General features: G+C 40.2%; 3 protein-coding genes and 1 long non-coding RNA gene across 6 annotated transcripts; 1 reads left to right on the plus strand and 3 right to left on the minus strand.

Moving 5' to 3' along the window:
* Positions 1-12,015: 12,015 nt before the first annotated feature.
* LOC112924745 (myosin-4) lies at positions 12,016-38,638 on the minus strand. Its single transcript, XM_026005195.2, has 40 exons — positions 38,616-38,638; positions 38,348-38,393; positions 35,637-35,878; positions 35,408-35,551; positions 34,871-35,027; positions 33,870-33,897; positions 33,663-33,777; positions 32,812-32,904; positions 32,593-32,656; positions 32,189-32,287; positions 31,956-32,059; positions 30,213-30,351; positions 29,527-29,645; positions 29,277-29,426; positions 28,581-28,751; positions 26,636-26,945; positions 25,686-25,756; positions 25,200-25,287; positions 24,987-25,104; positions 24,571-24,694; positions 24,340-24,476; positions 23,957-24,212; positions 22,620-22,862; positions 22,350-22,526; positions 22,007-22,152; positions 21,680-21,770; positions 21,208-21,597; positions 20,113-20,239; positions 19,328-19,446; positions 19,006-19,202; positions 17,559-17,742; positions 17,313-17,478; positions 17,095-17,219; positions 16,113-16,421; positions 15,369-15,572; positions 13,691-13,816; positions 13,430-13,600; positions 13,239-13,343; positions 13,041-13,136; positions 12,016-12,287 (listed from the first exon to the last, which is right to left on the minus strand). Exons 3-40 carry the CDS (start codon positions 35,838-35,840, stop codon positions 12,135-12,137), a joined length of 5,820 nt encoding a protein of 1,939 aa, XP_025860980.2. The 5' UTR covers positions 35,841-35,878; positions 38,348-38,393; positions 38,616-38,638; the 3' UTR covers positions 12,016-12,134.
* Positions 38,639-50,227: 11,589 nt separating this feature from the next.
* LOC112924897 (myosin-1) lies at positions 50,228-77,353 on the minus strand. Of its 2 annotated transcripts, XM_072730361.1 has the most exons (41): positions 76,832-77,353; positions 76,548-76,578; positions 75,236-75,281; positions 74,456-74,679; positions 74,221-74,364; positions 73,951-74,107; positions 72,825-72,852; positions 71,931-72,045; positions 71,751-71,843; positions 71,558-71,621; positions 70,811-70,909; positions 70,616-70,719; positions 70,334-70,472; positions 70,035-70,153; positions 69,798-69,947; positions 67,720-67,890; positions 66,825-67,134; positions 66,658-66,728; positions 65,142-65,229; positions 64,942-65,059; positions 64,525-64,648; positions 64,306-64,442; positions 63,951-64,206; positions 61,395-61,637; positions 61,125-61,301; positions 60,157-60,302; positions 59,987-60,077; positions 59,515-59,904; positions 58,747-58,873; positions 57,436-57,554; positions 57,103-57,299; positions 55,415-55,598; positions 54,971-55,136; positions 54,758-54,882; positions 54,041-54,349; positions 53,750-53,953; positions 53,192-53,317; positions 52,931-53,101; positions 52,570-52,674; positions 52,360-52,455; positions 50,228-50,486 (listed from the first exon to the last, which is right to left on the minus strand). In XM_072730361.1, the coding sequence occupies exons 4-41, from the start codon at positions 74,657-74,659 to the stop codon at positions 50,334-50,336; spliced, it is 5,820 nt and encodes a 1,939-aa protein (XP_072586462.1). In that variant the 5' UTR covers positions 74,660-74,679; positions 75,236-75,281; positions 76,548-76,578; positions 76,832-77,353; the 3' UTR covers positions 50,228-50,333. The 2 variants fall into 2 exon arrangements, with proteins under 2 accessions (XP_072586462.1, XP_025861298.1); XM_026005513.2 differs by lacking the exons at positions 76,548-76,578; positions 76,832-77,353 and adding an exon at positions 75,422-75,477.
* Positions 77,354-77,946: 593 nt separating this feature from the next.
* LOC140594726 (uncharacterized) lies at positions 77,947-80,768 on the plus strand. Its single transcript, XR_011995937.1, has 2 exons — positions 77,947-78,162; positions 79,545-80,768. It is a non-coding gene; the product is annotated as an uncharacterized lncRNA (long non-coding RNA).
* Positions 79,426-105,964, minus strand: LOC112924899 (myosin-2). 2 transcript variants are annotated; one of them, XM_026005514.2, is made up of 40 exons: positions 105,644-105,964; positions 105,385-105,430; positions 103,575-103,798; positions 103,340-103,483; positions 101,534-101,690; positions 100,199-100,226; positions 100,000-100,114; positions 99,824-99,916; positions 99,366-99,429; positions 99,147-99,245; positions 98,409-98,512; positions 97,743-97,881; positions 97,058-97,176; positions 96,820-96,969; positions 95,554-95,724; positions 95,151-95,460; positions 94,625-94,698; positions 93,740-93,827; positions 93,535-93,652; positions 92,305-92,428; positions 92,080-92,216; positions 90,266-90,521; positions 88,503-88,745; positions 88,213-88,389; positions 87,985-88,130; positions 87,810-87,900; positions 87,329-87,718; positions 86,579-86,705; positions 85,786-85,904; positions 85,451-85,647; positions 84,566-84,749; positions 84,323-84,488; positions 84,098-84,222; positions 83,619-83,927; positions 83,328-83,531; positions 82,667-82,792; positions 82,406-82,576; positions 82,218-82,322; positions 82,004-82,099; positions 79,426-79,710 (listed from the first exon to the last, which is right to left on the minus strand). In XM_026005514.2, the coding sequence occupies exons 3-40, from the start codon at positions 103,776-103,778 to the stop codon at positions 79,558-79,560; spliced, it is 5,823 nt and encodes a 1,940-aa protein (XP_025861299.2). In that variant the 5' UTR covers positions 103,779-103,798; positions 105,385-105,430; positions 105,644-105,964; the 3' UTR covers positions 79,426-79,557. The 2 variants fall into 2 exon arrangements, with proteins under 2 accessions (XP_025861299.2, XP_072586461.1); XM_072730360.1 differs by having other exon boundaries at positions 105,566-105,666.
* Between the last annotated feature and the right edge of the window lie 19,911 nt (positions 105,965-125,875).

Genomic DNA, 125,875 nt, shown 5'->3' on the forward strand with positions numbered 1-125,875 from the left:
AGCTGAGATCAAGACTTGGACACCTAATCCACTGGGCCACTTAAGCATCCCAAGAATGTTTTAGATCAGTGTTTTTAGTCTGTTTTTTTCATTACTTCCTCCTGAAGATAAAAATTAATTAATTAATTAAGTTTAATTCTTGCCAAGAAATGAAACACTAAGGAATAATATTTTAATTGAATAAGTATAAATTCAATTAATTTCTCCCTAACAAGAGAAAGTAAGCAGTTAAATTTTTTCAGGTAAGGTTGTGCTTGGCAGGGGTAGGAAGAGGCACAAACTATTATGATACCTAAAATTTGTTTTGCTCTTCTAAGAACTAATTTTCATTTCTTAAAGAGTGATAGAATTTCTGTTGAAAGTGCATATATTAGGATAGCTGGCTGGCTCAGTCAGTGAAGCATGATCTTGGGGTTGTGATTTTGAGCCTCATGTTGGGTATAGAGATTACTTAAAAATAAAATCTTCAAAAAAATGAATGCATATTTTAGATGCTTAAAAAGCACAGTTTCTCATTATTGGCTACAAAATTTAATATTTGTTCAAAATGGTGTTTGGTAAAGAAAAGTTCCACAATTAGGGCTTGAGGGGACTGGGGCTGCCACCATTGCAAACTCTAGATTTTTTTTTTTTTCAATTGAAATATACAAAATTAATATTTATTTTTACAATTGAGCTTGTTATTTGTGTTATTTAGCCATCTATATTTTTAGTTTTGTTTACTTAGTCTGTAGTTTCTCTAGTAGACCCAAATTAAACTCCACTACAGTTGTTCTCAGATCTTCCAGATTTTGTTTGTATAATTTGAAGATAGCTGCTAATAACTCCATAGAAATTTGTGGTCATTTCATCTTTCTGGTGAATTGTGTCTTTTAAAAATAAAATACAAACTATCCCTGCTGTATTTAGTGTTATTTTACCTTGAATTCTATTGAATTCTATTTTTTGCTTATATTTTGCTATATTTGCTTTTGTTTTTTGGTAGCATATAGATGGCTGATCTTTTCCTATACCTTTATTTTTTATTTTTCTGAGTTATTTTATTTACATCTAACTTTAAAAATTACTAGTAGCTACTTTAAAAATCTAATATGAAAGCTTTTTTTAATAGGTAAGTTTTAAAGTCAGCAAACTGGCTAGCATGCTTTTTATAATGTGAACAATGTTTTATTTTAAAATTTTTATTTAAATTCAGTTAATTAACATAAAATGTATTACTGATTTCAGAGGTAGAGCTCAGTGATTCATCAGTCTTATATAATACCCAGTGCTCTTCACATCACATGCCCTCCTTAATGTCCATCACCCAGTTACCCTGTCCCCCCACTTCCCTCCCCTCTGGCAACCCTCAGTTTGTTTCCAATGATTAAGAGTCTCTTACGGTTTGTCTCCCTCTCTGATTTCATCTTATTTTATATTTTCCCTCTCTTTCCCTATAATCCTCTGTTTTGTTTCTTAAATTCTACTCTAGTGAGATCATATAATTGTCTTTCTCGGGCAGCCCGGGTGGCTCAGCGGATTAGCACCCCCTTCAGCCCAGGGTGTGATCCTGGAGACCTGGGATTGAGTCCCACATCTGGCTCCCTGCATGGAGCCTGCTTCTCCCTCCGCCTGTGTCTTTGCCTCTCTCTTTCCCTGTGTCTTTCATGAATAAATAAATAAAATCTTAAAAAAAAAAATTGTCTTTCTCTGATTGACTTATTTCGCTTATCATAATATCCTCTAGTTTCATCCACATCATTGCAAATGGCAAGATTTCATTTTTTGATGGCTGAGAGTATTCCATTGTTTGTGTGTGTGTGTGTGTGTGTGTGTACACACCATGTCATCTTTATCCATTCGTCAATGGACATCTGTGTATGTGTGTGTGTGTGTGTGTGTGTGTGTACACACCACATCATATTTATCCATTCGTCAGTGCACATCTGAGCTCCTTCCATCGTAGTTTGGCTATTGTGGATGTTGCTGTTCTAACCATTGGAGTCCAGGTACCCCTTTGGATCATCACTACATTTGCATCTTTCGTGTAAATAGCTGGTAGTGCAATTGCTCATGTATGTTGGCCATTTTGTATGTCTTCTGTGGAGAAATGTCTGTTCATGTCCTCTGCCTGTTTCTTGACTGGATTATTTTTTCTTTGGGTGTTGAGTTTGATAAGTTCTTTACAGATTTTGGATACTAGCCCTTTATCTGATATGTCATTTGCAAATATCTTCTCCCATCCTGTAGGTTCTTTTGGTTTTGTCAGCTGTTTTCTTTGCTGTAGGAAAGCTTTTTATCTTCATGAAGTCCTCATAGTTCCATTTTTGCCTTTGTTTTCCTTGCCTTTGGAGGCGTGTCTTAGCTAGAAGTTGCAAAGGCTGAGGTCAAAGAGGTTGCTTCCTATGTTTTTATCTAGGATATTGATGGATTCCTAGCTCACATTTAGGTCTTTCATCCATTTTGAGGCCATTTTTTTGTATATGGTATGAGGAAATGATCCAGTTTCATTTTTCTGCATGTGGCTGTCCAGTTGTTTCCCAATACCATTTATTGAAGAGACTGTCTTTTTTCCATTGGATACTCTTTATTCCTTTTCAAAGATTAGTTGACCATAGAGTTTAGCGTCCATTTTTGGGTTCCCTATTCTGTCCCATTGATCTATGTGTCTGTTTTTGTGACAGTACCATACTATCTTGATGACTACAGCTTGAAGTCAGGCATTATGATGCCTCCAGCTTTGGTTTTCTTTTTCAACGTTCCTTTGGCTCTTTGGAGTCTTATCTGGTTCCATACAAATTTTAGGGTTGTTTGTTTCAGCTCTGTGAAAAATCCTGATGGTATTTTGGTAGGGATTGCATTGAATGTGTAGATTGTTCTAGGTAGCACAGAATTTTTACAATATTAGTTCTTCCATTTCATGAGGATGGAATGTTTTTCCATTTATCATGTTATCATGCACAGTGTTTTATTTATTTTTATTTCTTATTTTTTTTGTGCACAGTGTTTTAAATATCAATTTAATCAGATGTTATTTCTATGATTTTAGTCCAGTCACCTAATCCCTGTAAGAGCCTCAGTTTATTCATCTGTCAAAGGAAAATAATAATAATTTTCTACCATCTCATGGAATTAATGTGAGTATTCAGTGAAAAATATATGTAGAGCATCTGGCAACATAGAAAGCATTTAAAAAATACTGGCTACTATCACTGTGTCTAAAATAGGTTAAAAAAAATATATATATATAGGGCTTTGTCTCTGTGAGTCGTAGAATATCACTGGAGTCTTAACCAAGGAACTGACATTGTAAGATTTGTGTTTTAAGCACAGTTATGGTAGCAGCATGGGAGGTGGATTGCAGGCGTGAAGCAGAGATAAAGAACCCACTTAAACAGTTGTACTATTTTAGGAGAGCTGAGAACCTGCTCTAAGCAGCTCTTGGAACAGAAAAGAGAAGATGTAAGCAAGAAGTACTTGAGTTGTAGACCGACTGCTTATTGCTGGTGAAATAGAAAAAAATTTTAGATGTTCAGGAATTACTTAAATTTATTTTACCTCCAGACAACTAAAATTAAACTAAATTTCCTGAAATTGGGAGTTAATGTTTCTCATGGAAAGGGAACAGGTTTGGAAGTACTAGACAAAAGATAGAAATAGAACTCTGTGGTGCATCACAATTTCAGAGTTTGTAGTAAAAGAACACAGATATCTGGGAATGATGATTGACCTTTTACCATACAATGAAGTAATAAGCCACCATACAGTGAAGTAATAAGCCACCCTGACATCAAACGTATTTTAGGAATATGGTGATTAAAATGATGTAACATTAGTGTAGGTGAAGACAAATAGATCAGTAGAACATAATATAGTCCAAAAATGGGTTCTTGCATGTATGGCAATTTAAAATATGAGGGATCCCTGGGTGGCGCAGCGGTTTGGCGCCTGCCTTTGGCCCAGGGCGCGATCCTGGAGACCCGGGATCGAATCCCACATCAGGCTCCCGGTGCATGGAGCCTGCTTCTCCCTCTGCCTGTGTCTCTGCCTCTCTCTCTCTCTCTCTCTCTGTGACTATCATAAATAAATAAAAATTTTTAAAAAATTTAAATTTAAAATATGATAAAGGTGGCATTTTATTTATTTATTCATTTGAGAGAGAGTGTGAGTGAGAGAGCACAAGCAGAGGGAGAGAGACAGAGGGAGAAGCAGGCTCCCCGCTGAGCAGGGAGCCCGATAAGGGACTCAATCCCAGAATCCTGAAATCGTGACCTGAACTAAAGGCAGATGCTTAACCAATTGAGCCACCCAGGCACCCCAAAGGTGGCATTTTAAATCATGGAAGGAAAAGAAGGACTAACATATTAGGTCCTTGCCTGATACCATTTATAAAAAATTCTAGTCTTAAGCATTAAAACAAAGCACAATCATAAATGTAGTAGAAGTTGTATACATATCCTTCAAATCAAGAAGAAAAGGAGATACAAGCAAATAGAAAAAATAGCCAAAGGATATAAATGGGCAGTTCATGGAAGAGGCAATAGAAATGGCCAATAAACTTGATAACACACTCAGCCTCAGGAAGTGCAAGATAAAATAACAGCTGGAATATCTCACCCATTAGTTAGACAAATAATTTTGTGGTAGCAAATGATGATGTTGGAAAGTGGATGCCCTCATATGATTTTGGTAACAGTGTAAAATTCCAGAGCAATTTGTTGCTTCTTTTGAAAAATAAAATTGCAGTAATTTCTCCTCCTAGTCCTTTTTTTCTTCAGAAGCACAGGGAATTAGGAAGTTATATCAAGGTTGTATATTTAGCATTTCTTTTAATAGCAAAAGTTTGGAAACAACTTAAATGTCCATTTAATTACTTTGTCATTTAGTTGAGTGGCCACCTGTTAAATGGTGGTGCTCTGATTATGTGGCTGGTTGTTGATACATGACACTCACTTGAATTTGAGAAATAGGATTAGCATAATACATTTCTACTTGTTTTCTTTGAGGTGTAACCCTGAAAATGGAAAACCTTATTTAAAATAACAATGAAGAGTTTTAATGGGCAATATAAACAACAAAACTGAACTGTGAGATATATTTTTGCTAAAACCTATTTATTGGTATATTCCAGCCTTTATCTAATATGCAGCTATCTCTTACACAATTCTTGTGTGACAACTCATTTAACTTAGAGTAAAAGCCCTTCCAAGGTCTGGCTCTTATTCCTTGTCCTTTTCTTGCAAGTATCTGCTTACAGTTAAGCCCAGGGCTAGCATTAAATTACTCTATCTAATGATCCTTCTGCTCTAAGAGCCCATGTCAGAAGTTAATTTACAATTCCTAAGATTCCCTTTGCCCTAAGGATTTGTGTGTTCTCTCCCTCCAATGAAGAAAAGCAGAGGAATTACAGCCACTAAAGGCATCTCTACATTTTAAAAAATTTTTATTTATTTGAGAGAATGAGAAAGAGAGAGCAAAAGCAGGGGAGGGGCAGAGAGATAGGGAGAAGCAGGCTCCTGGCTGAGCAGGAAGCCCAATGCAGGGCTCTATTCCAGGACCCTGGGATTATGACCTGAGCCAAAGGCAGACACTTAACCGACTGAGCCACCCAGATGCCCCTCATCTGTGTTCCTGCATGTAGTTAATTTATTTTTATTGGTGAGTAGTATTTCATTGTGAGGGTATAGCATATTTTGTTCATCTGTCTTTTTGCCAATGAATGTTCTTATCTTTTTATGAATGTTCTTTCACTTCTTCTGGTTAAATTCAAAAGAGTGGAAGCGCCAGATTAAAATGTGTATAGGAGTGTGTTTAACTTATAGGAAATGGCCAAACGATTTTTCAAAAGTAGTTGAACCATTTTATATTCTCACTAGTAATATATGAGAGATGTGGCTGCCCAGCATCCTTGTCAGCATTTGTTATTGTATGTCTTTATAATTTTAGCCATTCCTATGGATGTTTAGTGGAATTTCCTCGTGGTTTTTAAATTGTATCCTTGAGACCAGTGATACGAGGCATCTTTTAATGTGGTTATTGAATCTTCACCTGCCTTTTTTGAAAGTGTCAGATTCTTTTGCCCATTTTTATTGTTTTCTTCTCTTTATTGTTTTGTATGTGTTCTTATAGATAGTTCCTTGTTGCATATATGTATTTTATATGTTTTCTCCCAGCTTGTGATTTGCCTTTTCATGTTCTCAACAGTTTGGTGAGTAGCAGTTTTAATTTTGAAGAGGACAGTTTATCATTTTTTTCTCTTTATTTAGTACTTCTTATATTCTGTTTAAGAATTTTTGCTTAAGGGGCACCTGGGTGGCTCAATCATTGAGTGTTTGCCTTTGGCTCAGGTTGTGATCCTGAGGTCCTAGGATGGAGTCCCACATCAGGCTCTCTCCGCAGGGAGCCTGCCTCTCCTCTGCCTGTGTCTCTGCCTCTCTCTTTCTTTCTCTCTCTCATGAATAAATAAATAAAATCTTAAAAAAAAAGAATTTTTGCTCAAGTCACAAAGGTATTTTATACATTTTATTTTAGAGGATATATAATTTTAGGACTTAACATGTAGGTTTGTTTTCCATATTGAGTTAATTATTACATATTGTATGAGTTACTATTTTTTCATACAGATGTCTGATTGATCCAGTATCATTTCTTGCAGATTTTCCTTAATACATTGAATTGCATTTGTATCTTAGTAAAAAGTCATTTGATGGTATATATAGTGGATTTATTTTTAAGATCTCTATTCCTCTCTATTCTATTCCAGCAATCTATATTTTTTCTATCCTTATGCTAGTACCACACTGTCTTTATACTTTTTAAAGTACCACAGTAGCTTTAAGTTTTTAAAACCACTAAGTCTTTCAACTTTGTACTTCTTTCTCAAGATTACTTTGACTATCTAGGTTCTTTATATTTTCATATGCATTTAATATCAGCTTGCTAATTTCTAAAAAAAATGCCTGATGGGATTTTGATCTGGGTTACATTAAATATTTAGGTCACTGTGGGGAGATTTGACAGATTTATGATGCTGAGTCTTCCAGTCCAAGACAGCAATGATTTATAGTTTACAATGGAGAAGTTTAAAAATTTTTTTAAGTTTAATATTTTTTATTAAACTTTTTATTAAGTTAATATTAAGAATATTTTGTGATTTCTTTGATGCTATTGTAAATGATACTAATTTTTAGAATTTCATTTTCCAATTGTTTGTTGTCAATATAAAAAGAAAACTTATTTTTATATGCTGACTTTACAATTTAACACATGCTCTACTTCTTGGATTAAGTAGCTTTTTATGGACTTATTTAAATATTCAATGCAATTTGGTCATCTGCAAATAAAGGCAGTTTTACTTTTTTTTTTTTTTTCAATGTCTGTATCTTTTACTTCCTTTTCTTGTCTTATTACATTGGTTAGGACCTCTAGTGTAGTTAGCTAGACATGATGAAAGTGGATATCCTTTCCTTAGTCCCAATCTTAGAAAGTCTTCACTCTTTAATTGTTAAGCACCATATTTTTGCTGTGCTGGTTATTTTATTTTATTTTATTTATTTGAGAGAGAGAACACATGAGTAGGGGAGAGGGGCTGAAGGAGAAGGAGAAGCAAACTCCCTGCTGAGCAGGGAGCTGGATGCTCTCAGGGTCCCAGGACCCTAAGATCATGATCTAAGCTGAAGGCACACACTTATCTGACTGAGCTGTCCAGGTGCCCTTGTGCTGTTTGTTTTTTAAATAGGTGCTCATTATGTAAATTGATAAAGTCCTCTTTTATTGCTAGTTTGCAGAGAATTTTTTAAAATTAACTTATTTTAGAGAGAGAGAGTAAGAGAGCATGAATGAGGGGGAGGAGCAGACAGAAAGGGAGAAGGAGAATCCTCAAGCACATTCTCCACTGAGCATGGAGCCAGATGTGGGGCTTAATCCCAGGACCCTGAGATCATGACCTGAGCTGAAATCAAGAGATGGCCACTCAACCAACTATACCACCCAAGTGTCCTGAGAGTTTCTCTTTTTTAAATCATGAGTGGGTACTAGATATTGTCAAATCATTTTACTGCATCTGTTGAGATGATCAGATAATGTTCACTTTTATTCTGTGAATATAATGTATTACATTGAGTTTTGAATGTTAAACCAGCTTTTCTAGGCTTCCCATTATTTTATCCTTTGGCTAGAGAGTAAGCTTTTTATGGGGATTTTTTTGTGTGCACCTGTTGATGTTTCTGTGTTGTCTTCTTCAACCCCAAGTCTGAGGCATATGATGCAAAAAGAAAACCAGGGAGCGTAGCTAGTCCTTCATCTTCTCTCTACCATTCAGAATCTTTCATGATAGTTTTATAAAAAATTTCCTCCAGGGGTTTTTTTAGTTGCACTTAGTGGGAGGGAAAAGCGGGTCAACTCCATTTTCCTGGAAATAGAAGTCTCCTTACTGACTTATTAATTGATTTTATCAATTACTGAGAAAAAGGTACTAAAATATCCTTTGCTTTAGGATTTATTTTGGGGGATGATATATGTAAAATAGATAGCCCAGTGCCTGGCACAGATTAGGTTCTTATTAAGTGATGTGTCCCACAAATATTTCCTGAGCACTTATTACATGGCAGGAAATGTTCTATTCGTTGGACACTCAGCAGTGAACAGACATCCTGCACTTGTGGAGCTTATATTTTCATAGAGTGGCAAGATACTAAACAAATAATAGTTAAATGGCAGTTCATTGTATGGATATATTTAAAGTAAATCAAGGGGATAAAAAGTATAATTGGCAGGACAGGGAAAAAGAGTTGTCTTTTGATACTCAGTAGCCAAGGACTTCTGTGTTAAGGTGTAATAGAACAAAATCCTGCAGATAGGAAGCTGTATGGATACGCGGGTGAAAAGACCCTTTCTCTCCTATAGTGAAATGATGGATTACTGACCTCCTTCCTAGGGGAAGAATATCCTCAGAATCTTTCACTAGTCAGCTCGAATGGAAGTCCAGGGCAGTACATTACGTTCACAATGAAGAGCTAGAAGATCTCAATCTGGGTCTGTCTCTATCATATATTAGTTATGCAGCTTTTGACAAGCCACAATTCTCTTTGTACCTCGATTTCCAGAAATGTCTGTTTCACATAGTTGTGAGTATCCAGTAACTGACAGATTGTATGTCGAAGCATTTTGCAAATACAAATGTCCTACAAATGTAAGATACTATAGCTATACATTATTACTGACGATGCTGTCCAACTTGGAGTCTAAGGCATTTCAATTGGATTGTAGTGATTATTTAGCTTAATTTTTCATTTTATGGATGAAGAAACTGAGATCCAGAGAGGTTTAGCTGAATTTATAGATATAAATGCAGGGCTATAGATTATCATCTGTATTTCCTTTTTTTAAAGATTTGGCGTTAATGTAGAACTGCGGTTTTCAGAGTGTTGTCCTGGACCAGCCACATTAGCATCACCTGGATACCTGTTAGAAATGCAAGTTCTTGAGGCCCAACCTAGATCTACTAAGTTAGAAGCTCAGGAGGTGGGGCCCCCTAATCTTTGTTTTAGCAAGGACTCTAGATAGTTCTGATGCATGCTAAATTTGAGAACCCCTGATGTGGAGGCTCACATAATCCCTAGACTCATGAGGAGAAGGGTTCCAGGCGTCTTGATACCCAGGGTCAGCCCTCAGTGTGGGCAAATGGCTTTTGTAGAAGCATTTTTTACATCTCCTCTTTTCCCTCCCTCAGGCACATCTCAAGAGACTCTTTCTTTAGATGCTTTTCAGTTGATTATCCAGTAATGCTAGAGCTAGAGTGTTAGTGGAAATTAGTGTATTTCCAGTATAATAGGAAGTTAGATAAAGTAAACATCTTTCAGGATGCAAAACATTTCAGTCTCATAGTGGGAGATTTATATATAAAAGAGAAGGGGAGGTAATGTTTCAGAGGAGAGGGATCTTGGGATACTTCTGTTCTTGATAACTGTTTAGTTAGGAATTGAGTAAAAAGACTCATGGTATTTTCAAGTATCAATATGTGAATGGTACTGATATTTGCTTTCAGTAACCATGGTGTTGAAGTTCTTAGAAGACGAAGAAGTAAAGAATCTAGCCTTCTTATAGATTCTTAGATTTTATTAGTGTGAGAATGCCTGGCTGGATATCAAAAATACTAGGGCATGGCCATCTCTGCTTAGTTCCTTACTTACAAATATGGAATGCTTTAGGTTTTTTATCTGTAGGTTATCTCGAGGTTGCCCTTTGTGACAGCTCATAGTCTTCTTCACAGTAAGTCTTAGTGTTACTGTCTGGGAGGTGTCAGTGTCAGATGTAAACTGCCTCTTGCTCCCAATTCAGAGTTGTTCCTTGAGACAGTCTCCTGCCACCTCCCTCCTCCCTACCTGCATCCCATTTGGGTCTTCATATTCCAGCATCAGTAGATTACGAACAGTTCCCCAAATCTTAGTGGTCCCTCATTTCAATGAAAGGAAAGACCAAGAGTATGAGAAGCATTTCTGGATTTTCATGTGTGGCTTTGTTGCGAGAGAGATTTATAAGTCTATAAATCATCTAATCTGTGAGGAAGATGAGGAAGAATATTAATCAGAGTTTCTGTAACTCTAGATCCTTTCTGCTTTTAATCAGGGGCCCCAGGATAATCGACCCATACATAATGAAATCCACTCCCAACTCTCTACATAAGCAAGTATTTAAATAGTTAGGAGACAGAATAACAAAGCAATTGCCCTGTGCTTTTGAGGTCAGTAGGTTAACTCTACAGAGTTTAATTAAAATTTGATAATAAATGCCTACCCTAGGCAGGATATTTCATTAATCTTTATCATGGCCTAGGTTAAATATTCCTTATTAATTATCTTTCATCCCTCTTAAATCCTCTTCTCATGAAGCAGGCTTCTCATTACTAATTAGGATTCCCACCCTGGGGAAGGAGATTCCTTGAAGCAGCCACCTTGTTAGGAAGGGATATACACCACTGTAAAAGAATAAATTGGGATCTATGATCTTATTTTTAAAATATCTACACAATGAAATCAAATGGTAAGCTTTAAAAAAAGTTTCAAAGAAAAGACTATTTTCGGCTACCACGGCTGTGGTGTAATCTCAGTCACATTCTTTTTGATATTAGTAAATAAATTTCCTTTCTGATTCCTCCTCCTTTAAGTAGGTATAACAGGTTCCTTGGGCTTGGTAAAGCAGACTTGTATATAGAAATTAGGAATTATCTAAGAAGTTCTGTTCCTTTCCTTGAAGGAATTCAGGGAAAGAGAATTTCCCCCAAAGGAAATAAAACATATAATTACAAGATAACTGGGAGGTTTAAAGGCCATGAAACTGGCTTACTTTTTAGTGGTCTTCCAGTCCTTTCCTTGGACCAGTATTGCAAGCCTGCTTGCAGTCTGCATTCTTGTTCATTGTCATCACTATCACCTCTAATCTGGACTATTTTCATAGCCTCAGCAGTCTCCAGGCTCTGGTCTTTCCTCTTCTGCACCATCCTCCGTGCAACTGACAGAGATGGGTCAACTCTCCTCATGAAATCTCACCAGGCCAATGCATATCCTGATTCCTCAGCACTACACAAGAGGCCCTTCTGTCTCAGGCCTCATCTGAGGACCTCCTTGCTCTTTGAGCCTGTGCTCAAACTACTCTGATACCTTATGCTTGTTTTCTGTTAGAATGACCAATTCCATTTCTCTTTTACCTGATAACTACCTACTCATCTTTTAGGAACTGTTTGAATTGCTGTCTCTCCTGCTGGCTTGAGCTCCTCAAAGGCAGAACCACTGTCATATCCCTGATGCCCACTTAGTATAGACACACACTTGGTTCTCAATAGAATTGGTTGAGTGGATTTGGGGATGCATTAACCACCTTTGTATCCTCTCAGAGAACTGAATTTCCTTTGCCTTCTTTTTCACTGTCCACACTCATTTTTGTCATCATCTGATTGCAAAGTTAGGAGGTTAACAAATGTTGAAGAAATGAGTTAAGTTACTATACCACTGCAGAACGTGTAATTAAGAGAGACATGTATTTTTAGATTGGAAAATTCTCTGCAGATTTTATTGCCTTGATGTTATAATGACATGCTTCATGACAAAGAATTTCACATTTTGCACATTTCTTTGGTCACCTTTCAGCATAATAATGAATTACTCTTCAGTTATGACTTTCGTGTGAACCTCTCGGCTCTTCACCCGCAACTTGTTGACCTGGGACTCAGCAATGTCAGCCCGCTCCTCTGCCTCCTCTAGCTCGTGCTGGATCTTGCGAAACTTGGCAAGGTTGACATTGGATTGTTCCTCCTGAGACAAGAAACGCATTTCAGAGAACATGAATATTTGACATTTTCGGATTCTCACTGCCTTTGTTATGAGAAGCAGCTACTGGATTTACTTCATAAATGAGAAAGCAAAGGTTCTTTTATTTGGTCATATACTTATTTGGGTGCGAGGCATCTCACACAGTCGCCTCTGTGAACAAGTGGGCTTACAACCCCCCACTCCCACCCCGGTTTTGTCTCTCTCACTTGATTCTCTTCTGGCAAACTTAAGATGCTGGAAGATCAAAGTAGTAGGAATCTGGATCTGTGAGACAAACTTTTAAAAGTAGGCACAGTGGTAGTACTGGGTGAAGAAACTTAAGAAAAGTTTCTGAATTAACAGGACAAGATAGATGATGAGAAAGGAGCCAAATGAAAAATGTTCTGATGGATTTGTTGTGAAGTTCATTTAACAGAGTTTAGACTTCAGAGCCCTCATGCGCAGCCCCTGTGAGTGCTAGAGATTCCTGGGAGTAGTGGAGCGTTCCAGATAAGGGAGGGAAGTAGATGGTAACCAAGAAACATTTCTAAACTAACATGGCTGGAAAATTGCTTAAGGAGGTCTCCTAAGGTTCTAGTAATTACTGGTAAACATTTTTCATTCCAAATATTTATTTTCACATCTAATTTTGTACTCTTTTGCCTTAACGAAAGGCTCTTAAATACTATAAACTAAAGACTCCACACAACCTGGGCCTGTTCCTGAACTTTTCTTCCTCATTGTGAAGCTACTCACGGCCTCTTCAGCTTGTCTCTTGTAGGCTTTAACTTTGGTTTGCAATTTGTCCACCAAGTCCTGCAGCCTAAGAACGTTCTTGCGATCTTCCTCAGTCTGAAATGAGAGAGGTAGCAAACAGTGTTGTCACTGAAAATGACTCATCATTTTTATTTTCTTGAGAGTAGTAGGCCTGAGATAGATGGAATGGTGGGTCACCTGGTAAGTGAGTTCCTTCACTCTTCTCTCATGTTTACGAAGACCCTTGACAGCCTCAACGTTGCGCTTCTGTTCATTTTCAACCTCATTTTCAAGCTCCCTCACCTGGAAGAGAACAAAAGTGTTTAGCAGTTTGGCTGTAACTAGCTGCATGAGCAGGTGGGGAATTGAATGAAGTGATGGGCACCTACCCTGGCCTCCAGTTTCTGGATCTGTTTCTTCCCGCCCTTCAGGGCCAGCTGCTCAGCCTCATCCAGACGATGCTGCAGGTCCTTCACCGTCTGCTCCAGGTTCTTCTTCATCCGTTCCAGGTGGGCGCTGGTGTCCTGCTCCTTCTTCAGCTCCTCGGCCATCATGGCCGCCTGATCAGCAGTAAAACAAAACCAGTTGAGAAAGGGAAGTGAGCACATCAAGATTCAAGTTTGACGATCACCGTGCTGCCCTCTGCTCACATCGGTGATGGCCTTCTTGGCCTTCTCCTCTGCATTGCGGGCTTCCTGGACGATGTCCTCCATCTCTCCCTGGATCTGGGAAATGTCTGTCTCCAGCTTCTTCTTGGTGTTGATCAGACTGGTGTTCTGGTTAAAATTTATTAAAAAAAGAAAGGGAAGCCCATTAAATTATATTCTGTTTACATTTTCATTTTGACTAGTGTGCTTAGGCAAAAATTCTTGATTCATAAAAATTTCGGGATAAAAACCAAATCAAAAGTGGAGTCTTAAGTTTTTTATCTGTATATCTGTTAATGAATGTTTTCTGAAATTCTTCCAGGTAGAGTTTGATCTTTGATACCAGTGGTGTTTGACTATTATCAGTGACTGCTTGTAAGCATGAAGCAGAATCCTGACTCAAGAAAAAATTGAAAGTGCTATACCATGTAGCACCGTGTAGCTCATGGAAAATGGATTACTGATTTTTAGTTGTCCATTCATGTTTGGCTGGCTTTATATTTAAAGGGCATACATAGCATCACTATTGGTACAAAAATGAACCAAACATCTGTTATGTTTTGGAAAGTTGATAGTATTTGAAATATTTAATCAATTCAAGGATACTAAGAATGAGTAAGAAAAATGTATTTTAATTTGAATTTAAAATTATTTGTAGTAGTGTGTGATTTTAACGTTTTCATGATGGCTATTTCCTTTATTGCAATTTTTAAAAAGTATATCATAATATATGTTTATTATAAAAAGTAGAATATACAAATTAGCAAAATAAGAGGTAAAGAATAAGTATTGTACTCACACTACCCAGAGATAACCATTGATAACACTTTTGTTTATCCTTCTGGATATTTCCTATATATATATATTTTTTAAAAGATTCATTTATTTATTCATTCAGAGAGAGCGAAGAGAGAGGCAGAGACACAGGCAGAGGGAGAAGCAGGCTCCATGCAGGAAGCCCGATGTGGGACTCGATCCTGGGTCTCCAGGATCACACCCCGGGCTGCAGGCGGCGCTAAACCACTGTGCCACCAGGGCTGCCCATCTATATATTTTTAATAAAAATTACCATCCTTTATATATTATTTTTAAGTTGCTCTTTTCACATTCTATTTTGTGAACTTCTTTTCATGGCAATAGAAATGCATACTATAATGGCTGCTTATTATAAACCTTCTAAGGATATACCACCATTTATTTAGCACATCCATTATAAACAACAAATGCTGAGCACCAGTAACTATGGCCTCTGTGAATTTGAATGAAAAGCTTCTTTTTATATTTCATGTAGTTAGCTTTATGTGCATACAGGATACATACAAATAACTTGGTGGTGTATTCTTTTTCGTCTCTCTTATTTGCTTATCTATTTGCAGCTTAGAGTTGCAAAAGACAAGATGGCCACTAATGTCATATATATGGTTATTATTAGATAGCCTTCTCTGCTTTTTTACAGAAGTTTCTAGAACTCTAAATTTTTTCAAATCAACATGATTATGTGAGCACATAAATATACCTGTGAACTGGGTAGGCCCCTGTATGTCTTAGTAATATACATTTTCCAGAACTTTAGGAAAGGACCCCTACCAAAGTTACTCCTTACTTTACAAGCAAGCTTATCCCCTTAAATTATCTTCAACTTTAGGAAGTACATTTGCTCAACTATTGTCCTGAACCTCACCTGGGTATGCAAGAGTTGCACACGCTCACTAGCATCCAGAAGTTCTTGCTCTGCCACCTTCCTGCTTCTCTCAGTCTGTTCCAGCAATGCCCTTAGCTCTTCAGTCTCAGCCTGCATCAGATTAGCTCTGCGCTCTACCATTGCCAGTTGTTCTTTAAGGTCATCTTGGCCTCTGATGGCATCATCCAAGTGTAGCTGAGTGTCCTACACAGAAAGAGGCAAAGACTGTTGTTACTCATGCTTCAGTTACAAATTTAGAGTCACATACACACTTTGTTCTCAATAACGTAGAGTATGATTAGAGAGGGAAAATCTGCAAGTCTCTTTAATGACAAGTCTTTGTAGCCTAGAGTAGCAGATCTCCTCAAAAGAACAGGGTTGTTCTATTTTAGATATTGAGCCATAAAAGAATAACCATGGCTAAAGCTACAAAATTTCAGATCAAGAAAGCATCCTCAGGATGAGCTACTTTAATGATGTTGTTTTATATGTTAAACAAGTATAAATATATATTTTTAAAATATATGTGTATATATTTATATACATTATACAAGTGAAGTTTATATAAATGAAGTGATTTTGAATTGTCTTCTCTTCAGTCGACAAAGTGAACTTTGTCTAAAGACTTTCCAGATTTCTTTAGGTGTGTTTGTAAATTTTCAACTGACTACCATATTATTTAGATTTATGTCACATCAATTACACCCAAACTGTATAACACCATACATGTTTATCCCGGCGTACCTTCAGTATTCCTTGCGTGTTTCTAAGATTCCTTATTGCCTCTGCAGCCTGGCGATTGGCATGGTTCAGCTGGATTTCCATTTCATTGAGATCTCCCTCCATCTTCTTCTTGATCCGCAGGGCATCATTCCTGCTCCTGATCTCAGCATCCAGGGTGCTCTGCATTGACTCCACCACTCTGAGATGGTTCCTCTTTAGCTGATCTATCTCTTCATCTTTTTCAGCAATTTTGCGGTCAATCTCAGATTTCACCTGGTTTAACTCAAGCTGGATGCGAAGGATTTTGCCTTCTTCATGCTCAAGAGATCCCTTTATGAAAAGCAAGTTTCAGGTTACTCTTGACTTGTGACCCTCTCAGGAGTAATCTGAGGTGTAATCTGAGACTGGCCCCTATACTTAGAGGGTACAGAAGGACCAAATTAAGAGGCAGGCCACTCCAGCTTGGTAGTGGCAGTTTAATCAGAGCAAAGGGAACTTACATGAGAGGCTTGTCTTGGGTGGCAGGAAGATGAATGGACCCCCTCATCCGCCCACCAAATTCTAAAAGCTTACAAAGGGACCTTAAGTAGATTTAGTCACATATACCACCATATAGGAGTTCTCAACACCACACCACTAGCTCAAGGCTCTGTCTTTAGAGCAACCTCTGGGAGCAGGAGAGGGAAGTGGAACCCACATTCCTGGGATAGTGGGACAGTCCATCGGCAGTCACATCTTTCTAATGGTGTTTTCCTGATTGTTACCTAAAGAGCTGCTTGCTGTTTGTGTTGCGCATTATGATGGTTTCTTGAAGAAGGCATTAAAAAAATGTACAAACTTTCATACATCTTAATTTACCCTGTTAGTTCTGCATTCCCAGGGAACAGTACAGTATTTTTCACTGAATGAGTTATCCCCTGCAGCTTTGCAACACGATAACCCTCAGCTGCTATTAATTTTTCAACTTATTTGTAATGCATAAGTGAGTAAATGGAACATGTACCTCTGCTTCTTCCAGGGCAGCCTGTAGTTCACTCTTCTCTTGATCTATTTGTTTCTTTACTTTCTCTAATTCGTGGATATGCTTTCCCCCCTCTGCGATCTGCTCTGTCAGGTCAGAAATCTCCTCTGTGGGTTAATAGTAAAATACCACATTCAATTGAGAGAAATGAAAACTTGTCTCCCTACCATTTTTGAAGTAGAATGGTGACAGAGACTTACGCTGCAAGTTCTTGTTCTCTCGCTTCAGGGTTTCAAGGTGATCCAGGGATTCCTCATAGGCGTTCTTGACCTTGAACAGCTCAGTGCTGAGAGCCCGGGCCTCCTTCTGAGAGGCCTCCAGTTCAGCCTGTGTTTCCTCATACTTCTGTTTCCACTCTGCCAGGACCTGGAAGTACATCAGAACTAAGCCTCTGTAATCAGGAATGAGGCCACTTCCCCCCAGGAAAGCTGGTCATTGTGGGTCACCTTGTCGAAGTTCCTCTGCTTCTTGTCCAAGGCAGCACAGGCCGCATTAGATCTCTCCATGTCAATCATGAGGTCCTCCACCTCACTCTGGAGCCGCTGCTTTGTCTTTTCTAGAGAAGAGCATTTGGAATTCACAGCCTCCACATGTTCCTCAGCTTCCTGCAGACGCTGGGCCAGCTTCTTCCTAAAATGTTGGTCAGTGCAAGTGACCAAGAGCAGGTTTAGAGCTACCACAGTGAACTTTATAAAGCTGCTGACCAGGAAAGCATATTTCCCCCAAGATTCTTTGCTTCTATGTCCATAAATTGTTAAGGTTTTCTAAAATGTCTTCTTAGTACCCATTTTGTCTCTTTAGTTTTCCCTAGTGAATTTTTATCTTCATATCAGGGGTTGTTGAACATATTCATGAGGCCTTTTTCATATGTGTAGTGGTAGTGTGTGCATGCATGTGAGAGTCAGAGAGAGACTGAATGGGCCTGATTATACAGTGGTAGAGACTGCTATCTTCTCTTTACAGACCAGTGCATGTCCACTGAAGAATGGGCCAAGACCACAGCCCTCCCCACGCATGTCAGCTGAGTGAACAATGTGAGGACGTGACAGCTGTGAACAAGAGACATATCATCAAAGAATGCTAGGACTAGATAGTGTTCTTAAGTCTTTTTTAACATATTACTGTTCATAAATGAAACTGCAGCCCAGAGTGATGCATGTGAGGTCATAGGATTAATCACTAATTTTTTGGGTCTTGTGCCCCGCCCATTAAATACTGTTCCAGAATTATATTTTCCAAAAGCCCTCCAAACTCTTACTGCTTCCCTCACTAGCTAATACTTCTGTGAAATGCTCCCTCTGCAAATGCCTGCCAGACCCCCTCATTCAGTTTAATTTTAGCAACTACTGAAGATAAATCTAATTTAGAGAAGTTTCCTTCACTGGGAACATAATGATTATTTCCCTTCCATGTGTCATTCCCATGAGTTTTATTCCATAACAAGTGTGTGTTATTAGTAAATCAGTTTATTGATACTGATTGTTAGTTAAATAATGACAGAGTATGATAGTCTTATTCTGAACTTCTAGGTAGGGAAAACTGGTTATTGTTAATTAGAACATTCATAATAATATAGCACTATTTCCATTTTTCCTTATACTGAAAGAAATTCTACTTAATTCTTAAAGGGTGTACTGATAATTTTTTTTTTCATTTCAGTGGAAAGAAATTTAAGATATTTTTGTAATAGACCAAAATGCAGGGAAAGCTGTGGTCTTGGTCCATTCTTCAGTGGACATGCATGGTCTATAAGGAGAAGATGGTGGATTCCACAACTGTATAATCAGATAAAACTTTACTTTTGTCTTCATGCTTGAAATATTCTTTCTTTTTATTATTTTTCTTTCACTAATTTTAAACTTTTCTTTCTTCCTCTATCATTAGAGCCCGTACTTAGCCTCCTCTAGCTCCTCCGTGCGCTGGATGGCATCTGTCTCGTATTTGGTCCTCCATTGGGCGACCTCACTGTTGGCCTTGGACATTGACCTCTGCAGCTCAGCCTTGGCCTCCTGCTCCTCCTCATACTGTTCCCGCAGCAGGTCACAGTCATGGCGGGCTGATTGCAGTGCATGGGCTAAGGCATTCTTGGCCTGGACCAACCAAAAAGTGTGCATTGTACATTTATGTTCTAGTCATTGATACTCTCTAAGGGAAGTTCAAAGGGTGTCATGCTGCAAAGTTAAGTGATTGAAAGTCTCGACTGGAGAATTCTCACCTTAGACTCCTCTTCCAGCTGCCTCTTTAATTCCTCAATCTGTTGTGTAAATGCTTGTTTGCCTCGTGATAGCTGAGACACTAGAGCTTCTTTCTCATCTAGCTGTCGTGAAAATTCACCTGTAAAGACAAAACATGGGGATCCCTGGGTGGCGCAGTGGTTTGGCGCCTGCCTTTGGCCCAGGGCGCGATCCTGGAGACCCGGGATCAAATCCCACATCAGGCTCCTGGTGCATGGAGCCTGCTTCTCCCTCCGCCTGTGTCTCTGCCTCTCTCTCTCTCTCTCTGTGACTATCATAAATAAATAAGAAATTAAAAAAAAAAAAGACAAAACATGAATGATTTAGTTCTGTTGGCTAGGTGAAGACTAATTTAAAGAATGCTGTAATATTAGAACTCTTACTCCAGTAATGAAAAGAATAACTTAAGAATTTTGATGGGGTTGAGATGGTTATTTCTTGCTTTTTCAAAAATGTGAGCTTTTTTGGATATTTTAGGTCCTTCCTTCCTTCCTCCCTTCTTTCCTTCTTTCCTTCCCTCCTTCCTTCCTTCCTTTAGTAATGCTGAGGCAACAAAAATCTCAGTCCAGGGAACTTAATTTTCTTCTAGTTATAGCTTATAATCATTCTTTTTACTGTCTCTCAATGAAAAGAAAAAGGAAATACAAATGAATGATAAATGGACATGTGTGGCTTAAGAAATGATGGCTGTTCAAGTGCATTCACAAATGGAGGCTCGCCTTTGGTTCTCTGGCTCTCTGTGTGCTGGCCGCATGTGCCCACTGACCTGATTCTGTGTGCAAACGAGCCTTCTGGGCTGACAGCTCATTGATAAGGCGTTGTTGTTCCTCTTCCTTTGTTTTCACTTCACTAAGCTGGTCCTCCAGGGTGCGGCATGTTTTTTCAAGGTTTCCCTGTGGTGGGAAGTGAAAAACAGAGAAAGATGATACATTTTTATTTTAAGTCTGGATTTGGGGTAACTGCTTATGAAAAGGAGCTGAGTTGTATTTACTTTTCTATCCACTCCAAAGCTCTGCATGGTACCTTGGATGTAGAGGCACATAATTTGGGCCATAGGAATAAATAAATGGTTGTGAAAAGTAGGTTATTGTCTTTGGAAAACATGAACATCATTTAAATTCTGCATCATGTGGAGTATGATTTTTAGAGAATTTTTTCCCCCCTGAAATTACATTCTTTCATGGTCATAGTGACAAAAGTTAACATGATTTCTGCAAATCAGATAGGAAGATCAAAATGATTCATTTCAATATAGTGATGCCTAATAGGCATAATAGGGATAATTTAAAAATAAAGTAACATTATAGCAACAATGTTGACAATAGCCAAACTATGGAAAGAACCCACATGTCCATTGACAGATGAACAAAGAAGATGTGTATTATATATATTATATATATAATACTCAGCCATTAAAAAAATGGAATCTTGCCATTTGCAATGACATGGTTGGAACCGGAGGGTATATGCTAAGTGAAACAGGTCAATCAGAGAAAGACAATTATCATACAATCTCATGGAATTTAAGAAACAAAACAGAGGATCATAGGGAAAGAGAAAAAAATGATGAAATCAGAGAGGGAGACAAACCGTAAGAGACTCTTAATCATAGGAAGCAAATTGAGGGTTGTGGGAGGGGTGGGGGAGGGGGATGGGGTAAGTGGGTGATGGACATTAAGGAGGGCACATGATGAAATGAGCACTGGGTGTTATATATAAGGACTGATGATTCGCTGATCTCTGTCTCTGAAACTAATAAACTAAAAGTTAATTGCATTTAAATAAAAATGTAAAATGAGATAACATTTAAAGTTTGTACAGTTAGATATATTCATATATAAAGTATCAAGTTCATAAAAACCTTGGCTTTGGAGACAGTCTCCATGTTACTGGCAAGGTCATCAATCTCCATCTTCAGCTCACTCTTCTCCTTCTCCAGCTTCTGCTTGACCCTCTGCAGGTTGTCTATCTGCTCCCCGAGCTCGGCCACACTGTCCGCGTGCTTCTTTCTCAGGGTAGCCGCTGTGGCTTCGTGCTGCAGGGTGGCCTCCTCCAGGTCCCTGCGCACCTTCTGGAACTCGGCCTCCCGCTTCTTGTTCATCTCAATCTGGGCAGATGTGGCCCCGCCAGCTTCTTCCAGGCGCTCACTGATCTCCTCCAGTTCCCGGGAGAGGTCAGAGCGCTGCTTCTCTGCTTTGGCCCTGGAGGCGCGCTCTGCCTCGATTTCCTCCTCCAGCTCCTCGATGCGGGCCTGGGAGTGACACATGGACATTAATGCTGACTCACGGCAGCTTTGATTCCTGTAATGCGCAGAAGTGGAGGCTCTTCCTCACCTGTAACTCCTTGATCTTTTTCTGTAGCTGCATTGCTAAAGCCTGCTCATCCTCAATCTTGCTTTGCAGATTGCTCATTTCAAACTCTTTCCTGTTATAGGAGCAACATATAAGCTCTCCATCAATTCTCTTACCAGTTTTCTTTCTCATGAATAGTGGAATGTCTTTATACTGCTGTGTTAAGGATCTGAATACTATATATGTTTTTATAAGTCAATAATATACCATTTTCATTAAAAAAGTCTAAGGTACCATTTTTTTCCCAGTGTGCCCTGAAGTAATAGTTTAGAGGTCTTTAAAACATATATTTCACTTGAATTGACTCACTTTTTGAGTTTCTCATCGAGTTGCTGCTTATCATTTTCGACATCCATTGTGGATTCTTGGGCCAACTTTAGGTCTCCCTCTAGTTTCCTCTTGGCTCTTTCTAGGTCCATGCGGAGTTTCTTTTCTTGTTCCAGAGATCCTTCAAGCTGAATATATTGTGTATTTTATTTATTTCAGTCCTAAGGCACTGAGCCATATGTTACTAACCATCAAAGGAGAATTTTAAAAGATACACCAAATAGCATGGGAATTTTAATTATTATTTTCAAAGCCACAGTGAAGGGCTTATGAGCATGTCACAACTGTTTATCTTGAGATGAAATACTGTGTTTTTCACACTTACATCATCCACTTGCTGCTCTAGCTTGGTTTTAGCTTTGGTCATGGTGTTGACTTTGTCCTCTTCTGCCTGCAGGTCATCCAGGGTCTGCTGGTGGGCCTCTTGGAGGGCCTTCTTCTCCTTGGTCAGCTTTGCGATGGTTTCATCCAGGCCTGCCATCTCTTCTGTGAGGTTTTTCACCTTAAAAAATTAAAAAAGAAATGATACCTGCTCTAAAGCAGCTTACTAGGGGGGGCAGAATCTCTTTGTGGTGGAACAGAATATGTTTCATACCTTGTTCTCTGTGGCATGCTTCTCCTTTTCAACCTTGGCCAGGGTCAGCTCAAGGTCATCAATATCTTTCTTGAGCTCTGAACACTCGTCCTCCAGTTTCCTCTTCTTGGCTGTCAGCTCAGCATTGATCTCCTCCTCATCCTCTGCTCTCTCAGTCACTTCCTTGATCTTGGCCTCCAGCTGGATTTTGGTTTTAATCAGCTGGTCACATCTCTCCTCTGCATCAGCCAAGCCATCTGCTTCCTAATGAGAGAAATGAAATGATATAATTTGAGCTATATCTATAATCACACAGTAATTTATTAAAACATGGATATTTCTGTGACTTAACCAGTTTGATCAAAACAATGCCAACTTTATTTATTTTAATTTTAATTTTTAAAGATTTTATCTATTCATGAGAGACATGGAGAGAGAGGCAGAGGCATAGGCAGAGGGAGAAGCAGGCTCCCTGTGGGGAGTCCAATGTGGGACTCAAATCTCAGGACCCCTGGATCACGACCTAAGTCAAAGGCAGACACTCAACCCCTGAGCCACCCAGGCACCCCCATATGCCAACTTTTAAAAGTCTAATGGACAAAATGTTAGTACTTTTAATGTATTGATTATAATAACAGATTTCCTCCAACTATCCATGTATGGAAGGTCAGATCAGGAAAAACTAGTCTTTTGGGAAAATCTACACCTGTGCTACTTTGGAAACGTCACTTATAATTCTAGGATTCTGTTTCCTCACATTCAAGGGAGTTAATAATTTAACCTTTCCTTGCCCTGGTAAGAACAACATAGCCTCTATTTATGTACACAAATATCCACTAAGGAAAGAACAGTCTCACCTAAGAGAAGGTTCTGTAAAGAAAGGAAAATGTCCATGGTCATCTTTATGACTTTGTTCATTGGGCAGCCTGGGTGGCTCAGCGGTTTAGTGCCACCTTCAGCCCAAGGCCTGATCCTGGAGACCTGGGATGGAGTTCCACATCAGGCTCCCTGCTTGGAGCCTACTTCTCCCTCTGCCTGTCTCTGCCCACCCCCTCTCTATCTCTATCTATCTCTATCTCTATCTCTCATGAATAAATAAAATTAAAAAAAAAAAAAAGAATGACTTTGGTCATTGATGACCGTACTGTGTATGAATGTGCCTATGATCAGATACAGCATAATTGGTGACTTCACATCTATTGCTTCTTTTGGTCTGAGTCTTCGTATTTTTGAATGACAATTGCAGCACTTGAGCTAGTAGAAACCATTGATCAGAAACCTTAAGCTAAAACTTTTTCATATCCACTCCACAGTATATGCGGGTTAAGAAGTGGTTGAGCTGTGCAGTGGACACTCACAGATTGAACTTGGAGCTGCAGGTCATTTTTCTCTTGCATCAAAGCTACCATCTTCTCTTCAAGCTCTTTCCTTTTTGCCTCTGACTTAGCCAGCTCTTCCTTGGTCTTCTCAAACTCTTCCTTCATGTTGGCCATCTCCTTTTCTGTCTCTGCACTCTTGAGGAGTGGCTTGATCTTGAAATACAGCTTCATCCAGGGCCAGTGCTTCACATTCATGAAAGCACGGACGTTGTACTGGATGCAGAAAATGGACTCTCTGTAGGAATGATAAAAAATGCAAAAAAGGAATGATTGGATAGTGATTGTCACTCAACAGAAGTAATGACTGTATCATATTCAACTATGAAAATGCAGAGAATGAGGACTTGGATTCAGTCCCTCACCTCCTCTCCATCATCTTCTTGAATTCCACCCTCATCAGATAGCCCCTGCACACGGCTTGGGTGCGTGTGATGAGTTGAGCCAGCTTTTCATCTCGCATCTCCTCTAGAGTTCCCAACAGGCCAGCTTTAAAGAAAACCTTGCCAGAGAACAAGCTAAATATGTTATTTCCACTCATGAGAAAGTCCAAAGGTGATGAAATTATGATAGAGATAGATTTAGGTTGATGGTACCTTGGTATGACCAAATTTGTACTGGGTGTGGTCGATGTCAATAGACCCTAGAAGTTTCTCAGAAGCCTTCTTACTGTCAATGAACTGACCCTCTGGGATAGCACTCGCATTTAGAACCTTGTATCTATCAAAATATAAAGAATGTAAAGGTGTGGTTTTTCTTCTTACTAGCTATCATTGAAAATATGTAGAATGAGCTTTGGAGAAAAAAATTTTCATTAAAATAATCAAGCAGTGCTTTAGTTGAACCTTGGGAAAATATGTTTAAAAACTTACGATAATATAAAGCAAGCCTTCACTCTTTTAAGATCACCTTTCAATTAATTGCATTTCAAGGAAGTTAAAAGATGTTTGAATGGTGTGGTGATATTGATCTAGACTAGTACATTGAAAGGGAAAAATAATGAGACACAAACCTCTGTTTGAAGTCTGCATAAAGAATCCTGCTTGGGAACCCCTTCCTGCAGATGCGGATCCCTTCCAGCACACCGTTACACCGCAGCTGGTGCAGGACAAGTTCATGCTCCATGGCCCCTTAAAAGAAAGAAAGAAAGAAAAAAGATGTGTTTTCTATTGTAGTAGTCTAATAAGAAGTTACACTGGAGTCTTACTTGGGTATCATGTCTTACCAGGAGTTTTAGTTTCATTGGGAATGAGACAGCGTACAAAGTGGGGATGAGTGCTCCTCAGATTGGTCATCAGCTTATTTAAATTCTCCTGTAAATCATATGAAAAGTTTTGAAGTCCTTTTTTGTTGCATCTACATAAGAGTCCCTGTCAATGATCTGTACTTCATGTGCCCCATTTCATGAATAAAGTAAATATAACTGACTGCAGTGATTGCTTTTAAGAGAGGGTTTGATTTCATGTGAAATTTGCTCAACACTAGATCTTTTAGGTTTGGAGTTTTAAGGGGAACTGATTCATTTATTGTAAGGACTAGAAGCACATTGTGGATTTTTGTTTTGTTAAATTTTTTCCTAACACATTTTTCATTTTACTTTGTATAGCATTGCTTTTTTCAGTTTCACCGTAGATTTCTTTTAAAAAGTTGCTTAAAGTTATGATAATTTTGTTACAGAAGTTATCTTCTGGCATTCAAGAATATACTGTACCCTGAAAAGGGCTGACACTGTCTGGAAAGAAGAACCCTTCTTCTTGCCACCTTTTTTTCCACCGCCACTTTCTGAAAAATAAAATAGAAAAATTAAAACTATTTGCAATAGCTTTTTAAGTACTGTCCATAGGTACTTGGACTACCTGGACTACCAGAGGACTACCAGAATTCCTCCTGGAATTTAAGTTTGCACTCATTCATTTGTATCATTCCTGTTTTTCTTTCTGTATCTTTCCTCCAACTATAGAATAGGAAAATAGAAGCATTGGCTCACATTATAAGTATTCAGGAAAACAACAACAATAAGAGAACTGTGGATTAAAAGGGCAGAGGTGGGGAAGGGATGGGCCTCCTCTCCTCCAGATCAGCAAAGTGAGTCCCCTGAAGGAAGTGTCCAAGAGATAGAGTAGTAATGTCCTCTTCATGCATGCTGGTCCCAGAGAACCGGCAAAGTTGCATACTTGGTACTGGGTGGGTAAGCCTCAATTAACCTGCAGGCAGGTCCTATTTCCTATTTGCTTTTGCTTCTATACTGTCACTTCTCTCTGGTCCTACGGGACTTAGGAGAACAGAACTTCAATTCCTCAAGCACTATTGCCTTGACAAAGGATTTCCTCATCTCCAACTTAGCTGGATCCTTGAAGGAACCAGTACTATTAAAATAGTAGAAATGAGCTATATAATCTTGAGCAAGTCAATTATCCTCTAAGTGTGTCTGCATTGGTGAAATGAAGCCATGAACAAAACGATCCATAGTGTCAGTTTTATCTCTGAAAGCTTATGGTCATGAGACCATACCACACTTATTATAAAGCATCCTTCCTTTCATTAAGTCTATATTGGCCAGTGTTTTTCATGTTTGGTTTTGCTGTAACTATATTGGTCTCTGATAAAGCGTATATTTCTGTTTTGTGACTCTGTGAACATACTAATGATATTAAGAATGACCTGCTTCAGCACTTTGTCCCCCAGCAAAGAGAAGAGCCAGAGTCTTCATTCCAGACTTCTGGTATAGCCCAACCACGGTCTCATTCAGAGGGTCCTTGTTTTTGTCAAGCCAGCCAGCAATGTTGTAGTCCACAGTGCCTGCGTAGTGGACCAGCGAGAAGTGTGCCTCTGCCTTGCCTTTGGCAGGCTTGGGCTTCTGGAAGTTGTTGGACTTGCCCAAGTGCTGTTCATACAGCTTGTTCTTGAAGGAGGTGTCTGTGGCCTTGGGGAACATACACTCTTCTTCCAGGATGGAGAAGATGCCCATAGGCTGAGAGTAGAAAAAAATGGATGATAATAATGAGTTACTCAGAAAAATATGCTCCAATAGTTTATGCATACTTGGTAGAAACCTGAAAATGTTCCAAAAGAAGATTTGGGATGATAAGAAATTAAATAAGCATGATCCTACTTTATTGCCTCTTCTCTGCTACTGAAAGGTGATGAAATAGTCATGTACCAAGGACATATGGGAAGTATGTTTGCTAGAAAGACTCAATTAAAAAAAGAAGAAGCCCATCTGTGCCATTTGGCAAATTTTATGTTCAGAGTATAAAATTAAATTCCAAGACTACCATTTCAAAGCTGAATTCTTTATCCTGTAAATGTATGTATCTAAATGCTTTCTTTCTTCTTGACAATGTAACTTTCTTCACCTTAAATCTAGACATGACAAAAGTATGAAGAGGAGGGCAAGGGAATGGGGTGACTGAGTGACAGGCACTGAAGGGGGCACTTGATGGGATGAGCACTGGGTGTTACACTATATGTTGGCAAATCAAACTCCAATAAAAAATATACAAAAAAAAAGTATGAAGAGGAGAGAAATTAAGGATAATGATTAAAAATTACCCATTCCCAGGAGGAGGGTGCATCTCATGTTGTATCATTAGAACTCTTTGTACTCTGAGCAGTGTTCTCTTCTCCACGGTGGAGGTAAGTGATGATAATTTAGTTTTGCTTTGTAAGCAGATTGACTCCTGTTTCAGTGGCAAGTTTGATATAAAAGACTAATAGGAAATCCAATGTTGATGATTTTGCTTCAGTCTTAAATTGTCTCCTTAAACTATTTTGATGTCCCAGGAACTGAGTACTGTGTTGTTTTCATGAATAGCAGAGATATTATGTCACCAAATTAAAATTATTCCTCAAAAAAAATAAAATAAAATTATTCCTCAAATTGGGTAGACCTAGTCTGATGTGATACTCTCATCTTTAATATTTTTGTGTTTGCTTTTCCTTTCCCACTGCTTCAGGTAGTGTTGACATATAACTATATACTTTTTTGGTATCTATGAGTTCCCAATACACATTTGAAATTGTTTAATGTTTTCACATATTCAAAACTGATAGACTTATTGCCCTATCTCCTAGACAAAGGAGAATTCAGGGTTCATTTTCCAGGCAAGAACATAGAGAGGTTTGGTGTTTATTCAGTAGTTGTCAGAGGTGTTAATGCCTGCAGTAAGTGAAGAGCTACCCTTCCAGCCTGGAAGACATCTTGACACATTCTGTCTTGATACCCATGAAGGATGATCCATGCACAACACACCAGCATGGAATCGCCAGGATCAATGATAGTACTCAGAGGCCTAGCTGCAATTTCATTCCTTTCTCCCCTGCATGTGAGATTATGCAGGAACAACAGTGAAGAAGAGTGAAGTTATAAGAGGGAGAAACATGCATCTAGGTGTCTGTGTATATGCCTGTTGCATTGCTGTCATTTTTCTGTGAAAAACTATTCATGAATAGTACATCACTTGCAACACACCAGACAACTGATCAGAGTACACAAGCATGTCATCAAACACCACTGCTTGCTCTTTGAGAATTGGGATTGCAGTTAAGCATAAGGAGGTGGACAGTTTGTTTTTCATGTACTGAAGGCTTGAAAAGTCACACAGACCTTCTCAATGAGCTCAATGCAAGCAGCCAGGTCCATCCCAAAGTCGATGAACTCCCACTCGATGCCCTCCTTCTTGTACTCCTCCTGCTCCAGCACGAACATGTGGTGGTTGAAGAACTGTTGTAGCTTCTCATTGGTGAAGTTGATGCACAGTTGCTCCAGGCTGTTGAACTATAGGAGAAGATAAGTATAGGAAATTACAACTTAAGTATTTGTACCTATAGGGGAGCTACTAATACTTTCTTCTGAATTTAAGGGATTTTGGTTTATTAAATTACAAACGTTGTTCACGTTGTTTTCTTAATATATGACATGATTCTAAAGAAGGTGAATTAACTCCTCAAATACTTTACTTTTTGGATGAAATCAATAGGGAAAATACTATTAACTAAGGAGATCTTTAAATATTCTCTTAGAGTAATTTAAGAAAGCATTTCTCTACCTATCTGTTTGGATCCAGGATAAATGTTGAATATTTATTAACTTTTCACAGACCATTCTCTGTGACTTCTAGACTTGAAAGAAACGTTCTCTTTCTTTATACCAATTTACTACTTGTTTTGAATCTCCTTAGAGGCTCTTCTTTTCCACAAATTCCATTTTGTACTTTTTATACAGATAATTTTGAATGCTCTAAGAAAATATCAAATGACTGGGGATTAGCATTTGCTAATTTTCTGTCTGTTCACTACTCACATCAAAGATCTCAAAGCCGGCGATGTCCAGGACCCCGATGAAGTACTGCCTGGGCTGCTTGGTGTCCAGCTGCTGGTTGATGCGGGTGACCATCCACAGGAACATCTTCTCGTAGATGGACTTGGCCAGAGCACCCACAGAGTTGTACACCTTCAAGAACAGTGATGGTTTGGTTTTTTGAGTTGAACACAGTCATGGAGCCTTGGGTTTCCTGTGGCTCAGACAAATCAGGGGGTTCAGTCATGTTTACCTGCTGCACAGTCTGGCCTTTGGTGACATATTCATTGCCAACCTTCACCCTAGGGTAGCAGAGGGCTTTGAGCAGGTCAGCAGAGTTCAGGCTCTGGAGGTAGGCCGCCTTGTCAGCAACTGCAAGAACAAGGCAACAGCGGTGAAACCAAGCACAGCTTACACAGTTTAAGGTGTGAAGGGTAATGACAAAAAAAAAAAAAAAGTTTTGCTTGAAGAGGAATATATGCAAATGTGACAAAACCATTTGTCACACTAATTTTAGTCAATTTTTTTTGAGTGGATAATTTAGAATGTAGGGAATTGATGCTCTGTGTGGTATTTAAAATATAGCTAAAGTAGACCACAGATAAAAATAATTTGAGAAATTCGAATCTAGAGGAGTAGTGACAGGAAAATTCTAATCGTTTTTTTTTTTCTTCCAGTGCATGTGGGTATGGAATTTATTAACTGGAATAGAAAAGGTTTTAATAAGATGGTAAATACTGGCTAACAGTGAGTCAGTGAAAATGGGAATGAGCAGAAGTCACACCTCCACAAACCTCAGTTGTGTAGAACATGCATGTGTTATTTCTGTCATCTAATACTTTTCCCTGCCATCAGGTCAGGAAAGTGAAAGCTTGGCCCCTGCCCTTGAACTGATGGTGTCGGCTCTGTCAGCTGAATGATGTGAGCAGGGAGTGGTACCTTCCGTGCCATCTGGCTCAGCCTGCTCCTCCCTTTGCTTCTGCTTGAACTTCATGTTCCCGTAATGCATTACAGCCCCCGTGAGCTTGTAGATGGCTGCCTTTTCATCAGGGCTAAAACCCAGGATGTCCACAGCACTCTGTGGAAAGAGTTGAATTTAACTCAGCTCCCAGTTTGCACCACGGCAGACACCTTCAGGACACTGGGGCCTGCCTCCCCACCTTCTCATTATGTCTTGACTAGTACCTTGCTGTTTTCAAAAGGCAATCATATTCTTCAGCACTTTGTTCCACAAAACAGTATCAATAGGTATGCATCAGTTTCTGATTGAGTCATGGGGACAGTGAAGATCTTGTATGACCTGTCCATGCTCACCTGGCCAAGACTCAGAGCCTTGACATTGGATGCCAAGGCCAACACTCTTCCTGTTTCTCCACACTAACAAGGCCTTGCTTCATAGGTTTCTTATCTCATGGATTTCCTTTGCCTCACAAATCTGTTGCCTCCTTTTCGTCCTGTGATGTCCGAGTCAAATATGGAATCCTAGCCTGTCTCCCTGGATGTTGTTATGATGGATGCAGTTGGGAAGAGGATATGAGGAGAAGAGCAGTGGCCCTTGAGTTTTTCCCTGTGTGCATCTCTGATACCAGGTTGCAGCTCAGCTGGCCATGAGATGCCTGGCAGTTCACCTGGTTGTTACTCATACAGGGAAGAGACATTTGTGAAAAGAACTCCTTTATTGGAATATTGTTGTGTCTTTTTTCTCTAGCAGGTTTTGATCACCTTAGTTGGCCATGCTGGGCTTTGCAAAGGCTCATGCACTGGAGACAAGACATCAGACAAGGCAGGGGGAGTTCATTTATATAGTACTCAAGTCTCCTAAGACTCTTTCTCCAGATTATTTTACCTCCAGTTCCAGCTCACTGACTTAAACCATTTAAAACACCTAGAAATTAACAAAGTCTTGGAGCAAGACTATAATGCTTTTTTTTTTTTGAACTTCTGACACTAGAGTTTATTTCTCAACTCCTTAACCCTTTTGGACATATGAATAATAATGAGGCAAAGCTGGTAAAAGCTGATATTTATGAGATGAAGGCACATAAATAGTTTATAGATTTTTTGAAAATAATATTTTAAGAGAAGACGTGTTTTTTCTCTCAACTCTCGCAACTCTCGCAACTCTCAATCCTATCTTGGGAATGTTGGGATACTCCCACTGGTATTAAAGTTAATCAAAGAAGGTTGACTATTAAGAAATGAGAAAGAAAACATGAAATATGTATAAAGTATATGTATAAAGAAAATAAGCCAAAGAGTAATGATCCTTAAAAAAAAGGTGGGGGGGGGGGGAGAAAGAATCTGTAGTTCCAGAAATGAAAGTAAAGGCTCACAGAGTCCAAAAAGAGAATTTTTGAGGTTAGAGAATTCATTTCTTCAAATGTTGTATAGAGGGGAGAGGGGAATACTGTTAGCCCACAGAGTTACATTTGAAACAAAACTTGTGTTTACATCTGACTATAGAGGAACTGTGGAAATACCATGTTCTATTATTAAAGCTTTCTGATACCTAGGCTTGAGGGCAGGCATTGAAATATCCTATAATTTTATTCCAAGGGTAAGGAAGTCTGGAAGGTAATACTGCCTATATTGCCTTTCCATGGATGGCATTCACTCTGTGGTGAGGAGTGTTGTATAATGCAAGATTAATTTGTTTTTTCTTGTTCTGTACCTATTACTTACATCTGTGGCTATCAACTCTTCCTGATCATCGATGCTGGGCACCGTAATTTCACCTTGACTGACAAAGGCAAAGTCATATGGGTTGGTGGTGATCAGAAGCATTTCTGTACACATGAAGAAGAACAAATGTAGACAGAATTACTTTGGTCATCAAAAACATTTTAGGGGGATTTCTTACAAAAAAAAAGGGCTTTTATTCTCCCTGGTAGAAATAAATCATAGATACTTCTTACCAATAAGCTCTGGTTTCTTGTTGGACATGATTTGGTAAAATATGTGGTAGCTTCTTTCAGCCTTTAGCTGGAAAGTAACTCGAGACTTCTCTAGCAGATCTAGAAAGTCAAGTTGAGCGCACAGAAAAGAAAAGCCACAATGGAAAATTAAGCATACGAAAAGTTCATACAAGATGATAACAAGATTGTCAGTATAGTCCCCCAAAGAAGAATATTGTCGGGCAGCCCTGGTAGCTCAGCTGTTTAGCGCCGCCTTCAGCCCAGACCTGGGATCGAGTTCCATGTCGGGCTCCCTGCATGGAGCCTGTTTCTCCCTCTGCCTGTGTCTCTGTGTCTCTCATGAATAGATAAATAAATAAAATCTTAAAAAAAAAATAGTCAGTCACTAATCCTCATTAACTTACATGTTTCAATATCTGCAGAAGCCAGTTTGCCTGTTGCACCAAAATGGATCCTGATGAATTTACCCTTAAAAAGGCAAAGAAAGACTTTTTGTACATTTTCAAAGGCAGACAAGTTTTTTTCTTTAGCTACAGACCAAACAGATGCGAAAGATATTGATACCACATATACAGAAGTGTCAGTGCTGATCCTCACATGATAAGGAAGACCAGGAGACTTACAAAGCGAGAGGAGTTGTCATTCCTTACGGTCTTGGCATTGCCAAAGGCCTCCAGTAGAGGGTTGGCGCTGATGATCTGATCTTCAAGGGTCCCCTTAAGAGAAATGAGTAAGATAGATAAAGAGACCCCACGAAAGATGATGCAGTCTGCTGAAATGCCTTTCCATTAACTTCCTCCCCTGCTTGGTTCCCCGCTCCCAGGATTCTGTAACTTTTGGGTGAGGCTGGCTGGCTTGCTTCCTTTTTCTTTTTCCCTCTCTCCCTGTCTTTCTTTCCCTTCCTCCCTTCCTTCCTTCTTTCCTTCCTTCCTTCCTTCCTTCCTTCCTTCCTTCCTTCCTTCCTTCCTCAAATACATTTCTTTCTTTTTTTAAAGATTATTTGAGAAAGGGAATTTGTGAGCAGGGCTTTTATAAAGTGAATAGAAGGAAGACACATTGGGGGAGGGGGTACTCTAGTGATATGGTCTTAGGCCCATTTTTTCCCCTCCTAATAAATAGTTGTGAGAACTTCTTGTTGTTTTTTTGTTTGTTTGTTTGTTTTGTTTTGTTTTTATGAGAACTTCTATTGTACCTGGCAACACATCTCATTCTCACAGCCCAGCCACCCAAGAGTTATTTTGCAAATTTTGGCATCACCTGGAATTGGTTGCTATGGCTCTGAAGAACCTTGGCCAAATTATTGAAAGCCTAAGATTTCTTCTTCTTCTTCTTCTTCTTCTTCTTCTTCTTCTTCTTCTTCTTCTTCCTTCTTCCTTCTTCCTTCTTCTTTCTTCCTCTTCTCTCTTCTTTTCTTCTTCTTCTTCTTCCTTTTTCCCTAGGATTTCTTCTCTTCTGGGATGAATATCGTACCCACCTGCATTTTGCCAGGAGTAGATTCCTCTTTTTTCTTCTCTCCAGTAATGGCAATTGTTGCAAAGTACTGGATGACACGCTTGGTGTTCACAGTCTTCCCTGCACCAGATTCTCCACTGTCAAGTCCACACAGAGGAAAAAGTGACAATCTAAGTAACCACTACAGTGATAAAAATTCAACAGAAAGAAAGGCATGAAATCTACATACGTAATCAGGATCGACTGGTTCTCACGATCTGTGAATGAGAAATTGGAGATAATATTGAAAAATATACTTAGCACATAAAAGTTTTGTAAACTCAAAATTGTCTTTTAAAGCTCTCTCTCACACACACACGAAAATTGTATCAATAGTTACTTTTATTTTTTCACAATATTCTTTTTTAAATAAGTAGCAAAAGATGTGCTAAATAGTGTGTTGACTCCTGTTAGTGTGATAGAATATGTAATGCACTATTTCACCATACAATCTTTGAGGATAATTTATCAATGTCAGGTGAATACTAGTTCTGTGTTCCATTTACTCACTTGGTTCATAGTTCAAAATCATGTTATGTCAACCCCAAGTTTTGTGTAGTAATTGTGATAACTTGTACTATGAGCTTTCAAAGCTTACTTTTTAAGAGAGATGGTATATTAGCTATAATTAAAATGCTTAGTTCATATCTAAATTTGGTTAATTTTGATCTGGAATATGCATTAATTAGTTTGGATTTTAGCATAGAAACCTAAGCAAAATTCTCTGTGCTTTTGAAACTAGTCCATTTTATTATTTTTAAAAAACATTTTATTAACTTTAGAGAAAGAGCATGCATGAAGGGGAGATGTGGGAGGATCAGAGGGGGAGGAGTGGGGAGGAGAAAGAATTTCCAGGAGATTCCACACTGAGAGTGGAGTTTGACTCAGGACTCCGTCCCATGACCCTGAGATCACAACCTGAACCAAAACCAAGATGAACCATCCAGGCACCCCTGGCCCATTTTATTCTAAATATATTTCCCCAATTATATTATACATATTATATTATATTATATTATATTATATTATATTCTAATCGTATTAGTATACTATGATTATACTGTTATTACTATTATGTCTGTGCTGAACATTTTATTCTCCAAGTACTACTCTGTGTCATCTTTGTTCTCAGTATATGTACTTTATAGCTTTATAAATGGCTCTATAAATTATAATTATGGACTCACTCACCAGTCAGCATGAACTGATAGGCATTGTCAGAGATGGAGAAGATGTGGGGTGGGGCCTCCTGGCGCTTCTTGCCTCGGTAGGCCGTCACCACCTCGGGGTTGTACACCGGCAGCCACTTGTAGGGGTTGACAGTGACACAGAAGAGGCCCGAGTAGGTCTGTGGGAAATGACAAGGTTGCTGTGTCAGCCGTCACCTCATTAATCTGCCTTGGAAATACTGCTTACTGTGCCAAATGAGAGGGACCTGAGCACTGTGTCAGTTGTCCTAAGACTTGATTGTCTCATTCCCTGGCTGCCTCCTGCCCACACGTGCCCTACACAATATGCTTCCTTTCGTTTGTCCACGAATTCAGCATTAAGTAGATGATTTGTTACATGAACATATTCAGATACTTCAGAATTCACAACACTAGCCAGATGATCAGTCTTAAACTTGTAAACATATCAGAAAATAAAATCTTTAATTGGTTTTAGCTTAAGTCCATAGTTCACGGTCTTAAGTTAGCGAAAAGTGGAAAGGAAAACGGGAATGCTCACATAGATCATCCAGGCTGCATAACGCTCTTTGAGGTTGTACAGTACAGCGGGCTCATGCAGGTGTGTCATCATAGCCATGTCTTCAATCTTGTCATACTTGGGAGGGTTCATGGAGAAGATTTGATCTTCCTTAACTGTGACAGTCTGTTAAGAAAAGAAGGAGCTGGTGCGTATGGTCCAAGCAGAAGAGGACCGGATATGCCTCCCTGTCCCTCCTTATGTTACTTACAGTCCCAGCTTCGGTCTTCACTGTCACCTTTCCCGCTTCCCTGCTCTGCACTGTACTTTTCACATAGGACTCCTTAGCATCCACCACAAAGACAGAATTCTTGGCATCAAAGGGCCTATTCTGGGCCTCAATCCGCTCCTTTTCAGACTTTCGGAGGTACGGAGCAGCCTCCCCAAAAACAGCCATCTCTGCATCAGAGCTCATGGTTGCAGGTTACTGGTGGCAGCCCAGCACCGATGTAACTAAAGGGTAGAAACAGAGCTGGACAGTGACCCATGGTGAGGGTGAACGTTGTCCTGTTGGTGTCACACTCTTGTGTCTCACTGGCCTGGTCTGTTTCCTCAGCCCCTCCTCTAAGGATCATTGCTGCATCCTGTGCAAAGGTGCTGAGGGAATGGATCATGGGTTTGAAAGCCTTATATTGGTAGCTTAATTCTTGTGATGTAATAAGCCTCTGTTCATCCTCTGTGCTGAGAGCCTTTGTAGAGGAATATGGAGGAGTTCCTGTTGTGGTCAGCAGCATTCATGATGCCCCAAGTGTGCTCAGAATCTTTTCTTTTTCTACTTGCTTTGCTTTGTTTTCCTTTTTCTACTCCTCTTCCCCACCTTTTTTTTTTTCTTTTGACATTGCAGTGATAGAAAGAAATGCAAAATAATTGTTTCCAATGACTTAACAACCTGAGCCTATTTTAAAAATTAAAATAGTCAAATTTTTCTCCTGGTCCAAATTATTAAAATCAGATGTATAAATTGGCTCTAAATATTCTTAAAATTGAATAGATGAAAAGGTACATTTGTTCGTTCAGGGGACAGTCCAGATTGAAAACATGTAGTAAGCATGAATAAATGCCTAGGTTAGGAGTAAACTATTTAGGTACAGGTAATAAAGTACAGGTAATAAAGGAAAAGGTAAATGCAACAAAAGTTGAAAATCCAACAAATGATTTGTTCTAAGTCAAAATTAAGTCTCATTCTTAAATTGTGAATGTAGTATTATCAAAACAAAAGATAACTTTAAAAAGTTCTTGGGAACAAACATTTGAATTAAAAACATATCATAGTGTTTATATATTTTTAATTTATAATTTGTTTTTAGCTGGATTTCAGGATATTGGTTGTTTTTAATCTGATTCTTATTATTTCAGATCTCTCTTTCTGCCTCCTTTTTTAAAAAAACACCAATTCTCTAAATATCTCTTTTGAAGTCAATAGCTGGTATAAAATTTCAAACCAAAATGAACTTTAAATTTTTTTCCTACTGACTAATGAATCATGAGAAAATAAGTCCTCTTGCTCTGATGGCAAGGACAGGATGAGTAACCAGTAACAGAAAGGTGACTTTTGTGGAGGGGGAGGGGGGCTGGATTGTGGAAAGCAGTGTCTGTGTGAGACAGCACAGTGAGAACAGTGAGAACAGCAGCGTCACCCTTAGGTAGGCTTTTCAGAAGGAGTCTTGGTATTTTGTCATCAGCATTAAACTTCCTCTCGACTGTTAGATATAGAATTTGCCATATATTGTGTCTCTAAAATCAGTCTAGTTCACACCTATGAAAACCTCTTGATGATGAAGTGAAATTTAGACATACATCCAAGGGACAGGTGTTGAATTAGGGTTTTTTCTTCAAAGGAAAAATGCTACCCCTGATACGTTATTTTTTTGTTTCTGTGTTTGTTTTTACACAAGACCATTTTTGCATTAACAACACACTACCATGGACAGATTACTATAATACAGTGCATTCACCAAACAGAAAGGATGCCACCCTTCCCACCTCATGTCTGAGATCCATGGTTTCCCCACCTGTAGGTCACAAGCTCCCAAGGACCCTCAGGATTGTTGCAGGGGTTCCTAAATCCACCAGCATAGGGATAATTGCCTCAAGTTTGAGCAAGGCACATCCTCAAACAAACAGTAAATTTTCTGTTAGGAAGTCTGAATCACTATAGCTTCTTACTAAATATCAACTAGTTAGAAATTTATCAAAATTTATCAAAAAGTGTAGCAGGTTTTCATCATTATATTTTAACATTATACTAAAAATACAGGTCCCAACATACAGAGTTGGGAGGGGGTCTTTGTATGTTTTGATTGTAGGAAGAGTACTTGTAAGCCACTGTCTGAGGTTGTAGATGCAAGAGCTGCAGATACCTTAGCAGTCATCTAGAATGCAGCATCCTCATTTTACTGATAAGAAATCAAGGGCCCAGAGAGGTCATGCAATGTGACAGAAGTGTAAGTGCGACATGAGCCCTGTTCTCCCAAGTCCAGGTTCGGTGCTGATTCCATAGCAGCACACTGTATCTCAAGATCCGTAAAGCAACCTGGCTTCCCTCAGATAGCCAGAGTCTGTGGAAAGCTGGATTGGCACCTGGAAATTTTGACTTCCTGTTCAACATATTGTTGGTTTTACCAAATGGTCTCTACCAGAGATCTTCACTGGTTAAGTTGGACTAGTGGTTCACTAAATATTACATTGTAATTGTTGTATTCTTTCTGAAGTGCTAACAACACGTGAAAGAGACAAGTCATTAAATTTTGTGTAAATGGTCTGAAAAGTCAATATTTTATGAGAAGCCATTTTTAAAGAACAGCTGCTCCTTGTATTATCCTGTTCCCATCCCTAGCCCAGGAGATAAGATGGTAGCTCTTTAAAACTTAGCAGTAGGGAGATCCCTTTGTTCTTTAGAGTTTAATAATAAATCACTCTTACCTTTCGTGTTACCAAATGAAGAAGGTGGCAAGCCTGAGGAAGACAACTGTTGAAAAAACAAACAAACAAACAAACAAACAAACAAGAGAACGCAGATTCTTCTTTTTCCCATATAGTTGCAAAATACTAGTAACTATATCATGTACCATGTCATCCTTAGGAATGATGGAAAGAAAAATTAAAATTTGAGAAATAGTAGCCATCTCCCTTGAATGATCATTATCAGCAGAAATGTAAAACTAGCCAAGTATTCATCATTTATACATACCTTGAAGGATTTTGAGGAAGGACAGGATGGAGGCATGTGGGCTCCACTTTTATAGAGACTGTTCTGCAAGCACAGCAGCCACCTCAGCTGTCCTAGCTGAAACCTACTTGGCAAAACCTTTTTTGGCAAACTCTTTGCACAATATTCACTGACTGTGTCTGTGAATGGATATAATTAGAAATATTTCTTGTCACCTATAAATAATTTGACAGAGGATAATCTAGGGTTCTTTATAGGCATTTGATAGGGGATATGGATTCAGGGCTTCTAAGGCTGTTTCACCAGCTTTGCTGTTACATCATTCACCACGGAATTCAAAGCCAGGTTCCCACTTACTCTCCTTCCTGTAAAGTTGGTCTGATGGAATGAGCTGGACCTGAGTTTAGGACTAATTGATGTGTTAGTGCTTAAAGACATTAAGGAGCTAGGATGAATTTTAGATCTGACACCATGATTGGAAGCAGCAAGTGATGGATATTAAGGCAGAAAATTCCTAGTCAGGGCCCAGATTTTATGAATACTGGCAATAGATTCTTCTAAAGTCTGAAAAGCTAAACATGATGGAGAAAGTGAGTTGTCAGGTTAGACAGACACAGTGGTAGTCGACCAGTGAGGGAGTCCTAAGGGATTTAGAACAGATATAAACCCTTCTGTTCCTTTGCTGAAGGACTTGCCATGGATATCTTCAGCTCATTTGTTTTCACTGAGGGAACCCCAGGATGCTGTGTGATGTTCCACGCATGTTTCCTCTTCATAATGCAAGGAGACACAGGCATGCATTCCTAGATTCCTAGTTCATGGACAAATCCTCATGACTAACTGTAGCTCTAATGAGGTGGGTACTACATACTTTTATTTAAGGTGGGAGGAAAGATGTGGTAGCCATAAAACTTGTGGATTGAGAAGAGTGGGGAATCACATATGCCCATGATGCTTGTAAATTGGGTTTTGGTGATTTCATCACATACACAGCTGTTGCTGAATATAATGGGAAATCTGTCTACTCTAAGTGTGTCCCTAAGATCTGATGTGATACTTTTTACTATCATCTGCTAGCTTAATCTACTGATTAATGTGATCACTTCTTGTATGCATCCTATTGACTTAGAATTTTCTCTTTAACACAATAACAAATAGAATCTTTTATACTCTTTTTAATTTCTTTTGATACAATACTGTAGGTAGACATTATTTTTACTTTTTTAAGTCTCTATGGAAATGGCTCTGAGAAGGTTAGTGACTTGTGCAAAATGCTGGGCTCTGAGTCAGAAAGGAAACGTCCTTTGATTTTACTCTATGTTAAGATTTTTACTGCTCATTTATTTTTTACTTCTTTTGGAAATTGATATCTAAATTATAGACACAATAAATACTATCAAACACGTGCACTACTTTTAGAACTGAAAGTTAAAAGAGGGCACTATGGATAAGACCAAGACACGCAGGCTGAGTTACAAAGCTGTAGCTAGTGAGGACCGTACCTAAAACTCAGAGCTTTGACCAGTTGCAGAGCCCGATTGATCATCCAGATCTTGAACAGAACAGCGGTGTTCTGCTGGAGACTGGCATGGACCACTAGGAGTGGGTCAGAGAACCTTGCAGAGCTTGGACAAGGACTGAATCAGAACAGTAGTGCTGAGTGAGGGAGAGGCATTTCCCGTAAAACTGCTTCTCTAAGGACTGTCTGAAAAGGAACTGGAGGAAAGCAGTGCCAAACCTTCTTGTATTTGTGTGGTTCTCTTTATGAGTTGGATGCTGTATTTATGTAGTCTGGATAAAAGCCTCTCTATAGCATTTCCCCCCATTATCCTTGCAGATTTGGAAATGTTACAGGCTTTGGTAATCTTGCACTTCTTTATCTATTAAAAAGATAAATTCAGTGAAAACCCAGTATTTCACCTGGGTGGCTCTGTGGTTGAGCGTCTGCCTTCAGCTCAGGGCATGATCCCAGGGTCCTGGGATCGAGTCCCACATCAGGTTCCTTGTAGGGAGCCTGCTTCTCCCTCTGCCTGTGTCTCTGCCTCTCTATGTCTCTCATGAATGAATAAATAAAAATCTTAAAAAAAAAACCAACAATGTAATATTCCCTTTACCTTATAGGGTTGAATGAATTAAATGAGCCTATACATATAAACTGTAGTAATAAATGCCTTTATAATTAATAGATGTATTATAGATTATTATTGGAGAGTATAATCAACATATGTATAAATATACATATATGTATATATACATAAAATGCTTAGGACAATGTCAACAGGGGCTGCTGAAACACATTTTGTAATTATAGGTAAAGGTCACAAAGGTATACTGACACTCCTGAATATGTGCAGGGTGTCAAAATCATAGTAAAGGCTGCAGAGAGATGGTGGTTAGGAAATGTCAGTGAACAAGATTACTTTTGTTATGTTTAAAAAAAATTTTTTTAAGTAAGCTCTCATGCTCAGCACAGAGCCCACCAGAGGACACAATCTCGTGACCCTTAGAGTTGAGATTGAGTTGGACACTTAACCTACTAAGCCACCCAGGCGCCCCTCTTGTTATGTTTTTATTAGATAAACTTTGTTCAGAAAATATAGTTGGAAGCCATTTTGGAGATGTTTGTGTTCTAGCTTATATGGTGTCCAGTGTAGCAATACAACCTCAATAAAACCCCTTGATATGTGGCAAATCAGATTGTTGTCTTTTTAAATATGCCTCCAGTGGGTCATCACTTTTGAAAAGAAGTTGCATATTCATTTTAAGTCAGTTGTTTATTACAGTCTGCAGAATTCTCATCCCAGTGTGTGGGTATATTCACTCACTCACTTTTCTAGTTTATACATACTTCTTAAATGTCCGCTGTGTGTCAGGCACTGTTGTAGCTCAGAAGTTGCTGCCAAAACTGGCCAAGACCATCCTGTGATGGCAATTTCAGTCAGTGGGGATGGACCTACACAAACAAGTCAACATGTGGTGTGCCAGATGATACTACATGTTTCAAAGAACAATGAAGCTGAGTAAGGGTGGGGGGGAGATATTGTAGCAAGGTGAGTGATCTTGGAAGACTTCTATAATATGGTGACATTCTTGTAGAAGCTTGAGGGAAGAGAAGAAGCAAGCAATATGAATATCCAGAAGAAGAGTATTTCAGACAGAGGGAACAGAAAGTGTAAAGGTCCCAAGCCTGGAGTACCCCTAAAGTGTTGAAGGAACAGTAAAGAAGCCTGAAACAAGAACAAAATGGACAAGTGGAAGAGAGGCAGGAGATGAGGTGGAGAGGGTCCATTAATGTGGGAGCTTGTAGGACAACGTAGGGACTTTGGTTTTTAATATGAAAGAGATGGAGAGCCAGAGGAGAATTTTAGGAAGGGGAGGAGTGCAATCTGAATGAAGACTTAAAAGAACCAGTCTGGTTCCTGTGTTGAATATAGATTGTAGGGCAGCAGAGAGAGGCCAAGCAGAGGCAGCAGGCCACTGCAACAGTGTAGATAGAACATCATGGTGGCTTGGGCCATGTTCCGGTTAGTCTTCCTGACATAGCATATTGCCCCTGACATAATGGCTTAAAACAACCATCTTATTATACACATGGATTTTGAGGGTCAGGAATATAGAATCTGGAAGGCACACAGTAGTCTCTGTCCTGTAGTACCTGGATCCTCTGAGAACAAAGCCTGGGGTGATTCAAAACAGCTAGGGGTAAGTATTATGTCTCATAATAAATGTCAGAGAATTTTAAAAGGATTTTAAAATTTAAAGGATTGTTGAAAAGGGTAGCTAATAAATGAAGTATCTAGAGGCTGATATGGGGTCAAGGGAAGGTCTGTTAAAAGAAGGGAGAGACTAAGTATATTTGTGTTGATGAGAAGGATTCTGTAGAGTTAAGACAAATTGATGACACAAGAGAAGGAGGGGATTATTGTGGGAGACAAGGCAAGAAGGTGCTGGAGTCCAGAGGCCAAGTGGCAGGTTTGAACTCTAAGGGGAACACTGACACCTCATATATTAGAAGACAGAGAGTGAGGGCAAGATGCAGATTAGTTGATAGATTTGATGGTGGGAAGATGATAGATGATGGTGGGGTTGCTTAATTCTGTTTTCTTCATGAAGTATGAGGTGTGAGGTCATTGGCTGAGAGCGAGGGCAGTGAAGGAGTTGTAGTGGGGTATACAGAGAGAAAATGTGAAGTATTCATTTTGGAAAGCAAGAGGCTTGGCCAGAAGTATTGAGTTACAGTCCTATACTTAAAATGAGACCAGTTTAGCAGATCTGTTTTTCTTCAGCAAGTTTAGTTACTTGGATATAGCCATGGAAAAGCCAAATTTAACCAAAGTGAGAGTTTATCAGACAAGAGAAATGTAGGGACAGGGCCAAAGGAGTTAAACTTTTCAAGTGAGTTAATACAACATTCGACTATGAAATTTAAGCCTGGACAAGGAAGGAAATGAGAGGACATATCAGAACAATGAAAAAGTGGTAGTCAATGGATTAGAGGTCTTAATGATGTCAAAGAATTACAGGGATGGAATATTTAGAGTAGGTGAGCTGGAAGAAGAGGAGGTATTGGAAAGAGATTGGAATAAATCCCACTTGGCGAGATGTGTCACTATCTTATATATGGTTGGATTTGATTTGCTAATATCTTGTTGGGGACGTTTGCATCCACGTTCATAAGAGATATTGGTCTGTAGTTTTTCTTTCTTATAATGTCTTAATATTACAGTCATTCTGCTTCATAAAATGAGTAAGAAAATGTTCCCTCTGCTTTTTTCTTGAAGACATTATGGAAAATTCATATTTCTCCTTAAATGTATAGTAGAATTCACCAATAAGAGTATTTGGACCTGATGCTTTCTTTTTTGGAAGCTTATTAATTACTGATTAAATTTATTTAACAGATGTAGGCCAATTCAGATTATTATCTGTTTATCCTTGCACACTTTGGTCATTTGTTCAGAGATCGAATGGGTTGCTCGAGATCGAGATTTTTGTGAAAGTCAGATCTTGATCATGCTCAGCAACCTCAAACTACTTTCCAGGGGGTGATTTCCTCCACATACAAATAGATAGTACATATAGTGATGCTCGTTCATTTAATTGCTATTGATGGAAGGGGGTGGTGGAAACAACTCATAAAAAAAGTTAAAGATGTTTCTTATTCGGGAATCCCTGGGTGGCTCAGCGGTTTAGCTCCTGCCTTTGGCCCAGGGCGTGATTCTAGAGTCCCGGGATCGAGTCCCGTGTCGGGCTCCTGGCATGGAGCCTGCTTTTCCCTCTGCCTGTGTCTCTGCCTCTCTCTCTCTCTCTCTCTCTGTGTGTGTCTATCATGAATAAATAAATAAATCTTAAAAAAAAAGATGTTTCTTATTCTGTCACATTCTATGGGAAGTACAAGTTAGAGTAACAAGGTAGAGCTTACTGTGGGCAGGAGACACGTTTGGTATGGCAAGCAGGATAGGCCTCTTTGAACTGAGACTTGAATAATGTGAAATAATGATCTCTGCAGAAATCTGAATGAAGAATATTCTAAGCAGGGAAAATATGGGGATGTGAGTGAGGGAAAAATAGGTCCCTATTTTGAGTGCCTACCAAAAGCCATGTGAATATTCTAAGTATTTGATTTACAGTGCTTCATTTTATCGCCATGCAAAGCTAAAGAGTAGAAAATGTCAGTATTGCTGTATACTGACAAGGAATCGAGCCAATTTGGTTAAATAAATTGCCCCAGGTCGCATAGCTGGTGTGTGTGATAGAGCTAAGACTCAGTTCAGGAAGGGCCACCTCAGAGGCCATCACCCAGACCCTTGCTGTACAGCCTCTAGTGCCCCTTCCAACTCAGAGATTCTATGTTTATCTGATGATTTTACTGATACCATAAAAGCTATGCCAGAAGTAAAAAGCTAACAATAATAAATGACTCCCATCAAATGACCTGCATTTTGTGAAAGCTGCATTTATGAGAATGGCAAGTGGTATTATGGCATCCTGTTGTTGAACATGCCATAATGCTTGCCACCAGAAGCCAGCATATTAAAAACCAGGGTACCATAAGCAAACCAGCATCCTGATGTTGAACATGCCATAATGCTTGCCACCAGAAGCCAGCATATTAAAAACCAGGGTACCATAAGCAAACCACCCCTCTGACACGTAGAACTATGTAAAGTACATGCTGCTAAACATAGAGACATGTAGGGACTTCTATTTTCTGTGCTACAGGAAATAAGTGGAGCCTTAAAAATGTTCTTCAGAAATTCTGTCTTGATAGCATATCCTTAATTTGCCCCTACTCACATGTGGCAGTTTTGTTTAATCATCTCCTGCCCCTTTTAGCTGTCTGTACCTTTCCATTTGAATAGAGTGAATAGACAAGCATCTGCTAGGTGTTATGATTAACTCAGAGGCATATGGATTTCCTGGTGAAGCAGGTTTAAATGGGAAAAAACTGGCGAGATAGAAACATTCAGCTTTTTCTAGTTAATTCTATTTCATTCTTTAGGGCCTTCCTGATATCTGGGGGTTGGTGTGTAGTTGTTTGGCTCACTCTTATTTTCCCCTCTAGTTGTTATCTGACATTTTACCTCTTAGCTGTGAGAAGTCATATGCTGTCCCCACTACTTGGGCAACATTAATAATTAATAATTGAGAATATAATGTCCCATGGATTGTAGAACTATAACAGTGGGCTAATCACTAAATTAGTGATTAGTGTATTTAGTGGATTTTGTCCACTAAATCAGTGGACAAATTTAATTTTCACTTAAATCTTTAAATTTTTTTTCCCTTCTTATTTCCAGTTAGACAATGAGACACACTTTGAGGATATTTTTCTGGTCAAGTCTTAGGTGTGATGCTAAATTCCCTTTATTCCAGAAAAGGAATACCAATAAATTGCTGCCATCCATGTTGACAGCTGGTATCTTCAATAGAATTGGAAGTAGAAGTAGGAAGAGAATATATTACATTCCTGAGTGGCAGGATATCAATGAGAGATAACTAGAAAGAAGTAAAAGGCACTTGTGTAGGGAGATGGGAGTAAATATATTAGTATTCCTGTGCTGGTTGTTGGTGGGTATTTTGCATTTCTGTAAAGGTTACTGTGTAAACAGTTGCCTACTGGTTTTAAAGGTGTTGAAAGTAAGAGAAAGGATTTTAAAAACCATTTTTTCCCTTAAATATATGTTGTAGTTGATGACAATTTGGAAGTAAACTGTAAAGAAATATCTATTTTTCTTTAAACAAGTAAAACATACTAATCTATCTAAAATCTGGATTTTCCTTGAGTACCAGGGGAGGTCAGACAGGATGCATTAACAGAGCAGGAGGCATAAAGCAGGACAGGATACCTGAACAGAAGAGCTAAGACAAAGTGCAGGAATCAAAAGGGGAGAGGCAGGGGGAAGCATGCAGTAAATGAGAGGAGGAGAGAAGATGTAAGAACTGAGGGGGAAAGATAAGATGGGAAAGAATCATGGAACGGGAGAAGGTATAGGTGATCGCTCTAGAGAGATTCTCCCTCCTACTAGGGAAGGTTGCTTGGAGCCAGTGCCCTTGAAGGATGAGGAGGGTGGACTCACAAAGAGGAGGAAAGAGTATCATGGTCAGAAGCAACAGGAGCAAGGAGACCATGACAGTGATATTAAAATATGAGAAAGGAACATTTAAGTCTACCTGGGTGTCCTAGGACATGTAAGAGTGGATGCTATGACCCCTAAAGAAGGCATTACAGGGAGCCATGTGTAAGGGGAGACTTAAGGAAAGGGTAAACAGTTATCAGTTGGGTAAGGGTTGGAGGGCATGCAGGCAGCAAATTCAAAGGTATGAAAACATTCATTCATCAATACTTTCGAATGTAACTATTGAGCATACCCTCTATTCAAGGCCCTGTACCAAGTGGAAGGATATAGGAATGAGCAAATAAGACCCCAATCTGTATATGCTTCATGTAGCTTACATTTTAATGGAGGAGAAAGACATTATTTGCAGTTTTGTAAGTGAGAAGTAAAGAGTACATATAAAAGAGAAATCGGACCTATTCTAGAGGGGTAAAGTCTTTTTCTTAAAGTAGTGAAATTGAAGCTGAGATATAGAGGAAAGAATAGGCCTTAGCAGGTCCAAGTATAGAGATGAGAAATGAGAGTCCTTGAAGCCGTGGCTGCAATAGTGCTAAATCCCTGATATGAGGAGGCTCACTGTTCCTGGAACTGGACAGAGGTCAGTGAGGCCGAGACACACAGAGGGAGAAAGAGAATATTACAAAGTGGAGCTTGCAAGGTGGGCAAGGGCCATGTTCAGGATTTTAATGTTTATGCTGAGAAAGAACAAAGGGGGGGGGTGATTTTAAGCTGGACAGTGACATGATCAGTTTATTATTCTTAGAACGCTCTCTCTGGCAGCAGTTTAGTTTCTGTCAGAATGGGTTAGACTCAGGATGGAAAAGTAAATGTGTGGGAGTCCAGGCAGTAGGTGATGGCCGTTTGGATGGGGGATATGGCGGAAAAGACAGAAGTTGATGGTTTTGAAGGATATTTAGGAGTAGTAAAGAAAAACAGAATGACTGATTGGATATGGCTGAGTGAGGGTAGATCCATTTCAAGGTTGATTTCCTAGCTATTTAGCTTGAGCAACTCAATGATCCACTGTGATGAGGAACAGTATTGGAATATAAGAGAGGTTTAAGGATTGGAGGCTCTGGTCATGAATTAGTTTTGACTGTGTTGAGTTTAAAGTTTCTGTTAGTAGAGAAAACAAGCCTGGAGCTCAGAGGAGAGAATTGGAATTGGGATTTAAATTTCGAATTCTCTTTGGTTATGGATGGTAATAGAAATAGACAAGATTCTCTGAGGAGGAAATGTAAACTGAGGGGAGAAGGCGCCCAAGATGGAAATGTGGGCCCCATCACATTGAACTCACAGAAACATCTGATGGTTGGGCAGAGACAGATGAGCTGATGGAGGAGAAAGAGAGGCTGGAGAGCTGCAGCAATGAGGAACACCAAAGCAGGTCAGAGTTTGAGGAATCAAGGGAAGAAAACACTTTTAATGGGAGAGGAATGGTCAGATGTATAACATGGAGTTGGAAGGTCGAGTTGATTAAAGATTAGGAAGTGTCCATTTGATTTAGCAATGAAGAAATCATTGAGGATCACAGTGAGATCCATTTAGGTGGAATGGAGGGAGCAAAAGCCAGCCTGGAGTGGGTTGAGGAGTAGGTGGGAGGGGAGCAGATGGAGATAGTGTGTATATGCAACACATCTGAGAAATTTTGTTGGAGAAGAAAGTGGAGAAGTGAGAGAGGAGCTCGAGGAAAGAAATAGGGTCAAGAAAGTGTTTTAAGAAAGGATGCAGTAGAGTGGGAGATATTAGGAATAAAGTGGGAGAAAAGGAGTCCACTGTTTAATAATTCTAAGAAGAAGGGAAGGGATGAAATTTAGAACTGGGTTGAGGAGGTGGCCCTGAAATTAAATTGGAGGAGCCACCTCCACATTGGAAGGATGAGTATGGCTTGGCAGTAGGAATGGGAGGCCATTTCCTTCTAATGGCATCTAGTTTTTCTTTTAAGCAGGATTTGAGATCATCTGCTGGAGCCAAAGGTGGGGAATGGAGATTTGAAGGGAGCAGAGAACATTTGAAATAGGAAGAGAGGAAGTGAGCAATTACCTGCATAACTCCAGTGGAGTTTCTGGTCGGGAATTTATAGTGGTACCATCTTCTGGCAGATGTGGAGTAGTGAATTGTTGGATTCATTCAGCTTTAGTTTCTTCCCACTCAAGTGTGACAGGAGATAGAAGATGGCAGAGAAGTTTCGGGTGTTGTGAAGAGAGTGGACAAAAAAGCAGATTATGAATTTTTACTTACTTGGGAGAGAAATAGGGGCTGATGAATATGGAAGAAATAAAAGGTTAGAGTACTGGAGGTCCCATGTGGTTAAATAAGAACTGTTAGATTGGGGATATTGCAATATGCAAGCTAGAAGATCAGAAAGGAGCTGCTTGATTTGATGAGTGTGAAGTTTGGGCATTTTCCTGAGTGAGGCTGTGAACGAGGTGGAGGGGAGAAGGCACTGGAGGGTGGGAGTCAGTATATTGATGGCATCATCCATGTGGACAGTGAACTCTCCCAAGCATGCAGTAAGAACTGGGTGGACAGAAAAGAGGTGCCAAAATTGTAATGAAGGAAGTCAGTCGAGGACAGCAGCAGGTAAGGGGAATAACAGAATAGGATGAATCTCAAGAAAAGCTTTCTATAAAAGGATAAGCAGCAGTGGGGATGGAGGCAGGATATCATTTCTAGCTCAGGACTCCTCAAGAACTTAAGTTCTGAAAGCCTGCGAGAGTAAAGATCACCTCTTAGAAGAGCTTCCCGGGGAAGCGCTGTGATCAGGAGGGATAGATTTCAATTTAAAGTGCAGGTTGAAATGTCACATTAGAATAATTAGAATTGTCTCCAGGGATCAACACAAAATGAGTGGAGGCACCTAACAACCCAGACGGATCTTTCCCCAGAGCTGAGTCTGGAGGACTGTAGCTGGATAACAACCCACTAGATAGCACACTTTGAGACATGTAGTCTTGTATTCTTTTTAAATAGTTGTACGGTTCCTGTAAGATCTTTGTTACTTTGCTAGTTGACAAGATACTTGTTATTTTACCTGCTCCTTGCCTATTAAAAATGAGGTAAAAGGAAGGCCCGGGCTAGCCTCAGCCATGTTGCTCTGTAATGGTGATACCAATCACAGTCATGATGGTGGTGTTGCTGCAGCTCTGTAGAAAGGCAAAGCATAGCAACCCAGAGATCAAATAATGAGAGCACGGAACTGATGGGAAAAAATTAATTGGCCTTCCAGTACTGTCAGAAGCACTCCAAGAAAGCCTTGTAGGAGACACAGAACTTTCCAGAGAGAGCACAGATGCTGCAAATATATTCATTCTTAACTCCCACTTCCCATTCTAATGTGACAGCAAGGGAAGGTGCCCAGGGAAACCACTTAAACATACTGCAAGGAGCAAAACACTAAAAATCTCTCTTATATTTAAAAAGGACTAGAAAATCCACAGAATATATTTCCCTCTCAGGGGATCCTCATCCCAAATTATTAGTTCATGTTGTGATAGTGAAGAGTTGCCTTTTGTGGAGTATTTTTTGAGAGTCCAGTCCAAATGTTTTACATTTTCATTTGTTTTATGTAGGTAATTAGTGTTTTGATTTATTTTTATTCAGTCTTGAGATCAAGAATTTCCTACCATCTTATGAAGGAAATAAATTACTCCATTAACTGATAACTAGCTGATGTTTTACCCAGTGAGATTTATCAGATATTCTATGTTCTGTATGTGTAATGCCCGCCTCAAGACTTCACCTGCTTCCCATAGAGGCAGGTGTGGCTTCGGGCACTTATTAACAGGGATTGGCCTGGCTGCTCCTGTCATGTTTTATTCTTGGTGACTAAATCCTGCTCTATAAGATAAAAGCCAAGATCTTTCTTTCTCTCTTTCTCTTTTCCTCCCTCCCTCCCTCCCTCCCTCCCTTCCTTCCTCTCTCTCTCTCTCTCTCTCTCTCTCTTTCTCTTTCTTTTCTTGATGCAGAAAAAAGATTAATTGACAATGTGGGAGGGAAAAAAGAGACGAGTTATTTGCGGATAAATTTTTTATCTGCAAAATACTGAAGTAGAAAACAGAGTGACAAAGATGTTCACATTTTGTGCATTTCTTTGGTCACTTTTTAGCATTTGGTTGAATCACTCTTCACTTATGATTTTCGTGTGAACCTCCCGGCTCTTCACCCGCAGCTTGTTGACCTGGGATTCGGCAATGTCAGCCCGCTCCTCGGCCTCCTCCAGCTCATGCTGGAGCTTGCGGAATTTGGAGAGGTTGACGTTGGATTGTTCCTCCTGAGAATGAATGGAGATGTGTTTAGGAGGGAGAAAGAGTTCAGAATTTCTAGTTTCTTAGATCAGTGGGTCTCCAGTTTCTTTTACTTAAAAATGCTTCACTCTAGTAAACCTTTTTTAAAAAAAAAAATGCTCTTGATTTTTTTTGTATTCTTCTCATCCTTCTTGAACTCATGGATAACAAAGGGGGACAGGTAACATTTGCCGACAACATTTCTAAAAGTTCTCCTGTTTAACATGTAAACATCTTAGAGCTACTACTAAATATATCATCTTTCCAGCCTCTTTTTTTAGCCCGGAGTCCAGTGAATGTAACCAAATCTTCTTAAAAAAAAAAAAAAAAAAACCCAAACCTAAAAACCTTCTAAAAAATCTATATCAAGCTAATAGCCTTCCTTGAATACAAATCATTGACCCTTGAGTATAAAATATTGCCACTTAATGCAGTGTAGAAATGGAACAAAACTTGTCTCTGAGAATAGTCCTTCAGTAGTCTTAGATTATGTTCAAACAGATAAGCAGTGAATATGGGAAGGCCAGTTGGGGTTTAGTCTTTAGTAATTGTCCTTTTCAAAAAGGCTTATTGACAACTGTCCAAAATATGGCATCAAAATTTAGAAATTAATAAAGCTTAGGATCACTAAATAATAGAGCATGAATAAAACTTCAGATCTTCCTGTTACACATGAGGGAAGTAGGGGCTAGAGACACATTAAGTCTCTCTCTCTCTCTCTCTCTCTCTCTCTCTCTATGTCCTCCTCACTCTTACTCCCTGCCCCAGATCTTAGGGGTCAGCAGAAAAATGAAAACCACTAACCAAGAGAGGAACCACTAATTTGTGATGAGTAGGTATATATATATCCATACTTACATACTTAGAAAATCAGTATTTATTATTTCAAATAAATCATAGGCTGGGGAAATGAGGTGAGGTAGAGTGCCAAGAATCTATTGGTTCAAACATGACCAAGACCATCTGAACTCCCAGCTTAACTGCTTTTAGTTGTCACCTTCACTTATGTAAATTATGGTCTTTCAAACAGTGTTCCCAGAAAAGAATTCTTGTTTCTTTCTTGCCCTGTGACTCTGTTCCTCCCTTAGTTCCCTGTTGTAGTCTTTGTTGCACCATTCATTTAGTCACTCAAACCATGAACTTGATGAATTATCCTTGATCTCCTGTCACCTTCCCAAGGCAACCTGTTAGCATATCCTATAGTTTCTCCTTCCAGAATGTATCTTGAATCTCTCCACTCTTCTCTCTCTGCTCCAGTACTGCCCCTAAGGCAAACCATGGGCCCACTGGAAAAGCCTCCTATAATGTCTCCCTGTCCCTGCCTGTGTTAGCAGACAATCCATTCTCCACCAAATAGCCAGAATATTCTATTTAAAAAGTATAGACCAGGGCATGACTGAGCAGTTTAGAACCCTCCTGGGGCTTCCCAGTGTCCCCATTGTACTTAGAATGTGATCCAGACTTCTTACCAGAGCCTAGAAGACCCTGTGATCGGCCTTCTCTCTCTCTCTCTCTCTCTCTCTCTCTCTCTCTCACACACACACACACACACACACACACACACACACACACACACATCAGCCACATCTCTACTGCTCTCTCCATTGTTCTTTCTGCTCGTTGAACTGGACTCTTGAACACTCAAAAGCATTGGGTTGCTCTTCCCCTTCCCAGGAACAGTTTCCCTGGCTCATCATGTTGTTGGTTGCTTCTCATTCTTCAGAATGTAGTTGACCCTTTTCCTTTGATCCTTCCTCATTGCACCCTCATTTCCTTACCTTTCATCCTTCCAACTAAGCTGGCTTGGCCATACCTAAGACCAGGGGGTTGTGTGGTCACTCCAGGGGCTTCTGAACTCACCGCTTCCTCAGCTTGTCTCTTGTAAGCTTTCACCTTCGCTTGCAGTTTATCCACCAGATCTTGGAGCCTGAGCACGTTCTTGCGGTCTTCCTCAGTCTGAAATAATATTTTGAAGAGTGAGCCCACGAAAGTACAAATGCTATCAACATTTTATTGTACATTAGCTTTTTATGCCACGCAGTGAAAACCTAGATAGGCCATTTTCCTTACCTGGTAAGTTAGTTCTTTCACTCTCCTCTCATGTTTGCGTAGACTCTTGACAGTTTCAACGTTGCGCTTCTGTTCACTTTCAACTTCTCCTTCAAGTTCACGGACCTACAAGAAGGTAAGCATTTTAAAAGTCATTTAATGTGATCTATTTGCTCAGTGGATTTCTGCTTCTTCCAATGACCTGTAGTGCTTCTTTTACCCTGTTTCATATATAATTTTGATGCACTTGTCTCATTGTCCTTGGGCAACAAGGAACATTTCTCATTTGTCTCTGCATGCCCCACTCATCCAGCAGTACAGGGTACTCAAAATACTGCAATGGGTTGAAATGAGGGAGAAATACACTGATCAGAAGACCCACCCTGGCCTCCAGTTTCTGGATCTGTTTCTTCCCGCCCTTCAGGGCCAGCTGCTCAGCCTCATCCAGACGATGCTGCAGGTCCTTCACCGTCTGCTCCAGGTTCTTCTTCATCCGCTCCAGGTGGGCGCTGGTGTCCTGTTCCTTCTTCAGCTCCTCGGCCATCATGGCCGCCTGATCAGCAATAAAACAAAACCAGTTGAGAAAGGGAAGCAAGCACATCGAGATTCAAGTTTGACCACCACCATGCTGCCCTCTGCTCACATCGGTGATGGCCTTCTTGGCCTTCTCCTCTGCATTGCGGGCTTCCTGGACGATGTCCTCCATCTCTCCTTGGATCTGGGAAATGTCTGTCTCCAGCTTCTTCTTGGTGTTGATCAGGCTAGTGTTCTGGTTAAAATATCAAATTTAGCAATATTTAGTACATGACAACAAAATTAACATACCAGATTTCTAATGAACTCAAAAACTAGTTAAGTTATTAGTGTCCCTCTGTGTTCCATAAATTATCTGAGATGACAGTGTATTTTTAAAAGACAGTCAGGGATGCCTGGATGGCTCAGGGGTTGAGGTCTGCCTTCGGCTCAGGGCATGATCCCAGAGTTCTGGGATCAAGTCCCACATCGGGCTCTCTGCATGGAGCCTGCTTAAGTCAAGTCTGGATGTCAAAGTATAGTATAAGTATTGTTAATACACAAATATTAAATGTTTTAAGTTTTACCATTCATGAAACATTGTGAATATATTTTTAGATAATGCTAAGATATGAGCAGGGATTTCATTTTCATCCTTTTGTGTTTTTCACTATTATGTTATGCTCACCTGAGTGTGGAGGAGCTGGACGCGCTCACTGGCATCCAGGAGCTCCTGTTCTGCGATTTTCCTGCTCCTCTCCGTCTGCTCCAGAGTGGCCCTCAGCTCCTCAATCTCAGCCTGCAGCAGGTTGGCTCTGCGCTCCACCATGGCCAGCTGCTCCTTCAGGTCCTCCTGGCCCCGAAGGGCATCATCCAGGTGGATCTGGGTGTCCTGGGGAATGAGTCATCATTGAGATACCTCGTTCTCAGGGCTGTGGTCACCCCAGTCACCTTGAGGCCCTCTTTTGAACCCACTTACTTTGAGGATGCCTTGGGTATTTCTGTAGTTCCTCAGGGCCTCTGCAGCCATGCGGTTGGCATGGTTCAGCTGGATTTCCATCTCATTGAGGTCTCCCTCCATCTTCTTCTTGAGCCTGATGGCGTCATTCCTGCTCCTGATCTCGGCATCCAGGGTGCTCTGCATTGACTCCACGACCCTGATGTGGTTTCTCTTCAACTGGTCAATTTCCTCATCCTTTTCTGCGATTTTCCTGTCAATCTCAGACTTGACTTGGTTCAGCTCCAGCTGGATGCGCAGAATCTTTCCCTCTTCATGTTCAAGAGATGCCTTCATGACAGCAAGAGGTGATATTAGTGGGGAATGGAAGTTTATAGTATTCTAGAAATATGAGTTCTTGCTCTTGTGCTGCCATAACACATCTTTATGCCATTGTTCTGGAGATTTCTACAGTATGTTGTTTATTTTATATATTTTTATGTCCCTGGCTAGATAGTGCCTGTGAGGGTGGGGACCTTAACTTATTCTTTTTATTCATCTTTGGTTTTTTCAGTGTCTAGCACAGTTCCTGACATACAAGTGTGGTAGTTGCACACATGGTCAGTTCTCCATCCTCATACTGAGTACAGAGTCAGAACTACTTTTCTTTTCTCTTAATTCAAGAATTCATCGATTTTTGCATGCAGTGGACTCTAATTCCTCTTGCAATTGTTTTAGAATGCACAATAAAATGTCTACCTCTGCCTCCTCTAAAGCAGCCTGAAGTTCAGTCTTTTCCTGTTCCACTTGTTTCTTTATCTTCTCCAGTTCATGGATGCGTTTCCCTCCTTCTGCAATCTGCTCAGTGAGGTCAGAAATCTCCTCTGTTGGTGAAGAAAAATATAAAAATTTGTTCAGTAGGGGAAAACATTTTTCAAATGCTTTGTTTAAGAAAAGGTGAAGTGTACTCACGTTGCAAGTTCTTATTTTCCCGCTTCAGGGTTTCAAGTTGGTCTAAAGATTCCTCATAAGCATTCTTAATCTTAAACAGCTCTGTGCTAAGGGAACGGGACTCCTTTTGGGAAGCTTCAAGTTCAGCATGAGTTTCTTCATACTTCTGTTTCCATTCTGCCAGGATCTGAGGGGCAAAGAATGGTCCAGAAATTTAATAGATAATGCTTGATGGGATGGACACCATCTATTCTGGCACCTGTCAGAGTGGAAATGATCTGAGACTGACAAAAAGTTATGAATGAGAAGAGTAGAAACCACAGGTGTTGTCACCATCCACTGCTGGCCATGGAGCAGGAGTTACTGAGAACAGCCCTTAGGGAGTTTGAATAAGGCACACTGAGGGTAACAGGCTGGCTTTCATTGTGAGCTGAGTACAGAAGCAGAGGCTACTACATGAGTTACCTTGTCGAAGTTCCTCTGCTTTTTGTCCAGGGCGGCACAGGCTGCATTGGTTCTCTCTACGTCAATCATGAGGTCCTCCACCTCATTCTGGAGCCGCTGCTTTGTCTTCTCCAGGGAAGCACATTTGGCATTCACAGCTTCTACATGCTCCTCAGCATCCTGTAGACGCTGGGCCAGCTTCTTTCTAAAAAGTGAAATAAGGACAAGAGAAGTGAACAGCCATTGGCAGAATTGGATGTTTCGAAATAGGTGCAAAAGAGTGATTTCCATAGCCAGACTCCTAATACTACTTTTCCAGGTTGTTTTGTAGGGCCAGGTTTGTATTAACCCATTCCCACTCTTCTACAAACTAAATACTGAAAACAGACCAAATTTTAGCATCACCATACTTCATAGTCTGGTTTCAAGGCCACCTGTGATCAGCCTAAGCCCACATTTTACCCATCACGGTGACTAGTTTATTCTTCCTCTTTAGAATAATAATAATATCTGCCTTGAATTACTGTTGTTTATGTCTTATCTCCACTGAATTTTCATCTCTAGAGGGTAGAGTGTATGTCTTGCTAATCTTTGTTTTCTTGTAGACTGTCACACAGTGTAAGTGCTCAAACATTGGATGAATTGAATTCAAATGAGTGAATTCAACTTCAAATCAAATATACTTGAGTTTGTCTAATCAAGTCCCATATTTTTTGTGGCTGTTTATTAATCATTTAATAAAAATAAACTTTTCCAAATTGGCATCAACTTTGTTTTGTGAGCTCCACTCAGACTCTCTTCTAAGGCATCTGCCCACCGTGATTCCAACTACATGGTTGTACAGGAGTCACAGGATAAACAACTAGATCTCTCCCAAAATATCCTGTTGAATGAGTAGGTTTCTTCCAGTCCAGATTCTCTGTCTTTATAGTTCTGTCTTGAACTGCTGATAGCACTGAATATTTGGTCCTGTGTGAAACTATGTGTTTCCTTTCTTATTGCAGAATTTATGCTTCTTTTTAGTCTTTAACAATATATGCCTTTGTTTCCCTACAAATAGCCATGTGTTTACATCTCTGAAGGATAAGCTATGTTCTGAAGCCTGATTACTTTTCCCTTACACACCTAATACCTGGGCTGATTTTCCCATTAATGGCTGAGAGGGAAGAGAGGCACAGGAGAGGCACAGGAGAGTACAATTAACCCTTACTTTGTCTACACCTTTGTAGACAGAATGATGTCAAAAGTTCCTCTTTTTAGAAATGGTCCTGTGCAGCCCAGGTGGCTCAGCGGTTTAGCACTGCCTTCGGCCTGGGGTGTGGTCCTGGAGACCCAGGATTGAGTCCCACGTCGGGCTCCCTGCATGGAGCTTGCTTCCCCCTCTGCAGGGAGAAGCCTGTGTCTGTTCCTCTGTGTGTGTGTGTGTGTGTGTCTCTCATGAATAAATAAATAAAATCTTTATAAAAAAGAAATGGTCCTTCAGCTGCCTCTTGCCTTAGGTGCTTTCTCTTTCTGCCCTCTAGCTTGATTTCTTTAACTGCAGCACCTAGAGTGGTTGCTTGTATTGTATTGGTTTATGTCTGTGCATGTTTTTTCCTTAGTTTTAAAATTTGTTTGGGGGAATAATGGATATTTTCCCATACAGTGCTTATGACAGATGCACTTTGTTTAACAGAGATATTTGAATTTCAGCTAGGACTAGGACATACTTGGCCTCCTCCAGCTCCTCTGTGCGCTGGATGGCGTCCGTCTCATATTTGGTCCTCCACTGGGCCACCTCACTGTTGGCCTTGGACATTGCCCTCTGCAGCTCGGCCTTGCCCTCCTGCTCCTCCTCATACTGTTCCCGCAGCAGGTCACAGTCGTGGCGGGCTGATTGCAGGGCATGAGCCAGAGCACTCTTGGCCTAAAAATATAGAGATCAGAGACTTAATTTGATATCTTTAAAAGGACATTTAGTCCCTATAGGTCATCAGAAGAAAATCTGTAGAAGTAAGCGAAATACAACCTCAAAAATAAGGACAGTGACAAGTAGGGTTTACCTTTATCTCCTCTTCAAGCTGCCTTTTCAGTTCCTCTATCTGCTGTGTGAATGCTTGTTTGCCCCTGGAGAGCTGAGAAACTAATGAGTCCTTTTCATCTAGCTGGCGTGAATATTCACCTGTTAAGACCAAGATAGAGCAAACTCAACCTCACTTTGGAAATCAGAGCTCTGGATTAAAAACTGGAGCAGGGAAAGGGAGTGGAGTTTGAAACACATTGGAGAGTACAGATTACAGGAAGCTACCAACCTCCACTTCAAATCTGATGGACAGATCTACATAAAAATGAGAAGTATGGAAAGCTTTGAGGCTGATTACATAGTTATGAGTAACACAAAATATTTTGGAGGATATTTAAGATTGTTACAGTAGAAATTGGTCAAGAAGCATATAAAAATGTTAATACTTAACAAGAATCACAGCTTTCTTTTTTCCATACCATTAAATTCTAGAAGGATCTTAGAAAAGAGACTACAAGGAGCAATTCGATTCTTTGAGAATACAGATTTTCTTTTTCCATGAAGTGCATTAACTACCCGTACAACAATAGTAAAAGCCTGACTTTGAACTTTGTCCTAGAAAGAATAATATTTGAATGAATATAAGAGAGTTAAGTGGTTCTCCAACACTTTGATCTGCCTATTACTTTAAAAGCCCAGATGACTCATAAAATAATTTCCATCTTGTTACCGCCTACTTGGGGAGGTAGAACTTTGGTAAAAAATTGAATGGATTGATTAAGGGACAGAGTAAATGCAGAGACTCTCCAATTTGGATGGTCAAAGCTCCACAAACATCACTTAAGTCTCCTGGGCTGGGTTGTAGTGCTGAATATTTCTCTGCGTGACTGTGCAAACTAGCAGCAATTGGCCAGACTTCAGGAGGAGAAGTGAAGTAAGCATTCCTGGATAATCATTTCATCACTGACATAGTCTGTCATCTATAAAATGTGGATTACATTACACAGACCGTTGAGGGTAATAAAGTAATAAATATCTTGTGCAGGCATTTTGAAAAGTGCAAAGAAATACTGTGAAGCAACACTTTTAATTTGCTAACTTTGACGGAAAAATCTACTGTAAAATGTGTAAAAACAAAAGAGCCTAGATATCCTTAATGAAAGTCACAACTAAGAAAAAAAAAAGAAAGTAGTCCATGCCAGCAGTCAGTGATGTATTCATAGTAGTGGTGGCAAGTACCTCCCAGGGGGGCAATAAAATGTGACCTCAATAGGTCAGTGCAGCGTTTTTCAGCAAATTAAGCATCCACAGGAAATTTGTCATTCAAGGTCAACTCTGGTAAGTGGCCCACCTGATTCTGTCTGCAGACGTGCTCTTTGAGCCGTCAGGTCATTGATTAGCCGTTGCTGCTCCTCTTCCTTGGTCTTAAGTTCACTCACCTGATCTTCTAGAGTGCGACACATCTTTTCAAGGTTCCCCTACATTAAAAAAGTAGTAGAAGGCATCTCAAGCAAGTATTTGGACCACAGGAATTTTCCATAATCCAAGTATTCCATAGGGGCTGGGACACTTATGTGTTTTGAAAATACACTATCTTTACAAACAAAAACTACAGAGGCCTCAGATTGTGAAGGAAAGAATAACAAATGCCATAGTCTACCCATGCTACCAATATACTGCTTTGTGAATTAAGTCTTCACTCAGTTGGCTTATCCTTGATATGAGAATAATGATACTTGCTTCAATTCTTGAGATTTTTTTTTTGAGAAACAAATTATGTATTTGTGCTTAAGGGGAAAGAAAAACAGAAGCCTCATCAAGGTGAGCAGTTTTTAAAATCCCAAAATGTATAGTTGAGTTGTGTGTGGTTTTTTTGTGTGTGTTTTTGTTTTTGTTTTTGTTTGGAAGAGCTTAACTTTCTGCTCTACTGTTCTGTGTATGTGGCTGTTCTCACAACAAAGAGTGAGCACTTTGCCCATCACACCCGAGGTGCCCCTTGCTCTGGCCTGTCTCCTGCTTGTACTGCTTATAGTCTCCTCCTGCCAGTTACTAAGGAATTGTGAGCAGCTCACTCACACCTGTCTCAGAAATCTCTTTAAGACTTAAACCATGATTATACCTTGGCTTTGGAGACAGTCTCCATGTTACTGGCAAGGTCATCAATCTCCATCTTCATCTCGCTCTTCTCCTTCTCCAGCTTCTGCTTGACCCTCTGCAGGTTGTCTATCTGCTCCCCGAGCTCGGCCACACTGTCCGCGTGCTTCTTTCTCAGGGTAGCCGCTGTGGCTTCGTGCTGCAGGGTGGCCTCCTCCAGGTCCCTGCGCATCTTCTGGAACTCGGCCTCCCGCTTCTTGTTCATCTCAATCTGGGCAGATGTGGCCCCGCCAGCTTCTTCCAGGCGCTCACTGATCTCCTCCAGTTCCCGGGAGAGGTCAGAGCGCTGCTTCTCTGCTTTGGCCCTGGAGGCGCGCTCTGCCTCGATTTCCTCCTCCAGCTCCTCGATGCGGGCCTGGGAGTGACACATGGACATTAATGCTGACTCACGGCAGCTTTGATTCCTGTAATGCGCAGAAGTGGAGGCTCTTCCTCACCTGTAACTCCTTGATCTTTTTCTGTAGCTGCATTGCTAGAGCCTGCTCATCCTCAATTTTGCTTTGCAAATTGCTCATTTCAAACTCTTTCCTGTTAAAAGAGTACTTTATGTCAGTCACAGATATAATAAAAGTAATTTCCCCATGGAAGTTTTGTCCTCACTGCTTACTTTTTGAGTTTCTCATCAAGTTGCTGTTTGTCATTTTCGATATCCATTGTGGATTCTTGAGCCAATTTTAGGTCTCCCTCTAGTTTCCTCTTTGCTCTTTCTAGATCCATTCGGATTTTCTTTTCTTGTTCCAAGGATCCTTCAAGCTGAAAATTAATAAGGCATGAATACAGTTCCTGGAACGTTACCATCCTTTACCCCAGGTTGGACTTGTAAACATTTAACTCCTATCTAATCAGCACCTTATATTGATTTTTCTCTGCATTAGACAAATTTGCCCCACGCATTCCATTCTCTTTGCTGCTTACCTAGTCCAAAGAGTCATCATTTAAAATGTGAACCATACCTCATTACCATATGATTACAGTAAACTCCTGGGGAGATGTCATGCCTTCTGAATTTCCCCACTGGAAGCCATGGTGATCATTGCTTCACCACACCATAGCAACATTTCTAAACCATGACTTTTGTCAGTTCCTCCCTTACTGAGACATTTTCAGTGGGTTCTCTATTTGATATTAGATCACATCTAAAGCTGAATTCATCTTCTGCATCCCTTATTCGGAATTCCCTTTCTCCCTGTGACAGGAAACCTTACGAATATTTACTACTTCTTTGCCCTTGCTGTGCTCCCTGCTTAGAGCACTCTATTTCTTCCCATAGCCATTTGCTTTATGAGCCCAGCCAAGATCCTTTTTGTTTTTGCAGCTTTTCTTGGCAAACACAATAACCTCCCTTTTCCCTAATTCTTTTTACCCATATTATCTGTTACCTACAACTTTCTTTATTGATTTTTTTTTTTTTTTTACTCCATAGGTGTCCATCTTAGACCTTATAACAGGGATGATATCCTACACCACTTATTCATTGAAAGCTCTTGAAAAGTACTCATTACATCAAAAGAATGTAAGCTCAGGCTTACTTAGTTATTAAATTAAAAATTATCTTTTACATGATGTTAGGCTTACATCATCTACTTGTTGTTCAAGCTTGATTTTAGCTTTGGTCAGGGTGTTGACTTTGTCCTCTTCTGCCTGCAGGTCATCCAGGGTCTGCTGGTGGGCCTCTTGGAGGGCCTTCTTCTCCTTGGTCAGCTTTGCGATGGTTTCATCCAGGCCTGCCATCTCTTCTGTGAGGTTTTTCACCTTAAAAAATTAAAAAAGAAATGATACCTGCTCTAAAGCAGCTTACTAGGGGGGGCAGAATCTCTTTGTGGTGGAACAGAATATGTTTCATACCTTGTTCTCTGTGGCATGCTTCTCCTTTTCAACCTTGGCCAGGGTCAGCTCAAGGTCGTCAATATCTTTCTTGAGCTCTGAACACTCATCTTCCAGTTTCCTCTTCTTGGCCGTCAGCTCAGCATTGATCTCCTCCTCATCCTCTGCTCTCTCAGTCACCTCCTTGATCTTGGCCTCCAGCTGGATTTTGGTTTTAATCAGCTGGTCACATCTCTCTTCTGCATCAGCCAAGCTATCTGCTTCCTGAAAAGGGATAATAGATACTTTTAGATTTTAGTTCTCAGGACACTTTAACATTTCACTAATATTTTGAAACCAAACAAATAAATCATGCTTTAAAGCCTTAGGTTAAGATTTATAAGCTTTTCCTCATCTAACAGATATTTATTGTGCGCTTATTATGGCACTGCAGGTTTTTTTTAAAGGAATTTAACTCAGGGTTTCTGTTGAAATTATCTTACGGTTCTGTTTGCTAATGATGTAGTTCAGGATATACTGTCCCCAAATATGGCACCTTGGCATATTGTGTACCATAAACTGAAGGACTTTGAGAAAATGGCAGAAACAGGAAGTCCACTCTGACCTCCTCCACTCGCCTTTCTTCCCTGAAACAAGTCATTAAACTCCCATGTGAAAAGTACCCTCCCTGTACTAGGAGGAAAGAAGGAAGACATTCTTATCACCAGAGATGAGAGTTAGGGGCTGAGAAGGCTACATAAACAAACCTTGTTAAACTAACCTTTATCTTTCTTAGTTACTTCTTCAACATTTACTATCCTTAGCTCAAACCCCTTTGTCTTGTCAATTCTTTACAAATCTATTGTTTGTCTAAAAGATATACAAGCTTCCTGCTCTGCTTACTTCTTTGGGACTTCAGTCTCTTGTGAAGGCTCCCTTGTACATGTAAAAATTCAGAAAATATGCATACTTCTTCTGTTAATCAGTTTTTTAATTTTCAAACCCAGTGCCTGGGGGGTTGAACGGTTAGGTGTCTGCCTTCAGCCCAGGGCGTGATTCTGGAGTCCTGGGATCAAGTCCCGCATTGGGCTCCCTGCATGGAGCCTGCTTCTCCCTCTGCCTGTGTCTCTGCCTCTCTCTCTCTCTCTCTCTCTCTCTCTCTGTGTCTCTCATGAATAAATAAGTAAAATCTAAAAAAAAAAAAAAAAACAGAAAAACAGCCAGGGACCTTAAGAGGGCCCAGGAAAACTTTTTCCTCTCATGCATGATGTCATCTATATTTAATGTGTTGGTATATGATATCAGATCAGTCACCTTTCTTTATTTAATATTTATTTCCAAAACCGCTTAGTGTATGAAAAACAAAATGGTTGGCTATCCAGCTGGTTGCTCAGAGGGAGGAATGATACTAGGAAAGTGACTTAAAGGGAAGATGATCCTACAAAGTAGCTAGGAATTACAGGGAACACATGGAAGAAAAAAGGGGAACCAAACATGTTCAAAGGTGGTGTGTAGAAAAGTAGCAAGCACGTTTCTCAGGAGAAGGAACAGGAGTTGGAATAGAAACTCTGCAGGGGCATAGGCCATGTCTCCTGCTTCAGGTTATATCCCTAGTGCTTAGAATGTCCTTATATTGTTATTAAATGTGGATAGTTGAGAGAATGATGCCGAAAAGAAGTCATACTTTTCTCAGAGAGACCAAATTTAGATATACCCTACAGTTATCCACTGGTTCTCCAAGGTGTGATGAACTTGTCCTCAATTTGGAAACCCCTGTTGTACATGAACTACAGGGAAAGTCACAATGCCAACCTAGGTATGTACAGATAGTTCATCTGTCTTTAAATTTTCTAGTTGAGTGTCCCAAGCCAATACCCACTGGACCAATATCGATTTGCTTCTGAATTCAGGGGACTGCAAGGTCACTCTCAGGATTTAGGTTATTGGTCTCAGTAGCATACTGAAAGTCTTTTGTCATCTGAGTCACATAAGTGAGTTAGACAGTGGTAGTTAATCGGATATTTCTTTCCCCAATCTTCTGAATGTTTGTTGGGATGTCAGAATAAGAATATCAACCCCAACTCATGCTTTGCTTAAAAACTGACACTATCTGTAGAAAGTATTGCCATTATCCTTGCAGTGACTCTATTCTTTCAGGTACTGGAGAGTTTCTAAAGACAGAGTTGAGATGAAGTTGCCAGTTGGTTTCATATTGGCTTCAAGTTGATGTATTTTCATCACAACGTGTCCTCCCTTTTCTCTGTGAATATCGTTGTTTTTTCACTGGTCTTATTTGCTTTTTTCAGTAGAGAGAATCTTATGGAACAAAGATCACCTCACTTTTTTGCCTGCGTTTTGCTGGGAAAAACAATAGCAGGAAAGGGGAAGTGCTTTTGTTTTTTTCCTTTTCAACAGCAAGAGATCCTATCACAGTGCTTGGTAGTAATGTTGTGTCTGGGATTGTGTAGAACTTCTGAGGAGTTATGAATTAGGAAATATTTAGGAAAGATTGATAGTCCCTTAGTGAGACCTTTTTCCAGCAGCCACTGAACTGAAATATTAGCATCTGATTACAAAAAAATGGGCTCTGATACTCACAGCTTGGACCTGAAGCTGCAGGTCATTTTTCTCTTGCATGAGAGCAACCATTTTCTCTTCTAGCTCTTTCCTTTTGGCCTCAGCTTTTGCAAGGCTTTCTTTGGTCTTCTCAAACTCTTCCTTCATGTTGGCCATCTCCTTTTCTGTTTCCGCACTCTTGAGGAGTGGCTTGATCTTGAAATACAGCTTCATCCAGGGCCAGTGCTTGACATTCATGAAAGCACGGACGTTGTACTGGATGCAGAAGATGGACTCTCTGTGATAGGAGCAGAAGTGGTCAAAGTCAGGTTCCAACAGGAAGCAGAGTTAGAAGGGCCTAAGCTGAGGGGGCTCAGTAGAGTATCTCTATTAATACCTTCTCTCCACCATCTTCTGGTACTCCACTCTTGCCAAGAACCCTCTGCACCTGGCCTGGGTTCGGGTAATCAGCTGGGCTAGCTTGTCATCTCGCATCTCCTCTAGGAGCCCCAGAAGACCAGCTTTGAAAAAGACCTGTGTGTTGGAAGAGTTGCAGATCAGACTATACATAAACTTCACTGGGACACAGATAGTATCAGACTTTAGAGACTGTTACCTTGGTGTGACCAAATTTATACTGGGTGTGGTCCACATCGATGGACCCAAGGAGCTTCTCAGAAGCTTTCTTGCTGTCAATGAACTGTCCTTCTGGGATAGCACTTGCATTTAATACCTTGTATCTGTTTAGGCCAAACAAATAAATGATAGACCTGTTGTCACCAAGACATCTGCTACCCTTATTAGAGAAACAACATAGCCTTTGGGTAGTCTAGCAAACATAAATAAGAAATCATATCCATATCTTTATTCTCTGTATATTCAAAGGGTGTCAAACTTTGGTATGTCAATACAGTCTGTTAAATGTGTTTCTATTTTCTTCATTTATAATAGAAAGTATAAAGGATTTTTCCATCGAAAACACTAAAATGAGTAAAAGAAGCTCTTAAAATAATTTGCAGTGAGAGAGTCTGACCTCTGCTTGAAGTCTGCATAAAGGATCCTGCTTGGGAACCCCTTCCTGCAGATGCGGATCCCTTCCAGCACACCATTACACCGCAGCTGATGCAGGACAAGTTCATGCTCCATGGCCCCTAAGAGGAAGAGTACACATGCCTTATTTCATGGTCTAAATCAAACATCTTGGAACTTGTTTGGGCATCAGAAGCGTCTTACCTGGTGTTTTGGTTTCATTGGGGATGATGCACCGTACAAAGTGGGGGTGAGTGCTCCTCAGATTGGTCATCAGCTTATTCAAATTCTCCTGTGGAATTTATGAATATTGTTTTAAAACTGCACTGTTTTCATATGTTCATATTTACAGACATAACCATTGTGACATCTGTGACATAGGCTCAATTCTAACAGTATGTAATTATAGTATCCACTAATATCTAATTCATACACTATTTGAGTTATATCCAGATTTGAAATTGAGAAGAGTTATTTCTGAAATTTTCACATTCCCAAAATGTCCTCTTTCCTGTTTTTTGTGCATTATAAACATATTTTTCTATGAGTCGTTGAAGTGGTTGTTTACTGCTGCTGAATTTCCTAGCATGTGTTGTAGATTGAATATGATATTCTAAATGTGGGGAAATATTCTACCCATATTCTTTTGTCTAGAATGTGATCTGGCTTTATCAGTAATTCAGTGTCTTCTTCCAAATCTCTCATTTCTTCCTTTACCCTGCTTTCAATGGTATCTGCTTCTCTATTGCATTTGTATTCCTTATAGTAACTACAGAGCTTTGTCCTCCTGCTCATTCCACAGAAAGTCACCTTGTAGTGCCTCCCTCTGGGAACTGGCAAAAAACCAACAGCCATGCTATGAAGTGTGAGAAGTGTTCCAAGTTGTGGAAACCCTTGTTTTTCAGAATAACTAAAGCTCCCATTGTTACAGATGGGATTGTCCAAAGAAAAGTAAATTTTCCTTCAAGAGCTGTTTCTTATCACATCTAGTTTTTTATGTATTTATTTTTTTGTTTAGAATCAGCCTCAGGGCACCTGGGTGGCTCAGCCAGTTAAGTGATTGCCTTCCGCTCAGGTCATGATCCCAGGATACTGGGATTGAGCCCGCATCAGGCTCCCCACTTGACAAGGAGTCTGCTTCTCCCTCTCCCTCTGCTGTTCCCCTTGCTTGTGCTGTCAGTCTCTCTCTCTCTCTCTCTCTCTCTCTCTCTCTCTCTCTTTCCCCCCCTCTCTTTCTCTCTCTCTCAAGTAAATAAAAATCTTTTAAAAAAAGAAATCAGCCTCCAATTCCTGACACTGATCTTCTGTCTTCAGCTTTCAAAATCCACTCATTTCAGTTCTGAACTAGGATACACTTAAGCACATATATCATTTGGAGGCTCCCACACTTCCAGCAAATCCCGTGTTTTGCCTAGTCCTGTCCCGGTAGAACCTTCTAAATGTCAAATGACCTTATTTCCTGGACCCCAGATTTAACTTTACCATCTGATGCTGATTTCTGCAATCCACTTTCATCCCTCTCTCCCAACACCTTGTCTCCTATATACTGAGCTGTTTCTTCCAGACAACCCCAAACTAAGACTGTCCTACCACCACCACCTGACCTGTCTCTGAATTATATCCAGTTCTGGAACACTTGCAAGATAACTTCCCTTCCCCAACAAATACAGGAGAATTTAAATTCCCGAATCTAATAAGACAGAGCAAAGGAAGTTTGTACCCTGAAGAGAGCAGACACGGTCTGGAAAGAAGAACCCTTCTTCTTGCCGCCTTTCTTGCCACCACCAGCCTCTAAGGGGGGCAGAGAGAGCACAAGCAATCATAGTATAAGCTTTCTCAGTGTATGTTTTATACATCAGGTAATGGATGACTTCTTTTGGAATGTACCTGCTTCAGCAGTTGCTGACCCAGAGAAGAGGTAAGCTAGAGTCTTCATTGCAGACTTCTGGTATAGCCCGACAACAGTCTCGTTCAGGGGGTCCTTGTTCTTGTCAAGCCAGCCAGCAATGTTGTAGTCCACAGTACCTGCGTAGTGGATCAGTGAGAAGTGTGCCTCAACCTTGCCTTTGGCAGGCTTGGGTTTCTGGAAATTGTTGGACTTCCCAAGGTGCTGTTCATATAGCTTGTTCTTGAAGGAGGTGTCTGTGGCCTTGGGGAACATGCACTCCTCTTCCAGGATGGAGAAGATCCCCATGGGCTGAAAGGATGAAAAAAAACAAATGCCTTTGAATTTTGTCTCTTGTAGAAATATGTGACATCATGATCATATTTGAGTAAATTCATCCTTTAATTTCTTAGTTAATGAAAACTCACCCCTTGGGTTAGAAGTCACTAATTAAGGAAATATTTATTGCGTGCTTGTTGAAATTCAGGTGCTGTGTCAGGCTCAGTAATGCAGTGGCCAGGGAGAAGAATGAAGGTCATGCTTTCCTGGAGTTTATGTATAGTCCCACAGCTCCACAGCCCTGTTTCTCCAAGTGTGACTTGCAAACTGGTTGCATCAGAAACACTTGGTGGAAATTCAGATTCCAAGGCTCCATCCCATACTTATTAAAAAGTTTTTCTAGCAGTGAGATTTAAATATAAGTCCTTGCATTGTGAACTGTTGGGAAATAGAGAGTTCTGGATGCTAGAGAAAATACTCACTCTCCTTTTACCAGAATATCTCCTCAGAGTTAGCAAAAGAAGTTTTCCTGATTTTGTTTACACGTAGAAATCTTTTTTTTTTTCTCTTAAATACTGTTCAGCAGTATAACCTGTGACCTGAAAAAAGCAAACAAACCTTCTCAATGAGCTCGATGCAGGCAGCCAGGTCCATTCCGAAGTCGATGAACTCCCACTCAATGCCCTCCTTCTTGTACTCCTCCTGCTCCAGCACGAACATGTGGTGGTTGAAGAACTGTTGCAGTTTCTCGTTGGTGAAGTTGATGCACAGCTGCTCCAGGCTGTTGAACTAAGTAGAAAATACAAATTAACTTTGATCTTTTAATAAAAAGCTTGTCTTCGAAAAGGGCTTTCCTTAGTTGGTGACCTGATTACCGTCTTAGGATGGTGTGACTCTCTCCACCCGAGGCAGGCCCCTTTCTCCTTCCTGCGTTTTTCATGGCTATAGACAAAGACTTGTCCCCACCCTTGTTGGAAGTATCTCTTAAATGGGAATAATTAGTATCTGCGTGATGCTTTCCTATGCAATAAAACCATTGTTTGGTTTTTACAGTGTCTACTTTTGTTGATCAGAGGTTTCTTAGAAATCTGCCTCTTTATGATGATGTTGTATGGCTAGACAAGTTTCCCGCATCTGAGCCATTGTGGTCTATATATTATGAATAATCAGGACTAAAAATTCAATAGCTAGCATTTGTTGAACATGTGCCATGTACTAGACACTGTGCTAAGTGCTTTGTATAAATTGTTGCAGTTAATTCTCACAGCCACCTTTCCACTATGGTCCTGTTTGCCCATTTCATGGATGAGAGAACTCTCTTAGTGAGATGAAGTAACTGTGCAAGAGTCTTCTAAGGGGGTGTGGCAGGGCACCAGGCTTTGACATCCAGAGCCAGCGGCTGTAGCCACACTCAGAACTTGAGCAGGTCTGCTTTGCTTCACTGTTCACGACACCCAGAAAGAAACAGTTGGGGATGCTCTTGCCTAAGAGCAGTATCACTAGACATGGAAGTCAAGGGGTGCTGCACCATGGAGGAACCTTGCCAACATGCTAAGCGAAGAAAGCCAGGCACAAAGGACTACATACTGTATGATTCCATTTATATGAACTGTCCAGAATAGGCAAATCCACAGACACAGAAAGCAGATGAGTGGTTGCTGGCCGGGGGCTGGGGAAGGTGGAAACAGGATATGACTGCTTAGTGGGAATGGGGTTTCTTGTTGGGGTGATGAATGGGTTCTAAAATCAATTGTCATGATGGTTGCATATATCTGTAAATATACTAAGAACCATCAAATTAAGTACTTAAGTGAATTGGATGTTGCATGAATTATATATCAATAAAGTGATTATTTTAAAAACTCAAATTGGTTGCAAATTTGCACTGTCTTTAGTTTTCTTATTTGAAAATGTGAATTGCTCTTCCTCTTCCTTCTGGGTGCCATAGTATTCCTCTCTGCCCTCGTGAGCTTGGGAATTTCTGGAAATGCTCTTGTCCCTCAAAGTCAGAAAATGTCCTTCAGTGTCTGTGAGTTTACTCAGAAAAGTGTAGAAATGTGACCTGTGGATCAGACACATTTGAGATACTATCTCATATCCTCATATCTTTTTTTTTTTATCCTCATATCTTCTGTAACCTTGTGTGCTAAGTTATAGGGGAGGTTTTCTTTCATAGGCAGATGATTTGGAGTTACTCTAAAATGCCATCTCCATCCTCTATCCCTGGATATTGAAGAGCAGACAGGAATCCTACAGCTTGTCTTTGAATTTGTCACTGCCTTTCCTACCACCATCTTGGCTGCCATTACCTGTCTCTTCACCTGCTCTATCATTTACTGCATGCCCACTGTGTGCTGAGACTGTGCTCGGGGCTTTCAATTCAGACATCCTGTAACTGGCAGAAAGACCTTGGGAGTGGATATGCTCTCTGAGGTGGTAGGGCTTCACCTACAGGTCTTCATTGAGTGTGAACCCAATGATCAGTAGAACACCATTCCCAATTCTCCACAAAGTCACACAGGGAAGAACTGGACTTCTGTCCCCCTGCAAGGTTCATGCCCTCTCATGGACTTTTGGTCTTCTTTCCTGTGTCAACTTGGTTTGTAGTGCAGCTCTTTTTCATAGACCTTTTCCAATACTGACTGCAGCAGCAAGATTTTTAAACTTTTTTTGCTACAAAGTTTCTGCTAACTCACATCAAAGATCTCAAAGCCGGCAATGTCCAGGACCCCGATGAAGTACTGCCTGGGCTGCTTGGTGTCCAGCTGCTGGTTGATGCGGGTGACCATCCACAGGAACATCTTCTCGTAGACGGCCTTGGCCAGAGCGCCCACCGCATTGTACACCTTCATGGACAGAATGGATTGTTGACGTACCAAAGACATGCTGAGGTGGCCTGGGATGTGTGTCATTCATTGAGGTCACGCACTCACCTGCTGCACAGTCTGGCCTTTGGTGACAAACTCGTTGCCGACCTTGACCCTGGGGTAGCAGAGGGCTTTGAGCAGGTCCGCAGAGTTCAGGTTCTGGAGATAGGCCGCCTTGTCAGCGACTGTAAAGACACAATTCAGGCACCCCACATGACCCACTGTGGGCTCCCCAATTCATCAGGGCAGAATGGTGAGTAAACCATTTTATAGAAAGTCTCTGTGGTGGTGAATTTGCATACATTCATCAGAAGCTCAACTGTAAAGACGACATGAATTTAGAATGAGCTTTTTGTCTATATTACCTTCAGTGCCATCTGGCTCTGCCTGCTCCTCCCGCTGCTTCTGCTTGAATTTCATGTTCCCGTAATGCATCACAGCTCCCGTGAGCTTGTAGATGGAGACTCTTTCATCAGAGGTGAAGCCCAGGATGTCAATGGCACTCTACCAGGAGAGGTGACAGAAGGGCAGAAGATAGTAATTTATTTAGGAAAGTTTATGCCATACCATTAACCATGCCTATAAAGGGCTGTTATTGTCATTCCCGTACATAATGGATTTTTAAAAACACTGTATATGTAACTTACATCTGTGGCCATCAGCTCCTCTTGGTCATCAATGCTGGGGACTGTGATCTCCCCTTGACTGACGAAGGCATAGTCATATGGGTTGGTGGTGATCAGGAGCATTTCTGGGTACACACAATTCAGGGTATATGTTTTACATTGGAAATTGTTAATATAACATAACCTTCTAGCTTGCAAATTTAAGCTCCTTCTTACCGATTAGGTCTGGCTTCTTGTTAGACATGATCTGGTAAAAAATGTGGTAGCTTCTTTCCGCTTTCAGCTGGAAAGTAACTCTAGACTTCTCTAGAAGATCTGGAATACAAAGTAGACACGGGTCAGGGGGAAAAAACCATGAAGTTCCTGAAGTGATTTTGGAATTTGGGATGATTAACTAAAAAATCTCACGAGATCCAGCTGAGATTTCAGCTGAATATTCATATAAGTTACCACATTTTGAGCTCTACAAACACTATTGCAGTTTCTCTTACCACCTCTAGAAAAAAACTGAAGTACGCCTAGCTGGAGACATAGACATTTCTCATGTAGAATGTCCTTGACATTTGTGATATAATTGTTTCTAGCGAACCCATCCCTCCCCAGGGTCTTTTCTCACTTTATAATAGAGGGACCACTACGAGTAATGTTTATCAGGCTAGGAAGCAATCACATATTCTCAACCAGGAGGCAACTCATTTACCCTAGTGTTAGTGTTTTCTCAGAGAAAGTTGAAATCCATTCTAAAGCTGGAATTCTTCAGACAAGCCCAGTGGCTCCTGGCAGTTCTCACTAAATCATTAGGCTCATGGCTGGGGATAAAGCACACTGTGGGCTATGGATGAGACTGCATTAACCACAGGCATGTTTGGCAGGAGACTGGTGTTTCACAGGCTCCAGGCTCAACAGGAGTTGCAAAATGTTCCTCCAGACCATCATTTGTCATTTTCGGGTTCTGTTACTTACATGTTTCAATATCTGCAGAAGCCAGCTTCCCTGTGGTACCAAAGTGGATTCTAATGAATTTACCCTTGAAAAGAGAAAGATTATTTAGTATTAAAAAGTTGAAGCACACAGAAGGATGCAACTGAAATAATTCAGACATGCTATCTCTGGCATGTAAGGGCTGAGAAGATCCCTCTGTGACCAGGAGACTTACAAAGCGAGAGGAATTGTCATTCCTCACAGTCTTGGCGTTGCCAAAGGCCTCCAGTAGGGGGTTGGCACTGATGATCTGATCTTCAAGGGTCCCCTGCACAGGCAAAGAGCAACCCTCATTTCTGGGGCTCCAGACTCCTGAGAGCCCAAGAGTCTTGAGCCCCTAGAGCCCCAGACCCACCTGTATTTTGCCAGAAGTAACTTCCTCCTTCTTCTTGTCCCCAGTGACTGCAATTGTTGCAAAGTACTGGATGACACGCTTCGTGTTCACGGTCTTCCCCGCACCAGATTCTCCTCTGTCAAAGAGAGACAAAACATACGTGAGGAACTAAGCTATGCAGCAAATTAAAGTACTTCCATCATCAGCGTTTACTACCTTATGCATCTTTCTTTATATGTCTTTGTCAACTTTCTCCTAGCTCTTTCTCTTCAGCCTACTATAGCTCATAATATTTCTGTTGCTTTGCACTGACAAGAAGCAGGGAAGTTGATTCAACACACATTTCTTGAATGCTTAAAATGTGCCAGGCTCTCTTTTAGGTGCTGTGGCCTGGGTGTGAGGGGTCCAAAAGGTAGCCACCCAACAACTATGTGGGAAATGAGATAGTAAAAAAACAAAAAACAAAAAACAAAAAACAAACAAAAAAAAAACACACAATGTATATGTTCTTTAGTTTCCTTAAAGACATGGCTCAAGTGAAGTCTTTGAAGGACTAGACATTTCTCAAGTAGGCCTTAAAAATAGGCCACTGGGGAAATTCCCAAAAAGCTCAATGTTCAGAAGGCTGTATGTTGTTCACTGCCGTGTATTGGGTTCTGGCTATGCACAGATTTTACATCTCTTAACTCTCAGAAAAGTTCTGGACCGCTTTTAAAACTGGACTAGCAAATGACAAATTTGGGGCATTGTTAATTTACATTCAGATGCAGTCTGAGCCCTATAACAGTACAAGCAGTGTCCAGCTCCAGACTGATCAGCCATTGCTTCAGTATGGGAGCATTAATTAATTTCTTTTGGTTTGTCTTTTCCTAATGTGAATAAAATACTAATATGTCCCAGAATAGTAATACATACGTGATTAAGATGGACTGATTCTCCCGATCTAGAAGAAAAACAGTGGACAATCAACATCACACCAGTTACTCAAACAGAACTTTCTATAGGGAAACACCTTGGGTGTTAAGTATAAATATTGTGTCATTTTAAATGGAGACTGAAATATATTATTGTAAAGTTATATATGATATTATTCTTAAACCTCTTAAGTAGAAGAGAAACATAAAATGTTGTTATATCTTAAATTCCTTAAGTCCCCATAGTACATGTACCCTTCTGGTTTAAAATAGAGCAGTATTTTCTAAAGCCAGACACATTCTTTAGTTGTCAGCCATGGATTTCAGTAGCATACGATCCGCTGATTTCTGCATAGAACTGAAAAATGGAAAATACATGAAGGGTTTGACTGTAGTTTAATAGGTTTAAATAGTGTTCATCAAGCCAAGGTTGATATTTAGGTTTTAAATGAGTCAATTGGCCTCACAAAGAAAAAAAAATCTTATTTCCACAGCTTGCAACCCTAACTCTGATCAGGCTTTCCAAAAGTATACCATCAGGTCAAAGAAAGATCAGATAAGGAAGGTGCCTCAATCAATCAAAATAAAAATCCTTCTAAGAGGGGAGAAAACAGCAACCTTGTTTTCTGTACATGTAGCCCCCAAATATCATCTTCATTCAAAGAGAGAATATCTTCTATGAGATGGTTTCTGATGACTTTAGACCTAACAATACTCCTAAAAGCATCAAATTTGTAGTCAACAAGAAAATTAAGCACAAAGGGACTGAACATATAGTTTTCATGTCTATTCAGACAATGTGAGCCCACTGTTACTTAATCATAACCATTGTTACTTCCATCTATACCAGAAATTACGTATTTCCAAGATGAAAATTATAAGCAACTTAAGATAAATAGGAATGGAGCAGTAGCATGGCCTAGTAAAATCATGGAGGTCGAGTCTGGAGAGCTAAAATTTCATTACAGCTTTGATGGCATGTACACCTGTGTGCTTTAGTTACCTCTTCTGTACATCCTGGGGGGTGAGGGGGTAGATTATATTATCTCTGAAGTCCTGTTTAGCTTTAGCACTTTGTGATTATAGGTGATAACATAATTTGTATGACAAACACTTGGGCCACTCACCTGTCAGCATGAACTGATAGGCATTGTCAGAGATGGAGAAGATGTGGGGCGGGGCCTCCTGGCGCTTCTTGCCTCTGTAGGCCGTCACCACCTCTGCGTTGTACACTGGCAGCCACTTGTAGGGGTTGACAGTGACACAGAACAGACCTGAGTAGGTCTAGACCAAAAAGAAAAAGAAGGGAATATAATGATTTCATGAGGATTTTAATAACCTGCTTTTCAAAACTCTTAACCATCTGCATGAGCAGAAGGCCATGAGAGTGAACTCACGTAGATCATCCAGGCTGCATAACGCTCTTTGAGGTTGTACAGCACAGCAGGCTCGTGCAGGTGAGTCATCATGGCCATGTCTTCGATCTTGTCATACTTGGGAGGGTTCATGGGGAAGACTTGGTCATCTTTCACCGTCAGAGTCTGGTAAACAGGGAGGACAACCATTTATGTCAATTGTGAGATCATACAAAAATACTGATCAAATGTGGCCAGCTCCAGGGACTCTACTCACCGCTCCCGCTTCGGTCTTCACTGTCACTTTCCCTCCTTCTCTGCTCTGGACAGTCCCTTTCACAAAAGATTCTTTGGGCTCCGCCACAAAGACTGATGTCTTGGCATCAAAGGGCCTATTCTGGGCCTCAATGCGCTCCTTTTCAGACTTTCGGAGGTATGGAGCTGCCTCCCCGAAAATGGCCATTTCCTGGTCTGAACTCATGGCTGCTGAACTCACAGGTCCTAGAGGAGATGAAGCATTTCACATTAGAGACTGTGGACTGTCATGTGTATCAGTAAGTCTCCAGATATTGGTGATGATACCTCATGGAAAACCCACTATTTAGCAATGGGCAAGGTAACTTTCCGCAAGTTTTTAAGAGGTTTAAGGAAGTTCTTTCCTAGGTACCTTCTTTTTCTTATTTGTTAGGTATCATGTTTACCAATGATTCTAATAGCAGCATACCTTTTTTAAAATCAAATTTGAGATTTTTAGCAAGAGAATCTTATTGCAGATTTTTCCCCCTACAGAATGTTAATATTCTGTTAACAAGCCAACAAGTCCATTAGCAGTTTTCTTGTGAAGATGTCACCTCGCCAATGCTTGCATCCGGAATGAGTCTATGTGCATTGTTCTGAAGGCAAGCCCTCCTTCCCTGTCTCCCTAGCACCGTTTCCTGAAGTACAGTTATTAGGTATTTACTGAGACCAGCACTTTCTGAAAGGTTGCTAAGTGACACAGATCCATCCCAGAGGCTCTCATATTCTTCTCCAGGGACTGGTTAAGTCCAAATCTTACCTTGTTAGCAAGTGAGAAGATGTAGCCTGGTTCTCTCTAGACAGTTCTGTGAAAGAGAAGGGAAAAGCACTTGAGTAGTTAGCCAAAGGCACCCACAAAATCCCCTCTGTGGCATGGCTGGCTATTGTAAACAGAAGGCAACAAAAGCCATGGATATAAAATGTGCAGTATCCCAAGGAGCAGTACCAGAGCTAGCAGCTGCAGCTGACACGGGGCAGCGTGGCCAGTGTCCCTCTTGAAACCCATTGCCTGGTCCTGCTTACTTTGGAGCTTTTTAAAGCAGGGCGAGTCAGCCTCATTCCAAGGGCTCTTATTCTCATACCATAATTTTGACAGATTTGGCTTTTTCCCTTGTCTTTAGTATTTCTCAAAGACTTACTATAAAATATTATTATGTTTTCTTGCTTTATTACTGAAATTCTCATAGAAATTTCACAAAACTTTCTTTTCAAGATCCATTCATCTCTTGTCACTTTAATATTCATTAATCCTGTCAATAATGTTCATAGGCAGGACCCCTGGGTGGCTCAGTGATTCAGTGTCTATCTTTGACTCAGGTTGTGATCCTGGGGTCCTCGGATCGAGTCCCACATCAGGTTCCCCGAGGGAGCCTGCTTCTCCCTCTGCCTATGTCTCTGCCTCTCTCTGTGTCTTTCATGAATAAATAAATAAAATCTCAAAAAAATGATCATAGGCAATTTATTTAATAATAATAAAGGTATTTTTCCAGAAAAACTCAAAACACTTTTGTGAACCTTTCTACATTTTCCCATCCAAACTATTTGGATAACTCAAAATACTTTGTCTTGCTGAAGATTCTTACAGTCATTTTTCATAGCATTTAAATATTTTTTGCACTTTATGGACTGTGAAAGAACATGCAGATTTAAGCCACTTTTCCAAGGCAAGGACTCAGTTCATTCAGACATCATCTCAGGGTTTTATATGTTATATGATGCAGAGGAAAATCTGTAGTATAGGAAATTTACATTTTCTCTATAAATGAATAATAACACCAAAATGTTGTATTGCATATTGTAACTCAGTTATTTAAAAGACAGACCACAGTGCCAGAAATAGGAAAAATGTGTATAAAACTCCTCAAGACTCTTGAGAAAGCATTTTCATGTATTGCAGAGGACATAAATTAATGAGAATCAGTTTCTAAAGTCCCTCTCAGAATTTTTCAAGAGAAGCATGATCAGCCATGAAATTAAAATGCTTTCATTTTATAACCCCTGAGCACTCTCCAAACACCATAGAAGATTTCTTGCACCCTGTAAAGAATGAGGAAAAAAAATTGGTATCTTACCTTAGAGATGCAACCTGGAAGTGGATTGGAACTGTAGAAAAAAAAAAAAAAAGCGCAAATTTCTTCTGGTTAAACTCTAGCCATTCTCAATAATACCATAATTCTTAAGTGAGAATCAGGAAATGACTGGGAACACGAAAACATCTAATTAAAATTGCTACGGAGTAAGTTGGTGCTTCAGTGGAAGGGCTGCCAGAGGCAGTGGGAGCCAGGATGTGTGACATGCAGGCAGCCAGATATCACTTACTGTCCTCAGACAGAGCCCTGTCCTCACACACACTTACCTTGAAGCTTTATGAGGAAAGACAAGCCATACCCATTCCAAGGGTACTTTTATAGGGTCAAATATGGAAAACATGTAGCCTCCTCCTCTTTCTTAGAACATTTTTGGCAAAACCTGTTTTTGGCAATGAAGGTCTCCAAGCATAATTCCCCTCATATTAAAGATGTTTGGATATAATTAGAAGTATTTCCTCTCACATTTGGTTAAGTATATGAATCAATCTCCTATAAATAATTTGAGAGGTTGGCAATCTGAAAGCAATCTGGCCTTGGAATAATGTAAGGTGTTGTTTCAAAGACAGCTATGTTCTTCAGTCCCCAGAATTTGTTGCTGGCTGTTCTGTATTACAGTCGCCCGTGTGAAGTCTTTTCAATTGCCTGCACCATTGCAGATATTAGACTAGGAAGAGAAGCTGCCGTTGTTTACCAGCATGTTAGGAAAAGATTGTTCACTCCTCCCCAGAAGGCATGGATTTCTTTGTTGTTGTTTTTGGGTTTTTTTTTTTTTCAACTTATTGTGCTTTGTCGAGGGTGCTTGGAAACGTGATTTTAAAACTTGCTTCATGAAGAGCAGCCAAAGACAGCTGGTTTTGTTTCCTCTAGTCAACTGTCCCTGATTCATTGTTAAATCAGACCACTCCCACCTCAGGCTTGCTCCAGACTGCTTTGCCTCACCAAGTTGAGATGCTCAACTTCTCTCATTTTTAAAAAATGCAAGTTGCTTGTGAAATCCTGTTTCCTCTGTGAAACTCAACATAGGAAAGTATTAGAAAACAGGGCATTTCTCTGTCTAAATATGCAGCATCTAGGGCTTCTCCACCAGCTGCCCATGGTATACATTTCACATTTTGCTTACAAACAATATCGAACATTATTTTCTAATTTTTAATTTTTTTAAAAAATGTGTCTCTCTATGTCAGCATTGTCCATCTGCGACGGAGACCAAACTTGCTTCATATACCCTGTTTTGCAACAATTTCTCTATTATTGTACTTATATTTTGATAGATTTAATGAAATAGATCTCCTCAGGAAACAGATATCTGGAGATACTGTTTGTAATGGTCACATGATATATCACTGTAAGGAAGCATCTAACCCATATTCCCTTATTTGACTGAGAAAACAACTGAGATTCAAAGAATAGAAGAGAGTGACCACAAATCACACAGCAGCCTAGACCCTGGTTGCCTGATTGGCATGGCAGCCCAGCATGCCTGCTGCTAGGACTTCTCTACCTGGAATAGATTAAAGCCATCAGGAAGGGTCTTTCAGGAGACATGCGTCTGATGGAAGCCTTCCTAGCCAACTCCCGACCCGCTTTGTGACCACAGGTATAGCGTTTTACTTTCTTACATATCTGTGTTTTTTTTTTCCCCCATATTTGTTTTCTTTAGCAGACATGTGAAAAATGTGGGCAACGATTCTCAGGAAGAGAGGACATTTTTATAATGTTCTCGGTAGGATTTGATAGGAATTTTAAGACTGCGTTTTGACCCGTGCTGGATAGATTTTGCAGTAAGCTTCTTATAAGACATTGTTTTTTGCTTATTACTGTCAAGTTCTGAGGCACTTTAGCATTTGTAGGTGATGTAGAACAAAGTGGAAGACAGGCCAAAGCAATGAGGAGGGTGATCCCACATGCTTCCTAGGGCCAGTATGACCGTGGGAATCCTAATTACCTGCTAAGCTGCTCCCATGTGTCCTATGTAATTCATTCTCCTACAGTGCAATTTAAACCCATATACTCTTGCTTCCCATTCAGATGGGTAGTTGCCACTTAGCTTTTCCTTTATGCTGTCCAAGAAGGTTATACTTTTGGCTATGCATCTCAATGGAATCCAGTTAAAAAAAAATCTTGATCATCTAGGAAGACTTCTCTGAGTAATTCAGATTGCTACCGTTTCTGGATTTTGCACCAAAGTCATGCTGATTATTACATGCGTTGAGTATACACCTAAATTATCTATTTTAGGATTTTTATTTTATTGATACGTTTAATCATTCATTTTGGTTCTTCACATGATTATGTAGGAAGCCATCAAGTTGGAAATATAGGCTAATAGCTTATTGACAATACATTATAGCATATAGAATAATATTCTCTTGGCCCCTAGACTTGAGAGCCACCCTGTAGGGAGAAGAGTCACATTTCCATCTCACTCTTTCACATCATGCCCATTACCCGGTGCACATTCTGTGAATATACAGTGTATTGGTAGTCATGAAAATCTAAACAGGCTAATAATAATACTTTGGATTTGTATTCTTGAAAATATCAAGGAGAAGTAATGATATAGGGTAGCCTGAATCTCCTATTTGAGAACATAGCCAGTGCCATTCGTTTGCATAGACTTGGAAAATTAGGGGGGGATCAGGAGCTTTCTAGGATCCTATTATACTCTGGTATTAAGGAAAGGGTAGAAAGAAATGAAAGGTGACTTCTAGATTTCTTCCAGACAGGCTTCCCTGATCGGCGACAACGTTATAGTTAAAGTATTCCTATGGACTTAAGATAAAAGTGAACTGTAATTGTTTGATAGTTTTGTGACTATTCTAGCTTTGACACCGTTTTAAGAAAGACCAGTCCAAGGATGTTGTTTGCAAAATACCCTATGCTCTTTATTTCCTTTGCAATAGGGTAGAATAGACAATAATTATAGAGGGAAATGACCAAAGACTTCACATTTTGTGCCTCTCTTCAATCATTCCATAGCATCCGGACATGATCACTCTTCACTTATGACTTTCGTGTGAACCTCTCGGCTCTTCACCCGCAACTTGTTGACCTGGGACTCGGCAATGTCAGCCCGCTCCTCGGCCTCCTCCAGCTCGTGCTGGAGCTTGCGGAATTTAGATAGATTTGTGTTGGATTGTTCCTCCTGAGAATAAAAATGGAATTGTAAGGAATCCGTACTGCACATCTTTCTAGACTCTGCAGTCTTAAGTGCAGAAAGGACTTGGCATCTACGGAGAACTTAAAATACACAGCAGGGAATATTGTTGTCTTGCCACCTCCTGGATTTTGGTTGTCATTAAAGTAAACATTATGATTTGTTTGGGGCTCGGTGTCACATAAATAATTGCATCCCTATTTTTGCAATGAAAATATATTAAAAGCTATGCACCACAAGCAAGAAAAAATAAAAGAGAAGAGAAGACAAGAGTACTGAAATCATTCTTCTCGTTAATGCTAGCTATAAGATGACTGTAAGCTCAAGTTCTATGTCATGTTAAGGATGACTTTCTTAACAGTCTCTTTATAATGAAATAAATTTTGAATTCTATAATACCATGTTAGAACATTTCCAGCAATCATTTTTCCTTGTGGCTTGGATGTAATGATTCTACCAATAGATTCCCTAGTATTAACTAACCCTTACATTGAAGGAATTAATCTGTTTAATCACTAGTGGACAATCCCCTTAATAAAGGCACTGAAGTTGCTTAATAGTGTCACTGAAACCCTTAATAAAAGGCTTAACACTAAAGGAATCAACCTGTTTAATTACTGGTGGACAATCCCCTCAATTAAGCCACTGAAACCCTTACTCTTTTAAGGGTTTCAGTGACTTAGTTATTTATCTTTCCTGTAATTACTCTCACAAGGAAAACTGTCTTTAGTTTCATCCCCGTCCCTCCTCCCCTGTTCTCTCTTGGACAGGTTTTGGTATGAGGGTTACATGAGCTTCTTAAAATGATTTGGAAAGCTTTCCATCTTTTCCCATGCTCTGGAATGGCTTACATAGCTCAAGGATTATCTGTTACTTGAAATTTTGAAAGACTTTTCTGGACCTGAGTCCATTTTCAGAAATAGTTCTCAAATAAGTTATTCAGCCAACTTAGTAATTAAAATCTTATGAAAATCATTAATTTCTTCAAGATTTCAACTGTGTTGACAGATTTATATTTTACATTAAAAAATATTTTTCTCTTTGTATGGTTTGTCTCCTTTCTCATTTATTTATTTTTTCTTCTTTTTTTAAAGTAGCCTTTACACCCAGTGTGGGGCTTGAACTCATGACCCTGAGATCAAGAGTTGCATCCTCGGGGTGCCTGAGTGGCTCAGTTGATTAAGCATCTGACTCTTGATTTTGGCTCAGGTCATGATCTCAGGGTTGAGATTAGGGTCCCAGGATTAGCATGGTGTCTGCCAGAGTCTCTTCCTCTCCTTCTCCCCGTCCCCTCTGCTTATCCCCCTGCTCCTGCTCTCTCTCTCTCAAATAAATAAAATCTTAAAAAAAAAAAAAAATCGCATGCTCTTCTGACTAAGCCTGCCCAGTGCCCTCCCCTTTTTCATTTCTTTCCTTTTTTTTTTTTTTAAGATTTTATTTATTCATCAGAGACACAGAGAAAAAGGCAGAGACATAGGCAGATGGAGAAGCAGGCTCCCTGCATGGAACCTGATGTGGGACTTGATCCCAGGACTCTGGGATCATGACCTAAGCCAAAGGCAGACACTCAACCACTGAGCCACCCAGGTGCCTCCACACACTTTTTCATTTCTAATGTGAGTTTGTATTTTCTTTCTCTTATAAGTATATTTATTTTATTAACTCCCCAGAAATTATCAGATATTACTGAAAGTATCATACTAGAAAATAATCTAATTTATCAATTTCTACCTTTATCTTTAACAGTACTACTTTCATTATTTATAATTTCTTTATTGGACTGTCAATTTTTAAAAAAATTTGATTCATAAAGCAATGAATTGTCCTCCAAGGACAGCTTTGACTACATTCTTTAGGTTTGTAAAAGTAGCATCTTCCTTGAAATTTTATTTATAATTAATAATTATTTAGTAGTTTTTTCTAAATGGAACCAAAAATTATTTAGGAAAGTTCATTTTTTAACATATAAGCATTTGGGAATTTGTGTTTATATTTTCTAACCACTTGACAATTTTATCACACTATGGATAGATAATGTGGCCTTCATTATTTCTGCTTTGAAATTTTTTGAGGTTTCTCTGTGGATTGAAACTTTACTTTTAAAATCAAGCCATTAATATTACAAAAATGAGCAAGAAGTACAAAAATGCACAAATGCTTTTAAGAAGCACAGTCTTCTAAAAAGCAAATGGCTTATTTACTTTTAAAAAGAGTGGCAAATCTAATTATTTGTTCGTTAACAAGGGACTTCACTCTTCCCTTCCATCTTAAGGATACTTACAGCCTCCTCAGCTTGTCTCTTGTAAGATTTCACTTTGGCTTGAAGTTTATCTACCAAATCCTGAAGTCTGAGAATATTTTTCCGATCTTCTTCCGTCTGAAAGATTATGAAAACCACAAGGTCTTACTTCAAAAGCACTTGACTGTGTGTCATTGTATATGAGTGTTTCATATATGTATGGGGAGTGTTTAGCTGATAAAAACTATTGCTGTACCTGGTAAGTGAGTTCCTTTACTCGCCTCTCGTGTTTCCGCAGACCTTTCACAGCTTCCGCATTACGCTTTTGCTCACTCTCAACCTCTCCTTCCAGTTCACGCACCTGCAAATAAGTAGGCTCTTAAGAACTTTGAACTAATAAGGCACTGGGAGGAAATGGAAGTAGACAGACATTGAGAGACCCACCCTGGCCTCAAGTTTCTGGATCTGCTTCTTCCCGCCCTTCAGGGCCAGCTGCTCAGCCTCATCCAGACGATGCTGCAGGTCCTTCACCGTCTGCTCCATGTTCTTCTTCATCCGCTCCAGGTGGGCGCTGGTGTCCTGCTCCTTCTTCAGCTCCTCAGCCATCATAGCCGCCTGATCAGCAGTAAAACAAAACCAGTTGAGAAAGGCAAGCAAGTACATCGGGATTTAGGTTTGACCACCACCGTGCTGCCCTCTGCTCACATCGGTGATGGCCTTCTTGGCCTTCTCCTCTGCATTGCGGGCTTCCTGGATAATGTCCTCCATCTCTCCCTGGATCTGGGAAATGTCTGTCTCCAGCTTCTTCTTGGTGTTGATCAGGCTAGTGTTCTGGTTAAAAATAAGTTACATTTTTAAATCATGTTACCAAAGTACTTATTTGTAGCTATTAAAAAATAATCTCGGATAAAAATATACAAGTCAGATGCCCTTCCATATTGTTTGTTTGTTATGTAGTACAACTAAATAAAATAGAAATTTTATAAGATATTCAGTCTCTTCAAGTACATAGTCCATAATTAGACCAAATAGCTCTGTAATTCTATAACTGCCATTTACCATTGAGACCATTCACAGAGACAGAATTATAACAGATGTTCAAATGTTCCATTTCTCCAAAATAAAAATGCCAATATTGATAACAAGAGTCAATAAAGATATGAACACAGGAGAATATAGGAAGCTTTAGAATATTTTAGGAAGTAAATCAATAATTTATGCAAAATAAAACAATAGAAGATGTCCCAATAATTCAGTGAAAACTTAGTAGAAGTATAAAACCTGGCTGTTATATAAAAAATTTAAGCTTATATTGTTTGGGACACATAGCATTTATTGAAGGTAAGTTCTTTGTGCCAAATCCCACCTGGGTATGGAGGAGCTGGACGCGCTCACTGGCATCCAGGAGCTCCTGTTCTGCGATTTTCCTGCTCCTCTCCGTCTGCTCCAGAGTGGCCCTCAGCTCCTCAATCTCAGCCTGCAGCAGGTTGGCTCTGCGCTCCACCATGGCCAGCTGCTCCTTCAGGTCCTCCTGGCCCCGGAGGGCATCATCCAGGTGGATCTGGGTGTCCTGGGGAATGAGTCATCATTGAGACACCTCGTTCTCAGGGCTGTGGTCACCCCAGCCACCTTGAGGCCCTCTTTTGAACCCACTTACTTTGAGGATGCCTTGGGTATTTCTGTAGTTCCTCAGGGCCTCTGCAGCCATGCGGTTGGCATGGTTCAGCTGGATTTCCATCTCATTGAGGTCTCCCTCCATCTTCTTCTTGAGCCTGATGGCATCGTTTCTGCTCCTGATCTCAGCATCCAGCATGGTCTGCATCGACTCCACGACCCTAATGTGGTTTCTCTTCAACTGGTCAATTTCCTCATCCTTTTCTGCGATTTTCCTGTCAATCTCAGACTTGACTTGGTTCAGCTCCAGCTGGATGCGCAGAATCTTTCCCTCTTCATGTTCAAGAGATGCCTTAACGACAGCAAGAGGTGATATTAGCAGGGAATGGAAGCATTGGGAAGTTATTTTGCATACCTTTCCTTCCATTAATTTTGTGCTGTTTATTTTTTTAATTCAAACTATGTGGATGGACCTAAATATTTTCTGATCTATATGTTTATAATGCACAATTGGACCTATACCTCCGCTTCCTCCAAGGCAGCCTGAATTTCAGACTTTTCTTGTTCCACTTGTTTCTTTATCTTCTCCAGTTCATGGATACGTTTCCCTCCCTCTGCAATCTGCTCAGTGAGGTCAGAGATCTCCTCTAGTGTTCAGGTAAAAGACAGGGAGAGGTTTGATCAGACAGAGGACCTAAGAGAAAGATCCCCGAGGCATGAATATTATTGAAAGTGAAAGGGACTCACGCTGCAAGTTTTTGTTCTCTCGTTTCAAAGTTTCTAGCTGATCCAAGGACTCCTCGTAGGCATTCTTCATCTTGAACAGCTCAGTACCGAGAGAGCGGGCCTCCTTCTGGGAGGCCTCGAGTTCAGCATGGGTTTCCTCATACTTCTGTTTCCACTCTGCCAGGATCTGAAAAACCGGGAGTGGTTACCGGCTGTAAAGGACAGAGGAACACAGTGGAGAGCAGAGGCTGCTGTGCGAGCTACCTTGTCGAAGTTCCTCTGCTTCTTGTCCAGGGCGGCACAGGCCGCGTTGGTTCTCTCCACGTCCAGCATGAGGTCCTCCACCTCATTCTGGAGCCGTTGCTTTGTCTTCTCCAGGGAAGCACATTTGGCGTTCACAGCTTCTACGTGCTCCTCAGCTGCCTGCAACCGCTGGGCCAGCTTCTTCCTTGAGGATTATATATGTTTGTGGAGAGGAGTGAACCAAAAGTAGAATTAGGAACTATACTGAGAAGTATTGGAAACTTCATATTAAAAATATCCATCCATCCATTCAAGAGACATTGATGAGCTCCTTTTATGAACCAGTCATGGGATACAGCAGTGAGCAAGAGGGAAAAGGGGGCCCTGACTCCTAAGCTTCCAAATGAGTACAAGAGAGAAACAACAGGCGAGAGAAAATGCATAATAACATTATTGCAGATGTAAGTGCAATGAAGAAAAGCAAAACAGAGTAAGGGGTGGGCAGCTATTCTAGATATTCAGGGAAGGCCTCTCTGAGGAGGTAGCATTTGAATCAAGATCTGAAAAGTCATAGTGAGCTGCAGGGAGATCTCAGGGAGAGTATTCCAGAGGGAGGGACCAGCAAGTGCAGGACCGCTGAATCAGCAATGAGCTTGATGTGCTTGACAAACAGTAATAATATCTGACTATCTGGATAATTATTTGTTACTCACTTCCTTAAGTAGATTTTAGCATAAGAAGGCAAGTACTATGTTTGCTTTACTCATGTCTTATTCTCAGGGCCTTAGAGTGTCTGGCAAAAGGGAGCTAATTAACGAACATTTGTGGGCTAATTCACTAAAGGTCGTATCTTTCTTATTCAGCGTGCAGCATTTTCTACACATTCTCTCGTATCTGCACACATACTTTGCCTCCTCCAGCTCCTCCGTGCGCTGGATGGCGTCCGTCTCATATTTGGTCCTCCACTGGGCCACCTCGCTGTTGGCCTTGGACAGCGCCCTCTGCAGCTCGGCCTTGGACTCCTGCTCCTCCTCATACTGTTCCCGCAGCAGGTCACAGTCGTGGCGGGAGGACTGCAGGGCGTGGGCCAGGGCGTTCTTGGCCTACAGAGATAGTTACACCTTCATTTTACTGGGTGTGTTTAATTAGAGTTTCAAAACCCTTTAAAAGTTGGTGTAAATGGACTCCAGTTAAGGTTAGGTCATACCAAAAAAAGAGAGTCTGACAACATTATTATTTACCTTTATCTCTTCTTCCAGCTGCCTCTTTAATTCCTCAATCTGTTGTGTAAATGCTTGTTTGCCCCTTGATAGCTGAGACACCAGAGCTTCTTTTTCATCTAGCTGTCGTGAAAATTCACCTGATAGACAAAAGAAATGGCACCGTTTTTTTTAAGTGAAGAAACAATTTTGCAAGCCCATATTAGAAATAAATTTTAACTCTTACCCCCTCCCCCACAATGAGTGCTCAAAAGATTCAATTCTCTATTGACACCATCATGCTTAATGTCAAATTTCTGATTTTTATGGTGAAACTTACATATGAATCAGAATGAATAAATACAGCTGAAATTCTGTTTGATCTCTCCATAACTAATTCTTTCTGGGTGTATGATATTGTGCAAAACCTGGGGGCCAAGATACTGAATTCTACATGGTCTCAGTTTCATTGGACTTTTGAGAGACAGGATTATCCGCTCTCCCTTTAGGAATTTGAGTTACTTTGATGTATAGAGACAGAAGCTCAGTCTGCTACAGGAGTCCTGGACCCAGGCTAGAGTGACTCCTACTCCCAATCATCCTCTCAGTGTGGCCAACTACTCCAGGCTTTTCTGGAGCAGAGCTTGATCCAGTCCTATCAAAGTCTTTATCTCCAACTCTGTCCCTGAGTGACCTTGTAAGTGAGTTGAAAGTCTGAGCTGTTCAGTAGAACACACATGTTCTCAGCTGCTTTTATTAAGCTCTCACATGACCAAATCAGTTGTTTTCAACCACATCATTTCCATTCTTAGTGCCTAGAAAAGGACAGAGTTACCAGATTCAGTCTGCAAGCGTCCCCTCTGGGTGGTCAGGTCATTGATCAGCCGCTGCTGCTCCTCCTCCTTTGATTTCAGCTCACTCACTTGGTCCTCCAGAGTGCGGCACATTTTCTCTAGATTCCCCTGCATGGGAAAAAGTAAAAGAAAGAAACAAAGATATTTTAATAAATAAATAAATAACCTTTGGCATAAAATCAAATTCTCTTATATGTAATGTGATACTTAAGAATTTTTTCTTTATATTTGATTGTTGTCCTCAGTTGAAAATATATATTGAGATTTTTAAAGAGTGAACTGTGAAGTTCTGCACCCTATTCATACAAAAAAAAAAAAAAGCCTTAAAGACTATGTTTAAAATTTAAGATTTTGTAAGAATTGTATGGTATATTTTCTAAAAGCATGTTTATAAATACTTGATTGCCTTTCTGTACAATGAAACTTGGCTTATCAGATAATTGAGAATATTGGAGTCCTAGTTCTTCAACTGGAGCCTGAGAAAATGCAGGTGACCTTTGTTCAAAAGCTGGTCCTGTCATTTGCTAATGGTGTGATGAAGTGCACTTTACTTTTGAATTTCAGTTTCTTCATATGTTAGTGGAAATAATACAAATGCTAGTATCTTTATTGTTTACCTCCTAGATTACTGTAAAAATCAAATGACATCATGTGTGTAAAGTTCCTGTGTAAGGTATGATGTGTACATAAAGGATCATTGTCACTAATAATAATTTCCCGGACTTCAGTACCTTGGCTTTAGAGACTGTTTCTACGTTACTGGCAAGGTCATCAATCTCCATCTTCATCTCGCTCTTCTCCTTCTCCAGCTTCTGCTTGACCCTCTGCAGGTTGTCTATCTGCTCCCCGAGCTCGGCCACACTGTCCGCGTGCTTCTTTCTCAGGGTAGCCGCTGTGGCTTCGTGCTGCAGGGTGGCCTCCTCCAGGTCCCTGCGCATCTTCTGGAACTCGGCCTCCCGCTTCTTGTTCATCTCAATCTGGGCAGATGTGGCCCCGCCAGCTTCTTCCAGGCGCTCACTGATCTCCTCCAGTTCCCGGGAGAGGTCAGAGCGCTGCTTCTCTGCTTTGGCCCTGGAGGCGCGCTCTGCCTCGATTTCCTCCTCCAGCTCCTCGATGCGGGCCTGGGAGTGGTGAAAAGCACAAACCCTTAGTTAGCTTCTCTGTGCCATCACTATGCCTTGTTGTGCCAGACTGATAGAAATCCAAACTTACTTGCAGCTCTTTGATCTTCTTCTGCAGCTGAATGCCAAGTGCTTGTTCGTCTTCAATCTTGCTTTGCAGATTGCTCATTTCAAACTCTTTTCTTTTTGGAAAGCAGCAAAATATAACAATTGAGTATATATCCACCACTTGAAAGCAAGCTCATAAGCAATTCTTTCACACTTACTTTTTGAGCTTTTCATCAAGTTGTTGTTTTTCATTCTCAATGTCCATTATGGACTCTTGGGCCAACTTGAGGTCACCTTCAAGTTTTCTCTTAGCCCTTTCTAGATCCATGCGAAGTTTCTTTTCTTGCTCCAAGGACCCTTCAAGCTAAATATAAACTATGTTTAGTCTAAAGGAATACTTAGCTTCCTTTTGAAGAAAATAATTTTTTTGACAATCCTGGACTTACGTCATCCACTTGCTGCTCTAGCTTGATTTTAGCTTTGGTCAGGGTGTTGACTTTGTCCTCTTCTGCCTGTAGGTCATCCAGGGTCTGCTGGTGGGCCTCTTGTAGGGCTTTCTTCTCCTTTGTCAGCTTTGCAATGGTTTCATCCAGGCCTGCCATCTCTTCAGTGAGGTTTTTCACCTTAGGGAGGAAAATTGCTTTGCATTACATGTTTTATTTTAATGGATTCAGTTTTATGTTTGTACTCCATAATAATAATAAAAACATGACCTTTCTGTGTATATGTTTCATACCTTGTTCTCTGTGGCATGCTTCTCCTTTTCAACCTTGGCCAGGGTCAACTCAAGGTCATCAATATCTTTCTTGAGTTCTGAACACTCATCCTCTAGTTTCCTCTTCTTGGCCGTCAGCTCAGCATTGATCTCCTCCTCATCCTCTGCTCTCTCAGTCACCTCCTTGATCTTGGCCTCCAGCTGGATTTTGGTTTTGATCAGCTGGTCACATCTTTCCTCTGCATCAGCCAAGCCTTCAGCTTCCTGGAGTTGGAAACAAAACCAAAATTGGAAAGAAAGAATGAAATATTTCACAATGATAACAATGTCAATCTCTGCTGTTGTTTCTTTGGATTTAGATTTTATGAACTACCTCCTATGTGCAATCCAGGATACACTGTGGGAAAACCAAAATGTATCCAATTCTGTTCTGTTCCTTCAGAAGAGTATATTCTCTAGTAGATTAGAAAGCCTACTTCCAAAAAGCTACCATGAATTCAGAAGGCAATTAGTGACAGAAGAGATCAGAGAAGTTATATTACGGATTATTTCCTGGATGAAGTGACATTTAAGATGGGCAAGATTTGATTTTGTAAAAATCAAGTCTTTGGGGATGGAGAAGGAGGAGAGAAGGCACTCCAGCTGAGAATTCAGGGCGTGGCTGCTAATGAACTGCTTCTCTTTGTAGTACTAGAGGATGATTGTGATTAAGATGTTCTACATTCAAGTTGAGGCATAAAGTAATCAAGAAATTTCTGGCAACCTGCTATATTTCCAATTAAGAAAGTTGGGAGTGGACAAGGTATGAGAGGAGCTGATACATACATTCATTAGTGAGCCTCCATACCAGCCTTTGAATACATAAGAATGAAATGTGCTATGTGTGCTCATGTGGTGAATATGGTGGTTTAGGGAAGAGTCTAAGTAATTCTTTAGGGACAACGGAAGAGCATTCTGGATAGATTTGAAGGGGGTGGAACAGAAAAACAGCTCTTTTTCCTTCTGTAACCTAAAAGAAAGAATTATTACACTGCCCAAACTTGACAGAAGAAATTAATTTTAATCAACAAGAGAAATACATGATTTTGTGATGAGTAAATTATACCAAACCAATTCAGTTCACTCCGACTGAATGACAGTCTTATAAATTACATTTCAGAGTTGATGGAAAATGACTGGTACAGGGGTGAGCAGTGAGTGGGCTAGAAGGAGGAGAGAGCTGGGGGCAGACAGCATCTGGGGTGCTGAGGCAGCAGTCTGGATGTGATGTGATTGGCACTGACTGTGCACATGGATTGGGAGGAGTGAATCTGGGTTTTGGAGATCAGTGGCATGGCAAAAAGCAATTCTGTAAAATGTGATATAGAACGCTGACATCTGTCAGCTGTTCATATTGTGATTTAAGACTCCTGGACATGGATCAGTTTAAGGAAGTTGCAGAGATTTAAAAAAATCACTCTCTACATGCTATCCTCCCCCTTAATATTTCATTTGGAATGGTTTTATGTGAAAATCACTTTCAAGGACTGACTTCCAAGGGAAAGGAAGTCATAACTCCTGTAGTTTGATAAAATTGTGGAGAGAATGAGTGACAATGATTGGTTCTACCTTATTGCCCCAGTCCTGGTTTGGACAACGACGGGATATATGGACTGTACTAGAACCATCAGCTTCTCCCTCCAGTGACTGTCCCTACACTGACTCTCCAGCTCACTGCTGCTAGTGGCCCGAACCCTAGCACTAGCATCGCAATAAGCAGCACCCAGAATGACACCACGACTTACAGCCTGAACTTGGAGCTGCAGGTCATTTTTCTCTTTTAAGAGAGTGACCATTTTTTCCTCCAGTTCCTTCCTTTTCGCCTCTGACTTGGCAAGCTCATCTTTGGTTTTCTGAAACTCTTCCTTCATGGTGGCCATCTCCTTCTCGGTCTCTGCGCTCTTGAGGAGCGGTTTGATCTTGAAGAATAGCTTCATCCAGGGCCAGTGCTTGACGTTCATGAAGGCACGGATGTTGTACTGGATGCAGAAGATAGACTCCCTGAAACATAATTGATGCAGGTTCGATATGTGTGGATGAAGAAATGGGATGAAGTCTTGGCAGTGAGAGCTGGAGCTTCTGCCCCCACCGTGTGCCTCACCTGCCTTCAAAAGCACAGATGGAGGAAATTCTATTTGGGAATGATGGTTAAGGACTCATTAATTACTCATTTCTCTATATCAGTGCCTCTCAAACTTTTGGTGTGCAAAAGAATCATCTGAAGAACTTGTTAAAACACTAATTCCTGAATCTTATCCCCAGAGATTCAGAGTCAGAAGATCTGAGATGGGGTCTAAAAATTTGCATTTGTAACAAGTTGGCAAGAGACACTGATGATGTAGATCTGAGGACCACACTTTGAGAACTGCTGTACATCACTGCTTCTCAGGCTCTCCATCTGGGACACCAAGAGCAGTGATGAGGGCACTAGACTCTGGAGGGATGGGAGCACAGAATAAAGGGACTCATTAAAAACAGCATTACTGTGAAAAATCTCTGGTTTTATATTTTAATGTTATGTAAATTTTGCAGTCTACTCTGTAATATAATCACATTTTAAAAAATCTAATTTATTTAAAAAATGAATTACCCTTCCATATGGGCAATTAACTGCCTATATATATATATATATAGTGGGTTATTACCAAACTTATAATTTTTAATAAAATAGAATACAATAAAAATATTAATGTAACTACAGGTGATAGGATTAAAACTTATTTCATGTAAATTACATATATTTACATATACACATATGTCTGAATGTGCATGTGCCAATATAAAATGCATCTCTCATCACGGGTCCCTTTCACATGCATTCTGCAGTTTGAGTTACCTGGCTCTTGAGACTTAGAACTCTGTCCCTGCATCAAATCAAATCACCAGAAAGCTACATACCTTGGTGACATTGTATTAACTTACTGAAAAAAATCTTTCACAGATAAATGCCCTTAATATTTTATATCATAATAGTTTGATGATAAAAATGATCAGATAAAAGAAGCTGTTTCTGCATCTTGTATAAAATCTCTGGGGCAGACCGGGTGGTTCAGCGGTTTAGCGCCGCCTTCAGCCCAGGGCCTGATCCTGGAGACCCAGGATTGAGTCCCACATCAGGCTCCCTGCATGGAGCCTGCTTCTCCCTCTGCCTGTGTCTCTGCCTCTCTCTCTCTGTCTCATGAATGAATAAAATCTTAAAAAAAAAAAAATCTCTTTTGAAACTACTGTCTGCTCTTCAGTTCAATGTATCTAATTTAATGAGCTACCCACTAAATTCACACTGGTGTATTTTTGTATTTTCTCTTGTTAGATAAGAACTGCCCATGCTTTGTGCTCTCTCTCTCTCTTTCTCTCTTTAACCTGAACATTCAGAATATGTTTCATGGTGATGATCCCCACCTTAAGTTTTCAGGTATATGTATATCCCCACTTCAGCATAGGACTCTTTATGTTCATTATTGCTTACATTTGTGGCCTTATCGTATCTGAGTCTTAAGCCAACTCAAATGTGTTTCTTAAGGCAGAAAGATGGGAATAGATAAACAATTTATGTTTCTACCTTCTCTCCACCATCTTCTGGTACTCCACTCTTGCCAGGAACCCTCTGCACCTGGCCTGGGTTCGGGTAATCAGCTGGGCTAGCTTGTCATCTCGCATCTCCTCTAGGAGCCCCAGAAGACCGGCTTTGAAAAAGACCTGTGCATGGGAGGAGTTGCAGATAAGACACTACACATAAACTTCACTGGGACACAGGTAGCAGCAGATAGGCTTTAGGGATGGTTACCTTGGTGTGACCAAATTTATACTGGGTGTGGTCAATGTCGATGGATGCAAGGAGCTTCTCAGAAGCCTTCTTGCTGTCAATGAACTGTCCTTCTGGGATAGCACTTGCATTTAATACCTTGTATCTGTTTAAGTAAATACAGTTTTTTTTTTTTTAACAAAAAGTCAGTTTATGATGACACTAATAGAGATAAACACTAAATGACCTATTTAGAAAACCAGAGCTTTAAAGAAAAGTATCCTTCATTATTCGCGGGAAGGACTTCTTTGTCAGTCTAGCATCCACTGTCTGTTTTCACTCCATCCCACACTCCTGCACAGTTGCAGACATTCCTTTCTGCCTCATCAGACTTTATTCTCAGGAAAAAATCCTACGATCTCGTTTACATTAAATATAGATGACCAATAAAATATAACATGTTTTCCTGGCTAGATCCATTTGCTTTTCATGATCCTGAATCCCAGAAAGCAAATTTTTAGTGAGGAGTCTGGTAGAAGGCTCACTTCAGGTAGGAGGAACTGTCCTAATCACCTAAATTCATGCGTAGTGGTGCTTTGGGTTTTGGGGATGGGAACTCGCTGCCAACTCCACCAGACCCAGCCTTAGGAGAGACCAGCTCCCTGGAACTGCCGCCAACCCCTTGTCCATTTGTCTCCTATTTGGTTCCCAAGATGGACGTCTAGGGAAGAGAAAGAGTTGCTGAGGAGCTGGTACTGTGGCATGGTTTTGGAACCCCTGGGAAACCAGTGCATGAGGGAGAAAGGAAGCACTAAAATGACTCACTGGGAGCTCTATACCTGCATGAGAGAGTTCCTAACTCAGCCACCAACACCCATGTGACTTTGGGCAGGTAGCTTAATCTCCTAGAGCCTCAGTTTATTTGTCTATCGAAGGAGGTGTTGATAGTACCTACCTCTACTGAGGTTTTGTGAAGATGGAAGGAGATAATCTAAACATATTACACATGAAAAAATGGTAGTTCTCATAATTACTGAAAGTAACATATATACCTATGGGTTAAGCCAGGAGCTCAAAAAAGCCCAGAAAAGTCTGGAGTGCAAAATATGTGGTATATCTACATTTTGAAGGTGTTTTGAGGCTTATGATTTTTCACTCTTTTTTGTGGCAAATTAAACACGAATAGAAGCATATTTTTCACAAAATTATTTTGCTTGCAGTAAGTGTATTTATACTAAACTTTAAGATGCACCATAATTCAGAGAGTCTGACCTCTGTTTGAAGTCTGCATAAAGGATTCTGCTTGGGAACCCCTTCCTGCAGATGCGGATCCCTTCCAACACACCATTACACCGCAGCTGGTGCAGGACAAGTTCATGCTCCATGGCCCCTAAAAGTATACATATAGATTACACTGTTTGTTTTTTAAAGGAAGTATGGCGGTCATGCTTTGTGCCTTCACTCTAGGGCTTCTTACCAGGAGTTTTTGTTTCATTGGGGATGATACAGCGCACAAAATGAGGATGGGTACTCCTGAGGTTGGTCATCAGCTTGTTCAGATTCTCCTGTAAAGTCAGGGAAAAGCCTGTTATCTCCAGTTTTAGCCATGGTTATGAGCATTTGGTGATGTCTATAAACTCAATGTCTATGGTTGAATTGAACAACCAGTGTGGACTATTTTCATGTAGGGTAACACCTTCCTATCCTTCTCCTCAGTACCTCTTTCTCCATTTGGGTTGGGTTACACATGAGAAGCAGCCTGACACATCCTACTTCTTCCCTGGTCCATGGCCTCCCACAGGCCATTGCCTTCCTATACTAAATGGCCACACTTTCTTCTAATCAACTCCATGGTTTTCCAATGAGGACATGCAAGCCTGCACCACACTGGGGCTTTTTCTCATGAACATAGCTCCCCTTTCCAACTCAGTTAACTTTCAGGGCATAAATGTTATCTAAAGGGGAATAATCCTACCAGTTATAATTGAGGACTGACTGAATTAAGGGCAAGGATACCATATTAAGTTCCTTATAGGCTAGCTGCTGGATCTTCATTAGCATTAGTACTAATTTAGTCTTTCTTAGTACCGTGCCATTGCTTAGTTTCATGACTTGACTAGACTATGAATGGTAGAATATTCAGTTTTAGAAAATTTCCTGTGAAATATTTGGCATTATTTGGCTTGGCATGAAAAATGAGCTAATAATTCCCGTGTAATGTAAATGTCTTCTCTCCAAAGCTAGATTAACAGAAATCATTAGTCAGTGTCAGTTTTTTCTCAATGACTTGTGGAAAGAAGACTCTGTACTTCCAAAAACAAATTCCTAAAGTAATTGGGGAGTGTCACAGTTTCTTCCTTACCCTGAAAAGGGCAGACACCGTCTGGAAAGAAGAGCCCTTCTTCTTGCCACCTTTCTTGGCACCACCACTTGCCTCTGGAGAGCAAATGAGAAAAGATGTCATTTAAATATAGTTTTGAACTGACAGGGCTATTTCTTGCTTATTTATTGCCAATTTTTCACACATCTGGTGGAGCAGTTTTTGGACACTACTGGCTTCTCTGTTGGAACTCGAATGACTCTTAGCTGTCAACGAGGCTTGTACCCACTTTTCTGTGATTTCTTTCCTCTATTAGAAGATGAAGTGAAGGGCATTCACCTCACTGTATAAAGATGGATCCGTAATGTCAGGACATTTGAGGACACAATAACTTCAAAAATCATCAATAGAAGCTAGTCTAAATAGGGAGAAGTTTGTCACTCTGTAGCCTTAAATATCCCAGATACTCAATATCCAGCAGATGTGAAGGAAGAAGTAGGAGAGAATCATAGAAGCTGAAGCTTTTCATTGGTTGAGGTCCTAATAGTTCAGATTTTTTTAGTATTACCTGCTTCGGCAGTTTGAGCCCCAGAGAAGAGGTAAGCTAGAGTTTTCATTGAAGACTTCTGGTACAGCCCGACCACCGTCTCATTGAGAGGGTCCTTGTTCTTGTCAAGCCAGCCAGTTATATTGTAGTCCACGACTCCGGCGTAGTGGATTAGCGAGAAGTGTGCTTCAGCCTTGCCCTTGACCACCTTGGGCTTCTGGAAGTTAGCAGACTTTCCAAGATGCTGTTCATACAGCTTGTTCTTGAAGGAGGTGTCTGTGGCCTTGGGGAACATGCACTCCTCTTCCAGGATGGAGAAGATGCCCATGGGCTGGATTAAAGCAAAATGCATATAGGGTGAATATGAGCTGCAGGATGAACCACAGAATTTAAGAGAAGTTACTGGCTGGACAGATCAGGCCACCTTCTCAATGAGCTCGATGCAGGCAGCCAGGTCCATCCCGAAGTCAATGAAGGTCCACTCGATGCCCTCCTTCTTGTACTCCTCCTGCTCCAGCACGAACATGTGGTGGTTGAAGAACTGTTGGAGCTTCTCGTTGGTGAAGTTGATACACAGCTGCTCCAGGCTGTTGAACTAAATAAATACATGCATTCATTTTTCTCTTGAGCAAATTTGAGCATTTGTACATACACAACTTCTTAATTTAAACATATATGTTGAATAGCCTTTAGATTACATATATCAAAATCATTGAGGTGGGGGAGCAGCATGAAATCTGTTTCCTCTACTGCCATTTTACACAGAATCCTATATTGCATTAATGCTTGTTCCCTACACTGGCTTAAGTTTACTCAGGGATTTTTCTGAGTTCCTATTTCATCATTTCATGTTTATTCCATTATCCTTTCCATTTTCTGTTGACTCGAGCTAACGGGCAAGCTATAAGGAGCTGGCTGGGAGGGGTCTCTGTTGTATGGAAGTTACCAGGGTCAGCTTTGCCAGTGGACAATAATTGCCACTGCTGTTCTTCAATGTGAAATGAAAACAGAATTAAGATACCAAATATCATATACAGTGTGATAACACACTTGTGTTTAAAAAAAAAAAACTCCAAAGCATTAACATTAGCTTGTTATAAATAGTGGAATTATTGGGGAACACTTTCCCTTGATTTTTCATATTTTCTGCAATGTCCAAGTTTCGCTTTTATAATTAGGAAAAGATAAACTTCTTGAAAACTATAAGCAGGAAAAATATAGCTCATCAAATAGGGATTTTTATCTTACAATATCACATCAATGAGAATAAATGCTGACTTTATAAGTCATCTTTGCTCTGCTCTTCTCTTGTCTAAGTGTTTTTGAATGACCTCCCACCATATATTCAGAACATGTGTGTTTCACAGGATTACTTTGAGATGTTTATGTTAACTTCTTTTGGTGCTGTGGGATTTTTAGAGGACATCCCCCCCCCCCCCCGGGAAACTAAGCTAGCTCCTAACTCCCTTTGGGTCCTGTAGCAAGTCAGAGTGCTCAAGTGCATTATTTCTCATAGAAGGGGGACTGCTACTGCAATAAATGAGTAGCAGTTACCCCATCATTCACTTTTAAGTTTCAGCATAATTTTTTGGGAGTAGTGAGAGAAGGTTGTAATTTTCACAGATTTCTTCTTATTCATATTTTCATTGCCTTATTGTAAAATCCCCTTACCAACCAGCTACCAACTCACATCAAAGATCTCAAAACCAGCGATGTCCAAGACCCCGATGAAGTACTGCCTGGGCTGCTTGGTGTCCAGCTGCTGGTTGATGCGAGTGACCATCCACAGAAACATCTTCTCATAGACAGCCTTGGCCAGAGCGCCCACTGCGTTGGTTACCTTGAAAAACAAAAATGTATCTCTTGAGGTTGTCAGAGGACTATAAAAATGCTTGATTCCTGTCACTGAATTTGAGTTATGCACCTACCTGCTCTACAGTCTGGCCTTTGGTGACATACTCATTGCCGACCTTGACCCTGGGGTAGCAGAGGGCTTTGAGCAGATCAGCAGAGTTCAGGCTCTGGAGATAGGCTGCTTTGTCAGCAACTGAAGGGAAGAAAGGAAGAAGAATGTTATTATGACCCAGAGCAACCCATTTTCTCAGAAAAAAAAAAAAAAAACTACACATATTTCATGGGGTGTTTTCAGAATATCTTTCTGAGCATTCTTGCCCATTTTTTTCACTAAGTTTAAGACTTTGATTATGGGTAGTGTGTCCTAAAGGACTTCAGAAACAATAGGAAACATCCATCTAGAGGATCTCTGGGTGGCTCAGCAGTTTAGCGCCTGCCTTCGGCCCAGGGCATGATCCCAGAGTCCCGGGATTGAGTCCTACATCGGACTCCCTGCATGGAGCCTGCTTCTCCGTCTGCCTGTGTCTCTGCCTCTCTCTGTGTGTGCCTCTCATGAATAAATAAATAAAATCTTTAAGTAAATAAAATCTTTAAGAAAAAAAAATCTATCTAATATGATGCTTCATATAGTATATTATTTGAGTATACTTTAAAATTCAATTCTTAAAAATGAATTTGTCTTCCTAAAAAAACTCAAGGGTAATATGTTAAGAATGTGATTTTCAAACAAAAAAATCAGGGAGATGTCTTAGTTGGTACCTTCAGTGCCATCTGGCTCAGCCTGCTCCTCCCGCTGCTTCTGCTTGAACTTCAAGTTACCATAATGCATTACGGCCCCCGTGAGCTTGTAGATGGAGACTTTCTCTTCATTGGTGAAGCCCAAAATATCAATAGCACTCTGCCAATATAACCAAGAGGATAGCTGTTAGGTTATGATCCACACACTTACTATTCATCGTTCACTTTCTGATTCCTGACATGTTGGTTACACTGAGGAAACTATCGTTGCTAATGGGGGTGCAAGGAACTCTTCAGTGTGGGTGTGCAGGGAGTTGGTCAACCAAAGACCAGCACTGAGCATTAGAATGATAGGTTCAGACCTCCTAAGATTGAAAAAGTAAAGACAGAGAACAAGATAGTAAACTTAAGGAACCTGTTATTTTGAGAAGTGGTACAGGTCTCATTCAAGTAGATTACCAAAAAGTGGTTTGGATAAATTCAGAAATTATAGACCTTTAAAAGACTATTAAGGGAAAATAAAGTGTTGTGGGGCAAAGCTTCATCTTTTTGGTTGACTCGAGGTGGCACATCCATGCTCATCTTTGAACCCTCTTTTGCTATTTCTACTAGAAACTGAATATTTATCTGGAGGGGCCATTGCTCTAACCCAACATCATCAGTCTAACTTTCTTGTGTTCTACTTACATCTGTTGCTATCAGCTCTTCTTGATCATCAATGCTAGCCACACTGATCTCCCCTTGACTGACAAATGGGTAGTCATATGGGTTGGTGGTGATCAGAAGCATTTCTGAGTACATGGAACAGAGAAAAGGTAAGCAGAATTACCCCCTTCATTTAGATGTCTAGACGGATTCTAAGACACTGTGAAGCCAAAGAAGTTTATCACATATGGGGAAAAGTTACATCTGTAATAATTATCAGTATAGTGTTGACTATTTAAAATAAAAAATTGGGAACAACCTGAATATCCTTAAGAGTGTATAGTTAAATAAATTATGCTTATCCCTAGAATATAACACCATACAGCTATTAGAAATAATAATGCAGAGCTACAGCTAGTGACATGGAAAAAACCATGATACATTATTGCCCAATGAAAAAAGTACATCACAGAAGAGCACTGAAGTATGGTTCCAGTTATTGTATGTATGAGTATCTATATGTAAAGGTATATATATACAGGAAATGAGTAGGATGATATTTACTCAGTATTCACAGTGGTTATTTCATAGTGATAGAATTTGAAGGCATTATGTTGTTTTCCTTTTTGATTTTTATAATAAGCGTACATAAACTTACAAAGCTACTTTCAAAATCAAGGTGATAAACCTGACAAAATTTGGTCATGGAATGCTAGGATGGACCATTCATGGAGAGGTACTGATGCCATAGTTCTGGAAAGGGATTATGACATTTCTTACCAATTAGTTCTGGTTTCTTGTTTGATGTGATCTGATAAAAAATATGATAGCTTCTTTCAGCCTTAAGCTGGAAAGTAACTCTAGACTTCTCTAACAGATCTGGAAGGAAATAATAAACAGAGCGATGCAAAAATTCACGTGGCTTGCAATTTTTACTTTGTGTTGACTTTATAGATTATAAGAAACAGAAATGACCAAAAAGGAGATCCAAGCACTCACATGTTTCAATATCAGCAGAAGCCAGCTTCCCTGTAGTGCCAAAGTGGATTCTGATGAATTTACCCTTGAACGGAAAACTAATATTACTACTTTGTTTTTATGTCACATCAAATCTTTGAGAAACTCAAAATACTTAGAATGCTAATGTGTTAACTGTTAAATCAATCCAGACACTCTTAGGCAGAAGAGGTGTATCTTCTATTTTTTAGGCAAAAGAATTTTGTCTTTGATTTTCATATTATGAATAATTGTAGGTAATGACAGATAGGAAAGAACTCAGATATAGGGCCACATATCTTTTTAGATGGAACTCAGATCCGTGTTATGACATGCTCAGAGGGAAAGGAGAGAACCTGATGCCAGTATAATGTGAATGAAAAAGATTCAGAGAATGTATTCACAAACATCTCATACACCTCGACCAGTGGGCAGTGTCTGTACTAGTGTCTGAGACTTACAAAGCGGGAAGAGTTGTCATTCCTCACAGTCTTGGCATTGCCAAAGGCCTCCAGTAGGGGGTTGGCACTGATGATCTGATCTTCAAGGGTCCCCTGCAAAGGCAAGAGCAATCCTTACCTCTGGGGCTCCAGACTTCCTGAGAGCCTGAGAGTCTTGAGTCTGGCCCCAGACCCACCTGCATTTTGCCAGAAGTAGGTTCCTCCTTCTTCTTCTCTCCAGTGACTGCAATTGTTGCAAAGTACTGGATGACACGCTTGGTGTTCACCGTCTTCCCGGCACCAGATTCTCCACTATCAAATAAAAAGCTAAGTGAGATGAAGTTCCAAATGTGGCAGCTACTGAAGCCATGAGAAGAAAGCATAAACTTTACTTACGTGATCAGGATTGACTGATTCTCTCGGTCTACAAAAAAGAAATCATAGACATTTAATGTTGTGGGGGGTTTTTGGTTTGTTTGTTCATTTGTTTTTTGTATATTTGTGAACAGTAAGTGAAGTAAAAGGAATAAACTAAGTATTTTTCAGACTGGCCTTTGCAATCCCTAGGGCTTCATGGACCCTAAGCCTCCAGTCTTTTCCAGTGCCCTTTTCAAGTTCCCCAGTATCTTCCCACATCCCACTCCTGCCTCCAGCACAGGTGCATCCATTTAAACAGAGCACTGCAATGAAGCACTGGACCTTTTCTCTGTAATACTCTGCCCCTAAGGACATCTCAAAAGTGGACCTGAGCCTTTGGTTGGATTTAGATGACAATGCCAGTAGTGAATATTTATTGAAGGTGTAAGACATAATGAAAAATAGGCATTTTAGCATGTGGGATGGGGTAAATATAATGCAGGTGGTAACTTTGGAAGTAATCATGGCTTTAGTCATAGTTTGGGGGAAAGGTTCATTTTACTCTTTTACTCTCTCTGAAGACAGATTCCCTGAGTCCTTTCCCCAAGCAGCTTAGATTGCGCTGGCTGAGGCAATAGTCTAGGAAGAAGATTCATGGCATAACTGTCTTAATGTCAAATATACCTTAAAATCTGGAGTTCATTCAGGTTGGCTTTGGGAAAAGGGCAATAGCTTGGCCCTTGTATAGAAAGGGCATTCATTGGTCATAGTTTCTGATATTGAGGATAAGGCCACAAGGGCAGATCTTACTTTTCTGGTTTTTGGCTCTTGGCAATGGAAGCACAGTTTCTATGTGATTATGTGTGTACATACACCTAAATAATGTTTATAATTTTTGCTCAAGCCTTTTTAGTTTTTGAATCATTCAAGAGTAAATTCTCTAACTATGGTGAGCCCCTGTTGATTTTAAAAGTTGAAGAGATGGGAATGCCTGCCTGGGTGGCTCTGTGGTTGAGTGTCTCCCAGGGTCCTGGGATAGAGTCTCACATCAGGATCCCTGTGGGGAGCCTGCTTCTCCCTCTGCCTATGTCTCTAACTCTGCGTCTCTCATGAATAAATAAACAAAATCATTTAAATGAATGAATGAATGAATGAATGAATAAATAAATAAATAAATAAATAAATAAATATCGAAGAGACCAGTAGCAATTGCATGATGGTAGGGATTGCAAGTCAACTTTTACACCCTCTCCTTCCTGGACCACCTTCCTCACAAATATACCATAACCAAAGGACCTAAAGAGTGTGTTGAGATGGTTCGGGTCTCTTTCTCCCACGGTTCTGAAAAGATTATGCACAAAGCATTCAACTCACCAGTCAGCATGAACTGATAGGCATTGTCAGAGATGGAGAAGATGTGGGGCGGGGCCTCCTGGCGCTTCTTGCCTCGGTAGGCCGTCACCACCTCGGGGTTGTACACCGGCAGCCACTTGTAGGGGTTGACAGTGACGCAGAAGAGGCCTGAATAGGTCTATGCAAGGGAATAAGAAAGAGAAGCTGTCCAAAGGCTTCTCCTGTTAGGTGTGCAATTCACTTATTAAATGAATTCTGACTACAGGAACACTTTAAGTAAGTACCCTACATTTCTTGAAGGCATCAGCATGAAAATTAGTTGGAATTTTCAGCAATGAGATAGCAAAATCCTTGAGGGAAAGGCTCACAATTTCGACTTTTAATTGTCCCTCTTGGAACTGATCACAATGATTTTCACATAGTAGGATCTCCAAGGGTTATTTTTTTCTTTAATGTGTAGCATGAGACATTTTTATTGTGTTTTAGAAGATATACATGTTTTTCTTTTGCAGCATTAAGATCATTCAAATTCGTGGAAAGAGGGACACCTGGGTGGCTCAGTGGTTGAGCATTTACCTTCCGCTCAGGGCGTGATCCTGGGGTCCTGGGATCGAGTCCTGCATCAGGCTCCCCGCAGGAAGCCTGCTTCTCCCTTTGCCTACTCTGCCTCTATCTGTGTCTCTCATGAATAAGTAAATAAATAATCTTAAAAAAAAATTCATGAAAAGAGAAGTTTGGACACAACCAAAGTGCTGAACGAAATGGAAGCAGTTAGGTGAACTGTGGTAAATATTAAGACTAATATGATGTAGGCAGGTAGTCAGGTAAACCTGAAAGTATCCAGTGATACTGGGGCAACATTTGCAAAATACTATTAAGCTCTCAAGATCCAGAACACAAAATGATGTAAATACATTACAGTTAAACAAGGGAGATTTTCAAAATCTTGGGTAACTGTGTAAAACAGGCACTGATTAGTCAGTATAGACTCTAATCACCAGGTACTACTGTGTGGGTGTCATCCGGCTGAGCATCAGCATTGGCTGAACTACACAAAAAATGTCAATGTGACATAATCGGTTCGTTTCTAAGATGTTCACCAGGTGTGTATAACATGCCAGACCCCTGCAGGGCACCTGGAATAAAGCATAAATGAGATGCATTCCTTGGGGAGCTCCCAGTCTACAGTCTACACAGAGGGCAGACGTATGAGTGGATGATGGTGGGCAACAAAGGTCAGTGCTGTAGCCAGGGCAGAGACCGAAGGACACAGCATCCCCCTCTCCCTGGGGAAGATGGGAGCTTTCTTCAAGGAGGTGGTATTCATGGAAAAGGGACCTTCACACAAAGATACAAATTGCTGTCATCTTGAAAGACTGAAAATGAGTGAGATTTCGTCTTTCAAACATTATTTTTATGTGTTAAAGTATAAGTGTATCATTTCCCTATGGATGATTCTCCACTGGCGTGAGTGGGGAGCAGGTGGGTAGAAATGTAAGCCCATGACTGAGATATAAACAGTAGCTGTTCCAGTGTTTGTTCAGGGGATATGTGGCAAACCCAGTCCATGTGGACAATGGCCTTGCCTGGCTTTGGATGGGAAGACAGAGGATGAAGTGCTGGCTGTTGTGTTGTGCCTTACAACAGCAACCGTGAACCTTTTAACTAGTTAACTACTAACTAGTTAACTTGTGTGCTGACTAGTCATGCTACTGGTGAAAACGAAATGGGTCTCTGCTTTTGACCCATTTATACGACAGTGGAAGTGGGCTGGCAGGTCCCTGGTGATGATGATAATAAAGACCACTTGGAGGGGGAGGCACTCACGTAGATCATCCAGGCTGCATAACGCTCTTTGAGGTTGTACAGCACAGCAGGCTCGTGCAGGTGAGTCATCATGGCCATGTCTTCGATCTTGTCATACTTGGGAGGGTTCATGGGGAAGACTTGGTCATCTTTCACCGTCAGAGTCTGGTAAACAGGGAGGACAACCATTTATGTCAATTGTGAGATCATACAAAAGTACTGATCAAATGTGGCCAGCTCCAGGGACTCTACTCACCGCTCCCGCTTCGGTCTTCACTGTCACTTTCCCTCCTTCTCTGCTCTGGACAGTCCCTTTCACAAAAGATTCTTTGGGCTCCGCCACAAAGACTGATGTCTTGGCATCAAAGGGCCTATTCTGGGCCTCAATGCGCTCCTTTTCAGACTTTCGGAGGTATGGAGCTGCCTCCCCGAAAATGGCCATTTCCTGGTCTGAACTCATGGCTGCTGAACTCACAGGTCCTAGAGGAGATGAAGCATTTCACATTAGAGACTGTGGACTGTCATGTGTATCAGTAAGTCTCCAGATATTGGTGATGATACCTCATGGAAAACCCACTATTTAGAAATTTCACCAGCCAGGCCCCCTGTGCACCACACTGTAATTACTGAAACGAACATAATCATAAAGTCTCAAATACATCGAAGGTCACCGTGTAACCAGCACTGTACTCAGGGCTTGACACGCTTTATTTTCTTTCACCCTCTAAGACTAGCATTCTAATCAGGGAACTGAACATAGTCTCTGCAGCTCTGCTGCCGAGGAGGTGGTGACCCTTGAACTTTCTGAGCCACATGTCTCCCTCGTCGAAGAGGGATTACAATATCTCTGCCTTTCTTAATTCAAAGCCTGTGAGATACTGGACAGATACTTTGGAAACACATGATGACTGAGAAAGCAGTCTGAGACAGCCCAGGCTACCATTTAGATGTCAAATACCATTGATTGTAATGTAAGAAAATTCCTTTTCTTGTTCCATACTGCAAGAGAACTTCATTTCCTCCTTCAGCTCTTCAGCCAGAAGTGCTCAAGGTCAGGCCTTTTAGGGATGATAATTTTGTTTACTTCTTTTTCTCTAGTTGTGTGCTGACTAGAGTGTGCCTGACATAGTTTCTTTGCATATTATTATGTATAATTGGCATATTATAATCCAATATTATAATCCATATAATATAATCCATATTATAATCCAAAGTTAATGAGTTTACCTGCTTGAGGATAAAAGCCATAGCAAATGTTATCCTCATTTTATTATTTTTAATTTCATTAATTTGTTTCATCGAAGTTCAGTGGACATGCAGTGTTATATTATCTTCATTCTTCTAACCCTTTGCCCTTCCAGATTTCCCAGTGGAGAATGCAGGCTTGGATTGCTCCATTCTCTGTCATCTGCAGGTTGCCAGCGGCATCAGTAGAATGAAAAGTTTGGCAAAGAATGCTGCTCAATCATTAGGGATCTGGTTACTTGAAAGTTATTTTGATCAGTTACCTACCAATGTCTCCCTCCAGAAACGGGGTGTGTAGTAGTCGGGCATATTACTACGTCTTTGCGTGTAACAAAAGGTTCACAGCATCTTAATTTCATGCAACACTCAGCATTGGGCAAGGTAACTTTCTGCAAGTTTTTAAGAGATTTAAGGAAGCTCTTTCCTAGGTACCTTCTTTTTCTTATTTGTTAGGTATCATGTTTACCAATGATTCTAATAGCAGCATACCTTTTTTAAAATCAAATTTGAGATTTTTAGCAAGAGAATCTTATTGCAGATTTTACCCCCTACAGAATGTTAATATTCTGTTAACAAGCCAACAAATCCATTAGCAGTTTTCTTGTGAAGATGTCACCTCGCCAGTGCTTACATCCGGAATGAGTCTATGTGCATTGTTCTGAAGGCAAGCTCTCCTTCCCTGTCTCCCTAGCACTGTTTCCTGAAGTACAGTTATTAGGTATTTACTGAGACCAGCACTTCTGAAAGGTTGCTAAGTGACACAGATCCATCCCAGAGGCTCTCATATTCTTCTCCAGGGACTGGTTAAGTCCAAATCTTACCTTGTTAGCAAGTGAGAAGATGTAGCCTGGTTCTCTCTAGACAGTTCTGTGAAAGAGAAGGGAAAAGCACTTGAGTAGTTAGCCAAAGGCACCCACAAAATCCCCTCTGTGGCATGGCTGGCTAAACAGAAGGCAACAAAAGCCATGGATATAAAATGTGCAGTATCCCAAGGAGCAGTACCAGAGCTAGCAGCTGCAGCTGACACGGGGCAGCGTGGCCAGTGTCCCTCTTGAAAGCCCGTTGCCTGGTCCCACTTACCTTGGAGCTTTTTAAAGCAGGACGAGTCAGCCTCATTCCAAGGGCTCTTTTATATGGATAGCTATGGAAACAATGCAGCTGCCTGTTCTTTCTTAAGTCAAAAGGAATTGTTTGGCAGAAAGAGTCTTGGCAGTCTTGCGTCCCTGCATAATTCTCATTCATATTAAGAATGGTTGGATATAATTAGAAATATTTTTCTTATTGAGTATGTGAATAAATCTCCTATGGATAATTTGAGAAGATGATCTGAAAGGAGGGTTCAGGCTGGTGGATAAAGGCAGTGGCGAGGCCGCCAGAATTACTGGCTTCTCTCATAAATTCTTTCTGGCCTCACTGGGCATGCCGTTCAGGTTTACCTTGCGTCACCTTTCATATTTCACATATTTGACGATAGAAATAAAACACAAACGTTTGTTTTGATTTTGAGAGGGTTAATTTTCACCTGTTGATCTCTTCTTTCCAGCCCTGCAAAATTAAGTTATGTGTCTTTGGCAGTTTAAAAGGAAGGAAGGTCCTCTCCTTGTTCCAATATTCTTGTAGTTTTCAGGAATATCCTGACTTTCATGCTGTTTTGCTTTTGCCCAAATTGGTCTTCCATGTAGGACATTATCTCCTGCCCACCTACTTGTGTGGCTTGCATGCAATAAAAAAGGTTGAAGGTTTTCTAGTAGTAAAAAGTACTTTTGGGGACTACTTCCCAACGTTTTCCATATCAGCACTGTCAGAAAGTAACGATATTTTAGTGTAGTTACACTAGAATAACATGGGCATGATCTGGCTCCATGTGTAAAGAGTTTGATAAGAACATTTCTTTATATTTCTTTACATTTCTTCATTTGATATAAATGTAATATACATAGGGTTAAGGAAAATATTAAATACTGAGTGCATCTGAAACTTCCAAATATTTCTTAAACTTTTAAGGAGAAATTTCAGCCAGATTCCATAAATAAAACTTGTTTAATATGTAACTTTATACTTGAAATAATGACACAAATTTCCTATTCTAAAATGATGGCATACAATATTTGCATTCCTGATAATTACCATCGTGGGGAGAGTTTGCTCAAGAAATCAATCAAAATGCAAAACCATCTATTTTATTTTTTTGCAATTACTGAAATTATACCTTAAAATTTCCCCAGCTCTTCTTTTTTCTTTACCGACAATTATCAGATATTTCCAAAGACATTGAAGCTCTAATCTTCAAAAGTCTGTGTGGTAAAGGAGTCACGCTACTGCTAGGTTGGTCAGCACGAAAAGGCACAGAAGTGCCTGATATATTCAAAGTGCAAAATCTGGAGCTGCCTCCACCAGGACAACCTACTTGGCCTTCAAGCACTTCTCCTCTGGCTGGCTGCACTCTGGGCTGCATGCCCTGTCCCAGGCATGCTGGAACACCAACCTTCCCAGCATCTCCAGGGGTCTCTTGCCTGTAGCTGGCAGCATCACACCTCAGCTGGCTGTGAAAATAAATGTCCTCCTTGGTTCCACTCAGCAAATGGCAAACACCACCATTGTGTTTGCCTCCTTTGGGGATTATAGGGTACACTGTGAGACTCTAACTCAGCCCAGGCCACCCTTTGAGGAACCCCTGGGTAGACTTCTCATAGCCAGAGACCACCCCTCAAGGCTCTGGCCTCCCAGCCCATGCAGCCACCTCAAGACTGAACATTTGGGATCAACATTTCATGGCACATCTGTAGCCTTTCTAATGCCAAGACCCACTGGTTGGGCACCTCTGCTTTAAGATGAGCTGTGGTCCTATTTCCCTATCCTAAGCAGCCATTTTTAGTGCCCAAACCAATATCTTGGTATTTTCTTATTCCATTCCTGCTGCCCATGCACAGTATCTTTATGCTCTATTAACTCTTTATTACTTTATGTTCTTTGCAAAATGTCCTTCACTTTTCAGTCCTCTCATGATTATAGATTCTACTTCCTCAATTTGCAAAATCCCTTGGTGAATACCATATTTATAGGTAGAAGCTGTCTCATATATTACATTTCTGATGTAAAAAAAGAAAATGAGAAGCCTCATTCCCAATGGTTGAGAAATATCCCTTAATTGTTCTCTCTGCCTCTTGGCTCCTGATTTGTGACTGCTAAATGTTCTCTGAGAACTAGACCCTAAAGAAAATGTCAGTCAAGATAATCTGCTTTTACCCTCTGTGAATAGGTTAAAGATGAACATTCATGTCAGGTAGTTTTCTCGATTTCACCAATGTTTTGACCACTACCCTAATGAGTCAGGGACTTTCTGCTTTCCATTGCTTGCTTACCCTTTAGGATATCTGTCATGTTAACATCTAGTGATGAGTCAGTAATAGAAGGAATTCAAGAGTGAATACTGGTCTGTGCAAGGCAAGGAAATTCAAAGGGAATAGTAGCCAATGACCCTGTCTTCAAGAAGTTGTAATCTAACTGAGAAACCAAAAAAGCACCGGTGCAGTGGCTCAGGTTGCCTTCAGGACGGTATGATAACAGCTTGAAAAAAAATGCAGTGCACAAGTTCTTTGCAGAGAAAGAGCCATATCTTATGCATCTGTTTGATTCTTACCAATACCTAGAATAATGATGGGAACATATGGAAATGTCCCCCAAATACTGGCTTACAAATTTCAGATGCTCCAGATTTCTTTATCCTAATCATTCTGGTCCCTGTCAACTGAAATTGGATCTTGAATTTGACTTTTGACTACACACCAACTGGGTATCCTTAGAAATTCACAAAACTTTCCCAAAGCTCTGTTTCCTGACTGTAAAATAGGTGATGAAGTAATTCCCCGTAAGGGCTTTTTAGGAATAAATAAGATAATAGAATGCTTGGAAGCTTCGAAGAGTATATGGCAGCCATCACTAATTCAATAGCTATTATCATTGTGATTACAATGGCCCCCATCTTTTGTTCATTCTTACTCTAAGTTCAGTTACAATGAAGTATTTTCTCTTCTGATTTCTCTAATAACATGCTTGTTTCATTGATCATTTCAATTACCTGGTAAACATTTGCAGGGCATTACCACACACCAGGCTCTTAGGTAAGCTCCCCACAGCCACCACAGAATGCCCTCCTCTCTTTTGTATCATTTGTATGTCTTATGTATATTGAAATCCAGATCAACCTTTCCAGACGTTTGTGTGTGTGTGTGTGTGTGTGTGTGTGTGTGTGTTTGTGTGGTGATTCTACTTGATAGAAGATAGGTAATTTGGCCTAGAAAAAGACAAGTGAGTGTAAGCTGTTACAGTAAGGTAGGTGTGGAGAAATGAGAGCCCGCTCCAGGGTGTTGATGGTTGAAATGAAAAAGGAAGGTGCTCCAGAAATTCGTTAACTGGTGATCTCCAGGGTGAAGTGGTTAGGAGGGTACTGAATGTTTGGTAACAGGGTCAAAGAGAGACCCTGACGTTTCATAGTATACCCTTTGTACCTTTTGAATGTTGTGTTGGGTGCATGTATTACTGCCTTAAAAATAAAAGTGATGATTTATCAAAAGAAGATCACTCTAAAGTAGGGAACAAAAGAACAGGTGCAATTGAAAGAAGTATGATCACAGAATTAAAGAGATGAGAGATTAAGTCCCAGAGGAGTCAGAATCCAAGAGATGAGTTTTCCAATGGCCACTCCCTTCTCTTTTCCGTAGACTGGATCTCGCTCACCTGTCGAAAACCATGGGCATTGGTGTTGTTTTCTGGTTCCACTTGATACCATTGCCCCAGCAGCTCCCATGTTTCAAGTTCCCATCAGCAGGAATCTATATTTCCAAGTGTCCAGTTGTAAAATTTTCTGAGAATCTGCTTTATAAAGAAAATGGCAAAATGGCAGGCAAAATGGCCTATGGCTTGTTGTATGCAAAGCATCCAATTTAGCCTCTAGGAACAAGGAAGTATGGGCCACACTTGTTGCCTAACATCCAGCAGTTCTAGCACAGAGCACATAGTCTGTAGGTAGATAAGGGACTTTGGTGTGCTTTCATGGTGAAATCTGGGAGAAGCAAAACTGAATCCCTTAAAACTAAACCAATATTTGCTTTTCAAATTACAAAAATAATATAGGTGCATGGATATTCTAGAAATTTGGAAAAAGAACAATAAAAGAATGAAAATCAAGAGAAATTATTTCTTAATGGTGAATGGAGAGAAAAAAGCACACACTTCTGCATATCTCAGCATTCACTTACCAAGTTGTATCAGGTTAATTATCCAACTGAGAGATATAATCAGTATGTGTAAGGTCTCTTTTTCCTCCTGTTTGTGAAATACACGTTAGTTGAATAAATAAGGAATAAATGAGTATTAATTTGCTAATGTCACTCCATACATAACATTCTATAGCTTGTAAACATCTTCTAAGCATTATCTCACCTTTTTCTTTCAAAGCTTTGGGATATGGATAAGGGAAATAAACTCTTCTCATTTTATATTTGAAGAAACCATGATCCAGAGGGCTGTGAAATGACTTGCGAAATCAGAGTGGAACTCAAATAAAAAATTTTCTGCTCCATCTCCATTGTTTTTTTTTTAAGATTTTATTTATTTATTTATTCATGAGAGAGAGAGAGAGAGAGAGAGAGGCAGAGACACAGGCAGAGGGAGAAGCAGGCTCCATGCCAGGAGCCCGACGTGGGCTCCCGATCCCGGGACCCCAGGATTGCCCCCTGGGCCAAAGGCAGGCGCCAAACCTCTGAGCCACCCAGGGATCCCCCCCCGCTTTTTTTTTAAAGATTCATCTCCATTGTTTTTAATGCCCAACATACGTAGCTCTGACTGTTGCTCATTCCAGAATTACTCTGATTCCTTTAGGTTGACCATTTGGTTGTTAGTTTAACTGCCTGCTAGCCTCAACCTGGCATCCTGCATTATTGTGTAGAAGGTAAGGTGGTGTACCAATATAAATATGGCTATAGCTATTCCAGAATGCAGGAAAGTTTTTAAGTGTAGAGCCCCAGAGGAGATGGGATGGAATAACTGCTCTGGGTTCCCCCACCCCTTTGTGTAGACTGTGACAGTACACACAGATTTCTTTAGTGAGCAGATGGCATCTGATTGGAGGGATCAGAGAAGACCTCATAAAAATGACACCTCTGATGGTTTGTGAAGGAATGGATTGGGTTTGACAGAAAGAAGTTCAGGATGAAAGGAGTTCTAGGTGACAGAATGGACACTGTTCTGTTGAAGTCTGTGTGAGGAAGTGAGAGTTGTCTGGTCTGTCTGGAGTCGACCCCGTGTGTAAGGGACAAGTCCAGAGGGACAAACCGAGGCCTCACGTGTTGGAAGCCATTTCTGTGACTGACTCATTAGGAGCAAAATATCCTGTCCCCAAACTGCAAACGAGGCTGACCAGAGCACCCGCTGTATGAGCTTTTTGCCCTTTTCTCTTGGACCATTTGGCCACCACCCATTTAGCCAGTTTTTCACTCAGTTCTGCGCTCTAATCGGTTCTCCATCTGCCACATTCACTACTGGGCTCCTCCTCTGCCTGGATCTCTCTCCCCTGACCTTACTAGATCATACTGTCAGCATGCCCAACCCTTCACCCTCTTCCTTGATGTTGGTCCTTCCTCCCACTGACCCCTATTGAGACTGAAAACTTCCCCCAGCTCCTACACTGCCTTCCCAAGCACACCCAGAGCATGTGATAGCAAAGGGCCTTGAATGCTGGGCACAGGAGTTTGACTTGGACTGAATAAACATTTAGCTCCCCAAATTTGGGGACTATTAACCAAAACAACACGGCCATGAATTTAGAATGCTATATCATTGAGCACTAATCATCACATACACATTTTTTTAAAAAAAATATTTTATTTTTCTATTCATGAGAGACCCAGAGAGAGAGGCAGGGACACAGGCAGAGGGAGAAGCAGGCTCCCTGTGCGGAGCCTGATGTGGGACTCGATCCCAGGACTCTGGGATCACACCCTGAGCCAAAGGCAGATGCTCAACCACTGAGCCACCCAGGCATCCCCATGTACATGATTTAACATAAAATCTATCTAATGCTTGTCTCAGAAAATTTTATTTTACTCGATTGTAATGAGTTTAAAGTCAGTTTTAGGTATGAAAAAAGTATTCAGTTGGCCAAATGCCGATCTCTTTATCCTAGCATCAAGAATAAAACTCAGTCAAAATAATTTTTGTTCTATCGTGCCAAGATCATCCCCTCTCAAAAACAAACAAAAAACTCAAAGAAAGAAAAGGGGAGCATGAGTTGGGGTTGGGATTGGAATTCTCATAGCTGCACAAAAAAAAGATTTTTCCTATTTCTGGGATCTGGACATTTCAAGGAGACCCAAACGTGGATCAGCTTCCTCAAAATTGCTACTGTTTCTCTGTGCTTTTGGCTTGTCCCAGTCAAACAACTGGTCCAGTGCACAGGCGTTGATGAAAACAAGGCTGCACTCCAAGGCTGAGGAGTATTTTTAGGTCTTGAGGAAGAAGACTTTTTTATTTGAAGGAAAGGATGGTAATGTCATCCAAAGTCCTGTGTGGAAGCTGGGACTTGGCAAGACTCAAAAAGCATACTTCAAAAGGAATGCGGTCAAAGGCCAAGCTTTGAGAAACCAAACGCTATGGAGACCCAGTTCTTGTCTTTCTGAAAATCTCGATAGCAGAAGTTTGAGTGGATTTTCTCATTCCTTGTCCCTTTTATAAACTGTTGGTGAACACAGGCATTTGCTCTTTTCGATTGCTTTGTGGGAGGCTCGAGCCTGTATCTTTTTCCCCTTTGAGCAATAAGAACAAAAATAACCCCTGAAACTCTTAAGAGATGTCACAATCTCATGGGAAAATGTTAGCTGGTCACTCTTGAACAGTCCTCAAAGTAAAACTTAGGTGAAGGAATGATGGTCTGAGGATCAGACGCCTGTACGTATAGGTACATGTGGGTGCGGTGTGTGTTTATGTACCCCCAGCACACATGCCTGTGCTTAATCAAAGGTGCTCTGTGCAGGTGCGCCTGGGTGGCTTAGTTGGTTAAGTGTCTGACTCTTGGTTTCTGCTCAGGTTTTGATCTCAGGGTTGTAAGATTGAGCCCTGCATTGGACTCCCAACTCAGTAGAGAATCTGTTTCTCTCTCTTTCTCCCTCCCTCTCACCCTCCCTCCCTCTGCTCATACAGTTTCTCTCTCTCTCTTTCAAATAAAAAAATCTTTTTTTTTTTTTAAGTGTCCTGTGCAGATAGGAGAAAGGCTGGGAACGCAGAGCTACCTGTCTTTCATGGACTCCATGGGGTCTGGGTGGGGCAGCTGGGTGGTTAGATAGGCCCTCCTCCCTGAGTCGATTCTAAATTCAACAGTGATTCTAAGTTGGCATTTGGAGAAATCAATAATTTAAGTGAAATGAGGCAATTGAACTTCTGGAAAGTATCTTCAGTTGAATCTTGGGATGTTGGTTCAACTACTCAGGACCTGTGGGCAAAGGCTTACAAATAAAAAAGTCTTTATCTGTAGGCTGTTTTTACCCATCCCTGGTATTTACTTCTTAGGGGAGTTTTTCTAGAAACTGGCTTTCCTCCCATCGTGTCCTTTGGACAATCAGTCCCACACCACTGATGATAAAGGGATTTTGTGGTCACATAAACTTGAGACACACTGCATGCTGAGTTTTTCTGCTGGAAAGTGATCACATATACTGACATCATGAAAGGTCTTACCACAAGTCCACCTTCATTGCTCTAAGTTTTTCACATTTATTTAGCCATGAGCCTTCTTTATTTTCTATTTTATACTTGCACCTTACTGCCCAAAGCGAGAAAGTATTAACACAACGTATGGCTATCTCTGAGCTCTATTTTTCTGTGCAAGTTTCTGGGTGGACAGGCTGTGTCAGCATCACATGGGAGCTTATTATAAGTGCAGATGTTGGGGCCCTACCTGAGACCTACTGAATCAGAATCTCTGCAAGGATGGGGGCAGGAATCTCTGTCTTCATAAGCTCTCCATGTGATTCTTTGTCATATTAGAGCTGAAGAAGCCCTGATGTAGCTGTTCAGTCAAAAATGAGGCCAACTATTACATTTCTTAGCTGATAATCTACTAAACCTTACGGATTCTCCCCTTGGTTTTTAAGGCCCCACTCACCCAACCAATCCAAACTTACTCTACTTTTATCTCCAACCCCACGCCATGCTTACTGCATATTCTAATTCACAGGGCCATTGTGCCTTGTTAGTGCTGTCTCTGACTATTTTTGTGCCACAGACCCCTTCTCGGAATAATGTTTTTATTTATTTATTTATTTATTTATTTATTTATTTATTTATTTATTTATTTTTAAAGATTTTATTTATTTATTTGACAGAGAAAGAGAGGGGGCCACAAGCAGGGGGAGTAGCCTGCAGAGGGAGAGGGAGAAACAGGCTTCCTGAGAAGCAGGAAGCCTGAGCCCACATCAGGCTCAACCCCAAGACTCTGCGATCATGACCTCAGCCAAAGGCAGACTCTTCACCTACTGAGCCACCAGGCACCCCCCAAAATAATGTTTTTAAATGCATACAGTGAAGTATGATTTTAAGATTTCAAAAGAAACCAAGTTATTCTTATTTATTTATTTATTTGTTTATTTATTTATTTAGAGAGACAGAGAAAATGCAAGCAGGAGAGGGGCAGAGGGAGCAGGAGCAAGAGAAACTCTTAAGGAGGCGTCATGCTCATCAAGGAGCCCGATGTGGGGCTGCATCTCACCGCCCTGAGATCAACCTGAGCCAAAATCGAGAGTTGACACTTAACTTAGCTACCAAAGTGCCCCAGAAACCAAGTTATTCTGAAATACAGTTATCAAAATATTTTAAAAGCTGTGTTAATTAAAGAAGTAAATATATTCACATTTCTCGTGTAAGATCTAGAGGCAGATCTGTAACTGTTATACTTTTAAAGTGGTGATGCTTTTTTTTTATTTTTTAAAGATTTATTTATTCATTTATTTATGATAGAGAGAGAGAGAGAGAGAGAGAGAGGCAGAGACACAGGAGGAAGGAGAAGCAGGCTCCATGCTGGGAGCCCGACGTGGGACTCGTTCCTGGGACTTCAGAATCGCGCCCTGGGCCAAAGGCAGGCGCTAAACTGCTGAGCCACCCAGGGATCCCCTGGTGATGCTTTCTAACCATATTTTGAGATATATACAACACTGAAGGATGATATGAGATGATATGAGAAACTTGTGATTTCTTTTGTTGACAAAGCCATGGATACTGCTACAATACTAGGGTCTGTCACCCTTGCCATATTTGAAAGAAATAGATTCTAGTTTCATTTTCTCTGAATAGTTTCCCAATTCTTTTTTGCCTACCCAATCACTGCTCATTTTTCAAGACCCAGATGATTTCTCCACTCATTCCAACCTTTACCAAAATCCCATATTTCTGGAGCCTTCGTGTCTGTTATAACAATAACATCCAGCAGGGCATTTCAGTTCATAAAATTTCAACTTTGTGCTTTATCTCTCTTATTTCAGTGGAAGCAGGGATTGAGCTTGTGCTTATTTTGAAATTCCCTGGTCAGGGTCACAAACACAGTGATGTGTAGATGATGCTTTAGTGGTTCTCAACCTTGGACACACATCAGAATTACCAGCAGGTACTTGGGTTCTGTGCCTTAGGCTAGTGATTGTCAGCATGTGGTCCCTAGACTGGCTGTATTAGCATCACCCGGGAATTTGTTAGAGATGCCAGTTGTTGAACCTCACACCAAACTTACTGATTCAGAAACTCTGGGGGTGGAGAGGACAGCGTTCTGTGATTTTGATCCACACTGAAGTTTGAGAATAAATGCCCTAGGGATTCTGATTCAGAAGATATGGAGTGTAATTCAGAAAACCATATAGACCAAGTACCATTACTCAGTGAACTTCATGAAGTCACTACAGTCCAGTGTTGCTCACCATTGTATCTCCAGGCCCTGTCTCAGTACCTGACACATGGTTGGGACTCAAAAATATTTGTCAAGTAGAAGGAAGAAAGGTGATTTTGGAAGTCCATTAATTGAGTAATGAGCAACTACATGTCTAGGTATCTAATATCTTTTATAGAAATTAGGTGCAAGAAGCTCTTCTCTTTGACAGATAACTATTCCCTTTGACGAGGCCATTTATGTCAGGAACAACAATTATTTAATGATGTACTTGTGGCTCATCTAATAGCTCCAGCTAGTGATTTGAATTGTGGGAGAATTTTGAAAAATAAGCCAAAAGGTCAGACTTTGCAAACCTAAATGACTACACAAAGTTAAATTTCGCGTGATTTTTTTTCTGTCCCAAGAACTTGCTATGTTAAGCCCTCCAGGGTTTTCTGATCTTCCTAGTATGACATGAACTCTTGCAGCCTACAGAATAAAGGAGGAAAATTTTGTGTTTCACCCTCAGGTGTAAGTAGAATAAACTAAAGCCGCAAAGGATAGTAATTTCCAGGAGACAGTGACTTAAATTCAAAAAAAGTGGTCAGAGAGCATACTTTGCTCTTTAAATAGTGTGTCCTACTATGTGCAAATCATTGTTTAAGAGAAATCTTCTCACTGAAACAGTATTGCTACTCCCTAAGAGCTTACAGCCTGGAAAGATGAAAGCAGGAAGGCAAATAATCCTTCTTCTTCCTCTTTATTGCTCAGCAGAGCCCTTATCTGCTGTTTTCTTTTTTATTTATCTATTTGCTTGTGAGTGTATTGTCTTTCCCTATCACTAGAATATAAACTCCAAGAATCTCTTTCAGTCATATTTGACCAGTTAGAATACTCCCTGGAGCATGATGGACATAATAAGCATTTAGATGAAATGCAACAAAGAAAATTCAAAATTAAATGTGTGCATTACTTCTTTTGAATTATCAGATCCCATGTCTAGGTCTGCATTTTCATATCCTCTGGCAAAGAGCCATGCTCTGGATTCCCATGGCTTTGTGAGGTTCAAGTCTGGTTCTGAAATTTACTGCCCTGGGGCCTTGACCACATTACTTAACTCTTGACTCTTGCTTCCCTGCCTGCAGTACGGCAAGGACCGCAGGACAGAATGTGGCTAAGGGCACTTAGCACAATACAGGGCTAGTGTTCGCTGTTATGGACACAGAACATTTGAAGCCTCATCTTCTTTAACAAAACTTTGTTAAAAACAGAACTGTTAAAGCCTCACCCCTAGCTAGAAATTATAACTGAAAACAGAGTCTTCAGGTGCCGGGTAGCAGTTTTAAAAGAAGCCTTGAAGGAATGGGGGGCTGTTGACTCAGTCCCTGTGAGGATGAGCACTGAGCTAGCCATCACACCTTGTGGGAAGTAGACTAGCACAAAGTTACATAAGATTTACAATAAGCCCATAATCACTCTGTACAGTTCCATTTGAAGTTCAATTTTTAAGTCTCTTGGTTAAGATGAGCAAAGAAATGTCCTCTGACATTACAAAATGTGTTTCACCAGGTCCGAGGACCATTGACATACAACCTGGAAGCTACAGATATTTTTATGAAACAACGACTATATATGTTACATTTAAATTTTTTTCTTGTTATTTTTTGTAGAAAGCTTGTTAGTTCATTTAAAGTGGTAAACTAAAATTAAAAAATAAAAAAATAAAGTGGTAAACTATGTCATAAAAGGATAATTTTACTCAATGACCTTGTGATGATTAACTCACCATGACTTCCAAATATAGCTCAAATTTACTCAAGCAATATTAAAGGACTGTAAGATTAGGAGCATAGCTAGAGAAATTCCCTTGGAGCAATGAGTAAAATTATGTAAGTAAAATTAAAGTGACTGGCAATAACTTTAGAACCCAAGGCAGGATTCACCTTAAGGGTATTATTGTTTATTCTGTTGAAGTAATATTGAATTGGATTTCCATTACTTGAGGCATCAGTAATTCTAACAAAAGGAGTTTTCATGGATGTGTATAAATACAGGTGTTAATATTTATATAATCAGTATTTTTTAGAGCCATGTTTCTCAAACTGTCTTTCCCTTGCTGAACTGAGATTGGTCTTTTATGCGTTTCTCTAAAGAAGCAGCAATGTTTCCTTTGGTGTGTTCTGTGGAACTTACTTCTGATGGCTTGGGTACCTTACTTGTTAGTAAGCACCCACCTCGAATGGTCCTGGTGCTCAGTGAGAAAACCATTGTCAGATCTCTTCAAGCCTTTAGTTTCTTATCTGCAACGTTAGAGTCATAGCTGTACCTTTTCTGCTTTAAGGATCAAATACGAAGTTGTGTGTAGTGTTTTATAAGTGGCAAAACACTATATATATATATACATATATATATATATGTATATATATATATAATGCTATGTGTACATATGTGTGTATACAGGTGAACAATAAGCTATTACTTCTGATGCTCCCTAACAGCTTGCTTTTATAGATCTCCCAGGAAATGCTTATCAGGGGATTTTAGTGGGTCTAGTTATTAGCTCTTCACTCTCTAAACCTCACTTGGCAACACTGAATATGACTTGGCCACCATATTTAAGAGCACAAGATAGGGCATTCTTTTCACACTGCCTTGGTTTCTTGGTTTCCCCTTTTCTTGTTTCCATTTCCCTTGTGAAGACTATTGGAAAATGAAAATTTCCAAACTTGCAAACCCTGGGTCTTAACCAGAGGAGCCTTCTTATTCCTCGACAACTACTTCTTACTGGGGAGCTAGGGCCCTAGATGGCAGAGGGACAGGCCTGGCCTGAACAAAAAGCCCTGCTGGCCAAGAGGGTCTGGCATGCATCTGGCACAAGTGTGCTTTCTCTTGTGACAGCATCTCACAGACTAGACTGAACCTTTCTGAGACTCCCATTGCTCCTTGTGTTGTTTACAGAGTGAGGAAGTAAGTCAGTTTTTCAACAATCGATAATATCTTGCTATATGCAGTGATGAGGCTTTAAAAATGAAGTACATGGACTAGAAAGCGAAGGCTCTCCTCTTTGCCTTCTGTTCCACGATTAGCAGTTTGGAGCATGGCTCTACAGATCACGCTGTGTGCAGTTTTAATATGCACATCCAAAGATCTTTTTAAATAAAGAAATCATTCTGTACATTTAGCTCTGCACTGAAAACATCTTTTCATGTCAGAACATACACTGATATACCTGTTCCATAAGATGAATGTATGTCATTTACCTTCTGATGGACATTTCTTTCTCTTCCTTTGTCTCTCTTTCTCTTTGCTATTACCAAATGCCTCAGCAAACATTCTTGTATGTAAACACACACACACACACACACATATTTCTGAAGAGCACATTTATAAACTTGTTTCATACAGAGTGTTCTTTAATGCAGCTAACATTTATTTTTATACATAATGTGATATCACTATACTTTAAAAAGAAATATATGCCCAGGGCCACCGCAGTGGCTCAGTGGTTGAGCGTTTGCCTTCGGCTCAGGACATGATCCCGGAGTTCCCAGATCGAGTCCCACATCGGGCTCCCTGCATGGAGCCTGCTTCTCCCTCTGCCTGTGTCTCTGCCTCTCTTTCTGTGTCTCTCATGAATAAATAAATAAAATCTTAAAAAAAAATAAGAAATATATGCCCATTTGTTCTCAACCATTTATTGTATAGTGTAACCAGCTGGTATAAAATGTTAGCTTTACCATAAACTAAATTTGCATGTACACCTGCTTCTGATTCTTCCATTGATTTATCTTTCTACAGATCCATTTCTCTGTACAGTTATGGTAAGTTATGTAGTTATAATAATCTTATATGACATTCCAGTTATGATAATCTTATAAGATATTTTCAGATCTGGTAGATCAAATCTTCAAACATTTTTTTCTGCTTCAGAATGTTTTCATTATCCTCGTACATTTTCTTTTCTGGCTTACCTTCAGGATTAACTCCTCAAGCTTCATTTTAAAATTAAATTGGATTTAGGGCAACTGGGTGGCTTAGTCAGTTAAGCATCTGACTCTTGATTTTGGATCAGGTCATGATCTCAGGGTTATGAGTCAAGCGGCATGTGAGGCTCCATGCTGGGTGTGGAACCTGCTTAATATTCTCTCTCTCCCTCTCTGCCTCTCCTTCCCTTGCTGAAATAAATAAATAAATAAATAAATAAATAAATAAATAAATAGCTTTGGATTTAAAAATTAGCACATAGTTCTGTGAGTTTGGCACAAGCATGGATTTGTGTAGGCACAATCATAATCAGGATACAGAACAATTTCATCTCCCCAGAACTTCCTCCTGCTACCCATACTTTGTTGTCATACCCTCGTCCAACCCTGACTTCTGGCCACCACTATTGATTCTGTCCCTACAGCGTTATCTGTTTGAGAATGCTATGTAGGTAGAATCCTATAGTATGTCGCCTTCTGAGGCTCACTCAGCACAATGCCTTTGAGATTTATCCAAAGTCTTGAGTTTGTTCCTTTTTATTGTTAAGTAGCACCCCATTGTATGGAGGTAGCCCAGCTTATCCACTCTTCCCTGCTGAAAGACATATACATTTGGGGCCATTACAATAGAGCTATCTTAAACACTCATGTACAGGTTTTTGTGTGAACAGAAGTTTTCATCTTTCACCGGTAAATACCAAAAAGTGATAATGCTGGGCTGTACTGTGAGAGTATATTCAACTTTGTGAAAAACCCTACCAGACTGTTTTCCCAGAGTGGCAGTGCTGTTTTGTATGTATTTCCATCGGCCATGCCTGAGAGTCGCAGCTCCTCTGCGTCCTTACCAGGACTTAGTATTGTCAGTTCTTTCTACTATAGTCATTCTGAGCAGAGCATAGTGGTGTCTCATTGTCCTTTCAGCCTGTGAATCCTCACTAGTTCATGGTGTTGACCTCTTCTCATGTGCTTATTTGCCGTCCTTGTCTTTTTAGTGAAGTGAGTCTGTTCAAATGTTTTGCCCATTTTAAAGATGGGATACTTGGGGCGTCTGGGTGGCTCAGCAGTTGGACGTCTGCCTTCAGCTCAGATCATGATCCCAGGGTTCTGGGATCAAGTCCCACATCAGGCTCCTCTCAGGGAGCCTGCTTCTCCTTCTGCCTATATCTCTGCCTCTCTGTGTCTCTCGTGAATAAATAAAATCTTAAAAGATAAATAAATAAAAATGGGTTATTTGTTTCCTTACTATTGAGTTTTGAGAGTTCTTTGTGTATTCTGAATACAGATCTGTTGTTGACAGGGGTGGCTTGTGGGAGTGTGACCTGTGCAGTTGCCCAGACCCCATGCTCAGAAGGGCCTGCCATTTCATTTGACACTCTACTGTCATAATTTGAAGTTCTTAACAATTTCAGCAAAGGATTCACATTTTCAGTCTATACTGGGCCCCAGACATTATGTAGCTGGTCCCATGTATTGGATTGTGTGATTTGCAAATACTCTTTCCCAGTCCACAACTTGTTTTTTCATTCTCTTGGCAGTGTCTTTCCCAGAGCAAAAGTTTTTAACTGTTGGTAAAGTCCAGTTTATCTATATTTTTCTTTGATAGATTGTGTTTTTGGTGTCATGTCCAAGAACTTTTTGATCACAAGGATTTTTTCTTCCATTATCTTGTAAACATGTTACAGTTTTATGTCTTATGTTAAGATATATGATCCACTTTGCATTAATTTTTTTATAGTAGATGAGATTTAGGTTTTACATTGGAACTTTTATTGGCCATATATTTAATTTATAGATTAATTTAGGAAGAACTGACATCTTTACAATGTAGCATCTTTATATCTAGGAACATGATGATGTGTCCTTCACTTATTCAAGCCATCTTTCATGTCCTGTAAAGTTTCAGTTTTATTCATATACAGTTTGTATATTTTAATATTTATTCCTATTTTTGTGGTTTTTATTGATACTTGATATGAGACTTGTTTTCCATCATGTTCTCTATTTCTTTCTAGTTGATGAAAAGAGTTGAAAAGAAGCTGTTGTTTTTTGGTTGATCTTCTGTCACAGTGGCTTCCTAAAGGGTTTTGCTAATTGTTTGCTTTAGGCAAGTTCCCAAGGAAATTACTTCTTCCCCTTACTACCCATCTCTCCCTGTGTGACCTAGAGATGGCTGTGGGGTTGAAGGTTGGTCCGTTGAACCGCCACATTGCTTCAGGGTGCTGAGTGCCCTTGTTCTCAGCAGTGGGTTTCAGGAGCTAATGGCCTCAGACAAACAATAAGGACATTTCATCAGTTCATATTCATTCAGCTGCAAGTAACAAACTAGTTAAGTGGCATTTACTTTTAAAAATGTGTTTTATTTTTCTCATACAACAAGAAATCTGTGCAATAATGCCATTGGGAATCCAAATTCTTTCCTTTTAGACTTTTTCCAAAATAAATTTTTAGTTTCAAATTATTTTAGGTTCTCGGGGAAACTGCAAAGAAAGTGCAAAGAGTTCTCATATACTCTTCACCCAATTTCTCCTAATGTGAACATCTCCTATAACTATAGTATATTTGTTTAAGAATAACAGGTTAATGTGAGTTCATTACGATTAACTAAGCTACAGATTTTATTGAAATTTCATCAGTTTTCCCATTAAACGTGTTTTAGAGTCCAAGCCAGGGTACCATCTTGCATTCATGTCCTCATATCTCCTTACGCTCTTTCTTGGCTGTGACAATTTCTCTGTCTTTGTTTGCTTTTCATGACCTTGACAGAGTACTGGTCCAGTATTTTAGAATATTTCTCATTTTGATTTTGTCTGATGTTTCCTCATACTTAGTCTAAGATAATGAGTTTTGGGGAAGAATACCATAGGGCTGGAGTGCCCTTCTCAGTGCAACAGATCAAGGGGTATGTGATACCAACATGACTTATCACTGGTGATGTTAACCTTGGGAGAGTCAATTGATCATAATGTTGGGCTTGATCACAGAGGTAGTTTCTGAGAGATCTTTTAGTCTTTATATCATGGAGAAGTCAAAGTATACATAACAGTGAAGAGAACATGCATCTATATCTAGCTTTGACAGTTATTTATGGTTGATCTTGTTTTATCTATACCTCTATCCACTTTCCCATCAGCCCCCACTGGGCTATTTTGAAGCAAGTACTAGACATCACATTTAATCTATAAACATTTCAGTGTGGATCTTTAAAAGATAAAGACTCCTAGAAAAATAGCCACAAGATCATTAACATTCATAAAAAAATGTAACTATGATTTCAGAGCTGTTTCTGTTTTCTCATTCTACCCTCCTTGGCATGCTGCTCTTTATCCTTGGTTGCAAGAGAGCCTCTCTGGCTTCAGCCATCACATATAAATTTTGGGAGATATGCAAGATATGTTTTGTTTTGTTTTGTTTTTTCTTTTCTCTGTCTCATTTGTTCTACAGTGGTGGAAGTTAATATCTTCTATAACATGACCAGCATGCACCCAGAACCAAGTGGTATACTGTGCTGGTTCATTCTGTGAGATTCCTCATTCCCATTCTGCCCCCCTCTTTTATCTCATTTATGTTTTGGTAGTCAATGTTGAGGCCTTTTACAAGTATTTCTGGTTTATATAAATTTGGGACTGAGCATCTTCTTACATACAGAAACAAGAGGATCACCCTCTAGAACCCCTCAAGTAGGCTACATTCTCCCTCCACTACAACTTTGTCACCACCACCATCTCCCAGTCCCCCCATTTTTTTCTTCTCCTTTTTTTTCTTGTTTTCTTTTATTTTCTTTTTTTTTTCTTTCTCTTCTTCTTTGGGATTCTTGGCCTTTTATTTTTTGCTACTTTGTTTTAAAATTTCTTTTTCACTTTAGTGGTTTTTTTGTTTTATTTTGTTCTGATCTTTGTTTTCAATTTCTGGTCTCTGACCACGGCAGAATCATCTAGGGTGAAATTTACTTAGGTCGTGGTTGATATTCTTGACGCAGCCCACTCATACAGCCATGGTGCACTGAGCAAAATGACAAGAAAGCAGAACGCACCACAAAAGAAATAATCAGAAACAGTTCTCTCTGCCACAGAGTTACAGAATTTGGATTACAATTCAACATCAGAAAGCCAATTCAGAAGCACAATTATAAAATTACTAGTGGCTCTGGAAAAAAGCATAAAGGAATCAAGAGACTTAATGACTGCAGAATTTAGATCTAATCAGGCTAAAATTAAAAATCAATTAAATGAGACAATCCAAACTGAAGGTCATAACGATGAGGGTTAATGAAGTAGAAGAACGAGTGAGTGACATAGAAGACAAGTTGATGGCAAAGAAGGAAGCTGAGGAAAAAAAGAGAAAAACAATTAAAAGACCATGAAGAAAGGTTAAGGGAAATAAAAGACAGCCTCAGAAGGAAAAAAATCTACATATAATTGGGGTTCCAGAGTGTGCCAAGAGGGCCAGAGGGCCAGAAAGCATATTTGAATAAATCATAGCTGAGAACTTCCCTAATTTGAGGAGGGACCAAGGCATTCAGATCCAGAAGATAGAGGTTCCCCCGCCCCAAAATCAATAAAACTTGTTCAACACCTTGACATTTAATAGTGAAACTTGCAAATTCCAAAGATAAAGAGAAAATCCTTAAAACAGCAAGAGACAAGAGATCCCTAACTTATATGGTGAGAAACATTACATTAACAGCACACCTCTCCAAGGAGACCTGGCAGGACAGAAAGGACAGGCAGGATATATTCAGGGTACTAAATGAGAAAAACATGCAGCCAAGAATACTTTATCCAGCAAGGCTCTCATTCAGAATAGAAGAAGAGATAAAGAGCTTCAAAGATAGGCAGAGACTGAAAGAATATGTGACCACCAAACCAGCTCTGCAAGAAATATTAAGGGGGGCCCTGTAAAAGAAAGAGGATGCCCAAAGAAATAATCCACAAAAACAGGGACTGAGTAGGTATTACAATGACACTAAATTCATATCTTTCAATAGTAACTCTGAACATCAGTGGGCTAAATGATCTCATCAAAAGATGCAGGGTTTCAGACTGGATAAAAAAGCAAGACCCATCTATTTGCTGTCTATAAGAGACTCATTTCAGATGTAAGGACACAAACAGTCTGAAAATGAAAGGTTGGAGAACCATTTACCATTCAAGTGGTCCTCAAAAGAAAACTGGGGTAGCAATCCTCATATCAGATAAATTAAACTTTATCCCAAAGACTGTAGTAAGAGATGAAGAAGGACACTATATCATACTTAAAGGGTCTATCCAACAAGAGGACCAGACAATCATGAATATTTATGCCCCCAATGGGGGAGCTGCCAATTATATCAATCTATTAATAACCAAAGTAAAGATATACATAGATAATAATACACTAATAGTAGGAGACTTCAACACGACACTTTCTGCAAATGACAGATCTTCTAAGCACAACATCTCCAAAGAAACAAGAGCTTTAAATGATACACTGGACCAGATGGATTTCACAGATATATACAGAACTTTGCATCCGAACGCAACTGAATACACATTCTTCTCAAGTGCACATGGAACTTTCTCCAGAATAAACCACATATGGGGTCACAAATCAGTTCTCAACTGATACCAAAAGATTGGGATTGTCCCCTTCATATTTTCAGACCACAATGCTTTGAAACTAGAACTCAATCACAAGGAAATTTGGAAGACACATGGAGGTTAAAGAGCATCCTGCTAAAAGATGAATGGGTCAACCAGGAAGTTAGAGAAGAATTAAAAAGATTCATGGAAACTATGAAAATGAAGATACAACCATTTAAAATATTTGGGATACAGCAAAAGTGGTCCTAAGAGGGAAATACATTGCAATACAAGCCTCCCTCAAAAAACTGAAATAACTCAAATATACAAGCTAACCTTGCACCTAAAGGAACTGGAGAAAGAACAGCAAATAAAACATACACCAAACAGAAGAAGAGAGTTAATAAAGATTCAAGCAGAACTCAATGAAATACAGACCAGAAGAACTGTAGAACAAACAGATCAACAAAACCAGGAGTTGCTTCTTTGAAAGAAAAAAAAAAAGAGATGGATAGATAAACCATTAGCCAGCCTTATTAAAAAGAAAAGAGAAAATACTCAAATTAATAAAATCATGAATGAAAAAGGAGAGATCACAACCAATACCAAGGAAATACAAGCGATTTAAAAAACATATTATGAGCAGCTATATGCCAATAAATTAGGCAATCTAGAAGAAATGGACGCATTTCTGGAAAACCACAAACTACCAAAACTGGAACAGGAAGAAATAGAAAACCTGAACAGCAATAACCAGGAAGGAAATTGAAGCAGTCATCGAAAACCTCCCAAGACACAAAGGTCCAGGGCCAGATGACTTCCCAGGGGAAGGGTGATAGGGTGCTTTCCTATCAAACGTTTGAAG

Source organism: Vulpes vulpes, chromosome 12 (assembly GCF_048418805.1).
Source record: "Vulpes vulpes isolate BD-2025 chromosome 12, VulVul3, whole genome shotgun sequence".
Classification (NCBI taxonomy): Eukaryota; Metazoa; Chordata; class Mammalia; order Carnivora; family Canidae; genus Vulpes; species Vulpes vulpes.

Excerpts from the sequence above, each read along its gene's own strand:
- LOC112924745 (XM_026005195.2), bottom strand. The coding sequence starts at position 35,840 with ATGAGCTCTGATGCAGAGATGGCTGTTTTTGGGGAGGCTGCTCCGTAC. Across the intron at positions 30,352-31,955 it reads AAGAGTTGATAGCCACAGAT|AGTGCTGTGGACATCCTGGG; the intron begins GTAAGTAATAGG and ends CTCTTTCCACAG. Across the intron at positions 19,203-19,327 it reads AGCTGGAAGAGGAGTCTAAG|GCCAAGAATGCCTTAGCCCA; the intron begins GTGAGAATTCTC and ends TGGTTGGTCCAG.
- LOC112924897 (XM_072730361.1), bottom strand. The coding sequence starts at position 74,659 with ATGAGTTCAGACCAGGAAATGGCCATTTTCGGGGAGGCAGCTCCATAC. Across the intron at positions 57,300-57,435 it reads AGCTTGAAGAGGAGATAAAG|GCCAAGAGTGCTCTGGCTCA; the intron begins GTAAACCCTACT and ends CTATATTTTTAG. Across the intron at positions 55,137-55,414 it reads AGCAGAGGAACTTCGACAAG|ATCCTGGCAGAATGGAAACA; the intron begins GTAACTCATGTA and ends TTTGCCCCTCAG.
- LOC112924899 (XM_026005514.2), bottom strand. The coding sequence starts at position 103,778 with ATGAGTTCAGACCAGGAAATGGCCATTTTCGGGGAGGCAGCTCCATAC. Across the intron at positions 95,725-96,819 it reads CTGGTTTTGAGATCTTTGAT|TTCAACAGCCTGGAGCAGCT; the intron begins GTGAGTTGGTAG and ends GTATTTATTTAG. Across the intron at positions 88,746-90,265 it reads TGCAGCTCCAAGTTCAGGCT|GAAGCTGAAGGCTTGGCTGA; the intron begins GTAAGTCGTGGT and ends TTCCAACTCCAG.